We start from the raw sequence: 128,519 nt of genomic DNA, 5'->3' as shown, positions 1-128,519 counted from the left end.
TTCTGATAAATTAGGGTCATGACATTTAAGAAAACCAAAACCTCACTGTAAGGAAGATTCAATAGTTTTTTCTTATTAAATGCTTTTAATTTAGTTGGTTGGATTTTGAATTATCCTGTAGTTTCAGTTCTTCTCATGCATTAAATTATTTCACTACTCCTTGACATAATAAGGACTGGGTGTTTTGTTTGACAAATGATTCATTTGACCTATTTATGAATAAATGGAATTGTTTGACATTTCTACTACAAAGAGTGAAGATATTTTAATTTTTTCTATATTATTTTTCTTCCTCAGTGAAATGACTTCTTAAATGTTAAGAATTTTAGTCACTTTTGAGAATAAATTGCTTTATAGCAAAAATGGTTTTAACATCTATATATTGTAATAAATTACATAATAGCATCTACTTGCTCTATGCACAACTTTAAAAATTTTAGATGCATTATAACAAGAAAGAGCACTGACTGTAATACTATCCCTTTATGATGCACTTAATTCTAAATGGAATACTTTTCATAATAAAAAGGAACAGTTTAAATTTTAACAATTGCCACACCTCCTATAATTCCTACGTTTTCAAGTTCTCATAAATATTTTAATCTTTATAATGAAATTTATTTAAAAAAAAGTTTTCTGTATTCTACCTCTTACTAACAATCATTCAAAGCAAGTTACTTCATCTGTTGGTGCCGCAGCTTCTCTGCTATACAATTGTAATATCACCCATCATTTTACATGATTGCTAGTAAGATTCCATGAGGGTACAATATCTGTGAAAAGGACAGGTGTAGTAATTTCTAGTTACTATGTATTATTGCTTCTCCATCCTACCACCACAGCTTCTCATTATCAAACTCACCCACTGTCAATAAATGACATTTGTGCTATGTTTGATGTCCCCAGCTACGCCAAACATAAAGCCTCTGACCCCATCATGTAGGTGCTCTTAAGAGAATCCTCATGCATTGTCCATTTAGAAGAATGTATTGGGTACACAACATTACTGTCAGTTTCTAGTTACCAGTTGTTTTCAGGAAATCTATGATGACAAGATTTATATTGATGACATTACAAAGCTAAAATGAGTCAAAGGGACAAGTGAGCTACTTTCAGGAGTACAAAGGAAATCATGCATTCAACATATATTTCCTGAGCTCCAGCTCTGTACCAAGGACTGGGCTAAGATCTGGAAATTAAAATGCAGACAAAATGTGTCTACACACAGATCTGTGGAGAAATCAGAACTCTCTAAACTATAAATTCCTTCAGATAAGGATCGTCTTTCATTCATCTTAGCGCTCTCAGCATTTAGCAGAATTTCTGACATGATAAAGTAGTAAATTAAATTTTTGAGTTATATTTCATGGCTAATTTTTATTGCTAAGTAGCATCCTTTTTAAGACCTGGACTGGACATGACTGAGCAACTAAGCACAGGGGTAAAGAGCCCACGTGCCAATGCAGGAGACAATAAGAGATGTGAGTTTGATCCCTGGGTCAGGAAGATCCCCTAGAGGAGGGAATTGCAACCTGTTCCAGTATTCTTGCCTGGAGAATCCCATAGACAGAGGAGCCTGGCAGGCTACAGTCCATGGGGTTGCAGAGTTGGACATGACTGAAGCAACTTAGCATGCATGCAGGATCACACCCTTTCTATAAAATATAATGCCAGGAGTAAAATCTGAAACAGCTTTGATAGACTCAGAACAGGATATCAAAGGTTGGCTTCTCTCAACCTTGTGGCAGTATACTTAAGGGACCTAACTTGAAGACCATCCTTCTAAAGAAGCACTGCCACTTATTACATCAGATGTGAAGAATGTCCTGTTGAATGGTATCTGCGTAATCTAGCTTTTCTTCAGTACCTCCCATTTTCTCTTACATACAAATATTGTCAGAACAATATACAATCATTACACTGAGCAAAAATCACAAATTCTATTCTTTGTTACATTTTCATTAAAATAGTGAGAGTCAGAGGCCTGCCATACAACAGAGGAATTCATGATCCTGTGTGTCCTGAAAGCAAACCTATTCCTAGCAGCTCCACCAAGTCTCATGGACTCCAGGGTGGGGCACAGATCCGTGGAGGATTTGCTTAAGCCTCCCTCTTGATTATGGTTTCCCTCCGTATGTTTCAGTGAGATAGGGAAATCCCAGTCACATCTATTCTCTCTCCACATCTTCGTTTTAATCCATATAGCTCGGATTTCTCATCTCAAAGGGTTCTACAGACACAAATACAGAGAGAGGGAGCAGATTAAGCCCATTCTCTGAGAGAGTAGTGAGAAATAATTGACTTTGAAATGAGAATGTGGATTAAAATATATTACATATTCAAAGAATTTTAAACTGCTGAGTAGTGCTTCTACTCTGCCTAAGAAGGAAGCCTGGTCAGAGAGTCCAGGCAGTGAAGAGTCCATCTTGCAGTCCTGCTCCCGCCCCCACCATGGAACATGAACCCTGGCTCTACCTGACCCAGGAGCCTGAACAGGCAGCCTTAGAGCCCAGTCTGTGGCGCTACTTCAAGTCAGTATTTTTTTCCAAGCACAAACCAATTAACTCAGTTCTCTGTAGACACTTACCCAATGTCCCACAAATTTAACTTAATTCTGACACTGTCTCCCTGCAGATAGCATGAGATTCCACAGGTTAAGGACTCTTAGTCGCAAGACTGACCACACTTCAGAGGCCAATTACAGGGTCAAGTCATTCATTACCAGTGCTTCTGATTGATTTGTTAGAAATCAGAGGTTCCCAAGACTCCCCTCCATGGATTTGATTAATTTGCCAGAGCAGCTCACAGAACTCAGGAAACCAGTTTACTTACTAGATTACTGATTTATTACAAAAGATATTAAAAGATACAAATGAATAGCCAGATGAAGAGCTACATAAGGCCAAGTGTGGGTGAAAGGGGCACAGAGCTTACATTCATACTCATTCTGTTCAACAGCCTGGACGCTCTTCCACATCCATCCTTCTGGGTTTCTATGGAGGCTTAGTTACATAGACATGACTGTTTGGTGATTGAACTCGGTCTTCAGCCTTTCTCCCTTCCCCAGAGAGGCTGTTCCAACACTCTCATCACAAGTTTGGTTCCCTTGGAACCAGTTCCCCATCCTTTGGTTGGTGTTCTTTCAGTCAGTTAAGTCTTGTCCAACTCTTTGCAGCCCCATGGGGTACAGCTCCTCTGTCCATGGGACTTTTCAGGCAAGGATACTGGAGTCATTGTGATTTCATTCTCCAGGGGATCTTCCTGATACAGGGATGCAGATTCTTTAGCCCTGAGCCACCTGGAAGCCCTTATCCTTAGGTTACCTGCTGCTGCTGCTAAGTTGCTTCAGTTGTGTCCAACTCTGTGCGACCCCATAGACAGCAGCCCACCAGGCTCCCATCCCTGGGATCCTCCAGGCAAGAACACTGGAGTGGGTTGCCATTTCCCTCTCCAATGCATGAAAGTGAAAAGTAAAAGTGAAGTTGTTCAGTCGTGTCCGACTCCTAGCGACCCCATGGACTGCAGCCTACCAGGCTCCTCTGTCCATGGGATTCGCCAGGCAAGAGTACTGGAGTGGGTTGCCATTGCCTTCTCCTAGGTTACCTAGGGGCTTTCTAAAAGTCACCTCATTAATATAACAAAAGATACCTTTAGTTTCTCATCACTTAGCTGAAAGGGGTTTAGGAGCTCTGTGCCAGGAATGGGGACAAAGACCAAATACATATTTCCTATTATCAGTTCAATTCAGTTGCTCAGTTGTGTCCAACTCTTTGTGACCCCATGGAATGCAGCACGCCAGACTTCCCTGTCCATCACCAACTCCCAGAGCTTACTCAAACCCATGTCCATTGAGTTGGTGATGCCATCCAACTATCTCATCCTCTGTCATCCCCTTCTCCTCCTGTCTTCAATCTTTCCCAGCATCAGGGTCTTTTCCAATGAGTCACTTCTTTGCATCAGGTGGCCACAGTAATGGTGCTTCACATCAGTTCTTCCATTGAATATTCAGGACTGATTTCCTGTAGGATTGACTGGTTTGATCTCCTTGCTGTCCAAGGGACTCTGAAGTCTCTTTTCCAATGCCACAGTTCCAATGCATCAATTCTTTGGTGCTCAGCTTTCTTTATGGTTTAACTCTCACATCCATACATGACAACTGGAAAAGCCATAGCTTTGACTAGACAGACTTTGTCAGCAAAGTGATGTCTCTGATTTTTAATATGCTGTCTAGGTTTGTCATAGCTTTTCTTCCAAGGAACAAGATCTTTTAATTTTATGGCTGCAGTCACCATCTGCAGTGATTTTGGAGCCCAAGAAAATAAAGTCTCCCACTGTTTCCACATCTATGGGACCAGATGCCCATGATCTTTATTTTTTGAATGTTTAGTTTTAAGCCAGCTTTTCTTCTCTACTCTTTCATTTTAATCAAGAGGCTCTTTAGTTGCAGGCAGATTCTTTACCAGCTGAGCTACCAGGGAAGCCCAACATGATGACTAGAGTTAACAATATCATGTATTTGAAAGCTGCTAAGAGAGCAGATATTAAGTGGTCTCACTATACACACACACACATACACACAACACAAATGATAATTATGTGAGATGATGGATGTGTTAACTAACCTTATTGTAATAACCATTTTGCAATATATATGTATATCAAATCACCAGAGGAAGCCCAGTAGCTCAGCTGTAAATAATCTGCCTGCAATGTAGGAGACACGGGTTCAATCCCTGATTCAGGAAAATCCCCTGAATGAGGAAATGGCAACCCACTGCAGTATTCTTGCATTGCCTTTCTGCGAGATTGGAATGAAAACTGACCTTTTCCAGTCCTGTGGCCACTGCTGAGTTTTCCAAATTTGCTGGCATATTGAGTGCAGCACTTTCACAGCATCATCTTTCAGGATTTGAAATAGCTCAACTGGAATTCCATCACCTCCACTAGCTTTGTTCCTAGTGATGCTTCCTAAGGCCCACTTTACTCCACATTCCAGGATGTCCAGCTCTAGGTGAATGATCATACCATAGTGATTATCTGGGTCATTAAGATCTTTTTTGTATAGTTCCTCTGTGTATTCTTGCCACCTCTTCCTAATATCTTCTGCTTCTGCAACGCCCCTACCATTTCTGTCCTTTATCAAGCCCATCTTTGCATGAAATATTCCCTTGGTATCTCTAATTTTCTTGAAGAGATCTCTAGTCTTTCCCTTTCTATTGTTTTCCTCTATTTCTTTGCATTGATCGCTGAGGAAGGCTTTCTTATCTCTCCCTTGCTATTCTTTAGAACTCTGCATTCAGATGCTTATATCTTTCCTTTTCTCCTTTGCTTTTTGCTTCCTTTCTTTTCACAGCTATTTGTAAGGCCTCCTCAAACAGCCATTTTGCCTTTTTGCATTTCTTTTTTTGAGGATGGTCTTGATCCCTGTCTCCTGTACATTGTCATGAACCTCCATCCATAGTTCATCAGGCACTCTGTCTATCAGATCTAGTCCCTTAAATCTATTTCTCACTTCCACTGTATAATCATAAGGGATTTGATTTAGGTCATACCTGAATGGTCTAGTGGTTTTCCCCACTTTGTTCAATTTAAGTCTGAATTTGGTAATAAGGAACTCATGATCTGAGCCACAGTCAGCTCCCGGTCTTGTTTTTGCTGACTGTATAGAGCTTCTCCATCTTTGGCTGCAAAGAATATAATCAATCTAATTTTGGTATCCACCATCTGGTGATGTCCATGTGTAGAGTCTTCTCTTGTGTTGTTGGAAGAGGGTATTTGCTATGACCAGTGCATTCTCTTGGCAAAACTCTGTTAGCCTTTGCCCTGCTTCATTCTGTACTCCAAGGCCAAATTTGCCTGTTATTCCAGGTGTTTCTCTTCCCTGGTGGTGCAGAGGGTAAACTGTCTGCCTACAGTGTGGGAGACCTGGGTTCGATCCCTAGGTCAGGAAGATCCCCTGGAGAAGGAAATGGCAACCCACTCCAGTACTCTTGCCTGGAAAATCCCGTGGACGGAGGAGTGTAGTAGGCTACAGTCCATGGGGTTGCAAAGAGTCGGACATGACTGAGCGACTTCACTTCACTTCACTTCACTTCCAGGTGTTTCTCGACTTCCTACTTTTGCATTCCAGTCTCCTATAATGAAAAGGACATCTTTTTTGGGTGTTAGTTCTAGAAGGTCTTGTATGTCTTCATAGAACTGTTCAACTTCAGCTTCTTCAGCATTACTTGTTGGGGCATAGACTTGGATTACTATGATACTGAATGGTTTGCCTTGGAAACGAACAGAAATCATTCTGTCGTTTTTGAGACTGCATCCAAATACTGCATTTCGGACTCTTTTGTTGACCATGATGGCTACTCCATTTCTTTAAGGGATTCCTGCCCCTCTGTAGTAAATATAATGGTCATCTGAGTTAAAGTCACCCATTCCAGTCCATCTTAATTCACTGATTCCTAGAATGTTGATGTTCACTCTTGTCATCTCCTGTTTGACCACTTGCAATTTGCCTTGATTCATGGACCTAACATTCCAGGTTCCAATGCAATATTGCTCTTTACAGCATCGAACTTTTCTGCTATGACCAGTCACATCCACAACTGGGTGTTGTTTTGCTTTGGCCCATCCCTTCATTCTTTCTGGAGTTATTTATCCACTGATTTCCAATAGCATATTGGGCACCTACTGACCTGGGGAGTTCATCTTTCAGTGTCATAGTTTTTTTTTTGCCTTTTCATACTGCTCATGGGGTTCTCAAGGCAAGAATACTGAAGTGGTTTGCCATTCCCTTCTCCAGTGGACCACGTTCTGTCAGACCTCTCCACCATGACCTGTCCATCTTGAGTGGCCCCACATGGCATGGCTTAGTTTCACTGAGTTAGACAAGGCTGTGGCCCATGTGATCAGATTGGCCTATTGTCTGTGATTGTGGTTTCAGTCTGTCTGCCCTCTGATGCCCTCTCTCAGTGCCTACCATCTTACTTGGGTTTCTCTTACCTTGGATGTGGGGTGTCTCTTTATGGCTGCTCCAGCAATGCACAGCCTCTGCTCCTTACCTTAGGTATGGGGTAGCTCCTCTAGGCTATGCCTGAATACCTAGTAGTTCAGTGAGAAAGTCTGTCATGCCTTAGACTCTGAGTCATGACCTTCCTTATTCAATCTTCCCTCAGCTCAGTTCCTGGGCCTGAGGTTTCTTTCTTTTTTCTATTCATCCGTGTTCTGCTTTCCTGAGAATGGAGTTCTATAAATGCACCTGCAAGTCGTGTGCCCACAACTACCTCCCTTTCCAGATGTTCCCCCTCCTGAACAGGTTTCCAGGAGCTGACACAGTCCCCAGTGCTGGGTTGATGTGTTTACTCTGATTAAGCTATACTCTCACAACTTGTGTACCCTTATTTACTATGTTATACTTAATAAGGTGTTTATTAGTTTTTTTATTAAAAATTTAAATGAAAAAAAGAGGGTTCTGTGCAAAACACCAAGAATTTGGAGAAAGTATTTCTATATCTTACAGGAAATAACATTTGGGACAAGAATATCTACATGGTTGATGGGGACTGATAAGAGATGCTCAAGAAGTTGGATAAATTGTTGTTTGGCATTGGAAGGGTGTGTGTGTGTGTGTGTGTGTGTGTGTGTAGAAAGAAGACAAAAAGCTGGAAAAGCCCTCAGAGATGTCTTGCCTTTTAGTTAAACCCTGCAATGAATTTTATAAAATGCTACCCAGTACTTTTCTGATGATAAGTTTCCATATCACTCTTGTGACTCCAGAGGTTCAGTCATGTCTGGATTTCCCTTTGTGCCCATACCCAACTAATTGGCATCTGCAGGTGACAGAATAAGGACTGTGCATGCCATCTCCTTCTCAAAAATTAGCCTTTCAGGGTCAGTTTGTCTGCCCCACTTCCTGTGCCCTCCTGAACACCTATCTTGTACTGACCCCAATATGCCGAAACCAGCAGCCTTTTATAGCCATGTCAAGTGTTTTCACACACAATATAAATGTTTCTGCTCTCTGATGTTGAGGCAGGCCATAAAACATATTTAGTATTGTTATTTAAAGTTCAATTTGACCTGAGTCCCTGGTAGCCTGGGGTGAGAAAATTCTGAGGATAAAAAGGTTACTAGTAGTTTTTATGGATCAGGAAAGCTCATTTAAGTGATAAATCTGGAGGACAAGAGTAAAAGTTGTCTACAGATAAGTTATATCATGACAAGATGGTGCCCTGAATAACCCTAATCTGCATAAACTATACCACTGTGGAAAGAATGTAATTGTTTTTCCTTTAAAGACACTTTGAGGTTATTATGAGCCATATTTCCTAAATATTGTGGGATTTCACTTGTTTGTTTATGGGCTTATGCCCTAGTCACACAAAGAAGAACACAGAATTTGAGCCAAGAAAAAGTGAAATCATATTACAGAAGCTACATTTTGAATTCATTTTATTTGAAACTAGAGACAGGTGAACTACCTAAAATATTCATGGTGTCTTGTTTATCTTTGCCAAAAATGGACTTTGTCAGCACCAAATTCTTGTGACTTCCAGTTCTAATCTTTAAAATGCAATACTGTTTGAATGCTCTGATAAAAAAATGTGTTCTAAAACTGGTTAGAAGTTTGTTAAGCATTGTAGTTACTCTCTTTATTCTAAACCCATACCAAAGAAAATGGATTATTCACAAATTGTGTTAAGGTTCTAGGGAAGCATAGATAAAAATATTCTTGAATTCAAGTAGTTAGTGATCTAATTTTGGAATTTAGAAATATAAATACAGTTCAGACTCATAAGGGTTATACTAGAAGAATGTTCACAATCCTGCTGCTGCTGTTGCCAAGTCACTTCAGTCGTGTCCGACTCTGTGCGACCCCGTAGACAGCAGCCTACCAGGCTCCTCCATCCTTGGGATTCTCCAGGCAAGAACGGTGGAGTGAGTTGCCATTTCCTTCTCCAATGCATGAAAGTGAAAAGTGAAAGTGAAGTAGCTCAGTCGTGTCTGACTGTTCGTGACCCCATGGACTGTAGCCTACCAGGCTCCTCCGTCCATGGGACTTTCCAGGCAAGAGTACTGGAGTGGGTTGCCATTGCCTTCTCCATCACAATCCTAGAAGCATGAAAAAAACCATGACAATGCAAGTAATGCCTATGTAGGGCTTTGAAGAATGAGAGCTGATAAGGAAGAAGAGTTGCGTTAGCGACAGGTCATGAATGAATGTGTGTATCATGTTATGGCTGCAGAAATGCACCTAGGAGTGAGGCAGTTGTGTGGTGGAGATCAAACCTGAAGCAGAGAACACAGTTACAGTATCACATTGCAAGGCTATAGCAAAAATCTGTGTGTGCTCAGTCACTTAGTCGTGTCCGACTCTTTGCAACCCCCTGGACTGTAGCCCGCCAGGCTCCTCTGTCCATGGGATTCTCTAAGCAAGAATACTGAAGTGGGTTGCCATTTCCTTCTCCAGGGGATCTTCCCAATCCAGGGATCAACCATAAATCTAAGTAGTTAAATTTACTATCACATTTAACATATTTTCAGTATTGGAAAGTTCTTTTTTTTTTTAATATAAATTTATTTAATTGGAGGCTAATTACTTTACAATATTGTATTGGTTTTGCCATACATCAACATGAATCTGCCATGGGTGTACATGTGTTCCCCATCCTGAACCCCCCTCCCACCTCCCTCCCCATACCATCCCTCTGGGTCATCACAGTGCACCAGCCCCAAGCCTCCTGAATCCTGCATTGAACCTGGACTGGCGATTCGTTTCATATATTATATTATACATGTTTCAATGCCATTCTCCCAAATCATCCCACCCTCTCCCTCTCCCACAGAGTCCAAAAGACTGTTCTATACATCTGTGTCTCTTTTGCCATCTCGCATACAGGGTTATCGTTATCATCTTTCTAAATTCCATATATATGCGTTAGTATACTGTATTCGGAGAAGGTGATGGCACCCCACTCCAGTACTCTTGCCTGGAAAATCCCATGGACAGAGGAGCCTGGTAGGCCACAGTCCATGGGGTCGCGAAGAGTCAGACACAACTGAGCAACTTCACTTTCACTTTTCACTTCATGCATTGGAGAAGGAAATGGCAACCCACTTCAATGTTCTTGCCTGGAGAATCCCAGGGACGGTGGAGCCTGGTGGGCTGCCGTCTCTGGGGTCGCACACAGTCGGACACGACTGAAGCGACTTAGCAGCAGCATACTGTATTGGTGTTTTTCTTTCTGGCTTACTTCATTCTGTATAATAGGCTCCAGTTTCATCCACCTCATTAGAACTGATTCAAATGTACTCTTTTTAATGGTGAGTAATACTCCATTGTATATATGTACTACAGCTTTCTTATCCATTCATTTGCTGATGGATATCTAGGTTGCTTCCATGTCCTGGCTATTATAAACAGTGCTGTGATGAACACTGGGGTACACGTGTCTCTTTCAATTCTGGTTTCCTCGATGTGTATGCACAGTAGTGGGATTGCTGGGTCATAAGGCAGTTCTATTTCCAGTTTTTTAAGGAATCTCCACAAACAAAGAATTAGAATGTTTGCAATTTGATTTATAAATGCTTTGAAAATTATTCATTTAATAAACACTTATTAGATATGTGTCATGTAACAGGTTCTGGAAAAGGGAATGACAACCCTCTCCAGTATTCTTGTCTGGAGAATCCCATGGGCAGCAGCCTAGCGGGCTATAGTCCATGGGGTCACAAAGAGTTGGACACGACTGAAGCAATTTAGCACGTGTAACAGGTATTGAAAAACCAGAAATATATAAGGATGTGTGCAAATATTTAGCTATAATGATATTCATCACAAGGGTACTTACAACAAAACCTGGAAACAATCAAAGACCCACAATTATTAGACTGGTTAAAAATAGCAGTTTTTCTGTTTTATACACACCCAAATATTTACACACCCCCTGTATGAAGAGCCAACTCATTGGAAAAGAACCTGATGCTGAGAAAGATTGAGGGCAGGAGAAGTGGACAACAGAGGTTGAGATAGTTGGATGGCATAATCGACTCAACAGACATGAGTTTGAGCAAACTCCAGGAGATAGTGATGGACACGGAAGCCTGGCATGCTGCAGTCCATGGGGTTGCAAAGAGTTGGACATGATTGGGTGACTGAACGATAACAACAATAAGTATGTATATATACAATTTCTCTTTTAAAAGGCACATGAGTTTTGTACATTCTCTTCCATTTTACACAAAATTATGAACAACTTCCATAACTATTTGCCATCTGAATATAAATGCATTCCATCGTAGTTATAGCATGTATACATACATACATGTAATATATATGTAAGTATTGCGAGGTCATATAAAAACATAGGTACTGTAATTATGATGAATATATTAATATGTGCTGTGCTGTGCTTAGTCCCTCAGTTGTGTCCAACTCTTTGCAACCCCATGGACTGCAGCCCGCCAGGCTGCAGAATCCTCTGTCCATGAGGATTCTCCAGGCAAGAATACTGGAGTGGGTTGCCATGTGCTTCTCCAGGGGATCTTCCCAATCCAGGGAAAAACCTAGGTCTCCCACATTGCAGGTAGATTCTTTACAGTCTGAGCCACCAGAGAAGCCCATTAAGTAATACACATAATTTATTTTATAGTAAAAGCACATGAAAATTTCTGCAAATTGTTCACGTTTTTAAAGAAGACAGTGTAAAAATATGTACCTTTTTAAAAAAGAAAGGATATATTCCTTACTTACAGAAAGAAATACCAAACATGTATACATGACAGTGTGGATTGGTTATAACTGGGTAATACCACTGTGATTTTTATTGTCTTATATATGTTTTTAATAGTGAACTGCATATTTTTGTAAAGAGAAAATTTTTGTTACACCAGATATAGTCAAAACTTTTCCATCTCTATGTGAATTTGCAAAGGCCAATAGAACTCACACAAACTATTCTATGACCTGTGAATGCAAGGTAAAATCTGAATATATTTGCTTGTGTTTGAATGGGTGACTGTACATGATGGTTATTTACAAACCTTTTGAACCCGAGAAACTGCTGACTATCGATATCTGAATTATACTTCTGTCCACATTATTTCTGCATTTCTGAATATTACCTTAGCAATAGACCAGAGTGGTTTATGTCAGGCTAGATCAATTCGTCTCCAAATTCTTGGCATAGAAATTTGATCCAAAATTCAGACTGCACCAGTCTAAATAGTATGCACTTAATGTTTAAACGCACACATAGAGTTAATCTGGCCTGTGGAGCTGACTTTTTCTTTAACAGTATGTCAGTAAATTGGGAGCTAAATGGTTTCTAATTTCATTTTAATAGTTCTAATAAAATTTAGAGCCCCAATAAATTTAGAGTACTATAATTATAATAAACTATGATTATAAAGAAATTTTATTTTGCATGAAATACAGATTTGTGACCATTTAATAATGAGAATGTACACTTCTAGTGGAAATGTAGTAAACATTATTGTGCTGTATACCTTCTTTATTTTATGGAACACAGCTGTGCTTTGTAAGCCTAACCTAATTTGAATTCTTTTCAGGTAATTTGTCAAACAATTAAAAAAAAATCAGAAAGAAGGAAAACCATTTAATTAGGCACCACTGGAATACAATATATTTATTTAATATATACAATACTATATGCAATTTTAATTGCTTTCTCAAATGATTATCAATTTGACTGAACATAGAGTTCATCTATTACAACTTTTCCCCATGTAGATTCTATTCAAATGTATCTTTTCATATATAATATTGTGAAGAGATATCAAGGCTAGTCAGAGATTTTTTCCTTCACCAGTGCAATTCTTTATAAATGAAGTACATATGTTTATATATTACCTCCATTTAAATTATATATTTGTGTATTACTTATAGACATAGTGTTTTACCTAGATGTTTTTCTCTTCATTAAGCATTAAACACTCAGACCTTTTAAGCTCAAGCCTTTTTGTACTTCAGGAAAACTACAAAGTCCTTTACATCTATATTTTCTGGAAAACTTGTTTGTGATTTCTTTAGGAAGAGTATTAGGTCCCTTTGGCTAAACTGTTATTTTAAGTTACTTTTCTCTTTATGCCCTTTCCCCCGCACCCCCAGTAACTAAAAGAGTACACTTGTTTTCCATAATATTGATTTGGCTTTTCAGAATGACCTTAACAACTTTTAATGTAAATTTTAATTTTGTTTTTTAGTATCATTAGATTTTTTTAATCTCATAGTTTCTTATTTGTCTGCTTCTCAGTACAATTTTATTCTAGTATATTTTAAAGTATATTTTCTCTACATTGTAAGTACTTTATTTATATTTTATGTTGCAGAGTCATGCTATACACAATATACTGTTAAGTGATTTTGGTGGTGGGGGAGTTAATTTAACTACTAGAAGTGTCTGACAGCTTAGTGCATGGACATATTTTTTGCCTAGTCACTCAGTGTGTCTGACTCTTTGTGACCCCATGGACTGTAGCCTATGAGGCTCCTCAGTCCATGGGATTCTCCAGGCAAGAATACTGAAGTGGGGCTTAGACATATATATATGTATTTATTGGACATCCTCAATATACACTTTCACTGCTCTTAGAGTCTTACTCTCATTTGCAGATGGATGGTTAATAAATTTATACAAATGTGTATGATCATCTCAGATCATTTGGCTGATTGTGAAATTGAGTCACAGATAGTTCAAGCAGGGAAATGACATATTATTCACTAGTCTTCTTCTCAGCTGAATCAATTTTCTTTACATAATTTCCTTTGTGTTCCAGCATCCAGGTCAGATACAAACTATGGTTGTTTCTAGTCTTCTTAACAATGTTATCCTCATTCTTTCTAAAACATGAAATATACTACATAATATATATACTTATCAATAATATGTATGAGTTAATTGAATATAAAAACACTCCTAAATACCACTATCCTCTGTGATTTCATGTTTTGCACAATAGCTTCCAAACCTTTTATGTATCTTTCAGAATTTTACATAGTAAGAAAAAAGTACACATATGTAGTATTCTCCTAGAAGCAATCACAAATAAGGAAAAATGCAAGTTTGTGTTTTGATCAAGAAAGCTTTTCCAAGATGCTGGGACCTAGAGAGTGTGTTCCTCCCTCATGATATAATTTTCTTTCTTTCTACCCAGAGGGGAGGGAGGTAGGTTAGTGGACCCTGGAAAAATTAATTCCGTATTGTCTAAACAGAGTTCAAAGTATACAGAAGCTATGCCATTTAGTATGCAAAGCAGCAGAAAACTTGACACAAAACACTGCCTTGAATTCTTTTGTAAAAATAGAGACACACTAATGTTCTATGTTTACAGTAAGATTGATATTATTGTAAACAATATAAGGTGATATAATAAGTATATCACCAGTGAGAGAAGAATAAGTGTGAACCAATTAACATTATATCATTCAGTTCTGAGTCTTGTCTTAGAATAAAGTTGATTTGCCTTGTCTACTTGTGAGAAGTCCACTATACAACACGGATAGGGAGATTACAATATTTTAATGAGGATGCAAATACAAAGTAGAATGTATGACGGAATTTCTTCTCAAACCAATTAAATGGAAAGGTCACTTCCATATCATCTAAATAAAAAAGAAACCTGCTCAAATAAAACCTTGAAACTTTATGATACTGACACAAAGGAAAGAGAATTGCTAATATTATTTAGGAAAGAAAGACTGAAACAGAAGTGGTCTAAAGGCATTATTCTAGAAACAGGAATGTGGGTGGAGAGGCGGAGGGCTAATTTTCTGTTTAACGTTTACATATAAATGGAGTTCCTTCTCCCCTGCACATCCATTTTTATTATAATATAGAATAAATAAAAATAGTTAAAATAAGTTTAATGATGTAATTTAAAGTTTGAGGATGAGGGAATATCCAAGTATGGTTCTAGAAGTCCAGCACTACTGTTCAGTTCAGTTCAGCTGCTCAGTCGTGTCCAACTCTTTGCCACCCCATGAATCACAGCACGCCAGGCCTCCCTGTCCATCACCAACTCCTGGAGTTCACTCAGACTCACGTCTATCGAGTCAGTGATGCCATCCAGCCATCTCATCCTCTGTCGTCCACTTCTCCTGCCCCCAATCCCTCCCAGCATCAGAGTCTTTTCCAATGAGTCAGCTCTTCGCATGAGGTGGCCAAAGTACTGGAGTTTCAGCTTTAGCATCATTCCTTCCAAAGAAATCCCAGGGCTGATCTCCTTCAGAATGGACTGGTTGAATCTCCTTGCACTCCAAGGGACCCTCAAGAATCTTCTCCAACACCACAGTTCAAAAGCATCAATTTTTCGGCACTCAGCCCTCTTCACAGTCCAACTCTCAATCCATACATGACCACTGGAAAAACCATAGCCTTGACTAGACAGATCTTTGTTGGCAAAGTAATGTCTCTAGTTTTGCATATACTATCTAGGTTGCTCATAACTTTCCTTCCAAGGAGTAAGTGTCTTTTAATTTCATGGCTGCAGTCACCATCTGCAGTGATTTTAGAGCCTCCCCAAAAAATAAAGTCTGACACTGTTTCCACTGTTTCCCCATCTATTTGCCATGAAGTGATGGGACCGGATGCCATGATCTTTGTTTTCTGAATGTTCAGCTTTAAGCCAACTTTTTCACTCTCCACTTTCACTTTCATCAAGAGGCTTTTGAGTTCCTCTTCATTTTCTGCCATAAGGGTGGTGTCATCTGCATTAGGTGTCGTCTGAGGTTATCGATATTTCTCCCAGCAATCTTGATTCCAGCTTGTGTTTCTTCCAGTCCAGCGTTTCTCATGATGTACTCTGGATACAAGTTAAATAAGCAGGATGACAATATACAGCCTTGACGTCCTCCTTTTACTGTTTGGAACCAGTCTGTTGTTCCATGTCCAGTTCTAACTGTGGCTTCCTGACCTGCATACAAGTTTCTCAAGAGGCAGGTCAGGTGGTCTAGTATTCCCATCTCTTTCAGAATTTTCCACAGTTTATTGTGATCCACACAGTCAAAGGCTTTGGCACAAGTCAATAAAGCAGGAACAGATGTTTTTCTGGAACTCTCTTGCTTTTTCCATGATCCGGCAGATGTTGGCAATTTGATCTCTGGTTCTTCTGCCTTTTCTAAAACCAGCGTGAACATCAGGAAGTTCATGGTTCATGTACTGCTGAAGCCTGGCTTGGAGAATTTTGAGCATTACTTTACTAGCATGTGAGATGAGTGCAATTGTGTGGTAGTTTGAGCATTCTTTGGCATTGCCTTTCTTCAAGATTGGAATGAAAACTGACCTTTTCCAGTCCTGTGGCCACTGCTGAGTTTTCCAAATTTGCTGGCATATTGAGTGCAGCACTTTCACAGCATCATCTTTTAAGATTTGAAATAGCTCAACTGGAATTCCATCACCTCCACTAGCTTTGTTCGTAGTGATGCTTTCTAAGGCCCACTTGACTTCACATTCCAGGATGTCTGGCTCTAGGTCAGTGATCACACCATCGTGATTATCTGGGTCGTGAAGATGTTTTTTGTACAGTTCTTTTGTGTATTCTTGCCACCTCTTATTAATATCTTCTGCTTCTGTTAGGTCCATACCATTTCTGTCCTTTTTTGAGCCCATCTTTGCATGAAATATTCCCTTGGTATCTCTAATTTTCTTGAAGACATCTCTAGTCTTTCCCATTCTATTGTTTTCCTCTATTTCTTTGCATTGATCACTGAGGAAGGCTTTCTTATCTCTCCTTGCTATTCTTTGGAACTCTAGATTCAGATGCTTATATCTTTCCTTTTCTCCTTTGCTTTTCACTTCTCTTCTTTTCACAGCTGTTTGTAAGGCCTCCCCAGACAGCCATTTTGCTTTTTTGCATTTCTTTTCCATGGGGATGGTCTTGATCCCTGTCTCCTGTACAGTGTAATGAACCCCAGTCCATAGTTCATTAGGCACTGTCTATCAGATCTAGTCCTTTAAATCTATTTCTCACTTCCACTGTATAATCATAAGGGATTTGATTTAGGTCATACCTGAATGGTCTAGTGGTTTTCCCTACTTTCTTCAGTCTGAATTTGGTAATAAGGAGTTCATGATCTGAACACTACTGTTAGTGCTTTCTAATTCTGTTTCATACGCATGTACAATAGAAAAGATACAAGTGGTTTGGGGCATTTTTGCTTTCTTAGAAAATGGCAGATAGCAGAAGTTGTTGTTTTTCAGTCACTAAGTCATGACCGATTCTTTGTGACCCCATGGAATGAAGCATGGCAGGCTTCCCTGTCCTTCATTATCTCCTGGAGTTTGCTCAAACTCATGTCCATCGAGTCAATGATGCCATCCAACCATCTCATCCTCTCAGCCTCATCTCATCCTCAATATTTTCCAGCACTAGGGTCTTTTCCAGTGAGTCAGTTTTTCACATCAGGTGGCCAATATATTGGAGCTTCAGCATCAGTCCTTCCAGTGAATATTCAGGGTTTGTTTCTGTTAGGATTGGCTGGTTTGATCTCCTTGCTGTCCAAGGGATTCTCAAGAGTCTTCTTTAGCACCACAGTTCGAAAGCATCAATTCTTCGGGGCTCAACCTTCTTTATGGTCTAACTCTCACATCTGTACATGACTATTGGAGAAACCATAGCTTTAACTAGATGGACCTTTGTCAGCCAAGTGATGTCTCTGCTTTTTAATATGCTGTCTAGGTGTGTCATAGCTTTTCTTCCAAGGAGAAAATGTCTTTTAATTTCATGGCTGTTGTCACTGTTTGCAGTGATTTTAAAGCCAAGAAATATAAAGCCTGTCATTGTTTCCACTTTTTACCCACCTATTTACCATGAAGTGATGAGACTGGAAGCTATGATCTTAGTTTTTTGAATGCTGAATTTTAAGCCAGTTTTTTCACTGTCCTCTTTCACCTTCATCAAGAGACTCTTTAGTTCCTCTTTACTTCCTGCCTTAAGGGTGATGCCATCTGCATATTTGAGGTTTTTGATATTTCTTCTGCCTGTCTTGATTCTAGCTTGTTTCATCCAGTTCAGCATTTTGCATGATGTACTCTACATGTAGAGCCCACTAGGGCTCCCCTGGTGGCTCAGATGGTAAAGAATCTGCCTGCAATGTGAGAGACCTAGGTTCAGTCCTGGGTTGGGAAGATCCCTGGAGGAGGACATGGTAACCCACTCCATTATTCCTGCCTGGAGAATCCCCATGGACAGAGGAGCCTAGTGGGCTACAGTCCATAGAGTCGCAATGAGTCAGACATGATTGAGTGACTAAGCACAGCACTCCACATATAATTTAAATAACCAGGGTGACAATATATAGCCTTGTTGTACTCCTTTCCCAATTTGGAAACACTGCGTTGTTCCATGTCTGGTTCAGTTTACTTCTTGACCAGCATACAGGTTTCTCAGGAGACAGGGAAGTTGGTCTGGTATTTCCATCTTTTGAGGAATTTTCCAGTTTGTTGTGATCCACACACAGTCTTAGGCTTTAGAGTAGACAATAAAGCAGAAGTAGATTTTTTTTTTAAATTCCCTTGTTTTTTCTATGATCCAGTGGATAAACATTATATTCAATAGATAACTTCTCCTGCCATATTTTCTAACAAAAGTGATCTATGAACTGATGCCACATTCTTTCCAAATAATTGCTGCTGATTCATTGTTTTCTGAGTCATATCGACCAAAAAGAAGGTGTGGGTTTTAATAAGCTCATTTTGAAACCTTGTAACATTAAATAATACATACTTGCTGTAAGAAAATACCAGATGAAATTGAGTATTTTCAGGTGCAAACAGCAATTTGTATTAAGAATGATAATTTGGGTGAGAAGCTAAAAACTAGAACTGAAAATCTCTGAGCGTGTGTTCTCAGGAAAGAAAATGTTAAAAACATGACTGTTAATGGCAATTTTAGTGGAATCTGTCACAACCTGCACCAATCCGTTAATTTGTTATCACCCTGGAAGAATCAGTGCTGAGAAATTCTTCCATTGTGGCAGTTGCTACATTTATAAACTTAATGTGCAACAAGCCTTTTTATCTGGATTATTTGATAATTTTCCCTGTGACATGTTGGAGAGTATCAATGATGTAAGGGACTCTGCAATTACTAGATTAGTTGGCATTATTCTCAAAAACTTTTGATGTTCTTTTAGAGAAAGAAAGCATGTATGAGTCAATTGCTTGTTTATTTGTACTTAAAAATATTCTAAAGGTCCAGATTTCCTTCCCAGACAAGCAGATGCAGATGATGCAAAGCTTGATGAAAGGCTTAGTGTGGGCTGTAGTTCTAGACACTGAGACTGAACCTGGGAGGGAAGTGGGAACACAGCTTTGGGGGAAAAAACAGTATTGGGGGAAAAACTGTCCTGTAGAAATTCTGGCAAAGACCTGCAAAAGCATGCCATTAAACACTAAAAGAAGGCCAGGGAGAAATGGAAGAATTCAGTTTGTCAGGAAGACTTGAGCAGGTAGGGACAGGAGGGAAAAAGTGGAGAGTGCCTGAGGCAGGGAGAAAAGAAAAAGTCACTTGTTGATTTTGATGCTCTGTTACCCAGACTCTAAGGCCGAAGCACCTAATGTAAGCCAAACCTTATTTCTGTCCCAGGTTACTGAGTTAAGCTTGTCATCATGTCTGTGGTTTAGACAGCAGAAGGGACCAAAAGTTACAGTGCGTTTTCATTAATGTGCCTGGAGTTAAAAAGGTAGTGAATTGACAGTTTTCACACCACGAATTTGAGTTTGTATTTATCAAACTATAAACTATTTAGCTATAGATGGTGACTTTGTAATAAAAAGCAAATCAGAAAGCCTAGACGGCATTAGGTGTGGTTCCTTTTTCAACAATTTTGCCTAAAATGCAGGAACATTTTAATTATATCTCTGGTCATTGCTCTTGTTAGATTTGTACTAAATTTTCTAATTTCTAAATGGGGTCGCAACACATTTGAATATTTTTTGTCTATTTTCCTTATATATTTTAGGAGGAAGTTTCAGTTTTATTCTCTTGATATCTTATTAGATTTTCTAGCATCATTTTCCCCTTCAATCCATTCAAACCAATTTGTTGAGGACAGCTGAAAGTCAGACTTTCCTCATTCCAATCCTAGACCACCTTTCCAGCTTCAGTTTTTTAAAAATGAGGCAAAACAGTTTCATCTTATACAACATAAAACATCAGTTTCAGTTGTACGTATTGTAAAATGACCACCACAGTAAGCCTAGTATAACATCATCATACAGTTACACAATTTTCTTATGTAACTTTTAAGATCTCTTATCAAATTTCAAATATATTGATTAATATGGGATTCACTGTAATCACCATGCTGTATATTACATCCTCGTGATTGATTTTGTAACTGAAGTTTGCACTTGTCAACCCTCTTCACCCATTTACCTCTGGAAAGCACCAATTTGTTCTCTTTGAGCGGAGATTTTCTGTTTTGTTTTAGATTCTATGTATAAGTGAGATCATATGGTATTTGTCTCTCTCTCTCTGACTTATTTCACTTAGTGTAAGGTCCTCAAAGTCCATCCATATTGTTGCAAATGGCAAGATTTCCTTCTTTTTATGGCTGAATAATATTTCAGTGTATGTGTGTATGATGGTTTCTTTATCCATTCATCCATCAACAGACACCTACGTTGTTTCCGTATCTTGTTTCCACATTCTAATGGGAATACAGTTTAACACGTTTTTTTTTTTCTTCTGTACCTTGTATATTTTAAAAAAGGTTAAGCATGTACCATGTTCTAATTTTTCTATCCTAACAGTTTGGTATTATTAATTTCACATTATGAAAAAGGCATAATAAATAGGTTATATTTGACATTTTTATAGGATTTTGAGAAATTAAAAATTAGACCCCAAATAGCAAAGTTATTCTGGCTCAATTTCCTTCATCTCAAAATAATGGGCAGGAAGGGTGTTCTGAAACTGTTACCATTCAGAGTGGAGAAGCTTTATCCTACATATAGTGGAACACTGGTGTGGATAGTAAAAAAATGCTACTGTGAGAAGATCCTTGCCTTTGTCAGAGAATAATGATCATCTGTACAAATTATGCAGGTATGTCTTCAATATACTAGATTGCAGTCTTTTTCAAACTGCAACTGGAAGATCTCTAGGGATACATTCTCAGGTCTGTAATGCTTTCTTGGTTAAATGTTTGTGCTTTTATTTTGGTAAGTTTAAAAATAAGGACATATTTGGGGCTCATCTCAGCAATTTCCATCTTAATTAAGCATTGCATGGTGATCTCATTTATATTGGGTTGCCCAGAAAGTTCATTTGAATTTTTCCTTAATGGATTTTCCTGTAACACGTTAGGGAAAAACCTGAACGAACTTTTTGTCCAACCCAATACTTCTGTAATTCTCTTTAGCATGAACTGGAGGTATTTTAATAGGATATGAAATTAAGGAAGTATTCTTAATATGGACACCTAGTAGGTGATGAGAAAATGACACTATAGCATTCTCTGCTAGGTTTTATAGTGGTGAAGAGTGAGGAAAGTGTGAGAAAATGATTCATTACAAGATTTATGTTAACATGCTGCTCTTCAGATAACATCAGTCTCACCCTAAGCAGTAACTATTTCACCTTTACCTGCATAATTAGATGTTATTGAGCTAAACTTGGTTTTGTGGTTGTTTGTGCTTATTTTGTTATTTTTTGTTATTTTACTGTTTTATGAAAATGGAAGGCAAAAGGGGTTCATCTCAAAGTTATGTTCATATTTAAGTCTTGTGTGGAAAGGTTTTTCTTTTAAATAATTTTATATTTTAAAATAATATTTTAGAAACAGTTGTGTAGTTGAAAGATCATGAACCTTGGAAGTAAAGGCATTCTCAAATTCTGATTTTGTGGCACCGTAATTGAGGTAAATTAACTTCTCTCTTTGTGCCTGTTTTTATCATCTGAGACTGATCACAGGAACTTTGTTGTTAAAATAGGTAAGAGATGAAACCATGTGCAGTCAATATATGCTTGTTTTCCTCCTCCCTTTTCTCTCTTTATTCTGAATCTACATTTCACCTTCTAACCTTTTCAATAGCAACCCACCAGGAAAGAGCATGGCCCATCGATTGGCAGCAGAGTGCATATTTGGTCCATTTAGCCCTAGTGGAAATTACTTGAGAGAGGGAGTGGAAGATATGGCTAATGCACTGGAATTATTTATAAATTACTCATGCTGTTTCTAGTCCCCAAAAGCACAGGTAATCAGGATGTACTTAACAGCTGCCTCCTTAGGCTGAGCTGGAAGCAATCTAAGGATAAAAGTCTCTTTTAGACTTTTTTCTTCAAATTAACATCTGCCTTGAATTTTTAACACTAAGTAATTAGCAATAAAGCAAACTTCTATACCTGTTACTAACAGATTTGAAATTCTTTTTGATTAAAGTTGGTATGAAATAAAAACCTTTCAACTTTGGAATACAATGGTTTAAACAATTTATATACTTTTCACACCTACAGAAACAGAATAGCAAGTAATAGATAATAAAAGGACTGACATTGTCAATTCTTTCCTTTGGAGGAAAAATCTCTAGCATGAAATTTTCACTTATAAAATTTTGCTGTGAGGCTTCATTGTTACATGACAAAATCCTGCATGGTTACATGTAACATGACAAAATCCTGCATGGTTACATGACAAAATCTAACAGTAACTTTTCAGAGTGAATATGAGTTAATCTATCTCATTCTAGTTAGTTTGATAATCCATACAGTGTGGTAATGATTAATACCATGGTCTGGTCCATCTTTAACTTTTATGATTCCTTATACTCATTTATTTGGAAGTAAAGTTATGACCAACCTAGATAGCATATTCAAAAGCAGAGACATTATTTTGCCAACAAAGGTCCGTCTCATCAAGGCTATGGTTTTGCCAGTAGTCATGTATGGATGTGAGTTGGACTGTGAAGAAAGCTGAGCGCTGGAGAATTGATGCTTTTGAACTGTGGTGTTGGAAAAGACCCTTGAGAGTCCCTTGGACTGAAAGGAGATCCAACCAGTCCATTCTAAAGGAGATCAGTCCTGGGTGTTCTTTGGAAGGAATGATGCTAAAGCTGGAACTCCAATACTTTGGCCACCTCATGCGAAGTGTTGACTCATTGGAAAAGACTCTGATGCTGGGAGGTCCTGGGGGCAGGAGAAGGGGATGACAGAGGATGAGATGGCTGGATGGCATCACCGACTCAATGGACGTGAGTTTGAGTGAACTCCAGGAGTTGGTAATGGACAGGGAGGCCTGGTGTGCTGCAATTCATAGGGACGCAAAGAGTCAGAAACAACTGAGTGACTGAACTGACTGATATTCATTTATTTAGCAAATAATCTTTGCAATCAATACATTAATAGGTTATGAGCTCCAAAGAGATGCACTCAGCTGTTCATAATCTACTAGAACTAAGACTTGTGTTCAATTACTACACTTTTGGATTTTTTTTTTTTTTTTGGATGCCATTTGAGGGGAATGGGAATAGAAAAGAAAGGTGGTGACTTTTGAGCAGAATCTTGAGGAATGGGTACACTGTTGGTAGGATGGTGTAGTGACTATTCCACATAGACGAGCATGAGCAAAACATGAAGAGGGCGGTGTTCAGGAGTGGCAACTGTTGCAGACTGGGTGGAGTAGAGATCCTTCATAAAGGCAGTTAGCTTAAGATAGGCTGTAACTCCTCTAAGTGGGAGATTAGAGAGCTTGCTGCTGCTAAGTCACTTCAGTCGTGTCCGACTCTGCGCGACCCCATAGACGGCAGCCCACCAGGCTCCCCCGTCCCTGGGATTCTCCAGGCAAGAACACTGGAGTGGGTTGCCATTTCCTTCTCCAATGCATGAAAGTGAAAAGTGAAAGTGAAGTCGCTCAGTCGTGTCTGACTCTTAGCGACCCCGTGGACTGCAGCCCACCAGGCTCCTCCATCCATGGGATTTTCCAGGCAAGAGTACTGGAGTGGGGTGCCATGCCTTCTCCGTTAGAGAGCTTAGAATGCCAAAATGTTTACATAGGGTAGCAATGTGCACTAGGACCAATATGCAGAATGGAACAAGAGTGAATCTTGAAGTTTAATAGAACTTTAGATGCTTAATTAATGACCATCAACAAACAGAGCTCATCCTATATAACCTGCATAATAAAAGTTGTAAAGAATTGTGTGTTTTCTCAGGCTACTGAAGAAAACTCTGATCCTTAACTGATTAACAAGAAAAGGGACAGCTTCTGCCTACCATTCTATCATAGCTTTAGGGATTAGTAACCGTAATATTTCACTAGATCCTTAGACCTAATCGGCAATCTGTTCTCTAAGATGGATTTAAATATATCACTCCTTGCTCTGACCCATGCATGACAAGTATAAGAATCCTGCCAATGCAAAATATGTTTTCTCAGCTCCAGGTACAAAGCAGTAAGTATACCCAACTCACAGTTTGTTATAGCATAATGGCTAGGAATATGGCTCTTCGGCCACACAGTGTGAGTCTAAATTCTGCCTCCACGCCTTTCTAGTTGTATGACTTTGAACAAATTATTCAAGTTTCCTGTCTAGAGTTGAGAATAAACATGGAGTTGGGAATGGGAGGAATATTAGATAATGTGGATATTCTTTCTTGATACAAACAACAAAAAGTGACAGCTTCTTAAGGCAGTTGCAATGTGGAATCTGAAACCAAAAGTTCTACCTTGTAATATTAAGATCACCAGTCTTTCCTGTAATTAGAATGGCTATTTTACCCATCCATGATTTTTTAACGTGGACATATTGGTCACTGAAAAATACCATTCATTGAGTTACACAAATCTTCAAAATGCTAATACATTTCATAGTGCAATATTCTTAAAAACCCCATGTTAACTTTGCCACCAGTGTTATCAGAAAAGTCTTAGTAATTGAACTGATATCAGGCTCACAATGAGGAATACACGGTAGCCAATATTCTAATTTTCATTTCAAAGCTACAATTATTTGCAACATGTATGTTAGGTTCTTGTGACAGGCTCACTTTGTTCATTTTGAGAAATGTCTAACAAATGTCATAGACTTAATAAACAGTTTGTCTTATCTTTTCAAGTAAAAATGGAATTCCATGAAAAAAGTTTCTTCACAAAAATGAAATAATTTCTGCAAAATAACCATCATGTTTTGGTATGCAACATAAGTGCTTTATACATAATTCACATTTAATCATTGAGATTATTAGACATGTACTCAGGAAGTTGATATATAAAATAACTCTTACAGCTTCATTAAATACACTCAAAATGCCATGTAAAAAAATTCAAATGCATGGTAGTGAATGCAGTTGGTACTACTTATACCACGTGGCCTTGATTTAAACTAAAGTGACAGCAGTTTCACCTACCATTTTGCACCATTCATGCAAATACTGGACATGTGAATAACAAGTTCTTTCTTCATTTTGCATGTGATTCTGTTAACTGTACATTACAAGGGCTTCCCTGGTAGCTCAGCTGGTAAAGAATCTGCCTGCCATGCAGGAAACACAAGTTTGATCCCTGGGTTGAAAAGATCCCTTGGAGGAGGGCACAGCAACTCATTCCAGTATTCTTGCCTGGAGAATCCCCACGGACAGAGGAGCCTGGCGGGCTACAGTCCTCGGGGTTGCAGAGTCGAACACACTGAGCGACTGAGCACAGTACACTGCAAATGATTTCTCTAATCTGTGGTTTTTGTTTTCCTGTCTTTTGAAGAGATTTTCAATTTAATGTTTTTTTAATGGCTTGTTTTTTGTCTTAGGAAATCTTTGCCTAATCTGTGACCATTAAAATTGTTTTCTAGAAGTGTTGTGAATATTACTTTTAGGTCCATGACTCATTTTTAGTTATTTCTCATGTATGTTGTAAAGGGTGAGTGCTTGTTTTCCATATATGTCAGCTCCATCTGTTGAAAAAGTCTGAAAATGACTTATTTTTTATAGATGTTAGATTGTTTGCTAATATTTTCAGGATTTTTGTTCATGAGGACCATTGTCCTGTAATTTTCTTGTTTTGTAATGTCTTGGTCTAGTTCTAATATCAGAACAAGGCTGACCTCATGAAATAAGTTGGAAATATTTCTTCCCTCTCCATTTTCTGAAAAATTTTGTGTAATGATGACTGGTGTTATTTCTTCCTTGAATGGAAACATTTGTAAGAGAAACTATATGGGACTAGAGTTTTCTTTGTGGGAAGACAATAACTTCAACTGTACTCATAGTATTTGAGGCTCTTCAGATTTTGTCTCTTCTTGTGGCAGTTCCAGTGATTTTTATTTTCCTAATTTTCCCATTTTGTCCTAAGTTGTCAAATTTACTGACATAAAAATGTTCATAATTTGTACCCTTATTTAAGATCCATAGTGGCAACTCTTCTTTCATTCCTGGTATTAGTGATTGGTAGTTTCTCTGGTTTATTTGGTTGCTCTAATTAGAGATCTACTGATTCTGTTGCTCTTTTGAGAAACAAATGTTGTTTTCATCAATTTTTCTCTTATTTTTCTCTTATAAATTATTGATTTTTTTACCCTCTATTTCCTAATTCTGAGAAAAAGGCAAATATGCCAGCTCACATCACTCTTACATGCAACATGGAGCTGAAAGTTCAAGCCAGTGAAATAAGGCAGAATAAAACAGGTAACAGATTAAAAAAGAGGCAACTTCCTTAATTTGCAAATGACATGACTGTGGGAGGGCTGGCCGGTTAAATTACTCCACCATATATTGTAGAAGAGGGATTCTATCATCGTTGCTTTGAAATTTGCTGTTAGCATACCTGAAACTCCAATAACAAAAGTGCAAGGAATCCTTTCTTCAAATGTTTGAGGTTTTCCCCTAAGTTTCACATGGTATATATTAGTCATCCAGACATCTCGTAAATTTACTATGTATAACAAATGCAGATATTCAAGCTATCAGAGAGGTAGTGTATAAATAGAGACTAACAGTAAGATCTGTATTTTGGCTCTGCTAGTCACTAACTGTATTAACACAGTGGGCAAGTTTCTTAACCTCACGGCTCAATTGAGTTTCCTCTATATACTGCTAATGATAACAGTATTTCCCTCACTGGACTATTATGAGAATTAAGTGTGAAAACATGAATGAATAGTGTCTGATGTATAGAAAAAGCTCAAATACTAGTTACTTATATTACTGTGAAACAAATGTTCCCATTCCCCTTAATGTGTTCCCTTTAATTAAAGAATAATGACAACATTACTCACAAAAGTTTAATATATTAGAGGATTTCCATCACAAAGCAAGATTATACACATAGATAAAAACTGGAAAAGCAAACAAATAGAAAATTTGTTGGCAGAGGAAAGAAAATTAGCACATATGGTAGATAGTCAATCCTACTAATTACTTACAAAATTATAATTAATATAGAAATTAAACACCATTTTGTAACTAGTAAATTAGAATCATTATAATTAATAGCCACTGCCGACCAGGTTGAAGTCAACAGGTACACTATATTAACAGTGTGAATTAATTCTTTCTGGCAAACAATTTGCAATACATTTGGAAAGAAATCTCATGAAATTGACGGGCTACAGTTTGTGGGGTCACAACAGTTGGACACAACTTAGTGACTAAACCATCACCACCACCACACTTACGTCTACTGTATACAATACTGGACCTCCCTGTAACTCAGCATTTATAGCTTTGTCTCCTCCTCCAACAGAGGACACAACTAATTCCATATTCAATCTTTCCAATGTGCCCCACAGTATCAGTTACCTGGGTGTTACCTGACATCCTCAGCTATGTATGAGGATGAAGGATGAGAAATATTAAACCCAAGGCCAGGAAGTATGAGCATATACTAGGAAAAGGATACCAAAAAGGAAGAAAAACTCAAGTAGTAAGAAGAAATGTGGGGCCAAAATAACATACCTGAGGTCAGGTTAAATCACGTCAGAACTTTCAAGATTTGGAGTTTGGAATACATAGTTCTAGAGATAAACTAAGAGATATGAAGAATCTTATCAATAGTATTCTTATGCTGTTTGTTAGCGCCATCTTTTGAAATCTTAAAAGGAAATTCATGGTTTTGAATTGGAAAACAGGACACTAAGAAATAGTCATGAAATTTTAAGTCCTTTTGGTAAAACAGATGAATCTATTTACATATGTATATGACTAAAAGAAAAAGATTAATTTGGTTTAGTCTGCTGGCTCCTATATTCTCACTCACCAACAGACTGTTATTGATTGAATTATGAAAAGGCTAACAAAATCTCTGACCACATTAGGAGACTTCAGATAAACCTGCAGCAGAGAGCAGCACGCAGAGGATACCTTTGTCCTAAGCTCTTATTAAAATACTCATAAAGATCAAAAAAAAAAAAAAAGAAGACTGCACAGACCAATTACTAAGCATAATATGGTATTCAAACATCATTAAAATAACAGGAATCTTCGTAAGATCTGCTTTCTATTTGAGTCTAAATCAGAGACCTGGCACTGTCCTCAAGGAACTGAACACAAATAGCTCAGGGCATGCCTAACAGCTTTCTTTGTGTTCCCTCTGTTGGTCCAGCTACTTGCTACTTGATTCTTCCTTACCTGAACGACATTATTAGCAACAGAAACCACTAATATTACCTTAGGAATTAGCTATTAAAAGCTGATTATCAGCTATATTTATTCTGTAATTTAATTTCATCTGCTTCTTGGTAATTTTGCTCTTACATACAAAATTTACCACCAACTATGTATCTCAGGCTCCCTAATATAGAAAAGACTTGTGTAAGAAAAAACACTTGGTGACATACATGAAATCACAATTACAGTAATTGGACCATAGTTAACACTGATTCAGAAAAGAGGAATTTATGCTCAGTTATAAGTGATTATATAAGGAAAAGAAAATGGGTTAGGTAACAATATTACATTTTTATACAAACAACATGAATCCCAAGTTCTTATAAAGTGTATATTTAAAAAACAGGTCAAGGTGAAGGAGTGAATCTTTACTTTTAACTTCATGTGTGATCATTTGGGTCTTTTTGACTTGGATTCGTTTTCCTTTGGAACTTTTCCGTTTTGACACTGAGTAAATCTGGCTACTGTAGAAACACCATCCACAAACTTGGTTTTGAAAAGGACGTTTGCGTTGTTGAACATACCTTCTTTTAGGGATACCACAATGAACTTAAGGGAAAAAGGAAAACAGAAAAATTTGTAGCATCCTTGAAGTTCGTTCGCTGTTTTTGTACTGCGGTTAAGAATCATTTGGAAAAAATTTGATTTTGCTATCTCTTTAAATGCTGGGCTCCAAGCAAATGCACATAATAAATAGTTATTATTAGGCACCTAAATGAATTCTTTCCATATGCAGTTTTAGGAGTCGCTTAATTTTACTGTGAGTGCTTCATTACCCAAGTTACTATTTCCTGCTGGTTGACTGCTTGTTGCTATCTTCTCCAGTTAGTATCAACTGTCTTATCGGCTATCAACTGGCTAGCTCTAAATGCCACTGTTATCTGCTAAAAACCTGCCATAATAAATACACAATCTATGATGACTGTAACAGAAGCCCCCCAGAGCTGTTCAATGCTTTATCTATATGGTAGCCCTAGTTACTACAGCAACAGTTCAATAAAAAACTGTTTTTAGCTTCAAGGGTTTTTCTCTGCATTTTAGGAGGAATGAAGAGTATCCATCAAGCAACACATGACACATTTCTGATATATTTTCCAGGTACATCTTTGAAACAGTCTTGTTTTGATTGTGCATCTTCTCTCAGCTAGCTAGAGAAAATAATTAACCTAAATAATTTCAAGTGACAAAAAAAAAAAATAGATTCCTCTTCATGCTATAACCTGCTATTGTAATTCCAGGCTCTTTCTTTAATAAGAGATGAAAGCCTCTTTCCTTCTGGAACCATATGAATAGAATTATATATTTAAAGAGATATACAACACCTTGGTATTCTTCAATCCTAAATTCCTTATATATACTGACCATTACTAAAGAATAGTTTTAGAAAAACAAATCCTAGAACTATTCTGAGGCTCTTTTCGGTTCTTACCTGAGAATGTGTGAAATGAGTACGTAGCATATGTCCAATATTCTGAGTATGAGAAAGATCCAGGGCTGCATCGACCTCATCCAGGATGTAGATTGGGGCAGGTTTGAAAAGGAGCATGGACAGGATTAATGACAGAGCCACTAAAGACCTGAAAAAAGAAGGCCAAAAGAAATACCATCAAAACTTGATTTTACCACTTTTTGCCAAAGCGCTGAAGCAAATCTGCTACCCTATTATTATGAAGAGTGCTGATTTAGCTGGAAGATAGTTATAGAAAAAAGAATCTTAAGTTTCAAACTTGAAAACTTTTGCTGTATTAAAGTAGTTTAGCTTTCCATTCTTCCCTCACTTCAATGAGTGTTATTTTGAATAGAAGTTATATGTTCTTCTTTCTTGTCAGATAACTAGAATGTTAAATTTAGCATCTAATCTTAAGAGACATCATATTAGTGTTAATAGTTTTTCCTTTCCTTCCCCAAAACTCTTTTTCAGTTCTTTTATATCCCTTTTAATTGTAACGGATTTTGTTCTAATCTGGTATGAAGAAATATAATACTTCTCATAATATTTTTTTCTTAAACATTTCATTAAAAAATCTTTATTTACTGTAAGACATTTATAATTATTTAAAAATAGAATTAAAATTACAGTAACAGCTATAACACACTTAACTCTATAACTTCAAATATCTTCTAGCATGCAGCACTAGAGTAAACAGTCTAATGCTTACTGTATTCCAATAGGGTATTTATTAAGAAACATGTAAGTGGGGGAAAAATTTGTGTAGAAGAAGAGGGGTCTAGGAAGGTGAAACAAAATTTTCTAGCAAAGGAAAGGAATGAAACAGTACAATAAAAAGCAAGCTGAACAGGGTAGCTACGGTCATTAAAGCGACCTAAAACTACTTTTCAATGGCTTTCTCTGTGCCGAATATTTAAGGCACTGAGCTTTCAACTTATTCATTTAGGAAGAAAAAAAAAGGGCTCACCAAGAGTTAAACTACTATGCTAGACTGTGGTATATCTGAAAATAAGTTTATATTGTCTTAATTATGGAAATAATTTTTAGGTTCCAGTAAGAAAATAAGCAAATATTCTCTATTTTCCTCAAAAAGTTTTTCGAGGACTTTAGCAAAAACAATTAAAGATGTTGGGATCTATACTGTGGAATTCAATTATGATTGACCAGGAAGCAGAAGCTGTCTTTTTTGACTCTTAGAACATTTAGGAATTTTATCAATAGTGAAAAATAGAGTGGACTGCTATTCTATTCACAAAAATGACAAAAGATCTCATAATAAAAATGAACAGATCTTAGTATTTTCTACATCCAAAGGAGGAGAGTTCCATGACAGCAAAGAGCACATGAAAACAATCAAGTAGTATGGACTGTAAATCCTGCAGGGGGAAAATACAAAATTAATACACATCTTCAATTATATGAATATTCATAATTTTCTCTCAGGGGCTTTTAATCATTTGGCTCTCTGCAGGTAAGGAGTGAGGCCAAATGATCTTTTAAAGTTTCTCTCAGTATGCTGTCTGAATCACTGTGTAAGGCTGGAGAAACTTTCCTGAAGTCCAGAACATATTATTTCCAGTACTCTTAATTGTCATGTAGACCCAAGTTTCCATTTGGTACTATTTTTCTTTCACCAGAGAACTTCCTTTAATTTATAGAGCTCTACTGGAATTAAATGCTTCCACCTTTTGTTTTTCTGAAAACATATACTGCCTTCAATATGCAAATGTTTCTACATACAGAATTCTAGGTTATCACGTTTTTCTTTTAGCACTTTATAGATGTTGTTCCAGACTTCTGGCTTGCATAGTTTTTGACAAGAAGTCTAAAGTCATTCTTATCTTTGTTTCTTGGCATTTAATGTGCCTTTTTACCTCTGGCTGCTTTTAGGATTTTTTTTTCTCCTAATGCTGGTTTTCAGCAACTATGTATAACATGCTTTGCTGTGTTATTGTATGTGTAGGAAGCGAGTACATACATTTATCCTACGTGTGAAAGCAAAGTGTTAAGTGTTAGTTGCTCAGTGGTATCTGATTCTTTGCCACCCCCATGGACTGCAACCCGCCAGGCTCCTCTGTCCATGGAATTCTCCAAGCAAGAATACTGCAGTGGGTAGCCATTCCTTTTCCAAGGGATTTTCCTGACCCAGTGATCAACCCAGCTCTCCTGCATTACAGGCAGATTCTTTAACATCTGGCCATCCCTTATACTAGGGTTCACAGAAATCAAGTATGTGGATTTACAGAACTCATCAAATCTGGAAAATCTGGGCTGTTATTTCTTCAAGTATCTTGTTTTACCTCTTCCTCTCTTTGAAATTCCAATAATATGTATGTCCGAGTACTCAATATCGCCCCACAGGTCACTGAAGCTCTTTCTAAGTTTAATAGTTTATTGCTATGTTTTCAAATTCACTCATGTTCCTTTTAAGGCTGAATTTGTTATCAATCTCAGGCAGAGAACTTTTCCTTTCAGGTTTGTTTTTTAAAAAATCTCTAGAAGTTTCACTGGCATCTTCTTTAATAGTTTCCATTTCTCTCACCTTGTAATCTTTAGAAAGACTTAATGTAACTCTCTTTAACTTCCTGTCTGCTAGTTTTATCATCTGTCACTTCTGGGGCTGTTTCTCCTCTAAGTTATAAATCACATTTTCTTGATTTCTGCCTAGTAGTGTTTATTAGATGCTGAACACTGTGATTATGTTGTTTACAGTCTCAACTTTGTGGTCTGTCTTTAAATAGTGTTGGGCCTGCAATTAACCTTTGCTAAGGTGTGTCTAGAATAGCCTTCACTTTAGGGACGGTGCAAACGTAATGCCGTGATGTATTTCCCTGGGACTTCCCCAAATTCTAATGTTTCCTTCATTTAGTAAGACTAATGGTCTTTGTGTGGGTTTCCCTCCCTGCATTTGCAGTCAAGAATTACTCCTAGGGAGAAAGCTAGCGTAAACACTGGACTCAGCATTTTGTTTCTTTCCTCTCAGGATCATACTCCTGGATCATTCATTTTCCAGTATCTGAAAATAATTGTTTCTCATGTATTTGGTCTAGTTTCCTAGATGCTAATCCTTATTTCTACTTTGTTGCCTATCATTTTAGTCAAGTGTTCTAATCAGAATTCATAGTCTCACAGATTAGGCTCCTTAAATTTCACATGCAAATATAGAAAAGCAAATCTGAAATAAAATTGGGAGGCAGAGAGTTGATGGATTATAATAAAATAAGAGGAATTATTTCAAAGGGAACACTCACTCACCTCTGACCACCACTAAGTTCAGTTAGGTTTTCTTTCCAAGTATTTCCTAAGGCAACCTTAAACTCCAGACCATCCAACACAGTCTGCCCTTCTGGTGGTGCAAGCATAGCATTAGCACCAGGCAAAAGAGTAGAAAAAATAGATCCAAAGTCCTTGTTCACCTGGATGAAAAAAATGATTTATATCATAGAAGGTTTTCCAAGAAAAATCAAATGACATGCGTATTTGTAAACAAGCAGGTGAAATTTTGTTATCTGTTACTCTTATTTTGAGGTTGGCAAATTATGGTCCATATGACAAATCTGGTCATGCCCATTCATTCATGTATTGTCTATAGGTGCTAGCAATACAACATCGCAACATTAGAGCCCAGTGGTTGCGACAAGAGTATAAGGCTGTGATAAATTTATGTGTCTCTTCACAGAAATCATTTACTGAGCTTGCTCAAACTTTGAGGGGAAACTACAGGCTGTACCTCTAACACTAAGATGACGTTTGATACAACAGGCGGCCATGGTTGCAGGAATCCTCAGAGACACACAATTGGATAATATAGGAGATTGAATTTTCAGCTGGTGGAGAAAAACAAAAACTTTTTTTGGTATAATTTGTTTTCTGTTGACTGATATGGTAAGACAAGCCTGTCATTATTAGCTAACTTTAAAAAGCTTAAGATCAGAGTGAAGTCTAGGAGAAAAAGAGGCATGAAATCAAAACAGATCTGTTAAAGGTGTTCAATGGTTCTTTTCTATACTTTTCACAGATCTTCAAGGGACAGGAACAGGACTGAGCCCCAAAAGAAAAAAGCTGAAGAAGCTATTTGGCCTATCCCCATAAAGTTGCAGCAGGAGATTACACAGAGATTTAGGACCAATATTCTAGGCTGTAACTGAGTAATTTCTGTGCATACACATTTGAGAATTCAGCCATCTGTCTTCAGACATGACTAATAATCTTAGAGGTTCACCAGACAAAATTGAGTGTATACATGCATGCACACCGCCCCCCCAACAAAGATATATGACAGCCAAGTTCTCTATTCAAGTATAAAATTCAAATGCAAGTATATATTTTATGAATATCTGTAGTAATAAGGAAATCTCCTAGACTTAAACAGTCTCCTAAATAAAAATTTGCTAAGGAACACATATTTTAAGAACAACTGCATACATGCTAATAGCCTACACAGAGAAAGTAGATTCTAGTTTTATCTAGGATAGACTTCCAGAGCTACACAAGGTTCATTACAATGGGGAGAGGTCCACTTTTTATGGGGGAAAGATGGAAGATAACATAGTGTCTATAAACACCTGAAATTTTTTGACCAGACAGGAGAAAGACAGCTCAAATTAAGACAGTGGAATGCTAATAAATCCAAAAGATGACCATGGGATCCCATGTGGATTATTCAAAAGGGAAAAAAGAATCTTATCGGGTAACAGGTAGAGAAGAATACAGCCCTATCATAGACAGGAAATAAGTTGAATATTGAAAATCCAATCAGGTTAAGAAGGAAACAAAAATAAAACCAGTTTCTAAAATACTCTGGTGTTGTGAAGGAAGTACACTTAAAGCCATAAGGAAGTATGGAATACTGATAATAATACCTATCTCATTAGGTTACTGTTGAGAATTAAATAGGAAAATTAATATAAGAATAGTGTCTGACATATATAATAAGCACTCAGTAAATTTACTTGGTTCGGGAGAACTTTGGAGACTGAAGAAAAATCAGTTTAAAATATAAATTTGTACTCGAATTAAATCCAGGAATCATGGCGAAACCAAGAGACAGAATCTCAGATCCAGTGTTAAATCCAAATGTTGTACAAGCATTTTTTAAATGACAGAAATACTACAGGGAGATGGAACACTGAAAATAAGTTGTAGAGCAGGAAAAATAATCCAAATGAAAAAGATTCTGCCATTATCAAAAATAAAGTTCCTGCAAAATTAAAAAGAGAAAAAGTGGTAAAGTGCCCAGTTTATCCTAGAGGCCCAGGCTTACTAAAGTGCCAAACAACACAGTATCTATGAAAGCTTTTGACTAGCAGTCTTTTGTTATGGTAGGAAAACTTTACAGAAGAAGCTAAGGATTATGCTAACGGAGACAAATCTATGCAGCCAAAGAAGTAGAAATAACAGTAAGGAACCTTGAAATCTGCTGAAGTTGTCATAGAACAAAACCAAAATGGTTATTTGGGATTTTGTTGAATATGAATCCTGGAAATACTGACTTCCCAATTAACCAGTTCTAATTCCTAAAGAGCAACAAAAGGTAATTTTAACTTAAATTCTAATTTAGGAAAAGAGAATTCCAGTTTTCCTACCTTTTGACTATTATGATCTTAGGCTAATTTCAACTTTCTAAGATTTAGTTTCTTCATTTATAAAATAGAGATAATAATCATCAAAATTATGGAATTATTTTAAGATAATTCATGTAAAACAAGAGCAAATGGTCTGTTAATAAATTATTATACTTACATAAAAATAATTTTATAATTATAAATCTAACATTATAAAAATGATGTGCTAAAAAACCTAAGAATGTATAATACTTATGAATTCTGAAACACAATAACTTGTAAGTGGAATACAATCTTGCTATAGAAATATTCTTAGCACTAATATTTGACAGAGGTTACAACTGAAGGGGTCCTTTGGAGAAGCATTCCAACAATTCGCACTTTTGCAATGTGAAACAATGCTTCCAGTTTTAAGCAGAGGATGAGTAAGAGTATGGCAGATATTTGGAAGAAACCTTAGAATACTGTCCAGTATTAGAACCTATGATCTCATGAGAAAGAGGGCAAATACTGTCCCCTTTAAAGGTAACCCAGAATTAGCAAGTGATGGAGAGAAATCTACAAAGTTAACTTCATGTAGTATAAGAACCAAACAAGCAGACGATGAGACCATAATGGCAGTAGCAGCAGTTAAGTCCAAAAGGACAAAATGCTTTAAAAAGTCTACAAGGTTTTAAGGTATGAGCATGTGCCTCATTCAAACACAAAGCTGTTGCTTCAAATTTATCTTAGAGTACAACGCTATTAACATGATGTCATCTTCCATCTTTGCCTCATACAGAATAAACGATAATATTTTGGGGTTCAAATACCTTTTGCCAAGCAATATTTATGGCTTGGTTTTTCTTCTGGTCAAGGTCTTCTATAGTTGCCAGGATTTTGGATTTGTCGTTTTCCACAATTCTCTTCTTCTTCATCAAGTCATTATACTAGTAAGATAAAAAGCAGACTTAATTGAGAAAACCAAAAAATTTGTATTTTAGGATTCAGTCAAGAATAAAGAGATTTTACTATTTTTATATGCAATACATACAACTCCTTCTTACCAAAAAGATACACTACATTGAGTTACAACGTAAGCCACTGAGGAAAGTAAACACATCTATTATGTAAAATTCAATTACTACAGCTGAGAATTTATAGCACAAACTCTTGAAACATTTTAACTCCACTTATAGTCCCTTATCTACCCAGTAGCCAAGGCAAAAAAAGGAGTATTTGTCATGTAAACTCAAAAGTAGCCTTGCATGCAAGGTTAGTCTTAGCAGTGACATAAAGGTTTTAATCTTTTTAACTCTTCACCACGATGTATAAAGTCCTACATAATTTGGCTCCTGTTTATCTCTGAACTTTTGGTGACACACTCCTCCCCAGGCTCCAGCCATATGGTCTTATTTTCAGTTTCCTGAACATAAGCTCACCATAGCCCTGTGGCCCCTGCACTGTTCTTCCTCTACTTCAGACATTAACTGGCGCTTCAAGTTTCCACTCCAACATCTCATTCTCAGAGTGGCCTTCTCTGGTTAATGAAGAAATTTATTGAAAAAAAAATGTGGGAGACTACAGAGGGATAATCAAATCATGAGGAGCAGCAGAACTTTCTAAAAACCCTTTTAACTTATTTCTCCTCACAGCCTCGCATTTCAAGGTGGCTTCATATTCTCCCTGAAAAACTCCAGCCAGTCTTGCTAGTTTCCTTGCTGCCCCTCTCCTTTGTGGAGAAAAGGTTTTAGGAGCTTGGCCACACTTTTATCCTGTTCCTTGCATAATTCCATATATTTTCTTACATGGGGTGACCCAAAATACAATAACAAAAAAACAAAAGGTGAACCACTGATCAACAATACAGGCCCTTCCTCTCTGATATGGAGATGGGAGTTGGTAAAATTAGAAAAAAAAACAACAAAAAACTAGCTCAAGTTATTATTATATAATAAAAGCAAACAAGTATAAGGAAACAAATTTCACGATGTTAAGCAGCTCAAATTCAAACAAAATATTTCCCTTCCACGAAGGTGCCATATATTGCAAAGATTTAATGGAGAAACGAAAACCAGCAGGAATATTTAACAGAAAGATTACAGTATGTGCATTATTAATCTATTTAGTATCTAACATAATATAGATTCTTTGTAGATACTAATGTCAGTAAGAGCTTTAAGAAACCCATTACCAAAAAATTTGTTAAAAGTGATGGAGCTCATAGGTACTCACTTTTACAGCACTCTCATTAACTGTTATGCAAATTCAGTTTTACAGAATTAAAGAAGATACAGGGCAAAATATAAAATTACTCAGATTGCTATTTCCTGTGGGGCCATAAAGAATAGAACTGCTTTCCCCTTTGGGTTTTTCTAGTGACATGCAGACTGTAAAAGGTTAGGGAGATGGATAACACCATCAAGTAACTGAGAGCATTAAAACAGAGAAGATGCTGCCGGATTTACAGATTAGTAAAACAGTGTTAATGTATATAACAATTTTAGTCGTTTACTTATGTAATGGTTCTTGCAATACACTGGAATCAAAGGAAGACACTGGTTAGAACAGACAGGTATTCCCTCACTTTTCCAAAGTTCATTTTATATCACTACTTTTGCAAGAAAAGGTAAAAAGCACAAATAATGTTCAGCATGTGTTCTGCAGTGAGCCGTTTCTTACAGAAGCAGCACACACCCTAAGCAGTGAGAGTGGCACCATCAGGCTCCTCCTGGGAACAACACTGAGCATCTCAGCAGCAAGCCTCCTCCGAGAGCTCTGAACTGTGTCTGTGAGCATCTGTGCTTTATCTCAGTTTGCTCTGTGCATCTGTTAGCAAGATGGGCCCTATGGTAATTGCTTCTTTGCTTTATACCATTTCGGCATAGGAAGGGTTTCAAAGGAATGCCCTACTTTTTGGATAGTGGGGAAATCCTGTAGTCTTCTTCAAAGCCTTTCAAAAAGACAAGTGAAAGAAATGACAAAAATGTGAGGAGTTAACAAGATCGAAAGTGTTTTTATTTAAACCAAAAATAAGAAAGGGGCTGAAGACATTCACAGCAAAAGGAAAGGCCAGTGGAAAAGTCATTTAAGCACAACAGAACATGTAACTGATGAAACAAAAAGAATGAAATAAGAAAAGAAATAACTAAAAAAGAAGAAAAGGAAAACACAAAACAAAGTTTCGAAAGCATAAAACAAAGATTTTAAATCTAAAATTTAAGTCTAAATTATTAGGCTGACTCTAATAATTGTCTCAGGGGTCATATCTGCTGGAGACAGGAATGGCAACCCACTCCAGTATTCTTGCCTGGAGAATCCCAAGGACAGAGGAGCCTAGCGGGCTACAGTCCATGGGCCGCAGACTGAGCACACACACACCAGGGGTCATAAAAACCATCAAGGCTACTCATGTTTTAAAGTGGCCATAGTCATAGCAAAGTGACTTACACGCTCTTCAGCTTCAGTCAGTACATTCATGGCTCTCATGTTGACATTTCTTCCTAGTTTCTCCTTCATTTCTTGCAACTTCTGAAGTCTCTCACCAGCTTCTTTTGGATTGTTAGCTTTGAAATCATAGGTGCTATTGGGTTGCCCAAAGAGGTGTTTTTCTACAGTAATCCAGTCATAGTCTTTCAACATTTTGGATACCTAGCCACAAGATGATAATAGAATGATATCATTGCTCACAAACCTATATTTAAAAATTAGTTTCTTAAATATTTACTAATTTTTACAAACATTTTTGAGAAAAATCTCACAATGACTCATTTGGAAAAAAATGAGACTCATTGTTGATTGTGAACCTATAAGTATGAATATTTTTATCTAGAGGATAGGCTAAAAAAAATAGAAACAGAAAAAGATATTACTTAAGCATCAAAATAAATGTGAACTCAAGAGAAATAGTTAAGAAGTGTGTGTGTGTGTGTGTGTGTGTGTAAACATTGCCATTATAATGAGATGAGGCTCCAGATTTTACCAAATTCAATGTATTACTTCAAAAAAACAACTTGTGAAAGTTTAGTCTTATATGAATATTTAAGTCATAGACACTGTAAAATCATGAAAGCCTAATTGTGACTGGTACCTAATAATTCTTGAAATTATAACCTAAGTAAAACATTATCTTAAATATTGACTCCATCCCCTCGCTACCCTCTTTGACGAGGCACAGTCAAATACTCATATAATATAACCATTAAGGATTTTTAATTATAGTGCTTAAGGAAGACTTTCTTCTACTCTAACTGTTTAAGATTGGTATTGACTGCTGAAAGCTAATCCTTGTCAATCATCCTTATTAATTCCATGAGTACAATCACACCACCAGACTCCAAAGTAATATGGTCATTTCTAGTCTATCTTTTTTTCCTGCCCATCTGTGAGCTCCATGAACACATTCTGTGGCATGTTGCTCATTCTTGCATCTTTAGTGCCTGGTATAAGTATACAATAAATATTTGATAAACTATGTATTTTAAAGAATACTTGACTTTTTAGCAGTTCTGCTTGCAAGTCACTCTTTCTACCCTCTTCACTTAACTGTAAATAGAATCCCCTAGCAACCACCAATACTAGTATTTTCAATTGTGTTTAAAAAAAAACCTATTAACAGTAATATTAGCATTGGTAATAGTTCAGTGAATTCACTAATACTAGGCTACTAGGCAAATGGGAAATCAATACTAATAAAATATTAGGATATTATCATGTGGTCATTAAAAAAAGGCTTTTTAAACAAAGTAATGAACCTGAACAGGCACTCATGGCTCTTGCAGAAAAGGGTGGAAGACTGTTTTGTATGTTCTCATCTTTTTGAAATTAAATCTCTTGTACTTTTATGATGCTAAAGAAGACTTAAAAGGCTTCAAACTGTTACAGACCAGTAAGAAAACAAGATGAGTGAATTATTAAAACCACATAAATGAAGCCTCCTTAACTAAGCAACGAATTCCTGCAGAACTATGTATTTTCTTTAAAGTACTTAGGTTACTGAGATACATGAAAGAAATTTTAATTAAGAATGACCAAAAAACTGTGGGATAACTTCCAAGACACTACTAGGCAAAACGTCAGATTTCAAATGAGACTTCAAACACTGACTATACTCATCCTCATAAGGATATCCTAAACCAACTAAGTCCTTACTTCAGAAGTTCCTTGTGTATATTTCTCTGTGAGTTCCCTAAATTCAATTTACAATTAGGTAAAGAATATATATTACTACTATTAATACATTAGTAATTAGTTCTATGAACAACTGGGGATTAAAAAAAGTCATTTCCATGGGAGACCACTCAAACATATTGGAGATGAGAATAAAGCCCCTGAAATTAAATATAAAAATAAAACATTTTTGCCATTTGGTGACTGCTGAGAAGCAGTCATAGCTGTATGCCTCAAAATTGTTACACAGTAGTTCTGCCATTTACAGTAAGTTCTTCACTGAGCATTTTACCAGAACATTTCAAAAACCCAGAGGCAAAAATGTGATTAAGAATAAAAATGAACAATACAAACATGCCTTTGCAGCAGCATCTTCAGCTTCCCGCTTATGTTTGCTGATGTTATGGTCCAGTTCCTTAATTTTAAGCTGAGATTCATTGTTTTGCTCCTTGTGTTGTGCTATTTCTGCATATTTAGCTTTAATTATGTTGTCTTGGGCTGTTATCACTTCTTTTTGCTTGCTTACCTCTTCTTGAGCTTTATTTACTAACTCCTGAAATGAAGAATTACAAGACAACATACAGCAAGGTAAGATGGAGACATTTTTTCGTTTACTGAAAGATCATCCAACAGACTTCTAGACAAGATGGCAATGTGTCATCTAACCTTCTACACTTTATATCTCCATGAACATGACTAACACATTTACAAATAAAACTTGTATTACCACTAGGAAAAAAGGGATGAGATGCATTGTTCATGCTGGAAGCAACAAAGTCCCTGTGACACAGTATAATTGGGATCACCTAGGTGCAGAGTCGGACATGACTGAAGCGACTTAGCAGCAGCAGCAGCAGGTGGAGGAGGGGTTACTGGGATTTGCCCTGTAAGGTCTCTCTCAAAAGAGTGGGATTCTGGTGGTGGTTACAAAATAATATGACAGACACCCCAAATGCCATTTATTATGAAGGCAAAGAAAGGGGGTGGAAGTAAGGTAAGCTGGCATTGGTTCCTTTCCCTTCTATAGAAGTAAGCCATAAGGCCTCTGACAGCGCAACAAAAGGTCAGAGTGTTTGGTTCTAGCACAGGGGTTAAAACAGAGATATGGAAGAGGAAGAGAAACCTTTTTGAAGAAACAGATCTGTGGCACAAAGAAAAACTTCTCACTCTTTTACTACCATCGGTTTCCCTCTCAAGTGAAAATTACAGCTGGGATTTAGTCTACCAACTCTCACCTCTTCCCCCTCAAAGTTCTTTGCTAGATCTTGAAGGTCTTTCTGGTAAAGATATGGTCACAAACTCACATAAACATCTGAAAAAAAGAACCTAGCTCAACTCAGATTTAGGTAGGGGAAAACAAAGAGTAGAACAACTTGCTAAAAGACTCTGAGGAAGAACAGGTATCTTGAAGTGATGACCAGCATCAGTAAAAATTTAGGAATTCTTTAAGGCATACTCATTAGAAAACAAGATAACTTTGAGCAATAAACAATACCTGACATTATGGTTAAGTTATTGAACATGACATAAGTAATTTCTTTATGTTTGTGTCATAAAAGGTCCTTTGCAGGAGGAAGTTAAACCACAGCATTCATCTAAAAAATCCAAAACAAAAACGCATGACAAAAACATGTTTATGAAGAAGATTCTCTCACACCTAAAGATTGAAGATGCTGTGTCACAGGTATAATTATTTCAATCTACAATGGTTAAGAGAAAAACACGGATATCTATCACTTCAGATTGAGCCAAAGTTTTTAGTTTTGTTTTGAACATAATTAATTTGAAGGCAATTTATCTTCTTGGCTCCCTAAGAGGGCAAATAGAAACAATTTAAAATATAGAGACTAAAAGAACAACGTTTACAAACTTAGAGATACATTTTATAGTTTTCCATAGAGAAATAGATATTCTCTTTATCGAAATATGTATATGCTTTGATTTTATCATTATTTAAATCAAGGAAGAAGGGGCTTATTTTACTTCCACATTTCTCTTTAAAAATATGACATCTATTTTTTTAAAAAAAATTCCACAAGATGATGTCCATGAAAGATGGTAAAAGATATGGAGGAATGATAAGGCAAGTAAGAAGGCAAAAAAGAAACTGTAGAAAAGGTAATCAGCAATACAAAACACAAAGCTGAAAAGCATTTTGAACCCTGATCTTCAAAAATATAGTTAAAAAATTGTTCTGCTATTGATTTGATAATGTGTTAAAAATTAAAAAAAACCCTTGAGTTTAACCACAAATAGAATGAAGAGAAAAAAGAACTACTTTCTAAAACAATGCACACTACAACAATTAAAACAATCATGTCAAGGAAAAAATGTAACAGGAAATGTAAAAGTAGAGGACAAAAGGCAAAAACACACTTTACTATATTGTAGCTAAATGGATGGAACTCCCGTTAGAAGCTGTTACATTTTAGTTAACATGACCTATAAAAAGTATATACAGAACAGAAAACTTACAAAAAAAAAAAAGTTGTATCAAAAACAAAAGGTGGTTAGACTTTGTAGGGCCTAGTGACAGTAGGTACTACGACTATATATTTCAAAGTTGCTAAGACAGCACATCTTAAAAAGTTCTCATCGCAAGAAAAAAATCTGTAATCATATATGGTTACCAGACTTATTGGGGTGATCATTTCACAATATATTAAAATGTGAACCATTACATTGTACACCTGAAACTAATATAAATGTTATGCCAATTATATCTGAGTTTTAAAAACTAGGAGTAGAAATAATGAAACAGAATTCGAGGTCAAAATCAAAAAATGGGTCAAGAAGGTATCCAATATTCATGAGGGAGCATTTCTAATATTTGTAGGAAATAGAAATATCTTCACAACATGAAACCCTCGCACCCCAAATCCACCCTTTACTGCCTGCTTCTGAGATGGGAACAACTCTCCCTTGCCGAGTTTAACAGTATGAAGCCTCATCAGTAAAGGATGCTGTAGGGACACTGGAGAAGGAAGGGGCTTTACTTCTTGCTTCTGATGTGCTTTTCTCAAAGGCAAGGTTGTCACTTACATGGCATAACCAGCAGCAGTCTTTTCAGCCTGTCCCCAGGCTGGGCACCTCCCTGTGGCCAGTCCCCCTGGCGTCCCCAAAAGCTGTTTTCCCAGATGTCCTGTGCAGCACTTTCCTCCGCATGGTTTCCCTACTACATCAAACCCCACCACCAGAGGGCCACAATCATGTGTTCTCCAACTACATGTAGTTCTCAGCCTTGCAAGTAGAATGGGGCTCTTTTCCAGATTTATTCCTTCTGGGGGTGCACTGCTTCAGCTTATAGGTAGTGACTGCTCCTTGTAGCTGCTGTTCATATATTCTTTAGAGTTTTCTCTAGCCCTTAGCAATCAATTGTACATCATCCCAAATTCCTGTTATAGTTAATAATTTTTATTTAAACTCTGCCAGGTCAAATTACTGGGTGTTTTCATTTTCTAGTAGACCTAGTGGACTAAAACAATTAGTGATATTATTTCAGGACTCTTTCTGATCGGTGATCATCATTTTCCCTCTCATCATGACAAGGGTGAAGAGACTGAGACCTTTGAAGTCAAACATCTTTAAGCTACCATTTCAGAAGGAGATTTACATTTGTATTTCTCTAATGTGGTTAAATCACTCTTACCTCATTTTTAGCCACCTCAGAGGCCATCACTGCAATCTGACCCTCGTAGGATATGATAGCTTCCTTTACAGCTTCAAGCTGTTGTTCATAGGATGCATGCTCTCTCCTGAGCTCCTCCAGCTCCAGGGTGATAGCTTCAACTTCCTATAAAAAAACAGAGCATCTGGGCATTCAACATACCAACTACTGTGGCTCAGACAGTAAAGCATCTGCCTACAATACAGGAGACCTGGGTTCAATTCCTGGGTCAGGAAGTTCCCCTGGAGAAGGAAATGGCAATCCACTCCAGTATTCTTGCCTGGAAAATCCCATGGATGGAGGAGCCTGGTAGGCTACAGTCCATGGAGTCGCAAAGAGTCGGACATGACTGAGCGACTTCACTTCAGCAAGTAAGGACCATGGCTTACTCAACTACTGAAAACATGTAAGCTGCTTCCAAAGAAGAAAGGGGAAAAGAAATTTATTTTTCTATATTAAAAAATGTACATACAATTTTTATGGGTTCAAAGAACTTTGCATAAACTATTTCATCCTTTTATTCCTATAGGGAAAAATAATACAGAATTCTATATAGCAGATAAATTAGGAGGTAAAATCCTTTTTTAAAACAATTATTTAATGACAAAAAAAATTAGTTTCTCTTCTTTCCCATTATAGCCTTTAGTTCTTTACAAAATGCTTTGTGTAAAGCTAAATATTTAATAGTAGAATCATAAGGTGGGTTTAAAAAGAACTGTGAAAGAAAGTTAGATTTAAGTGAAATTGTATGGAATAGCGACTGGGCATGTAGCCTTCTTTGTAAACAGTAAAACACAGGTTCAAATTCCAGCCTTGAAACTATCCATAATAGTCTACAATTGAATAACACTGCAAATTTAACATGCTTTGTCATCATTATTCTTTCACAGTGTCTGTTCAAACAGATGATCACCAAACAGAAATGTCAACAGTGAGTCTCTGATATGACACAGCTTGGCTTACATGATACAAGCTTTGGTCTACTCCTGAATGAAACATTATCAAAATCAAGCCTTTATCAAGCAATCTTATCTCTCACTTTTCGATTTACGACAAATATCGATGAAGGACAAATCAACCAATGGTGCTCTACCACCCTTCAGTTCTATGCTGATGTTAAAAGATTAATTCTATTAAAAAAAAATTACCTGTTGTTTTTCTTTCATTTTTTTGCTAGAAGCATCTGCTTTAGTTTTGGCACAATCTAGTTTTTTCTGTGCATCCTTCAGTTCTCTCTCTCTTTCAGCTTCAGCATTTTTCATTTTATTCTCCAACACCTCATATTTTTCTTCGGCTTTTTTCTGAATTTCTTTGGTGTTTTTTAAGGTCTCCTCACTTTCCTCTGCATCATAAAGCAGGCAAATACAACTAAATGAGATCTTCCAACTAGTAACAGTTATAGGTAAGGGCTTACAAATTCAACTTTTAAGAGAAGAAAAGGTATAGAAAGTTGGAGGCAAGAGTTAAAAAAAAAATTAACTGTTCTAACCTTATTCTAGAAATAGTATGTTGAAAACACAGGTCATATCTTAGAGCCATACTTGAATTATCTAAATTCTGTAAAGAAATTATTTCCAATCACATGAAATTGAATAACATAAACTTTACCTACAATTTAACTTATAAAAAGATCACAGACCATTTTATATACCATAAGCTTATAAAACCAGAACTGAGCACAGAACTATGGTACTTTTATTTTAGTTATAAGAACACTTTTAATTAACCCCATAAAAAAGCTTAACTTAGTGTTCCTTGCTCACTTATTTTTATTCAAGGAAACTCTTATTAAAGTAGAGAAATATTGTGAGAATATACATAGGACAAAGCATAGGAAACATATGACCTCTGAATTTATAAATTAAAAAATAAAGTAAGATAGAATGAGCATGTTATGGTCACAATCAACATACACTGTTAAGTGTTAGGACTAGGTACAAACATAACCTTGAAAGCCATGATTATGCAATTTCCTATACTAGTTTTCATTGTAGAATATCATTCTAGAAATCAAAAGAGAAATAAAAAAAAAAATACCCAACACAAAGATAAACAGAAATACAACAAACCAAATGTACATTAGATGTAGCAAAATCAGTTCTAGGAGTGAAGTTCATAGCAACAAATGCCTACCTAAAGAAACAAGAAAAATCTCAAACAACTTTACACCAAAAATCTGTTGTGTTTCTATATACTAAACAGTCCCATTTAGAACTGCATCAAAAAGAAGAAAAAACAAAACCCAAAGTTAGTAGAAGGAAGAAAATAATAAAGATCAGTGTGGAAATAAATGAAATTGAGGCCAAAAAGAAAGAAAGAAAAAAAAAAATCCATGAAATTAAAATCTGGTTCTTTAAAACCAACAACCTTCCAGCTAGACCTAAGGGGAAAAAAAGACTCAAAATCAGAAATAAAAGATACTACAACTGATACCACAGAAATATAAGGAATCATAAAAGGTTAACTATGAAAAATTTCACACCAACAAATCAGACAACCCATAAGAAATAAATCCCTAGAAAAAGACAACCTATCAAGATTAAATCATGATTAGTAATTAGTAATATGGAAACTTAATAAGGAATCAAAAACCTCCCAACAAACAAAAGTCCAGTTGAATTAAACCAAACATTTAAAGAATTAATACCAATCTTTCCTTTTCAAATTCTTCCAAAAAGCAAACAAAAAGAAAATTCTTCCAAATGCATTTTGTGAAGCCATCATCATCCTGATATTAAAATCAGACAAGGACACCACAAGCAAAAAAAATCACAGGCTATCATCCCTGATGAACATAAATGCAAAAATCCTCAACAAAACATCAGCAAACCGAATTCAATAATACACCATGACTAGGTGGGATTTACTCCAGGGATACAATGATGGTTTAACATCTGCCAATTAGTGAATATGATACACTATATTAACAAATTCAGGATAAAAGTCATGGTCATCTAAACAGCAGAAAAAGCACTTGAGAAAATCCAACATTTATGATAAAAACACAATAAAGTGAGTATAGAGAGAATAAGGCTATACACATAACAAGCTCACAGCTAACATCATGCTGCAGCTGCTGCTGCTGCTAAGTTTCTTCAGTCGTGTCTAACTCTGTGCGACCCCACAGATGGCAGCCCACCAGACTCCCCTGTCCCTGGGATTCTCCAGGCAAGAACACTGGAGTGGGTTGCCATTTCCTTCTCCAATGCATGAAAGTGAAAAGTGAAAGTGAAGTTGCTCAGTCGTGTCCAACTCTTAGCAACCCCATGGACTGCAGCCCACCAGGCTCCTCCGTCCATGGGATTTTCCAGGCAAGAGTACTGGAGTGGGTTGCCATTGCCTTCTCCAGCTAACATCATACTCAATGGTAAAAAGCTGAAAGCATTTCCTCTAAGACCAAAAAAAGATAAGGATGCCCACACCACTTTTATTCAACACACTGTTGGAAGTGCTACAGCAACAGGGCAAGGAAAAGAAGGGCATCCAAACAGGAAAGAAAGAAGTAAAACTCTCACTATTTGTAGATGGCATAAACAGAAAACCCTATCATAAATAGAAAACTGTAAAGACTCCATCAAAAGATGTTAGAAATAATAAGCAAAGTCAACAAAGCTGCAGAATACAAAATCAATTACAAAAATCTGTTGTTTCTATACAGAAAACAATCCCATTCACAATTGTATCAAAAAGAAAATACCTAAGAATAAATTTAACCAAGGAGGTGAAAGATATGTACACTGAAAACTATGAAACACTGATGAAAGAAACTGAAGACAGAAACAAATGGAAAAATATTCTCTGTTCACAGATTGGAAGGATAGTTAAAATGTCCATATTACCCAATGCAAGCTACAGATTCAAGTCAGATCCTATCAAAATTTCAATGTCATATTTCATAGGAATAGAAAGAACAATCGGAAAATTTGTATGGAACCACAAAAGACCCTGAACAGTCAAAGCAATCTTGAAAAAGAACAACAAAACTGGAGGCACCATACTCCCTGATTTCAAACTATATTACAAAGCTAGAGTAATTAAAGCAGTAGAGTTAGTGGCACTCTACTGAAAACAGACACAAGGATCAATGGAACTACTGAATAAAAGAACCCCAAAACAAAGCCCATGCATACATGATCAATTAATTTATGACAAAGGAGTCAAGAATATATTATGCGGAAAAGACAGTCTCTTCAGTAAATGTTGCAAGGAAGCTGGACAGTCAGAAAAGAATGAAACCAGACCACTTTCTAACACCACATAAAAAAATTAAGTCAAAATGGATTAAAGACTTGAAGGTAAAACCTGAAATCATGAAACTCCTAGAAGAAAACAGGTAGCAAGCTCCATAACATAGGTTTTGATGATTTTTTGAATTTGACACCAAAAGCAAAGGTAACAAAAGCAAAAATGAACAAGGGGGACTACATCAAACCAAAAAGCTTCTGCACACCAAAACAAATCAACAAACCAAAAGGCAACCTAGTGAATAGGAGAAAACATTTGTAAGTCATCTATCTGATAAGGGGTTAATATCTAAACCATATTAAGAACTCATATGATTCAACAGGAAAGAAAACCAATCAAATCAAAAAATAGAGGACCTGAATACACATTTTCCACAGAAGATGTACAAATGGCCGAGAGGTAAATGAAAAGATACTCAACATTAATCATAAGGGAAATTCAAATCAAAACCACAAACAGCGATCACCTCAACTGTTATACTGGCTATCAAAAGACAGGTGGTGTTCACTGCTTCATTATTTACAACACCCAAGACATGGAAACAACCTGAGTCCACTAAGGGATGAATAGGTAAAGAAACTGTGGCATAAACACACCACGGCATACTATTCAACCATAAAAAAAGAAGGAAATCCTACCATTTGCAATAACATGGATGGACCTTGAGGGCATTACATGAAGTGAAATAAGTCAAAGAAAGATTAATACCATATGATCTCACTTATATGTTGAATCTTAAATATCTTAGGTCACAGATACAAAGAAAAGATTGGTGGTTGCTAGAGGCAGTGGGTGGGAAAGGTGAATGAAATGAATACATTTTAAATTTTATAAAAGAAGAGAAAAAAAAGAATAAAAATATTAGTGGGGTAAAATAGGTCTGTGAATAGTCCTAAGGAATAAGAGAAATTTAAAACTACCACATACAATTAAATTCTGATTAAAGGTGTTAAGATAGGTTCCTAAAATTAGGGACAGAGATAGTTAAACACATATAACAAAAATACTATAAACATAAACAAAACCAAAAGACAAGCATATAACAAGGTATTTATAATGTGGTACATGAGAACAATAAAAACAAGCTATGAGCAACCCAATAAAAAAGCACAAATTAACAGAAAATTATTACATATAATTAAAATATACAATAAACATGAGAGCTTCAAATACCTAAAGTATATCAGTTGAAACAGATTAGAACAAAATCTTACCAATGATTTTTTTAAGAGCATCTAATTCTTCCTGTTGCTTGTGATACGAGCTTTGCTGAAGCTTGGTTTGTAATAAATCTACCTCCTCAGCTTTCATCTCCCACTGCTGTTTTAGGTGGCGATACCTTAAGGAAGAGAAGTTTATAATAAATGATAATTTTTCTGATGTTTGAGACATGCATTTAAACAAGCTCTTACCTAAAACAAACTCATACAACATAATGTAAGATGCCACTGGTTACAAGACTCATTTTGATGACTTTCACACTTCTGAAGCATCAATGTAAACTCAAGTTTGACTTGGTTACTGAAGGTAAATACTCTAAATGACCAAGACCAATAGTTAACTATCCACAGAAATATTCTTAATTTTAGAAAATATTAATAATCTCTGAATAAATAAGTTATCTTAAAAATAATCCTTCTCACTGATCCTTATCTAAAAGAAAAACTCCATAATAGCCCCCATCACAAAAATAGAATATATAACAATTATATAAAATTTCAAAAATTTGGTTAGCTCAATCCCCAGTTTCAAATGTTTTAAAAAATAACATCATTCCCTCCATTTTGTAAGGAGACTGGTGGTTTAAAATGACACAGTACTAAACTTAAACATTCACCAAGCACTTTTTTTTGCAGATCCTGTAATTGTCCCCCAGTTCTGGCAGCTTCAAATTAAGGCTTTGGAAGGTATTTTGCTAATTCAGCTGCAGTGAAATTTTAAATTATAGTAAATTCAAAGGTTGCTTGTAACTAGAAAATCACAAGGTTTGAGGGCAAAAAACAAGCAACTTATAAATACTCCCTTGAGTATTCTTGTCTGAGACTGCTTGACAGCAATTAAAAAGACAGGATTTTAACTCAGTCATTTTTCAACTCATTTAAAAATGTAAAGAAATTTTTTAAAAAAGGCAACATATTTTCCTGATATGGTCTATGAAAGAATGGCTTTAGGTGACCCTTCCACTTTCATTTTTCAAAATCTACTTTTCTTCCTGGACCTCAGGGCCACAATTAGTTTACAAAACAACTCTGCAGAATAAACGACCTAGTACTGCTCAACAAACTTAACAGTTCCAAGCCAAATGTGACTACAACTGAGTCTGTAATTCATTCCCTTGACAGAGCTTCCACATTTCAGAAACATCTTTTTGTCTCTTTCTCAGAGAAAGTTCTTTCATTTTATGATTAATGTCATATGTCAATGAAGGTAAAAGGCAGGCTTTACATGTATATAATGTTTGAAAGTGGGCATTTTGATACAATTTACATCGTGGAATGGCCACTGTGACTTAGTGTAAATAATCTTTTCCACATATATACTGTGTCCCAAAAAAGTCTTGGTACTATTCTAAGCTTTGATAATTTCAGAAGATAAATGCCAAAAGTTTACCCCTCAAAAAAAATTTAAGTTTTTATCTTTTATTTTCTCTTACCTTTATTCAGTATTGTGAATTCTAAATAAATTGTTTAATTTTATCTCATCTGCCACTTGCCATCTTCAGAGGGATTAAAAAAAAATTACAATTAAACTCTCAAATACTGTACTTTGTTAAGTTTGTGGCATTTATACTCCTGAAGTTTTTAAAGCACGTAAGGACTCTTCTAGATAACCACATAGTGAGTCCACTCAACATCGTTCAGGTGTTTATTCAAGTCATCTTCTCAGTAAGGCTTTCCCTGCCCACCCCATATAAACTTTCAACACTTCTTTCCTATTTTACATTTTTATTCTTAGAACTTAGCATTATCTAACATACCTTTTACCAATTTAACTTTTTATATTGTCTATTGCCCCAACTCCACATATGGAGGTAAGATAAAGGAAGAGATTTATCTATTTGATTCACTGCTATATTCCCAGTTCTTTGAAGAGTACTTGGCACATGAGGCATGCAATAGTAAATAATGTTAGGAGACAAAAAGGGTTACATTGAATAGCATGAACCCAATTATGAAAAAAAAAATGTGGCATACATATATTTCATCATACATAAATATGTATCATACACAAACAGAAGTAATGTTGAACAGTTTACACACACACCTATATCCACACCCACAAAGAAAAAACACTGGAAGTAAACACTTTAATTTTAGCAGTGACTTTTGACATAAACTTGTTTAACTTCTCCACAGGCAACCTAGCTAGCTTCAACATGTATAGGACAGCCATAAGGCTGCAAAACTTAGTGTAGACACCCAATCAGTGCTACCGCATATGACATCATTTCAAATCAAGGACTCAAGTGTCCTCTGGCATCAACCTTCAGAGTATCTGTGTGTTTCCCCACTAATCCCCAAAGAATGTTAACAGAGTATATATCTCAGTAGAAAAATAGGAATATTTGGCTGATTTTTCTTTCTTCCTTTTAATTAACTTTCCATAATTTCGTAAAACAAAGACATCACTTATATTTAAAAAAAAAACTGTTATCAATTCACAACTTATTCAATACTAAGGTTATTATTTAAGTTGTTAAGTATTTCTTTAAATATTAGTTTTTTTAATCTTCTACCATGCAAATGCAGATTTTTGACCAAAAAAAATTTTAATAACAGCTTAATCCAACCAAAGTCTTACTTTTCAGCAGTGTTTTTAAGATTGGCTAATTCCTCTTCTAGAGCCCGTAGCTCATTCTCCTTGGTTCTGAGCTCATCTTGAACATCTTTGAGTTCTTGAAACTTCATTAAAATGGAAGCTGCCTGGGATCGAGCACCTGACATAGGCAAATTAAAACAGGCCTTCAACACTGAGTTGCCACATATTTAGGAAACAATACAGTTTTCTAAGAGATTTACACTTGAAATAATTCAACAGCCAATCTTTAGTGGTTTATGAAGGTACAAAATCCATTTTATCATTTGAATCTTAGGGCATACATATGTGATAACAAATACTCTGTATGTGATGGATTATTTATTCAAAATAATCATTGCCTTTGCTCACTGGTAAGCTTCCCGGGTGGCTCAGACGGTAAAGCGTCTGCCTGCAATGCAGGAGACCCGGATTCGATTTCTGGGTCAGGAAGATCCCCTGGAGAAGGAAATGGCAATCCACTCCAGCACTCTTGCCTGGAAAATCCCATGGATGGAGGAACCTGATAGGCTACAGTCCATGGGGTCGCAAAGAGTCGGACACGACTGAGAGACTTCACTTTCTTTACTCACTGGGTGGATTCCTCTCAGGACCATTTTCTGATCTACTAAAATCAGGCTTAGCCATGTGCTTTGCTCTAGCAGATGAAGTGGGAAATCTGCCTCTTCTGAAAGTAAGCTTTAAGAGGCAGCACGTAATTTACCACTTGTTTTCCCTTTCCCATGTGTAAAGTATGTTAAAAAAAAAAAGATTTATTTTTCAGTCAGCCTAAGTCCCATAATGAGAATAACATGGAGCAGAGACAAGTAACATGATGTAGCATAATTATAGAATAAATCTGTAAGCCACTAAGATTTGGGAGCTATTTATTACCATATTGTAATGTGGTCTAAACTCGACATAGCATAGTAAACTGGTTTTACCTTACATGCTTTATAACTGTCTGGCAGTAACAGGCTGAAGTGTTAAGCTGTCAAGAAAACTCCAGGTTTGATGGAAGAAAGTGAAGTCAATCAATAATGCTATTATGAACACTTTGCTTATATGACATGGGGTTACATATCTGCCATCACTTAAGGAGGAATTTCAAGAACATATAATTCAGTGAAATCTAAAATGTTCCTTCTAATCTAGATATTTTAAAATATTTGGTTTCTATCTTCCAACTGTAGATACTAGTCATTATGTACACTGGGGAACTTGATCATGAAGCTCATTACATTGGCTACTGTTTTCTTGGACTAGAAAGAAATTAAGATACTTCCTAACTCAAGAGGCATCCAAGTCTCTTGGTTTGGTTAAAAGCACAAACTGTGAAATCAGGCTATCTGTTTAAACTCTGACCCCTGGCTCTGCCACTTATCAGCAAATTCTTAACTGTTTTATACTTTAGTTTCTACAAACATATAGAAAAGATAGTAATGTCTACCTCAAGGTTGCTATAAAGATTAAATGAACTAATTAAAGTCCTTAGGAGAGGGCTTTATAGAATGATAGAAATGTTCCATATGTGCACTATCCAATTACCCACTAAATACTGTGGTTACTGAGCCCTTGAAATATGCCTAGTGCAATTAAATAAATTATTCTATTTAATTTTAATTACCTTATTTAAATGGTAAGTCACATGTGGCTAGTAGCTACTGTATTGGACAGTACAGGCTTACAACACTGCCTAGTACACAGTAAGTACTGTTCAGTATTTGTTATTTATTACATGGTCACTCGACATGGATATGGAAACAGTATCACAAATATTAGGACAGGAAATACATGGTCACTACTTAAGAATTCCTTTCTTAAGGCACCATCTCAAGGGCAGATTTAAAGTTTTGCTTTACTTTTGACAGCAGCAGTAGCATATACACATATCAGAAGTTAACATGTTTCCTAAAGGAAAACTGGTGGTCAAGCTACAATTGCACTGAATAAAACTACTTCGTTTCCCAGTGACTAGAATATCTTAACAAGGCAAAAAAGAGAGAACAAGAATAGACTTAAGATGAGCAAGAAAAGCTATAGTACTGGTTACTAGACTAGAGCTCCATCTGGATGATGACAGCGTATAATTTCTCAATTAATAATAAGTAACTGTCACAAATGAAAAGTCAATCCTTTGATTAGGAATAAAACACTGAATTATTCCAACCCCAATATTTCCTATTAAAAAAAAAAGTCCCCATCCTATTTAGAACAAGGGAGTAGGAGGACAAAATGATATAAATCCTACCTCCACTCAATGTCCCATGAGGATCAAACACATCGCCTCCTAGAGTTACAGTTCTAGTCATTATCCTTTTATCAAAAGCTACTTTTTTTGCATTATCCATATTGTCACAAACAAATGTCATTCCAAAGACAAATTCCATTGCTTTCTGAAGTTCTGGTTTGTATTCAACCAGGGAAAGAGCCACATGAACATTATTAGGGCCAACCTGTGGGAAAACATATGTCATAATACATATTACTCCTTTCCTTTCAAATACTATTTTATAAAATACTAATAATGCCCACAACTGTTAGTATAAATACTAACAGTAACTTAATATATATACCCAGCAGTACAACGCCTTTTGAATTTTCTAAAATGCTATAGAAAACTCACTTTTAGGAAAAAAAATTCAAGTTTAAACACTGAAAAATCTAAGTAAAACATTTAGCTAAAAATACCAGTCATGAGTTTCAATCAAGTAGAAGCCACTATCAAGTTTCTAAATTCAAAGTGGATTATTTGTGAACACACTTTCTTAAAGTACAATTTCTAGATCAACACAGTTACACAATTACATGTTTTCCTTCAACTATCAACTTGGTTGTCCCAAAGTGAATACTTTTCCATTCAAATAAAACATGCTAGAGCAACTACCTTCCAGTTACAGAAACGAAAACAGTAATTGAGAGTAAACAAGTAATTTAAAAAATCTCTCAATCTTTTATTTTGATCCAACTGTCTTTTCTCACCCTTTGTTTATAACATCTACCTCAGCCTACATTTTTAAAACAACCTAATATGGCTTCACTGACTCAATGGACATGAGTTTGAGTGAACTCCAGGAGTTGGTGATGGACAGGGAGGCCTGGCGTGCTGCAATTCATAGGGTTGCAGAGTAGGACACGAATGAGCGACTGAACAGAATATACTTTATGGAGTGTAGTAGTAGCAGAAATCATAATGAAAGCAGCTCTCTGCAACATATGTTCAGCAATGTCCTCTGACACAGCAGTTACCATTCAGTGCGTGTGGCTAAGGGATCTGAGTAAAAGTACTTTTGTTGTTACTTAAAACCCCAACTTACTTCTAACACTGGAACTTGACCTAAGACGAGAATAACTTCCTTCTAGACTCTAAGGTGATTGTTCAAAGTAAAAGAAGTACTAACCAAAATTACCACCTATTTACTTTATACTCATCTTTCTTCTCCTGACAGTAAATAATTTTCATTGAAGGCTTCTCAATTTCAGAAATTTACTGAATATCCATTTATTACCTTAATTATACATGCAGTTTCAGGTTTCATAGAATTGTTTTTTCAACTCATGAACTTAGAATACCTGCTCAAATACTGATATCACTACTGAAAGTTAAAACTGGTTTCATGTTCTTACCAAATATTATACAACCACAGTAGCCTTTTAAATATATTTCCTTGCACTCATCTATTCACTAGAAACCATACTACTTTAGATCTAGCCCAGCAGCTGACTACATATCCTGGCTACCTGCTTTGTATGTTCACAGGTTGATGGGTAATCTAGAAGAACTCTAGTAGAGAAGCATCTCTGCAAGACTGACAGATTACGTTCCATAACGGTTATCACTATAGCTGGTTTAGTGTGCGTGGCATGAAAAAAACCTGCAGAATTCCTATATTCCTCTATAAGTTCTATAATTCTCATTAATCAGAAATCAAAAGTTTAATATTTAATGTGAAAGTGAGTCGCTCAGTCATGTCCAACTCTTTGCAACTCCATGGACTATACAGTCCATGGAATTCTCCAGGCCAGAAAACTGGAATGGGTAGCTATTCCCTTCTCCAGGGGATCTTCCCAACCCAGGGATGGAACCCAGGTCTCCCACGTTGCAGGTGATTCTTTACCAGTTGAGCCACAAGCCCTGGTGATGAAAGAGAAAAACCTACAACCAAGAGATTACTCTACACAGAAGGATCTCATTCAGATTCAACAGAGAAAGCAAAAGCTTTACAGACAAGCAAATGCTAAGAGAATTCAGTTGATACAAATGAACTTATTTATAAAACAGACTCACAGATTTCAAAAATCGTATTTATGGCTACCAAAGGGGAAATGTAGGGGAAGTAATAAATTAGGAGATTGGGGTAAACATTTATACACTACTATAAATAAAACAGATAACCAACAAGGACCTCCTACTGCATAGCACAGGAAACTCTACTGCCCAGGTGGCCCTAGTGGCAAAGAATCAACCTGCCAATGCAGAAGGCATAAGAGACAAGCTTCCATCCCTGGGTCAGGAAGATCCTGGAGGAGGCCATGGCAACCCACTCCAGTATTCTTACCTGGAGAATCCCAGGGACAGAGAAGCCTAGAAGGCTACAGTCCATAGGGTCACAAAGAGTCAGGCATGATTAAAGTGACTTAACACACATAACACACAAAAATAAAACAGATAACTAAGAAGGACCTACTGTATAGCACAAGGAACTCTACTCAATATTCTGTAATAATCTATATGGGAAAAAAATCTGAATAATAATGGATATACACATGTATGTATAATTGAATCATTTAGCAGTATACCTAAAACACATTTAATCCAACTATAGTCCAATAAAAATCTTTTAAAGAAGACATTCTAATACAACTTTAAAATATCAAAGGGAATTTTAGTCTTCCAACATTTCTATTCTCTTTCCATCTAATTTCACAAAAGCTGATTTTATTCTCTTTGGTATCTTAACTTTTTAAAGCATGGTAACACAATAAAATTTTGTGGTTTGATATATGATTGAAATCCCAATTTACTTCAGAGGACAGTTAATGTCCTATAATTAAAAAAAAAACAACAAAAAATCCAGTAAGATGCAGACAAAGCATATAAAAAAGACTTACAAGATTCTGAGCAATCCTCAGAGTTTCTGGAGCAATACATCTGGATGAAATTTTATTGAGTGGAATTATAGTGTATCGACGCTTCAATTCCCCCTTTTCTAGTAGCTTTTTTCCAGTAACCTAAAACATCGTGTATTATAAATGAAAAATATATTAATGACAACAAAAAACATTTAAAGGGAAACAGTACAAGTTTAGGAATTTATAAATACGCTCAGTGCCTACTATCCCGAACAATCAAAATTCTAAGATAGATATGTGCATTCTGGACTCTGGAGTGGAATAATGTTAATAAAATATAATATAAAAAATCATTAACTCTATCATTTTACCCTGTAAAGATAAACATTTAGCCTTAAGTGAAGTTGCTCAGTCATGTCCAACTCTTTGCGACCCCATGGACTATATACAGTCCATGGAATTTTCCAGGCCAGCATACTGGAGTGAGTAGCCGTTCCCTTCTCCAGAGAATCTTCCCAACCCAGGGATCAAACCCAGGTCTCCCACATTGTAGGCAGATTCTTTACCAGCTGAGCCATCAGGGAAGCCCAACATTTAGTCTTAGAAGAAGTTTAAAACGTCAATAAAGTACCCAATTCTTCTAAGAGCACATGATTTTTCAAGCTAGCAGCTATTATAGTTTTAACAGCAATTATTTGTTTTCTTTAATTAAAATCAGTTTACCTCTGTGTCTACTACAACATTGTAGAGTCGGTCTCCGGCCACTAATTCTAAAGCAGTGGTTGCAGAACTATCTTTTACACTGATCAGTGAAGCTACAAGTCCTTTCACACAATTTCTATTCCAGTTCTTCTCTGGATCCCTAAAACAGAAAAGTGGACAAAAATTAATCTTAGACAAGAAAATAGAAAAAGTTGTATTTTACTAGTCAAGAGGTCTTTCTGACAATACATTAAATTGAAAGCACAATAATCAGTAGTTTTAACAAAATTAAAAGATTTCAAATGTCTCATGACTGTCCAGCTACAGACACATCTTTTATTGTGTTTCACAAATATTGATGTTTTCCGTTGTCATTTTGTTTTTTACAAATTGAAGTTCTGTGGCAAACTTGCATTGTCAGCTAATAGTCTTTAGTAATAAAGCTTTTATACATTAACGTACCCTGGTTTTTTAAAGTATGTATACAGTATTCTATTGTACCCTTAAAAGACTATTGTTTTAAAATCAAAAGATCTTTCAGTATACATAATGTTTTCAAGGTAACAAAAATAACTTTAATGTTCTAATCTTTGTAATACATATATTAAGTATTCCAAGAAAAAAACCATATAGCATTAATAAAACAAATTATAAAATGTTAACACAGCTATTTAACATTAATGATAAAATAACCTTAAAGAAACTTTTTGGGGTAAGATTAAATTCCACTCATTTTGGTTTTGACATTAGTGGCATTAGTAACCTTAAATTTCACAAGAATTTCCCTTGTCTACAACTCTGAAACATTCAATAAAGATTTAAGGAAAAAAGAAAAAACAATTAAGGAAAAGTAGCTTACGGTAACTTTTACACAAAAATATATCCTAGTTACTACCATGTTCAATTTCAAGATTTAACTCTTACCTATAGGCAAATCGAAGATTGGGAAATCTGGCCAAGAGAGCTTCTTCTGTTTCTTTCAGTCTACTGATATCACGAGATAGCTGCCTTCGCCTTTCCAGAAGGCTTTCCTCCTTGTTTTCTGAACAGTAAGCCGTAAGTAAATTGAAACCAAGTTTTAAAAACTCAAATATTCTACTGTTTTAAGGAAAATATTAGTAATCTCTATTTCCAAAGCATTTCTAAAAGCAAAATGCAAACTCCTGATAATATTAAAGAAAAGCATACTTAACATTTGAATTTATATTAAGTGTCAAGTAGACATATTTTCAACACATAAAACCATTTTCATCCTTTCAATTCAAAGGACTGTTTTATACTCTGGTATTTTTCTGATTATATTTATAAATAATTTTTATACTAATTCACATTAACATTAATGAGGTGAAAAAAATTTCCTACTTGCTATTTCCTTTAAGTTTCTATTAATAATCACTATTTCCTAATGATTTAACATCATGTCTTTAAAGGCAAACCTTCATAATTTAGCCTTTTCATTTCAGTTTCAAGTTTTTCTTTAAGTTTTTTCACAGCTTCTAATGCTTCTTGATCCTTCCTATAGCCACTATCCATCTTCTTAATTTCTGTTTGTTTAGTCTTTAATTCTTGTTGGGCATGTTTCAACTTCATCTGAGCCTGTAACAGAAAAACATATAACAGGCTATACGAGGCAGATAGCGCTAGTGATAAAACAGCCACATATTTAGATTGTTTTAAGAGACATCAGCCTTGAAAATTTAACTGACTACTTGGATCAGTATATCAACAGGGAATCATTTCCCAATGTATTCTCCTCAAAATACTACTCAGAATATAAATGTATATATGCTCAAATATTAAATATCTTATAATTTAAGTCTATATTTTTAATATTTATAAAACTAACATCAATGAGCTCAAAGATTAATATCAAAGAACTGTCATTAGCTGATGACACCACCCTTATGGCAGAAAGTGAAGAGGAACTAAAAAGCCTATTGATGAAAGTGAAAGTGGAGAGTGAAAAAGTTGGCTTAAAGCTCAACATTCAGAAAACTAAAATCATGGCATCTGGTTCCATCACTTTATGGGAAATAGATGGGGAAACTGTGGAAGCAGTGTCAGACTTTATTTTTGGGGGCTCCAAAATTACTGCAGATGGTGACTGCAGCCATGAAATTAAAAGACGCTTACTCCTTGGAAGGAAAGTTATGACCAACCTAGATAGCATATTCAAAAGCAGAGACATTACTTTGCCAACAAAGGTCCGTCTAGTCAAGGCTATGGTTTTTCCAGTGGTCATGTATGGATGTGAGAGTTGCACTATAAAGAAAGCTGAGTGCCGAAGAATTGATGCTTTTGAACTGTGGTGTTGGAGAAGACTGAGAGTCCCTTGGACTGCAAGGAGATCCAACCAGTCCAGTCTAAAGGAGATCAGTCCTGGGTGTTCTTTGGAGGGAGTGTAGCTGAAGCTGAAACTCCAATACTTTGGCCACCTCATGCGAAGAGGTGACTCATTGGAAAAGACTCTGATGCTGGGAGGGATTGGGGGCAGGAGGAGAAGGGGATAACAGAGGATGAGATGGCTGGATGGCATCACCAACTTGATAGACGTGAGTTTGAGTGAACTCCGGGAGTTGGTGATGGACAGGGGGGCCTGGAGTGCTGCAGTTCATGGGGTCGTAAAGAGTCGGACACGAATGGGCTACTGAACTGAACTGATCAAATTAAAAGCAAAATAAAAAGCTAGAAATCACTTCCTTCTTTTTCACTTAGGTATGCATATTTGCACTTATATAATATTTATGCTGTCCAACTGTGCACTTAACTGTATTGATGAGGAATAAAAGTATACAGAAAAAGGATGCTAAACTGACAGAAAAATGTATATGCTATAAGTATGACACTAAAATGCTATAGTTTTAACTGTGGCAGGCATATAAATGAAGATGTTTTTGTTTTCCTATTAAAACTTAAAACTTCAACTTTATAATGTCAATAAAATACCAAAAAGATGAAAACAAATACGTTAACCTCAAGTATTCCATACAATGCTGAAAACAGAACAGAGCATTTATTGCACTTAAAATTTCAATTAATCTATAAAGGTATTTTATGTTTTATGGCATCTTATACTGATATTGTCAATAGGTAGAGATCAGTATATTGAATTTCATTGTTTTAGGTGCTAAGCAGCAGCAGAATGTAATAGTTGATAGTTATCTGAATATTCTCAACATTTTGTTTAACAACTGCCAAAGCGTAGTGTGAAGGAGCTTCACAAAAAATCAAATAATAATAAAGAAATAAAAACTGCAATCACATAGTTCTTACTGTCTGTACTTACCTGTTTGGCTTCTGTCTGAGTTTTACTTATTTCATTTTTACAGGCCATCATCTGACCAGCAAGAGTTGCTTCTGCTCCATCTTCATTACTGGACAGACCAGCGGAAACAGCATTAAAGTGCTGCTGTGCAACGGCCAAAGCTTCAGCATCTTTATTACTTGCTTCTTGAAGGGCACTTAGTCCATCTGTTATTTTTTTAACCTCTTTTTCCTTTGCTGCTAAAGTTTTAGAATCCTTTAGGAAGAGTTTGAAATTGGAAAGTATTATATTTTAGAAAACCAGTGAAACATACATACCTTTAATGTCATCAAATTTCATACCAATTTGAAGTGAACATGGTAATTTAACCATAATTTTAAATATTTTATTCCCATTTTGAAATTTCTCAGTTTTTAGGATAAATGTACCTCTTATCCTAATAGAAATACCTTCATTCCATGTTATAGTCAAATCTGAGAGAGAATGAGTTAAAATATTATTGCAAATTTAAACAAACCACTTGAAACAACTAAAAATTACTTTCTAAAACTATAATATTGAAATAATATCCACTCTACCCCAAGAATAAAAGAAATTTTAGGATTAAGAGCATGTATATGAAACTGCTTTTATAAACTATTAAAGGCCATAAAATTTAAGTATTAAATTATTATGGGAACAGCTTCCCTGGTGGTTCATACAGTAAGTAAAGAATCTGCCTGCAATGCAGGAGACCCCGGTTTGATCCCTGGGTCAGGAAGATCCTCTGGAGAAGAAAATGGTAACCCACTCCAGTCTTCTTGCCTGGAGAATTCCATGGACAGAGCCTTAGCAGGCTACAGTCCCTTGGATCACAAAGAGATGGAACAACTGAAAGACTAACACTCTCACTTAAATTCTAATAACCAAATATCTATTGCTATATAAGATACCAGCACTAAAAGAAAAAAAAAAAAATCTAGTCATATTTACATGAAAGTGATCAGAAATTTGGCTCACTTAATTCATGATGAACTGGGTATTTCTTAGATATTTACCATGTACCAGGCATTATTCTAGATATTAAAGACACAGGGTCCTCAGGAGCCTACATTTTTAAGGTGGAAAACATAGTAAACACATAAAGCAAAAAATGATGGAACTACTATTTTAAGAATAATGAGAAAAGGCCTTTTTGTGATGACATTTTGAGCAGAAACCTAAATGAAACAAAAGGTGTGACCGTGCAAATACTAGGGGGATGGTACACTTGCCACGCTCTGAGGAATATGCTTGGGTATTAGAGGAACTGTGGCTGGAACACAGTAAGTAAAAAAAGGCAGCTAATGAGGATACTACTGAGTACCTTCCTGGGAGGTGATGGCATGAACCACGTGAGGAGTGAAAGGTGGCTGTATTCTGGATATACACATATATCTGGATATTCTGGATATACTTTTAAAGTCAACAAAATCTGTCGAAGAATTAGATACCACAGGGTTGGGAGAAAGAAGAAAATTCAGGACTACAGGTTCTGGAGTGAACAGCATCATTACTTACATGAGGAAAATTCAGTAGCTCAGTTAGGTTTGGGTAGGTGAGGAAAATTTAGGAGTTCTATTTTGGATATGTTAAGTTTTAGATTTTTTAAAGTCATCCATATAAACATGTCAATTAAATAGCTGGACAAATGAGTCTTTCAAAGAAGGAGTCAAGGTTGATTATAGGTTTGAAAGGCATCAACATGTAGATGGTACTGAGGGGTACACGGCTAGATGGGATCACTAAAGAAATGAGTATATATAAAGAAGTCTGACCATTAGCCCTGGTGCATGCTAAAATATGTATTTTGATTTGCATTTCTAACCTGGATTCAAAGTTCGTATTTTCAACTATCAAATCAATATCTCTACTTAGATGTCTAACTAGCTCCTCAAGCCTATTATTCACCATTCAACAAATGGTAACCATATTTCAAACTGTCAACAACAGAACTCTGGAGTTATCCTTCAGTCCTCTTTCATATTCAAACACCAATCTGCTGGGCACTATTTATAGTAGCAAAGACATGGAAGCAACCTAAATGTCCATCGACAGATGAACCGATAAAGATGTTATACCCACACACTGGAATATTACTCAGACATTAAAAAGAATGAAAAACTGCCACTGGACCAATGGATACCAAGGAATGGACCTAGAGGTTATCATACTGAGTGAAGTCAGTCAGAAAGAGAAAGACAAACATCATGATATCACTTATATGTGGAATCTAAAATATGATACAAATGAACTTATCTACAAAATAGAAAGACTCACAGACACAGAGAACAGACTTGTTTTCAAGGGGAAGGGTGGGAAGGGGAGGGAAGGACTTGGAGTTTGGGATTAGCAGGTACAAATTATTATGTATAGGATGGATAAACAATAAGGTCTTACTGTATGACAAAGGGAACTACATTCAATATCCTGTGATAAACCATAATGGAAAAGAAAATAAAAAAAAGAAAATACATGTATAACTGAGTCACTTTGCTGTACAGCAGAAAACAACATTTTAAACCAATGAACTATAATTTTAAAAAAATCTGCTGGGTATATCTGTTGGCCTACCCTTAAAGTACACATAAAATCCCACAACTTCTCTAATATTCTACCTTCTATTGCATCTATCCAAGGACTATCACTGGCACTACCAATTACTACATGGTTTCTCTACTTCTTCCCTTTAATTTATCCTCAAAACAGCAAGAATAGTACTACTAAAATATTAAAATGTCACCCTTGGGCTCAACCAACTCCAGCAGCTTCCCATGCCACTCAGAATAAACAGCAAAGTCCTTCACATATTTTGCAAAACCACACGTGATCCTACACCCCATCTCTACTACTCAGTAGCAACCAGCTTTACTTCTCTTTGCTTTTCCAATACCTTAGGCACTTGGAGCTGCTGCTGCTCTTTTGTCTGGAACATCTCCCCCCACAGCCTCCCAATCTATCTACACCCTTCTCTGACCACCTTCAGGTCTCTAATGAAATAGAAGCCTCCCAATGAGACCTTTAATGTTTACCCAATTGAAAATTCCAAATTGTACCTCCCTGCCCAATACTAACCCTATCCACTGCTTTTTTTCTCCTCATCAGTTACCACTATATAACATACTTCATATTTCACTTATTTTATCATCGTTTTCCTCACTGGAATGAAGACACACAAGGCATTTTGTTCATTATTGTCATTTTGTCAGTTGCTACATCCTAGCCTAAACAATTACCCTGGTCCACAGCAGGCACGTAATAAATATTATCAGAATGGAGGAATGTATATTACTAGAATTAAATTACACTTCTCATTTGCTTACCTCTACCATATTTTTCTCCAGTTCTTTGCGTTTGTTCTCTTCACTTGCCAGATTTTTCTTCTTGAAATCAAAGGCACTTTGAGATTTAGTATTAACTCGCTGAGCTTCTGTAAGAGCATCTTCTAAAGATCGAAGTATACCTCCAACTTCCTATAATCAAATGCACCCAATTCAATCATGTACTTAAAAATTTGTTAGTGTATAATTTATATGTATTTATTTTTAATAAACTATGGACTCTACACATGGACATCACCAGACAGTTAATACCGAAGCAGACTGATCATATTCTTTGCAGCCAAAGATGGAGAAGCTCTATACAGACAGCAAAAACAAGACCAGGAGCTGACTGTGGCTCAGATCATGAACTCCTGATTGTCAAACTCAGACCTAAATTGAAGAAAGTAGGGAAAACCACTAGACCATTCAGGTATGACCTAAATCAAATCCCTTATGATTATATAGTGGAAGTGAGAAAGAGAGTCAAAGGATTAAATCTGATGGACAGAGTGCCTGAAGAACTATGGATAGAGGTTTGTGACATTGCACAGGAGGCAGGGATCAAGACCATCCTCATGGAAAAGAAAAGCAAAAAGGCACAAAAGTTGTCTCAGGAGGCCTTACAAATAGCTGTGAAAAGACGAGAAGCGAAAAGCAAAGGCGAAATGAAAGATATACTCATTTGAATACAGAGTTCCAAATAGCAAGAAGAGATAAGAAAGCCTTCCTCAGTGATCAATGCAAAGAAATAGAGGAAAACAAAAGAATGGGAAAGACTAGAGATCTCTTCAAGAAAACTAGATATACCAAGGGAACTTTTCATGCAAAAATAGGCACAATAAAGGACAGAAATGGTATGGACCTAACAGAAGCAGAAGATATTAAGAAGAGATGGCAAGAATACACAGAAGAACTATACAAAAAAGATATTCAAGATCCAGATAATCACGATGGTGTGATCACTCACCTAGAGTCAGACATCTGGAATGTGAAGTCAACTGGGCCTTAGGAAGCATCACTACTAACAAAGCTAGCGGAAGTGATGGAATTCCAGTTGAGCTATTTCAAATCCTAAAAGATGATGCTGTGACAGTGCTTCACTCAATATGCCAACAAATTTGGAAAACTCAGCAATAGCCACAGGACTGGAAAGGTCAATTTTCATTCCAATCCCAAAGAACGGCAATGCCAAAAAATGCTCAAACTACCACACAATTGCACTCATCTCACATGCTAGTTGGAGAAGGCAATGGCACCCCACTCCAGTACTCTTGCCTGGAAAATCCCATGGACGGAGGAGCCTGGTAGGCTGCAGTCCATGGGGTCGCGAAGAGTCGGACACAACTGAGCAACGTCACTTTCACTTTTCACTTTCATGCATTGGAGAAGGAAATGGCAACCCACTCCAGTGTTCTTGCCTGAAGAATCCCAGGGACGGGGGAGCGTGGTAGGCTGCCGTCTATGGGATCGCACAGAGTCGGACACAACTGAAGCGACTTAGCAGCAGCAGCAGCAGCAGCACACACTAGCAAATACTCAAAATTCTCCAAGACAGCCTTCAATAGTACGTGAACTGTGAACTTCCCAATGTTCAAGTTGGATTTAGAAAAGGCAAAGGAACCAAATATCGAATTGCCAACATCCACTGGATCATCAAAAAAGCAAGAGAGTTCCAGAAAAACATCTATTTCTGCTTTTATGACTATGCCATAGTCCTTGACTATGTGGATCACAACAAACTGTGGAAAATTCTGAGAGTTTGGAATACCAGACAACCTGATCTGCCTCTTGAGAAATCTGTATGCAGGTCAAGAAGCAACAGTTGGAACAGGTCATGGAACAATAGACTGGTTCCAAATAGGAAACAGAATACATCAAGCATGTTTATTGTCACCCTGCTTATTTAACGTCTATGCAGAGTACATCATGAGAAATTCCGGGGTGGATGAAGCACAAGCTGGAATCAAGACTGCCAGGAGAAATATCAATAACCTCAGATATGCAGGTGACACAATCCTTTATGGCAGAAAGTGAAGAAGAACTAAAGAGCCTCTTGATGAAAGTGAAAGAGGAGAGTGAAAAATAAAACCCAACATTCAGAAAACTAAGATCATGGCATCTGGTTCCATCACTTCATGGCAAACAGATGGGGAAACAATGCAAACAGTGACAGACTTTATTCTTTTGGGCTCCAAAATCACTGCAGATGGTGATTGCAGCCATGAAACTAAAAGATGCTTGCTCCTTGGAAGAAAAGTTATGACCAACCTAGATAGCATATTCAAAAGGAGAGACATTACTTTGCCAACAAAGGTCCATCTAGTCAAAGCAATGGTTTTTCCAGGAGTCATTTATGGATGTGTGTTGGACTATAAAGAAAGCTGAGCACCAAAGAATTGATGCTTTTGAATAAACTCTTGAGAGTCCCTTGGACTGCAAGGAGATCCAAGTAGTCCACCCTAAAGTAATTCAGTCCTGAATATTCACTGGAAGGACTGATGCTGAAACTCCAATACTTTGGCCAACTGATTTGAAGAACGGACTCATTTGAAAAGACCCTGATGCTGGGAAAGACTGAAGGCGGGAGGAGAAGGGGACGACAGAGTATGAGATGATTAGATGGCATCACCAACTCGATGGACATCAATCTGAGTAAACTACAGGTGTTGGTGATGGATAGGGAGGCCTGGTGTGCTGCAGTCCATGGGGTCTCAAAAGAATCGGACACAACTGAACTGAATTGAAACTATATCATTATCATACAGTAAAATAAATTTTTTTCAATTCAGAACACAATGCCCAGTATACCCAAAATAGTTACATTATTTAATATTTTTCAGTTTATTATTATTCTTACATGTCTGACCTTATCTTTTCTTTTTTCCAACTCTTCTATTTCATGACTAAGTGCTTTTATTTTTTTATCATTCTCAGACACTTCTTCTTGAAGCTTCTTAATTTTATCCTGCATTTCTTTTAATGCCTCAGCTGAGCGTTCTTTAGTATCTTCAGCCAGCAAAAACTGATAAGCTATATATAAACGACTCAGATGTTCTATTTCTCTCAATAGCTTTTGGTACTCCAAGTAGGAAGATCTTTCCTAAAAGAGAAACCACCAATAAAGTATAACTCTACATTAATATTTTTAAATAAATTTGGAAAGAATTTAAATACAGCAATACATAAAAAATTTCCCATTACACAATAAACATAATGGATTTTGTCTTAAATTTGAGTAATTATGGACTGTTAATTTTAGGAAACTTCAAACAACATTAGAACTGTGGCTTTTTAGATAGTAATGTCATCTTAATGAATTCTCTGTGGCTATTTCTTCTCAAATATAACCACAGTTGGGATTAACAAAGAAATATGGACATAAGATTCATAGACTTGTGGGAATAAGTCTATAAAATTATAAAACCATGAATGATACACTATTAAATGTAGTTTGTGGTACTATTACCAAGATGCCCACTCTACATTCATTCATATAACTATTTATAAATATTTGCTCACATATTACTAAACTTGATTCCCACTGGGACCTACTAGGACAAAGTTAACAATGAAAATTCCTAATCTGCAGATGAAGAAACAAATTCAGGGTGATTAAATGAGCTCTTCATATTATCAAATACAGAATTTGGCAAAATCAAATATGACATTTAGGTTTAAACTCGTGATCTAGTGTTTTTCTATTAAATCATAGATACAAAAGCAGAACCTTCAAGTTCACAATTTTTCAGTTTTTCCAATTACATCTATGCTACTCTATAGATTCAGAAGAGAGCTTGAGAAGTATCAAATTTTAATGAACATTTAAGAAATTTCTAAATACATGATTTAAAATACTTTCACTGAAACAGTGATATGATGTCAGAAGTACAAAGATTATAGAGAAAACAGTCATCTGTTTCAATACCTATTGTCTACTAACTGCCTTGACAGCAGTAATTTTAGTGAGAGCCCCTCTTACCCTAGAAGTTACTCATTCTACCAAGAGTTTCTAAGAATGCCATACCTTTAAGAAATATTTATTCCACTTAATTCTAACTATCCAGGAAAATTTAGATTTATACTTGTCTTCAACAAAGAATGAAAATCTGGCATGTTGTTTTCTGAGATTATGACAGTCAATCTCTAAAACCATTATGACTTAACAGGTATGAAGTGCATTGTCCTCTATAAGCAGAAGGTTGAGCATGGACTATCAACTCTAACTCCTTATCTCATCTCCAAGAAACATTTCTGAGGAGTGGTACAGCTGTCGCCCCCATGTGTATCATCATGGATGCATCGCCAATTTTGAGAGACATCCTAGCTGGCTGTCCTCACATATACAATACACACCTCTTTTAATTTTTGAATGGTTGGAGTAATTTCTTCTTCAAGTATCTGGAAAATAAAGGAAAAACTATTTTTGAGTATGTGAAGTACCATTAAAGAAATTTAAAAGGAAGAAGACTAAAGAAAACTGAACAAAGGCTGGGGAGAAGATAGGTGTGATAAAATTTCCCTCTTTTACAACAGAGAAACTCTAATAAAAGAAAAGTACTCTCTTTCCTAAAAATATTTTATATAAATTTAATTACCGTCTTAATTTCTCTCAGCTTAGCTTCCTTTTTTTCTATAGTCCTCTGAGCATTTTGTTTTTTGTATTCATACATCCTGGTTCCAGCTGCTTCTTCTATCATGGACAAAATCTGGAAAGATGATTGCATTAATGTTTTAAGAATCAAAGCCAGTGAGTCTCATTGGAATTTACATTAGGATATTACTTAAGGCCTTAACGTCATGAAGCAACTCAACAAAATAGTTAAGGACCATAACATTTAAGTACATAAAAAAAATGTACGTATTACCTATAACCCTAAGACTTAACAAATATTTCTGGCCTTCACTCCAATTCTAAAATCAAACTTTATGCTACACTGACTTTCCAGAGTACATATCTTTGAAAACTGAAGCCAGTAATTCCTGAGAGGGTAATAGGCAGAAAGGCCAGGGGTCTCCCAAGGGAGGAAATAGCCTGCAAGTGTCATCTCTCTTAATTGGCAAGAGGAAACAAACTATCGATATTGTTTTCCTTCTCTATACAAATTTAAAAGAAGGTTTCTCTTAAAATACTGTGTTGTCATAATGACACCTGGTTTCACCTGAAGTTAACTAGTTTCAAACCTTGAGATAACCAATGCATTTTTCTTATGGAAATGTTTGTCTTAAGCTATGCTAATGTACTATGCACTTACCCCAAACTCTGTCTTTAAGTCGGTTCCGCCTCTTGGCTCAGAACCTACTTGACAAACCAGTATGTTATACTCAGATATTATTTCCCTAACCTATGTAAATGTAACTATTTGTATGGTAATCTGTCCTTCTGCAAGATTCAAGTTAATCATTTTATGGCCCAGGATGAACCATTTGGTGCCAAGATTATCCCAAAATGCATCTTATGGGTGAGGGGCTTGGTGCCATTCTGAGTTTTAAGACATTCCTTTCTTTCATTAACAGACTGCTAGTGTCTATATAACATCCAGCTGAAGACTAGAAGTGGGGTACTCTTTCTGCCCCCTTCTGATGCCTATGTCAGAAGCTTTCTCTATCTCCTTTACACTTTAATAAAACTTTATCACACAAAGCTCTGAGCGATCAAGCCTCGTCTCTCGCCCCGGATTGAATTCTCCTCCGGAGGCCAAGAATCCCAGCCGCCTTTTTTCATTCAGCAACAACCTTTCATTCCTTCTTTCTCTTTTCCTTCAAATATAAGAAAGTAAAAGCTAACTAATATTTCAATTTATAAATTTCTACTTAAACCTGTTCCAAGTGAGACTTTAGCTGTTTTGTTCCTACAAGGATGAAGCATGGCCTAACATTTCCATTCCAACTGTGGCAGATACTTTGAGAACTTGGGCAAGTAATTTAGTTTTCCCTGTTCCTCTCTTTGTTCATCTGCTGAGGACTGAAAGTATCTCAGTGTCATTGAGAAGTAATTCACGTGAGTACACTGAAAAAGGCAAACACTAATTACAATTTTATAAGGATAATTTTTTAGCATTCCTTTATCAGAAGCTTCTAATCACTATCAATCCCTACCTCAAGAGGATTATTTCTCTGAAAACCAGTTTGATTTCCATATATTGGGCAGATTTTGAATGAGAAGTTTCCCTTAAGATGTTATCTGAAGAAAGTAAGTGTGACCTGTGGTTAAACCAGACTAATATCATCAATTATCAGTCGTCTTTTTAGTTCTTCTCCATAGATAAAAATACCAAAAGAGCCTTTTTTCTGATACAAAACATTTATTCCTTCATAGCAACTCTTCTCAAGGGGGCTCCAAAACAAAGTCTTAATGTCTTAAGCAATCCATTATATCTAATGAATTAATTTCACTCAAATCTCTTCCTATAGGGTTTAACTCTGACATGGAACACCAGCTGAGAAAAGCTATTTTAGAACCAAAATTTCTTTTAATACTGTATGGGCACGTAAAACTCCTAGAAAAAAAGTAAGTGGTAAGCTCCCGACATCTGTGTTAGTGATGATTTTTTTTTTGGATTTGATACCAAAAGCAAAGGCACTAAAACCAAAAATAAACAAGCAGGACTACATCAAACTAAAAAGCTTCTGCATAGGAAAGGAAACCATCCACAAATACAAATCAGGCAAATACAAATCAAAACCACAATGAGCCATCACCTGTTGGAGTGGCTTTTATCAAAAAGATAAAAAATAACAAAGACTGGTGAATATGTGGAGAAAAGGGAAAACTTGTATGCTGTCTGTGGGACTGTAAACTGATGTATCCATTATGGGAAATAGCATGGAGGTTCCTCAAAAAATTCAAAATAGAACTACCATATGATCCAATAATTCCACTTCAGGACATTTATCTGACGGAACCAAAGACACTAATTTGAAAAGCTTTCTGCACTTCCGTGTTAACTGCAACATCATTTGTTACAGTAAAAACATGGAATCAACCTAAATGTCTGCTGATGGATGAATGGATAAAGAATATAATATATATATATATATATATATAAATTAAATCGAATGTTATTTACACATACAAAAAGGAAATCCTGCCATTTGCAACAGCATGGATAGAACACACGGGCATTATGCTAAGTGAAATAAGTCTGACAGAAAGATAATACAGTATAATTTCACTTACAAGTAGGATCTTAAAAAAAAAAAAAAAAAAACCCAAAACTGAACTCATAGATACAGAAAACAGATTAGTTTTCTAATCTGACAGAGGTGGGGGATAGGTGGTGAGCAAACGTTAAAAGTGCCAGTTATAAAATAAAAGGTCCTGGGGATGTGATGTATGGCATGGTGACTACAGTTGATAATACTTAACTGCATATTTGAAAATTGTAGAGAGTATAATTTAAAAGTTCTCATCTTCAAAAAAAATTCTGAAAGATGATCACATCAATGTATCACATTGATACAGTGATCAATGTTGACTAAACTGTGGTGATCATTTTGTGATATACACATATACTGAATATTGTATATATATATCAAATCTTTTTGGTGTACACCTGAAACTACTTTATCAATTATATCTCAATTAAAAAAAAAAAAACAACTGCTTAACAAGGTCCTAGGACTTTCCTTTTGCTTCTTTTAAAGATTCTGATTTAATCCTCAGAACAGATTTTGAGGTAAAGGTTATGGACTTCAGATTATGGATGAGGAAACTAAGGCTCTGAAAGTTTACATCATATCACTTAAAAAAACTAGGGCATGGTGTCAAATATTAAAAAACAAAATTATTTTCTCCACTAATCATTCTTAAATAAATGTTCCCCAAAATTTTAATAATGGAAAAATTATGTTTAAAAATTGATTACCTAAAACATTAAGGCAATATCTACAATTACTATTTTTACGGTGCTTAAAGAGTGCTCTTACCTCTGGAGGTTTCATATTCATCACTTTGGTAATTCGGCCCTGAAAATAAAATGACAAACTTACTGTAATAACAATAAATTCAGAAAGAATAACCTAAAGGCATACATGTTTATCTGTACTAAAGCTGTTATATCCTAATACACCAATCTTTGGGCAGTTATTTCTCCCACCTACATGAAAAGATGTTTCTTTTTTAAGATTTGAGAACAAGGGTAGCTTATAATTCTAGAGTTTTGCTACTTTCTTACTAGTGATATAAGTTACATAAATAATACAAAGACAACTCAAGACTGTTATTTCTGAGACAGGGAATGACGTGTAAGTCTCCAACTCTAAAATGGGTAAGCATGTAAATAAATGTTGGCATAATTACTGAACATCTCTTGACTTTTTAGAACAATGGCCCTCCAAGATAAGTCAAAGAAAATTAATTCCAGATATTCTTCAAAATTCAAATGTATGCAATATATCAGAACACGTAAGTACAAATAACTAACCCACATTTATTAACAGGTGCCCAAACATCAGCCTAACAGCAAATTAAAAAATGAAAAATCCAAAGAGATGTATTTCTCTTGTAAGTTAAAAAAAGATGCCAAAACTATTATGAAAGATATAAAGTCCACAAACAAAATACCTGCATGATGAGAAAGTGAGGGTTGTTAACATTAAGGCCAACAGAACAGAAGAGATCGTATACTCTGGTATTGTTTGCATTTACTCCATTGATTAAATATTTATTTCTGCCACCAATAACTACCTGCAAAGGAAATAATTTTAAAAGACATAAATGAACACACATATCTTGAGCTAAGATGATAAATTCCCAAATACATTATCTTTTGTTTTTTCCAACTAATGATAAATCAAACGAATCTAGGATAAATAGTGAAGAAAGTATAACATGGTCAAAAACAATGTGAGACTGGCTTCTAATCTAGGGCCTCCTAACCTCCCATGCAGTGGACTAGGTCTTTAAGGTGCCTTCCACCTTTATGTTTCCAAGGATGTATAGAATGTAGCTTCTATCCCTGATCACCCTCTTCCACAACTTTCCATACTCAGAGGCTGACCCATCTTCCTCCACTTTTTGATTTCCAAAGGAGTCAAATACCAAAAACAAAAGACACACAGTTTTAGTAACAATTCTTGTTAAGACTCTAAAATGATTAATAAAAGATAAGCCTTATGAATATTTGAAAGAAAAAGAATAATCATGGAACTGCAGCATGGGCTTAATAAGAACAACTTATACTAGATATCAGCTTGTTCTGTCTACTACAGCATGTACATCGTCATTTTGGAGGTATGACTGCCTCATCCATTTGCTGAGGTCCTTAAAGACAAGATTTGTTTCTCATTCTTTCTATCTGTATTTCCCAGTGCATTTGAGAATGCCCAGCACACATCAAGCACTTAATAAATATTAAATAAATATGAATTCACTTCTTTTCCTGACAGTATTAGGATAGTAGATCAGTTCTTAATATTTGAACAACAATCCTAATATATCCTAAAGAAATTCGAGCAAGTTTTTATAACAAAATTCTGGTGAAGAAACAGTCATATGGACCACAAGAAGACAGGAATTTTGAGTAGACTAGTAGCAGATTTTCTTAAAATCCTGAAAGGTAATTATTCGATAGATGTTTAAAGACAGAGAACAGGATTTTGTCCCAATCTAGTCAATCTTTTTTTTTTTTTTTCAACCAGAGTTTTCATTAACATAGAGATGGAAATCTATAAGCTACATAATGCTAAGATGAAGAGTAAATGAGAATTAACAGAATTTTTAAAGATAAAACTGACAAACTGAAAACACGGTCTGATTATAATAAGATAAAAAGATTTTAAGGGACAAATGTTAAGGTCCTCCACTGATTTCAAGAACCTGCTTAGATGCAGAAATGGCAGTATATGGCTAAGTAATAACATGAACAACTTAAGAGTGATTTTAAGTAAATCGGATATGAGTTCATAATATATCATGAACTCTTCAACATCATATTGAGAAAAATAGAAGTAGAGTACTTAAAATGAAAGAAGTGACAATTCTGCTTAATCCTGTCCCAGCCAGACCAGTTCTGGTACATGCAATTTGAAGTGCCAACCATTAAAATATGTATGTGTGTATGTGTGCATGTATAAATAAAACTGGAGCAAATTTGCATTCCATGTGATGAGACAAGTGGAAGACCTAGAAACAACTAAATATCAATTGAAAGACCTAGAGAATTTAGCTTAGAAAACAGATTTACAGAAGAACACAGATATACTGAAATAAAGAATAAATTACATGTTCTCTTGGTGCTCTCAAGATAACTAGGATTTATGTGTAAAACTTGAAAAAAACACTATGGTATGGCTCAATTTATAAGACTAACTTTCTAATTTCCAAACATAAAATGGGTTACCTCAGAAAACAGTGAAATCCCAAGAACTACAGGTGTTCCAGCACAGAGAGAGACTCAAGTGCATGGTTTATGGTTTAAATAAGTGTGGCTGAGTGTTTGTACGGATGGATTTCACATCCCTTTCAATCCACTTGGTAAATGGTGGAATTTGCTTAAGCAAAACAAGATATTCTTAAGGAATCTAGTCAGTATTTGATCCATCAGTTTTGCTTATCAACTTTCCAGTAATCGTATTGCCAAAATGCACGAGACAAGTTTTTAGGTAACCAAATATTTAGTAGTCACTCACCTGCCTTGTTACTGTAATTTCATCATGAACCTCAAATCCTAAAGGACTCTGCTTTTTGTCAGAATTATCAAAGGTGATTGACACCAAGGCTTTTGTAATACCAGCTTGCCCGTTTTTGTAAACTAAATCTTGTAAGTTAGAAGCCCGAACCTAAAATAAAGGAAAAGTTTATCAGTTACAAAACTCAGTACTGCACAAAATAGCACTAAAAATAGCTTTCTTGCTGTTGGAAAACCACCCATGTAGTATCCATTAATAAGTCAAGAACAGGTAGTGGTATTCATAGACAAGGAAAGCAAAGAAAATGGACATCGACCTGAAATAGGCCTCTCTCTCCATAGGACTTTTTTAATCCTGAGCTAAACTGTTTTCTACTCATTTCTTAACAAGAGCTCATTTGAAAAATTTATGGAAAGACAGTGTCTAAAAATTTCACTATCCATTCAATTCCAATAGTAGATCCTAAAAAGACATTATAATGAGGGTGGGTGCAGGTGGAAAGTATACAAACTCTGGAATGAGAATGTGTGAGTTTCAGTGTTGCTTCAAACATCTTTAGAGGATTAACCTTAAGCAACTCTAAGTTTCTACGTTCTCACCTAAAATATGGAGTAATAATACCTACCTTTAAAGGACTGCAGTGAGGTAGAAGATAATTCACATAAAAATGCAAATGAAGAGAATATTGGTAATACTGGTACTCTCCAAGTGCAAAAATTCCCTTGAGGTTCCTCAAACTTAAATTCACATAAATCAGAAAGTTTACACTTTACCTGAGACAGGTTGGAGATGCCCAGCAAAAAGCAGATGGAGTCCAATATGTTGGATTTTCCACTACCATTTAAACCAGTGATAGCATTGAACAGAGGGTCAAAGCCATTGACTTCAGTCCTCTGAGCATAGGACTTGAATCCCTCAAGAATGACTGACTTAATGTGCATTTTCACTACTGACTTGGACAGGTCTGCTAGAAATCAAGCCACAAAGCAGTTCTGTACAAAAGAGAAAAACAACGCATAAGTGGAATGTAAAACTGGAATCATAATATATAGACTAGACCATAAGAATGACAGCGCAATAGAAATAAAACAGCCACTTGCTAAGCTATTTCCTCTGATGTAAAGGTATCTTTCTTTAACTTAAAAATATACAAGAATTAGCCTCTATTTAGAAGTTAACTGGGCTTCCCGGTGGCTCAGCGATAAAGGAAATCTCTTGCAATGCAGGAGCCACGGGAGATGTGGGTTCCATCCCTAGGTCGGGAAGATCCCCTGCAGGAGGGCAGGGCAACCCACTCCAGGGTTCTTTCCTGGAGAATCCCATGGACAGAGGACCCCAGTGAGCTACAGTCCATGGGGTCGCCACGAGTCAGACACGACTAAAGTGACTCAGCACGCACATACGCAGAAGTTAATTGAACCTGGAAGCCAACCACCTACTTCACCAGGCTTATAATCTTCCACCGTTATCATACTCCAGCTAACAGATTACTGATCATTTACCATCGCATCCCCTTTGCCGAGAATGCACTTATCCCGGACACTGATATGGCTCACTCTCCTTTATATCACTCACGTCTTTACTCAAAAGTCACATACTCTCGTATATAAAAAAATACCCTCTACCCATTCCCTCCCTCTGCTTTTTCCTTCACGGACTTACAGCTGACACTAATCAGTACTTATTTATTGCTCTACCCAACTTATCATAATGTAATCTTCGTAGCTCTTCTACGTTCACCGTTGTATGCCGGAATGCTGCCTGACTCGAAGGCGCGGGATGGGCGGGTGGTCTGTAAGTGTTTAAGCATCAGTAGATATACCCCAGATAAACAGCTGAAGGTTTTTGCTTTTAGTCAGGCTCTTCCCTCGCCCCACCAGGCCTTTCTGTCAACCCTTGCTCGCCCTACTCCAAGGCTGGACAGGAACTAGTCATTCTGCTACGAATCCCTTTAGGACTAAATTTACTCTCAAGTTCCTTGCTACTCTGCTCCCCAGCCCCCGACGCCCATTTCCCGCCAAGAATGCCCGGCTAGGCCCAACCGGCCGCGCGCACGCACCTGCCCCGCCGCTGCGTCAGGTCGCCTGGGCTTGAGGCGCAGCCGAAGCTCTTCCTAGTCACTAGGGCAGAGAGTGCGCCAGTCTTGCCCAGCTTCGGGCGCTAAGAGGCGAAAGCCACCAAAGCTACTCCTACATTTGCACCGCGCGCGGCACCGAAGCGGAACTATTTTTGCCTTTGAATTTCGGCGCGAGCACAGGACCCCACCTCCACTACCTATTCCATTGGCTGGTGCCTCAGAGATGCCTGACTTAAAAGTTCCATTTTTCTCTTCCATCAAGCAGTTAAAGGGACAAAGAGATAGAAAAGAAGGTCGAAAAGAGGGCGGCTCAGGAAAAGCGACGGGTCGGACCTGAGGACTAAAGAAGCTGGCGGCAATTGTTGAGCTCGGTATCCGGCACACCTCGGGCAGCCCCGCACCTCAGCCTGGGGGCCTCGCGCTCGCCGGCCCCGCCCTGCCGCAGGCCGGGTCTGGCCGTCATCGCGCCCGGGAAGCCCCGCCTCCTCTCAGGCCCGGCGGGATTCAGTGGGGCAGGCCTCTGGGGTCTCCAAGTACCGGAAGCAGGATGGCTTCGTGTCGGTCTCCTCGTTCTGCCTCAGAATCCCTCTGGGCTGGGCCAGGGTCCTCTAAATGGAAGCTGCACCTTGTTGCGGCTGGGGCGGCGCCGAACGAACTTCTGAGGACTGTGGATCGCGTTCTGGCTCCGCCCCTCGCCGGCGAAGGACCCTGGCGGGCTCGGGTTTCCTGTCCCAAAGGGCCGATAAGGCTGTCACCAGAGTTGTGCAGCGCCCGCGGGAGAAGTTGAGTGGGGCTGATAGTAGAGGCTGGACGAATAGGAGTTCCCCTCGTTTTTCTGAAAAGCTGTAGAATGATAAGCAATAGCAGAACTAACAATTTCAGAGAATTTTAGGGGAAACACCTTATAACAGCTGATATTTATTGATTTCGGGTGCCAGGTTGCGTTTCAGGCGCTTGTTAAAATCTTAGCAACCCTATGAAATCCGTGTTATTGTTCTCATTTTACAAATGAGCAAACTGAGTCACAGGTTAAGCAACTTATTCCAAGTAGTGAGCCGGGAAGCTGAGGTTTGTTTCCACGCGGTCTTGCTCCTGAGCTAGTATGTTTACTTCTCTTCGTGTACAGACTCCAGTGCTAGTAATAACAGAAGCTGTTATCAGTGTGTATTTTTCTTAAAAAAAAAAAAACAAAAAAACAGGCAGTTTACTCACAGTTAAGCATGTTGATACTAATGAGTTAGGAAGGACATAGCTTCATAGTGCTCTATAGTGCTTTCCCTAGGTGATGTGTAAAAGAGATGATGCGGCCAGCATGCTATTTTAGGTTATATATTTAAAGTTGCTTTCTTGGCCTCTATTGACTTTGCAGTATTGGACACCAGTCAGGCTACCAAGAATGAACCATTGATTTGAAAATCTTTTCTACTTGGGAGAATTAAAAGTTTTGTGGGGATTTTCTGTTTGTATAAGAAAAATTATTTACTCTTATCTCACCCACTTAGGTAAGTCAGTCGTTACAGGCCTAACAACATTTAGTCACCCAGTTATTTTTGCCTTGTTGCTATTTCATGGTGGTTGAGATAGTAAAGAATGTCCCTGCAAGGCAGGAGACCAGGGTTTGATCCCTGGATTGGAAAGATTTCCTAGAGAAGGGAATGGCTACCCACTTCAGTATTCTTGCCTGGGAAATCACATGGACAGAGGAGCGTGGCAGGCTACAGTCCATGGGGTTGCAAAGAGTGGGACACTACTGAATGACTAACACTTAGCTTTGTCTATGGTGATTCCTTCATCCCCTGTACGTCACAGCTCTTCATTGTATTGATTCTCTTCAGTCTTAAATACATTTCTTTTCAACTGTGTCCTCCTCATTTCATCTCTTTGAGAATGAAGAATTTTAATTTGCCAACAGACCCAAATGTGAATTTTATAAAGTTGTGAAATAAATAGTTCTTTGGGGTGAAAATGTAAGTGTTAGGACAGACATTGTTACCCTTTGCACTATTTTAATAAATTAATAACCAGCTGATATTTTTTAAGTCAAGTGGATGAAAAAATACACACAAATGCACTTATGCTGTGTAAGGACTTCTGGGTAGTTATACACATAGATATATCTAACTACTTCCACTAAAAGTAATTATTATAGTGAAAATTGCCTATAGAAGGAGAGGTCTACAGCAGTTTTAGTCTTAGAGCATATCCAAAGCGCTAACGAATTGCAGTTAGTACAGATGAACTTGCTGTTAAAACTGGCCCCTGAGATCACCATAGAGAAGTGAACACCAAGGCATGAAGCCACTAAAACCCCTCTAATGTGGAGAGATTAGGAATGGAAGTAAAGATAGACTATAGGGTTGTTGTTCAGTTGCTGCTGCTGCTAAGTCGCTTCAGCCATGTCCGACTCTGTGCGACCCCATAGATGGCAGCCCACCAGGCCCCGCCGTCCCTGGGATTCTCCAGGCAAGAACACCGGAGTGGGTTGCCATTTCCTCCTCCAATGCATGAAAGTGAAAAGTGTAAGTGAAGTCGCTCAGTCGTGTCCGACTCTTAGCAACCCCATGGACTGCAGCCTACCAGGCTCCTCCGTCCATGGGATTTTCCCAGCAAGAGTACTGGAGTGGGGTGCCATTGCCTTCTCCCTGTTCAGTTGCTAAATAGTGTCAAACTCTTTGCAGTCCTGTGGACTGCAGCACACCAGGCTTCCGTGTCTTTCCAAACCCAGAGTTTGTTCAAACTCAAGCCCATGGAGTATAGGGTAGATACAGTATAAATAGGGCACTGTTCTTGTTTCATCACCGTGAATCAAAAGCATTTGAATACTTCTCTATGGTCCAGTGGTTAAGAATCTGCCTGTCAATGCAGGGGATACAGGTTTGGTCCCTGGTCCTGGAAGATTCCTCATGCCATAGGGCGACTAATCCACGCATCACAACTACTGAGCCCATGTGCCGCAACTACTGAAGCCTGCGCACAGTAGACCTGTGCCCTGCAACAGGAGCAGCCACCACAATGAGAAGCCTATGCACCACAACTAGAGAGTAGCCCGCAGTCACCGCAACTAGAGAAGGCTGGCATGCAGCAATGAAGACCCAGCACAACCAAAACTAAATTAGCTTGAACACTGGTGGGCAGGTGGAGTCTTTGTCCTTATGTAGAAGGCAGTAGTACCAGCAATAAATAAAACAGGACCTAGGAAAAAGACTTGATCTTCTCTTCCAGGGCACTGAGAGGGACCCACTTCCCAAAGCCTCACTTTTCTAATTTTGGAGTCCTACAAAATTCTATGTAACAGTCAATCCTCTTTTGCTGGAATTTAGGACAGAAATGGGGCGGGGATAATTTTAACCTTCATTGCAGAAATAATGAAAGTTTGGTTCATTTTGTTGAGAGATTAAATTTTGGGTTCAGTGGGAAGAACTGAAGTTCATATTGCAAAGTTGTATTGAGTAGCAGCACATTTTGAATACACCAAATAAAACCAATGTGCAAGCTTGGAAAGAATGCCAGCTGAGCATAATTTAAAATGAAGACTAAAAAAGGAGGTGATTATATTCTTTCACCTAGACACATTTATTTTCATTTCAATGACAATGTTGTTTTCATTGGGCTTACCAGGTGGTGCCAGTGGTAAAGAATCCACCTGCCAATGCAGGAGACAAGAGAAATGCGGGTTCAGTCCCTGAGTTGGGAAGATCCTCTGGAGTAGAGGGTGGTGACCCACGCTAGTAATCTCACCTGGAAAATACCATGGACAGAGCAGCCTGGCGTGCTACGGTCCATGGGCCGCAGAGGCAGATTCAGCTGAGCACACTGTCTTCAGTACTACGCGTTCTGTTTGGTTCCTTGTGAAATCTGCTTGTATTTTCCTTCTGATTTCTATTATTTTGCCTTCTTAGTCAAGTTAAATATCTTTATCTTCTTTTTTAGGTACTTCTACTATTTCAAGCTTTTGAGTTCCTAACTCTGCAACAGTTGCTGACTCTTACTCATAGTGATTTGTTTCCTCCTGTGGTGCTGTTCTTGGATGGGGTTGTTTGGTTTATGGGAGTCTCTTATGTCCCAAGTTGTGAAAGGGTCCCTTCAGAGCACTTACACATTTGTTTATGCCAGGGTTCTTTGGCTCTTAAAGATCTGGGAACATTTGTAAATAATTGTTTCTCAGTTTGTGGTTCCTGAATTATACAGATATTATAAATTCATGTCTGTTGCAGGTCTGTGGTTTTAATTTATCACAAGTAGCTTTTGTTTTATCCCCCTATGCAAAGCTCCAAACAAAAAACAAACCTTCTTACCTCTTCCAGAGTCTAGTATGTGGAGCTTTTCCAATCGCAATGACTGGCAGATCTTAAGGCTGCAGGTTTCATATAAGGGCCTAGTTCCAGCTCCTCTGGCTCACTGAAGCTCAAGGGCTACTGCTTGTACCTCAGAACCCAGCCACTGGCTCCTGAGCCCTATTGCTGTTGTTTAATCATTCAGTTGTGTCTGACTTTTGAGACCCCATAGATTGTACCCACCAGGCTCCTCTGATCATAGGATTTCCCAGGCAAGAATACTGGAGTGGGTTGCCATTCTTTTCTCCAGGGGATCTTCCCACCAGGGATTGAACCCACACCTCTTGTGTCTCCTGCATAGGAAGATGATTTTTTACCACTGAGCCACAGGGAAAGCCACATGGGAAGCCCCCTGAGCACTATAGCCAAGTATAAAATAAATGTTGGAAGGCTGCCTGTCAGTGCCTGCTCTTGACATTTTCAGTTTGTTTCTGGCATTTTGAATTTTCTGGGTTTTGTTACTGTGCATAGTATATGGTTTGTATGACAATAGTTATATTTTAAGTAGTTCTATGACTTTATGAAGAGAATTTCAGTCAACTAGGTTAGAGGAGGCCCTTCCACTTACCTTTCATGAAGCACATCAGTGATCTTTGTTTTGCTCCTGCTGAACCTTGCTTTCAGATTTTCAATTCCACATTCAAATGAGCTTTTCCTAGAAAACAGAGAAAGATGTCTGGTATCGGCTCTTAAGAAAATATTTTCATGCACTACTCATAAAATCCAGTCTCTTGGTACTTATTTTGTATTTCTTATTTCAGTGTTTCCTGTTCTCTTTGGCTTTTATGACTTCCACACTGGTTACCAGCCAAAGCTACTCATCTCATTGCTCTTCTGCTTTGCCACAGCCCTTCCTTTACGGGGAGGATTATTCACTCCCCTTTCTCAAATACCGTTCTCATTTCATCGTTCTCCCCTTCACAGTGGTCCCTTACTACTTTTTACTTCAAGTCCACACACATCTGCTTGACCGTCTTTCAGTTGGTTTCCTTTTATTACCAGCTCAGTTCGTACTAGATATCACTCTTAGATATTTTCCACAAGATCTGCCCCTTCAGTAACCAGAGTTTTCTCTCTCTGTTACATTATTCAAATTCCTACTTAAATTTCTACCTCAGCAATACTTACTAGCCACCAGTCTCTGCTCTTTCTAAATGTCCTACAAAATATATGTTTCTATATCAGAAATATGACATCTCTTTACTCTGTATAAACTCTTGGTGAAAATTGCCTATAGAATTAATTCTAACCTCTCTAAGATGGCATGCCTGGCCTTTTGTAATTTATTCTCCATCTACTTTCCTAGGACTCAGGTCCTGTAACTTCTTCCTTAGATTACCTTGTCATTTGTTGTTCACTACTATAAACCAAGCACCAACCAATGACAAAAAAAAGTGTCAACTTTTAAAATGAATAGATGAATTCAATAGGCTGTTATACAATGCCTACCTTATTCTAAGAATCTACTATGTTCTGGAATACAAATATGGATAAGATGTGGGCCTGTCCCTAAGGAGTCCATAGATGAATAGAGATGACATGCATAAAGAAATTAACCAGAGGAAGAGTGAAAGGCATTATAAATGATAGATTGCACAAGCAAGGGCATGGACGATAAACACAGTTGTAAGAGGCAAGAAGTAGCAAGATTTAGTGTAGGATGGAGTACGTCAAGGCTGTATACTATCACCCTGCTTATTTAACTTATGTGCCGAGTACATCATGAGAAACGCTGGGCTGGAAGAAGCAAGCTGGAATCAAGAGTGCCGGGAGAAATATCAATAACCTCAGATATGCAGATGACACCACCCTTATGGCAGAAAGTGAAGAGGAACTAAAAAGCCTCTTGATTAAAGTGAAAGAGGAGAGTGAAAAAGTTGGCTTAAAGCTCAACATTCAGAAAACTAAGATCATGGCATCTGGTCCCATCACTTCATGGGAAATAGATGGGGCAACAGTGGAATCAGTGTCAGACTTTATTTTGGGGGGCTCCAAAATCATTGCAGATGGTGATTGCAGACATGAAATTAAAAGATGCTTACTCCTTGGAAGGAAAGTTATGACCAACCTAGATAGCATATTCAAAAGCAGAGATATTACTTTGCCAACAAAGATCCATCTAGTCAAGGCTATGGTTTTTCCAGTGATCATGTATGGATGTAAGAGTTGGACTGTGAAGAAAGCTGAGCACCGAAGAATTGATGCTTTTGAACTGTGGTGTTGGAGAAGACTCTTGAGAGTCCCTTGGACTGCAAGGAGATCCAACCAGTCCATGATAAAGGATATCAGTCCTGGGTGTTCATTGGAAGGACTGATATTGAAGCTGAAACTCTAATACTTTGGCCACCTCATGAGAAGAGTTGACTCACTGATGCTGGGAGGGATTGAGGGCAGGAGGAGAAGGGGACAACAGAGGATGAGATGGCTGGATGGCATCACCAACTCGATGGACATGAGTTTGAGTGAACTCTGGAGTTGGTGATTGACAGGGAGGCCTGGCGTGCTGTGATTCATGGGGTAGCAAAGAGTTGGACATAACTGAGAGACTGAACTGAGCTGAAGCCAGATTATGAAAAATTTTATGTGCCATTTTGAAAAACTTGTTATCTATTTTGAAATAATGATGTTCTCTTCTACGTTTTTACGTCTTTGCACATGCTGAACTTATCCCCTCTCCATATCTACTTCCATGTGTATTTCTACATATATTTGAAACCCTAAATTTGATCCATTTCTGGGAGAATTATTTTCAGGTTCTTATGTAATCCCTTAACCCTTTATCTAGACTTTACTTCTAACCTGTATTCCTACTGTGACATACCTTCTGACATTCCTCAGTACCTAGCACAATATTGTTTGAATATGAATAAATTTGGGAGATTTATCTGCTGCTTTCTGATTAAGGTAAAGGAAAAGAATAGATTTAAAAAGTCAAAGGACTTGGAAAATATTGAAATATACAACATAATCATTAAACTATTCAACATTATAAGATTCAACAAGTTAATGGTGGTGATTATTTCATTAATCTGACATTGAAAATTTTTTTACACCAGCTAGCACGTTCTATTTGTGTAATGCCACCAGCAACCACCTATTTCAAATGCTAAAAGAAGATGCTGCTTAAGTGCTGCAATCACTATGCCAGCAAATTTGGAAAACTCAGCAGTGGCCACAGGACTGGAAAAAGTCAGTTTTCATTCCAATCCCTAAGAAGGGTAAAACCAAAGAATGTTCAGATTACCCTACAATTGCATTCATTTCACATGCTAGGAAGGTGATTCTCAAAATCCTTCAAGATAGGCCTCAAGAAGCTGGATTTAGAAATAGCAGAGGAACCAGAAATCAAATTGCCAAAATACATTGGATCACAGAAAAAGCAAGAGAATTCCAGAAAAAAACATCTATTTCTGCTAAAGCCTTTGTGTGGATCACAAAAAACTGTAGAAAATTCTTAAAAAGATGAGAATACCAGACCACCTTACCTGCTTCCTGAGAAACCTGTATTCAGGTCAAGAAGCAACAGTTAGAACTGGACATGGAACAATGGACTGGTTCAAAATTGGGAAAGGTATAGGTCAAAGCTGTATATTGTCACTCTTTTTATTTATCTTGTATACAGAGTACATCATGCAAAATGCCAGACTGGATGAATCACAAGCTGGAATCAAGATCACTGGGAGAAATATCAATAATCTCAGAGATGCAGATGACACCTCCCTAATGGAAGAAAGTGAAGAACTAAAGAACCTCTTGATGAAAGTGAAAGAGGAAAGTGAAAACGCTGCCTTAAAACTCAACATTCAGAAAACTAAGATCATGGCATTTGGCCCCATCACTTCATGGCAAATAGATGAGGAAAAAATGGAAACAGTGGCAGATTTTATTTTCCTCGGCTCCCAAATCATTGCAGATGGTGACTGTAGCCATGAAATTAAAAGACACTTGCTCCTTGGAAGAAAAGGTATGACAGACCTAGACAGAGTATTATAAAGCAGAAATATCACTTTGCCTACAAAGGTCTGTACAGTCAAAGCTATAGTTCTTCCAGCAGTCATGTACAGATGTAAGAGTTAGACCATAATGAAGACTGAGCACCAAAAAATCGATGCTTTCAAACGGTGGTGCTGGAGAAGACTCTTGAGGGTCCCTTGAACAGCAAGGAGATCAAACCAGTCAATCTTAAAGGAAAACAACCCTGAATATTCATTGGAAGGACTGATGCTGAGCTCCAGTACTTTGGCCACCTGATTCTAAGAGCAGACTCATTGGGGAAGACCCTGATGCTGGGAAAGATTGAGGGCAGGAGCAGAAGGGGATGATAGAGGATGATACGACTGGATGGCATCACTGACTCAATGGACATGAGTTTGAGCAACCTCCAGGAGGTAGTGAACATAGGGAAGCCTGGTGTGCTGCAGTCCATGGGGTCACAGAGTTGGATACGACTGAGCAACTGAACAACAACTACAACCAGGGGCCACTGTGACATTCATAAAGAATCTGCCATGGAATGAGCATTGACGGCTGCTGGCTTCTCAGAGCTCTCAGCCATATACTTTTCCTTGTCCTTGCTCTTTTGACCTGTAAAATAAAAACAAGCTTCTAGTGATGCTGGAATAGCTGAAGTTTCAGGTCGAAAGAATACAATTCAGGTATAACCACATTTCTAGCTTCTGTCCAGGTATAATCACACTCTTCCTTCCCACTCCTTTATTAAACACACAGACTTATGTTACATGGTATTCTATTTATTCATTTATATAGTTGTCTTTCCCCACTGTGAGCACCATGATGTCAGTGGTCTTACTTTATCAGGGTCTGTAAACCTCGCCTCCAGTGCGGTTCTTGACACAGAGTTGTTCTTCATAAATGATTATCAAATGCATGAACTATTACACAAACCTGTAAAGATTATTAAGGTGGTTGTTTTTTCTAAATCAGAGAACACTCATTCTCTGTTTTTCAGATTTTTCAAATGAGTGTTGGTGGTTGTTTGATTGTTATTTTTGCCCTTACTTAAATTCCTAGAGATTTGTGTGATACTCAAACACTAACATGCACAGAAACTTAGAAATTACCTTGATTACTATCTCTTTTCCTTCTCATTCCCACCTGGTTTCCAAATACTGACTTCCACCCCACTTCCGTTGCACATCCGGTACATGGCAGATAGAAAATCCCTGGTTTATTACCTTTCAGTCTCCACCCTTCCTCTACTCCATTTTCCTCAAATCCCACTCATTCTCATAAGGGTGGGATCTTGCCCTTGGGCTCCTAAGGGACAGACCAGGGCAGTGTAACATCAATATATTTGTAAGAGTTTGAGGGCATTTCCCTTCAAAACATCTGCATTTGTAGGACATTCACAGTAGAGTTCAGGGGGTCTTCAGCAATCCAGATCAAGTTCTATTTATATCCTTTGTCACTGGACAAGGAAGACCATGTCACCAAGTCTTTTCTGCCATTTCAACATCTCCTCTCCCAATCTGTGGGTAGTTGCTTGAAAAAAAAAAATCCTAATATACTTTTGTTATGTTACTTCATGTTAGCCAACAATTCCATATTATTATCATCTCTGTTTTATAGACAAAGAAGGTGGATCATAGAACTAAAGATTAGAGTAGCACTGGGACGAAAGTCCATCTAGTTATTCAGCAAATGCTTGAGCGCTCACAATATCAGTGAGCAGTACAGCAAGAATTTCTGCCTTACAGAGCTTATACCGTGGTGGATATCAGTTCTTATTTTATTGATTGTAAAGCGTAACTTTTTACAGCACTCTTATTCTGCCTTAGTAGTAGCTATCAGTCTCAATGCCTCAAATAATTGTTCTTTCCATGTGATTGCTGAAGCCCTCAAGTCATAGAAACCCCAGCTGGCCTATTTCACCAGATGCGTGGGCATTCTCAGTCATGCTTGGACTTATAGTGGGTACTCAGGCTTAGGTCAAGAATGAAAGCTGAAGCATTTTAAACACTGCTCACAGGGAATGAATTCTTAGGGAAGTAGCAATGTTCCACTAGAGTAAATGCTGTAACAGGCTAAAGGGTGGACTTGTAAATATTCATAAAAAATAGATTGGATTTAGTATAGGTAAACGTCTTGAGCAGGTACAACAGGAAGAACTGCTCTTGTTAGGGTTGGTTGGTAGAATCTTCTTTTTGTACAAAGAAATGTTGCCAGCAATTCTTCTTGGAAGACTAATTTAGAATAATTTTTATTTGCTATATTTTTTATTAGTTAATGAGATCTAGGAGTGTAATAACCTGGTGAGAATTTGTCTGCAAATGGCAATCAAATTAGTCTTATTCATGAAACTCATAAATAAGCTATAATTCAGCATTTTATGTCTAGGGGAATTAAAATGGGGGTCATGCTGTTTAAGAGGATAAGGGAATTTAACTATACACTGGGGAATTGAGGGCAGATTTATGATGAAGACATATCCTAACTGGAAGCTTAATTGGGATTTAAATTACAGGTCAAGCTGTGCAATGTGTTTTCTTTTTAGGGGAAAATCTTCGGGGAGATAAAGTGTGCTTGTTTAAAGAAGAAGCAGAAAGTAAATGAAAAGGCAGATTGCATCTTCAGCTTTTCTCTTAAAATTTCAAGCTGCTGTAAGTCGAATCACTCCTGAGTTCCTGATGATGGCTGTTGCGAAATTTCTTTCTTTTAGTTTCTTTGTGTTATTCTTGCCCTTTATTCCAGAGCAGTTATTTTACTTGACAGTAACAAAAAGATGTAGCCAGCATATCTGCCAGCAAACTAATATGGAAACCAGAGATAAGGTATTCTCAACTCTTCTAGAATTGTGACATCCTATCATTTTAGGCTGACTCAAAATCAGCAGCTTCTGCACATAGAAGAGCTTTTGAAGAATTATAACCACACATTTTTCAAACGGGGAAATTAAGGCTTCTAATGATTTTCTTAAATTTACTCTTTATCTCAAATAAGTCTATTGAGGAAATAAAATATATGTATGAATGACTTCAAAATATAAAGAAATTGCTTTCTGGTGAAATGAAAATTCAAACAGATTATCAGAGGTTGGCTATGTAGCAGAGATCTTTACTTGGAAAATAACAGACTCTTACAGCCCAGACCTTTATTCTCTGACATATCCCTCTCCCTCCAAGAAATACTTCAGTAAGTACAACTTGGAAAATAACAGACTCTTACAGCCCAGACCTTTATTCTCTGACATATCCCTCTCCCTCCAAGAAATACTTCAGTAAGTACAACCACTTCAGTAAGTACAATACTTCAGTAAATATTCAGGATTCAGTTGTGTATGGGGATGGAGTCTGGGGTGGGCAATGGCAACAGAAAGCCTGAGAGGGAATGAAAATGATCTGTTCTCCTTTTAAGTCTCTGAAAGAAAGTCAAGTCAAGAATGGAATATTCAAATAATCCTTGACTAGAATGTTAAGAATAATACTGGAGAAAGGATACAACATGGTGAAAAGAGAGAAGAATATAGCTTACAAGACACAGCATGGGTCAAGAAGATCCTCTGAGACTCACAGGTGTAATGTCCTCTGTGCCAGAAAAAACACACGGCACTAGAGTGGAGTGTCCCATCGGAATTCCCCCTCTTATTCCCCCTGCCCCACCATCTTCCACCTTAGTTTCTCTCTGCCTTGTTTGAGAAGCAACCTCAGTCATTCACTTAAAGGACCTTTTCCTCATATGAGGCAAGTATGTAACATAGGATTGGTGCAGGTGCCCAGGGAGTCCACAAAAAGAAAAAAGTAAAAGTTGGGAACATAATCAAGAGGTACATACTTGGAGGATTTTCCTAGATAGTATTTGAGCTGAATCCTTAAGGAAAAATATGCCTTTGACAGGTGGAGAAGGGAATCAGCAGTCCAAGTGTAGAAGATTACCTGGTACAGCCTTCCAATAAGTTTACTAGAAATTTATACTCCTCTTATAATGGGTGCTGAACCACACCACACAGAATCCCCCTTTGGGACCAAGGCATGGGATCCTCCAGTTCCCAGGAGAGCTGGTTGCAGATGGCTCACAGCTGAGCCTCTTCCCTAGCATGGCTCTCCACAGAAGGAAGCTGTCTGGCTGAAGTTAATCTCCCCTTTGATGTTGGGCCATATCCAGTGACTGGTTGGTGCAGGGACACAAAAGCCCCTTTGCTTCAACCAGGATAACTATAAAGGGCCATCTCAACAGCTTCTCAGGCCATCAGCTGAAGCCTTGTGACTGCACCATAGTGTGGCTTCTCCCTCTGGCCAATTCTGTTTTCTGCACTAGGGCACGGGTGTTCTGGACAGCGCTCCCAAATAAACCTTCTGCACACAAATCTCTGTTTCAGTCTACTCTTTGGGGAACCTACCTAAGATAATACCAGATAGGCTATTTTAGGGGAATTCCCTGGTGGCTCAGAAGGTAAAGAATCTGCCTGCAATGTAGGAGACCTGGATTCAATCCCCGGGTCAAGAAGATACTCTGGAGAAGGGAATGGCTATCCAGTCCAGTATTCTTGCCTGGAGAATCCCATGGACAGAGGAGCCTGGTGGGGTACAGTCCATGGGGTTACAAATAATTGGACATGACTGAGCAATCAACACACACACATATACCAGGTATTTTAACAGAATCTAATGTAGAGCTCGGAAAGCCTAAAGTGTACATATGATTTAGTCATTAGAAGTGCTGATTCATGGTCTCTATGGTAACAAGTTGACATCTCAAGTTAAGTGCTGAATTACTAAACCAATTTATATTCTACTGACAACTGGAAAGGAGAGAAATCATACCTGAGCTATGAGCCTTCTGTTCTCAGATTTTGCCAAACCCATCAATAGGTTCTGGTCACCAAGTATTAGGGGCTCTATCAGAAGGGCTATATCAGGAAGTTATGCTGTAGGAAAAAAGAAAAAGAATTACCAAGTGCCTTAAAAGCAACAATGGTTTATTTCTTGTTCATGCTATATATCCATTGCAGAGGCAGGAGACATTTCTGCTTTTCATAGTCAGTAAGGAAGCAGCCATGACCTAGAATCCTGTGGATCCCTGCTAGGGGGAACAAGAGCTCTGGAAGGGACAAGAACCAGAATTTAAAATACTTCATCAAAAGTGACGCATACCACCTATACTCACAATTCATCACAGCTATTTATTATGATGCATGCACGCAAGCTATGTAAGCCAAGTCACTTCAGTTGTGTCTAACTCTTTGAGACCCTATGGACCATATAGCCCTCCAGGCTCCTCTGACCATGGGATTCTTCAGGTAAGAACACTGGAGTCGGTTTCCACAAGGGGCTCAGGAAATTCAATATCAAAATGTGCCTGGCAAGGCACAGCGTCAGAGGGGAGAACTGGACTCTTTGGCAGGGTTTCCCAGGTGGTGCTAGTGGTAAAGAACCCATCTGCCAATACAGAAGATTTGAGAGACCTGGGTTTGATCCCTGGGTTGGAAATATCCTTTGAAAAAGGAAATGACAACCCACTCCAGTATTCTTGCCTGGAGAATCCCATGGACAGAAGAGCCTGGTGGGTTACAGTCCACAGGGTTGCAACAAGTGAACACAACTGAAGTGACTTCACTAATGACTAATGGAAGATCTTGGAGTCTAGAAACTCAAAAAGGAAAAGAAACAGGTTCAACTGGTAGTTGAATTTTCAATTAAGAAATCTTCAGTTCAGTTCAGTTCAGTCTCTCAGTCGTGTCCGACTCTTTGCGACCCCATGAATCGCAGCACGCCACGCCTCCCTGTCCAACTCTCACATCCATACATGACCACAGGAAAAACCATAGCCTTGACTAGCTTTTGAATATGCTATCTAGGTTGGTCATAACTTTCCTTCCTTTCTTTAAAAGAATCTTAGTAGTAAGTAATCATTGATCCTTTATTTGTGCTATTGCTTTTATTTTATCTATTCTGAAAATATGTATTAAGTATCTTCTAGTATTTGCAAAGTGCTGTGATGGTTACTCTTAGGGAAAAAACTCTGGATTTGTTTCTTTAAAGACACATATTTAGTTGGAGATACAGGGCTTCCATGATGGCTCAGTTGGTAAAGAATCTGCCTGCAATACAGGAGACCCCGGTTTGATTCCTGGATCGGGAAGATCTGCTGGAGAAGGGACAAGCTACCCACTCCAGTATTCTTGGGCTTCCCTTGTGGCTCAGCTGGTAAAGAATCTTCCTTCGATGCCAGAGACCCGGGTTTGATTCCTGAGTTGGGAAGATCCCTTGGAGAAGGGAAAAGCCACCCACTCCAGTATTCTGGCCTGGAGAATTCCATGGACTGTATAGCCCATATTGTCACAAAGAGTCAGACACGACTGAGCGACTTTCAATGTATAGGAATTCAAAGTATACAGAAGAAGAGAATTAAGAGAAGATGTCAGGGATAGGGGGTTGAGGGGGTGTGAAAGGGTGGGCAGTGTTTAGTGGGTGTAAAAGAGGGAATTGTTAAATACTGAGTTTCTGTGTTTAAAGCTAGAATGGACCTTCTGCACGTGTATTTGAAAATACCCTGCTGATCTGGGCTATACGAAAGGGACAGATAAGCAAAAGTATATGTTATATTATTGCTTTTAAGTGTACTTCTTGATTTCTGTTTCCCCCCTACCAGTTCAGGCCCTTTAATTTACATTTAAAAATTTCCATATTTGTGTGGTTAGGATAAATGATTGTGAACTCAAAGGTGATATCATTGCTCCTTGAAATTAGGAGCCCTGCTTTTTTGGTACTCTGTACATTCCTTCTAAGTTAATGATGATTTATGTTGATAATTATAATATATTGCTCCTCTAATGCCTCTAAAGCAAATTTACATAACTATTAAAGTTATTTCCACAATATGCTCAAGAGTTAGGTTCTGGGAGTTTTAATAAAATTACTCCCATACCGTAGATAGAGGGATTGAGGCTGAAAGAATTAAAATAATTTTATCATGAGAGCAATAATTTGTAGCTATGAACAAACTGCCCTAAAACAGTGGCTTAAAATAATAGCACTCATTTCTTTGCTCACCTGAGGGGTGATACTTGGGGTCTCTCAAGCAGTGGCAATCAGGTGATGGCTGGGGCTGGGGTCACCTCTGCGGTTTGACTCATGTCTGATGCCTGGGCTGGGAAGTCTCTAACATCCAGTATGAGAGCAGGTTGGGCTTCTTCAGGCATAGCTCTCTCCATGGGCTCCCTACATGGACTCTCCACACTGGGTGTGGGCCACCCTGGAAAGGGGTGTGAACTGGGGACATGTGCTTCTCTGCAGCTGAAGCCATCTCTGAAGATGATGGCACCCATGGACTGCCTGCCAACAGGACTACCAGCAGCTGAGGCAACACAATCTTCACGGAAGGAAGATGACCTCACTTTTGTTCCAAATCCAGTACCCTGCCATTCGCATTGTCTCCACTGATTTAACAGCACTAGTCTGTAGACATTACTACATGTTAACTGTGAATTATACAGTGAAAACAAGTAATCACATTGGGACACTTCACTAAACAATTATATAGCATTCTGCGTGTATTTCTATTATGGGAACATGCTATTCCTCAGTAATTTGTAAGTTTCCATGAGCTCACATCCACACGAGCACCCAAATCTTACTTGCTTCAAGCTCCCACCCACTCCTCCAACAACTCGAGCTCCTTTATTCTTACAGTAACCATCCTCAGACATATGTGGGAACACCCAAGAGATAGGGACATGTGGATTATGAACCAGTTGAGGCAGCCCCTTGCTGTCAGCCTACATGTAATGTTCCAGGCTGCACTATCAATGCTCCTATACCTAATTCCATGCTTGTTGCAGTGGAAATTCACAGATGGACACCAAGCTCCAGACTCCTATGTCCCACCTCTTAATCAACATTTCCATTAATATCAAGGCAGCATAAATTTTACTTGTTCAAAAAAAAAAAACACTTGGTTTTTCTCACGAAAAAAATTTTAAATGACTACATTTCAGTAAATGGCATAACCATTCTCTAAAACCTAGATGTCATTCTTGATTCCTTTCTTTGTTAGCCATCCTAGATACAAATACCTTAAATTACTTATTTACTCATCTACTTGTTTATTTCCTATCTCCTCCTTCTAAAATTTCAGTTCTATGAAATCAGAAAATCCATATGTTTTGTCCTCTAGTGTGTGTCCAGCACTTACAAACATTAGGACTCTGACTTAACATAGAGGTAAGGCACTAGGCAAATATATGATGGATGAATCTGTAAAAAGTTTAATTAGTCAATTAATTTCTGTTAACCGATTCAGGATTCCACCACCACCAGCCTTAAAAATTCTACAGAAACGCTGCTCCAAGATGACACATCTCTGCTCTAAGCAGAGATACCTCTCACCGGCCTTAGAATCAGACCATCTTTTATCACCACTATTTATTGAAAACCAGCCACTCTCAAGATTTCCTGATGTCACAGCCAAGGTTGCTAGTATAACAGGGATTTCCTAGCTGCTGCTCCCAAACTGTTCTGCACTTATTTTAACAGCACCGTGTCCAGTGATCTATGCTGGCATGAGCCAGTATTACTGCTGCCAATATGCAAGTACCTCTGCACTTGTGAAGTATGTTATGTTCAGTTGTAAAAAGAAGTGTTCCACAGCAGAGTTATTTGGGTCCCAAATCATTACTGAGTCTAGTGAAACAGACCTTTCAATTGACACAGAGCCCTTTTTATTCTCTCTGGATGTATACACAATCCTAGCTTGGGTTAGAATGGATACAAATAAAAACTTAACACTGAAAGGGAACCATCTCATTTCAGACCAATTCCTTTCACTCTTAAAAACAATTCTCTTGCTGAAATGCTATTGTCCCTTACCATAGTCTGGCTTCAATTTATCAGCGTCCATCCTTCTTTCCTTCCTTCTCTCTCTTTCTCCTTCCTTAACAAATAGTTACAGAACACCTAATCTGCTATGTACTGAGGAAAGAAAGATGAATTCATCTATAATTCCAAGGTACAGACATATGCTTGGAAAGATGCAAAAAAAAAAAGCTTCAGGTTTATGACAAGTATATTTTCAAGCTAAAATGGGTCACAAAGATAGGAGAGGTCAATTATTAGTGAGCAATTAATGAATTCTTAATTCAAGAGGAGAAACAAATCGTGTCTGGGAATAGGGTTAGGGTTTTTTCCCTTCAGGGTAATAATGAAGTGTTGGAAGTGAAAGGAGAAAAGCAGGTACAGGCAGTGGGAGCAAAACACAGTTGGGTGGCTTACCTTGTGACGAACTATAATGTGTTAAGTCAGCCTAAGTTGGACACCCAAAGATTTGGCTTTGTCTTCAATTAAAAATGTATGACATGTGGATGTCTGCCTGATCGTGTCCAACTCTTCACGAACCCATGGACTGTTGCCCACCAGGCTTCTCTGTCCATGGTTTCAGTTCAATTCAGTTTAGTTGCTCAGTCGTGTCCGACTCTTTGCGACCCCATGAACTGCAGCATGCCAGGCCTCCCTATCCATCACCAACTCCCAGAGTTCACTCAGACTCATGTCCATCGAGTCAGTGATGCCATCCAGCCATCTCATCCTCTGTCTTCCCCTTCTCCTCCTGCCTCCAATCCCTCCCAGCATCAGAGTCTTTTCCAATGAGTCAACTCTTCCCATGAGGTGGCCAAAGTACTGGAGTTTCAGCTTTAGCATCAGTCCTTCCAAAGAACACCCAGGACTGATCTCCTTTAGGATGGACTGGTTGGGTTTCCATGAAGTCCAAAGGACTCTCAAGAGTCTTCTCCAACACCACAGTTCAAAAGCATCAATTCTTCCGTGCTCAGCTTTCTTTACAATCCAACTCTCACATCCATACATGACTAGGTATAAGCAATTCATACATGGAGAAGGCACCCCTTTATTTCTCTGTCATAAATTTTTCTGATGGATACTTAGATTGGAGAAACAGATATTGATAGAATTTTATCATTGAATTTTATTTTGTCCTTTTCATTTACAATTATAAAAAGTATGATAGTGGTTTTGCCACTTGCTAGCAGTGTGACACTGGGAAACCAACCCCTTTATGTTTAATTTTTCACTTTTATCTTATCTGTAAGTCAGTAGTGTTGAACCAACTTTTGAGGATCTTCCCCTGCTATGAAATTCTGTGGCTGTGAGACTCAAAAGGGGATAGAATATAAGATGCAGAGGACCTATATAGCATTGAGTCTAAAGCTTATATTTACACAATATTATTTCTAGGAACTCATTACAAAATTCAGTTTTGTCTAGCAAATGCCAGTAAAGTCTCAGAGGAAAAACAACATAAATTAAAGGGAGTCATTTTGGAAGAATGATATAAGAGAAGCAACACTTTTCTAAACAGAAGCACTGTGTTACAGTCCATGGTTTGCTAGTTTCTGGCTGTGCTGGAAAAAATACTTTCCTTTCCTATCCCCAGTTGTTTCTCCTGGAATAAATGAGGCCACTGGGAATTGAAGAGGTTAACATATAATTAATCAATATAATGATATATCATTGAAATATATCGTTATAATATCAGACAAACCTGATGCTACCTGAAAGATCAAAATTAGAATAGGAAGCAAAACTATCAGTAATCATGTGGATGTGAGCTCTCTACTATCAGTAGTTAAGCATTCTTTCCTCTCCACTCCCAAATTCTCCTAGAAAGCCTCCTTTCTAGGCAATGGAGGGAGGAGGGCAAAATTTGGAGGCTCCTGGTGTATAACACAACACATACCAAAGGTGTCTCATTCCAAAGACAAAATAAGCTTCTCAATATATAGCCTTCCTAGGAGAATTTGGGAGTGGACAGGTAAGAATGCTTAACTACTGATTCCCAGACTGCAAAATACCAAGAACTGTGCCCTGTGAGATCTGTGTGCTTATTTGCAGAGGATTCATCTGGATATAGTCTGCCTTTAACAAATCATACATACCTTTTATATGGGAACAGAGAGAGGTCCCATTCTTAACATTCTTGATTTCTTCCTCTCACAAAATAAACATCTTCCTTGCTTTGATCCATGGTAGAGGAACTGGTAGGTTTAATCAGGATTCATGATCTTGATGAAGAGTCTGGCAGTTACCATAGTTGAGTACTACACTGAGGTCTGAGTCAAGAGACACATTGCAGATGTCATTTTATGATAACAAGAAAGTACATAACTTATTACTAAAAGAAAAATTTGGAGAAAGGGAACTCTCAACAATGGCAAATGAATTGTGAACTGGTAATATCTAAGAAGTATATTCCCTACAATTCAGCACCATTTCTTTGTTTGTTTGTTTGCTTTTAGCAGAGAAACTCTTCCATGTGTGCAAAAGGAGATATGTCCTAGGCTTTCTGGCAGAATTGTCTGAAAGGGGAAAAATAAGAAACAATTGCAGTATCCATCCACAGGGGAATAAATAGTGTCATATAGTCATAAAACAGAATGTTACAAAAATAACGCAGTCAAACAAACCAGAGCAACACATACATCAATATGGATAAAGATCACAAAGCAATTTGAAAAATAATACCTATAACATGATAGATAGCTCAAAATTCTGCAAAATTGTAGTATATAGTTTATCAGTGCAGTTCAGTTCAGTCCCTCAGTCGTGTCCGACTCTTTGCGACCCTATGAATTGCAGCACGCCAGGCCTCCCTGTCCATCACCAGCTCCCGGAGTTCACTCAAACTCACGTGCATCAAGTCGGTGATGCCATATAGTTTATAGATAAATACAAATAGAAATATTAGAAAACCTAACTATAAATAAACACACTGAGTTATTGAGAGTAGATTATCTGTGGGAAGAAATGAAGGTAATGGAAAAATGAAAGATTTTAGAGAAAACCCCAAAGCAAATATGAAATACTATGAGAACTTGATAAAGCTAGGTGCTGGGCACATGATTTTTATATTATTCTACATTGTTGTCTGTGTTTTTTGAACCACTTCATAACTTTGAAACAATACTTTTAAAAGCTTAAATATTGTATATGGCACATTCAAACTTAGGCATTTTTCTTATATGTATGAAAATTGCTTTTGACACTATAAAAGATAAAAAGCCAATCAAAAACATTAGAAATACTGAAGTGCCTGCTCAGAGTTCTATAGAAATATGTGAATCTGTACCAGAAGATTAATTAGAGAAATTTCATTATAGCAAATTACATTTTCTTATTGAATGAGAGAAATTTTATTGATTTTCATATGATTCAAATTCCAACCCTGAATTTTACTACATATATAAATGTAAATATTCAATTTTATCTTGGAAATGCTTTTTTTTTTTTTCAGATTATTGTTCCAAAGCTCTCTGACAAGATAAGGTGGCTTCTATTTATAAAACTGTAAGTATAATAATGTCAGCATATCTGTTTGACTACTAACCATGTTGTCTGCTTTATTTCGGCAAGTAAAACTCATGAGAATGCATCCTCACCATGTCTATCTAAGACACATTGAGACAGTGAAGTCCGAAGGCGTTATGTTCCTGCAGATTTCTCTTATGGTAAAAATCCTTGAGGCATGAGAAGTGTGTAGCCATACTGATTTTCTCCCAGCATGTGATGCAGAATTTATATACTCTATTTTGATCACATAAAATAAAATCTATTGTCAAAAATAATAGTCCTGAACAAATTATATATTGAAAATGATCAAACACCTCCTTTTAAAATTCCCACTTTTTATATGACATAAAAATATAAATTAGGAAATAGGAGTTTGAAGGAAAATGGTTAAAGTTGTCATGACTTTTAGCATCAATTTTTATTTTGCTATACATCGTATATAATTTGAGTTAAATATAATTTTGAGGCAATAATGTATCTATTTAATTGCATATTTTATTAAAATATTAAAAAATTATTTTCCAGAAAGTCTTCTAGATTATATGTTTCTATAATCCATTCATTTGGTATTTCTTGTGGACTTACTTTGTGCAGGATTTGTTAGGCTGAGATGTGTAAAGAAATGTAATTTAACATGTATTGAGTATAAATATATATTTAAAGCATTTGCTAAGGATTTATTCAAATATTTTATGAGCTCTGAAATGTAGGTATTCCCATTATGCTGTTTTTGGCAGTTCCTCCCTTCAAGAGGTGGACTCTATTTCTCACCACTTGAATATGAACTTCTATTATGATTAGTTCTTGGCCAACAGACTATGATAGAAGTGACTGTCATTTCTGAGCTTAGGCTCAAAGACACTCACTTTCTCTCTCTTGGCACTGTTTCTGCCATGTGAGAAAGCTCAGTCTACCTTAATGGGGGGTGAGAAATTATGTGGAAAGAGTCTAGTTATCCTAACTGAGACTTCCCTACATCATCTATTGCCTGCCAACTAACAAATACAAATAAAAGGAAAAAAAAAATAAAGTTTCAAAAAGACTTGTCTTGAAAAAAAAAAAAAACAACCAAATACATGAAAGAACCCAGCCAACACCAGTGAAGCTGCCTTCTTGATACAAGTCTCATTAAAGATACATAAGTAAGTGGAGCCAAGACCAGAAGAACCACGTAGCTCACTCATGACTAAAGAGCAAGAAGAAATCCTTATTAAGACACCGAGTTTTGGGTTGATTTTTTTACACAGCACTAGGTGGTGCTAGCGGTAAAGAACCCTCCTGCCAGTGCAGGAGACATAAGACATGCAGGTTCTATCCCTGGGTGGGGAAGATCTCCTGGAGTAGGAAATGACAACCCACTCCAGTATTCTTGCCTGGAAAATTCCATGGACCCCATGGTGGGCTACAGCCCATGGGGTCACCAAGAGTCTGACACAACTGAAGCACTTAGCTTGCAGTAGTTAATTAGCACTCTGATCTTTAGAAACGTGACCTAATTTAGACTAGGGAAGAGTACTGAATCACATCTGTGCAACTTCAAAGCCCATGTTCTTTCCATACTTTGTATGGAATAAAAAAACTAAAGTAGAAGAGAATAGAACAAAGTCATATAGCTATTCCAAAGAGGTAGAAGTTACTTTGACTCAAGTAATTAATAAATTTGTCATAAGGAAGATATCCTTTGGATTAGGCCCCTAATAGTAAAGAAAGAAGTTTGCTGTTGAAGTCTGCTGGAAGTCTGCTGCTGTAGTAGGCTAAGGTACAAAAGCAAGAAGGTGAAAATCATGGTCAAAAATGGCATAGAGCCTGTAACATAACAGAGCTTTGGGAGATAAGGCCCTGTAAGTGTTTTCTATTCATGTGTGTGTTAGTCTCTCAGTTGTGTGCAACTATTTGGAGCCCCATGTCCACCAGGCTCTCATGGAATTCTCCAAGTAAGAACACTCTAGTGGGCAGCCATTTCCTTCTCCAGGGATCTTCCTGACCCAGGGATCAAACCCAGGTCTCCTGTATTGCAGGCAGATTCTTTACTGTGTGAGTCACTAGGGAAGCCCTTTATAAAATGCATACTGGAATTTTTAAATTCAGGTGAAAATTTATATGGAAAGAAATATTTCTTGGTTTTAAGTAGAAATAGTAATTCATTGAGTTTTGATTACATGGATTATAACTGATTCATGTCTTAAAATATACTAATGTTTAAGTATACTTTGTAATAGAAAATTAAGGTTTAAAGAAGAAAATATACTTATCCTTTCAAATGACTCAGTATAAGTGAAATATCATAGCTTTAGAGAGAGATAATATTGGCATGTGAAATTCACCTTAGCCATTTACAACACAGATCCAGACAGGATACTTAACTTCTCTGATTCCTAGTTTCCTAATCCATAGAATAGAGATAATGGACATTTATTTAATAGGACTGTTGGCAAAATTAGATATAAGTGAAAGTTGATCAGTCATGTCTGACTCTTTGTGATCCCATGAACTCACAGTTCATGGAATTCTCCAGATCAAAATACTGGAGTGGGTAGCCTTTCCCTTCTCCAGGGATCTTCCCAACACAGGGGTCAAATCCAGGTCTCCCACATTGCAGGCAGATTCTTTATTGGCTGAGCCACCAGGGAAGCCCAAGAATACTGGAGAGGTTAGCCTATCCCTTCTCCAGGGATCTTCCTGACCCAGGAATCAAACCTGTGTCTCCTGCATTTGCAGGTGGATTCTTTACCAACTGACCTATCAGAAGCCCATATATAAACATCTGGCACATAATAAGCACTTGAAATAAAGTAGCTATGTTTTTTTATTTTTTTACAAAATTAGAATTTAATACATTTAAAAAGTCCGCTTAGAATCAGAGTAAATAGTGATCATAAGGTGGCACAGTCATGAATAAACTCAGTGGTACTCTTAAATTCAGGGGTCCTTATATTTATTTATATTATTTCTTAGATTATACGTCAAATAGAAACACCTATGCTGTTCTGTAATTACAGAGTTTTCACCTCTCCTCCTTCTCATCTTAATTAGTATCCCTACTTACTCTATAAGAAGAAATGCAGAATGATACGTATTATGTTTCAACATCAGAAAATATTGAGTTAGTGATTTTGTGGTAAGAATAAATTATAATACAAATCCCTGTCAGACGTAGTTGAAGAATAAGCCAGGAAATTGGGAAGGGGCTAAAAGAGGGATAGGATCATTTTCTCTTCAGAGGATTATCAGCTCCCCTTAAAACCTTGTCGTGGTCTTAATAGTCCTCATATTAGGGAGCTGCAATCTAGAAGGGGATCATGAGTCTACACACCAATAATCACATAGGGAACAAAGGTGAATGTGAGCATTTGTTAAAGAAGTAAAATCATATGATGTATCTTTTTACAACTAGTAAATTAGCTTATCTGTGCAAGTTTGTGTTGAAACTACAGCATTAATGCACATTGCCCTGAGGATGAATTAATCGTCATTTTTTGAGAAAACCAAATAGCAAAAAGTTTGAAAATTTTAAAGTTTTTGAACCTCTTATTACTATTGTTGAGACTCTATGTTATTTCAAAGAAAAATGAAAAATCACATGCAATAGTATTCATTGCTAACTTAATTATAACAGTGAAAAACTGAAAGCAGCTTTAATATCTGAAACTGAGAAATGGTTCAGTAAATAGCACAGTATCAGTTTGTAGACTATAAACTACCCATTAAAATGTATTGTTGTGAAGAATAGCAACATATAAGAATGTTTATAACATACTGTCAAGTACAAAAAAATTAAAGTGTACACTATACTTTCAAATGCATAAAATTTGTTTTCTTATGATCAAGAAAATATAAAAAGTAAAAACAAAGGATTTGTTAGTGAGGTGGGAGAGATTTTATTTTTATTTATATCTTTCATTATTGGTATAATGCTGCTTGTGCTACAAACAGAAGACAGAATTAGAAATTAATAAAATGGAACTAATTACTCCCAAGTCATACTTTGGAGGCACCTATAAGTTGATTCTCCACAGTTTATCAATATCAGTGTCATTTCCTATTTCCCCTGAAATGCTTCATCTCCTTTATTCAACAAATTCAATTAAACGTTCTTGAATCAGTAAACTGACATCAATTTGAAATAAATGCTATAAGGATAACAGACTTGAATTTATGTAGTGTGCATTGGGTAGAGTTTAGATTGAATGATAAAACAGTTATTTGCCAGTTCCTTAACACTTCAATACATCTTAGATGGGGTAAAAGAAAAACATGGATTCTGGAAAATGGTGTTTTCAATGTCTTGTGGGTCATTTTTGAAAAAAGAGAATACTTTTTTCCCCAATGATAACACTTGCACGGATTTTAGCTAATTATATTATTCACATTTCCCATGAAGTTATACAATTCTTTATTAAAAATATAGAGTTCTTTTTTTCTATCACATCACAGAAAGAACCATAATAATACTGATCATTTTAAGGAATCATTTTTATGCACCAAATGCTGATTTTTAGGATGTTTTGATCCGAATGCTAGCACTAACTTCTGAAAGAGACAGTACCTGATTTGAGTTTATCTATACACTAATACGGCACCCCACTCCAGTACTCTTGCCTGGAAAATCCCATGGATGGAGGAGCCTGGTGGGCTGTGGCCCATGGGGTCGCTGAGGGTCAGACAGGACTGAGCAACTTCACTTTCACTTTTCACTTTCATGAATTGGAGAAGGAAATGGCAACCCACTCCAGTGTTCTTGCCTGGAGAATCCCAGGGGTGGGGAGCTTGGTGGGCTGAAGTCTATGGGGTCGCACAGAGTCGGACACAACTGAAGTGACTTAGCAGCAGCATACACTAATACTAACTTCTCTCTTTTCTCTGCTTCTCAGAAAAAAGAAATGTATAAAAAACTATAAATTAATGAAAATAACTATGAATTCATTGGAAATGTGTAAAATAATAAAATTTCAATCGCTACCCTTCAGAGAAGTATTAATAAATATTGAAAAATTCTATTACAAAAAAGAGAGATATGTCTCCTGTTTCTACATATTAATTCCTTCTGCAATTCAATAAATATTTACTTGGAGTCAACAACCACTATGCTAGATGCACGGAATACAACCATAAAAATGGCAAAAATCTTGTTATGAAGTCTAATTTTAAAAAACAGATAAATGAACAGCCAATAACAGTACAGTTTAATAAAGTTTATGGTAGAGTACTAAGGCAATGCTATGGATTGAATGTTTGTCTCCCCACCTCGAATTCATATGGTGGGGAGACAATTCATAATCCCCAATGTGATGGTATTTAAAGGTGGAGCCTTTAGGGAGTACGGACTTCCCTGGTGGCTCAGATGGTAAAGTGTCTGGACTTCCCTGGTGGCTCAGATGGTAAAGTGTCTATCTACAATGTGGGAAACCTGGGTTCCATCCCTGGGTCAGGAAGATCTGCTGGAGAAGGAAATGGCCATCCACTCCAGTACTATTGCCTGGAAAATCCTATGGACAGAGGAGCCTGGTAGGCTACAGTCCATGGAGTCGCAAAGAGTCAGACATGACTGAGCGACTTCACTTTCCACTTTCCTTTAGGGAGTGGTTAATTTTGAATGAGATCATGAGTGTGGAGCTCTCATAATGAGAGACAGAGCTGAGACAGAAATTTATATCAAGAAGTACAGTTCCACTCTAATAAATATCTAAAAATGTGCAAGTGGATTTTAGAACTAGATCAAGAGTTTTGAGGTGCATACCAGAAAAATTCAGCATTGCTGTAAAGGGATTTTTAAAGGCAATCTGGTAAGGGCTCAGAACAAGAAAAGAACTGTAGAGGAAGATCTAATCTTCCTTTCAGTTCAGTTCAGTTGCTGAGTTGTGTCCGACTCTTTGCGACCCCATGAATTGAAGCACGCCAGGCCTCCCTGTCCATCACCATCTCCCGGAGTTCACCTACACTCATGTGCATTGATTTGGTGATGCCATCCAGCCATCTCATCCTCTGTCGTCCCCTTCTCCTCCTGCCTCCAATCCCTCCCAGCATCAGGGTCTTTTCCAATTAAACTTGGCCAAAGTTTAATCTTCTTTTAAAAATGCATTAATAATGATGTACAGAACGTTGGTAGAAATATGAATGGTAGAGGCCATTCTGATGAGGTCTTTCAACTATGGCATTGGAGACAACTCTTGAGAGTCCCTTGGGCTGCAAGGAGATCAAACCAGTTAATCCTAAAGGAAATCAGTCCTGAATATTCACTGAAAGGACTGATGCTGACGCTGAAGTTCCAATACTTTGGCCACCTAATACAAAGGGCTGACTCATTAGAAAAGACTCTGATGCTGGGGAAGATTGAAGGCGGGAGGAGAAGGGGACAACAGAGGATGACATGGTTGGATGGCATCACTGACTTGATGGACATGAGTTTGAGAAAGCTCTGGGAGATGGTGAAGGACAGGGAAGCCTGGCATGCTGCAGTCCATGGGGTTGCAAAGAGTCAGACACGACTGAATGACTGAACTGAACTGGATCAAGATGAGGAATATATTCCTGGACAGTGGAGAAAAGACAATCTCTGCTAAGGCAGTGAAGAACTTGGCTGAATTATATTTGTATTTTAATGTTTTCTGGAGTATATCATTTACAAGCAATGAAGTTGGACTTTTAGCCTAGGAGATTCCTAAGCAAAATATTGAAGGAAAGGCTTGGTTCTTCCTCACTACTTACAGTAAAATATGACAGAAGAGTGATAAATGGAAAATGAAATCATTTAGCAAAAAAGAACAGAACTTGGAGACTTCGAAAATTCTTGGCCTGCTCATATTACAAGAAATAAGAACATCTAGGGTGTGTCTGAATGACTTTTTGATAAGGGGATTAAGTGTGGGTATGAACCGTGAATGCACTTCCCAGTGGCTCAATGGTAAGGAATCCGCCTGCCAATGCAGGAGATGTAGGATTCATGGGTTCAATACTTGGATGGGGAAGATGCCCTGAAGAAGGAAATGGCAACCCACTCTAGTATTCTTGCCTGGAAAATCCCGTAGACAGAGGAGCCTGGCCGGCTATAGTCCATGGGGTCGCAAAAGTATCAGACATAACTCAGCGACTAAACAACAACATGACCGTGGATACTATCAACCATCTCAACAGAGGGCAAGAATCAAGATGGAATGATACCAGCAGACACTGCCAGTTTGTACTAAAGAAGACAGAGAATGTAGAATGAAATGAAGGAAAATTGATGGCTTTCTTAAACCCTGCTCCACTGGATCACAGAGTTATTTGTCTGTGAACTTGTGCTATCTTTCAAGAAAAGGGAAGGGCCTAAGATTGATTCAGATATTGTCAAGGCCAAACCATTTGATTTTAGTTCTATTTAAAAAAAATTAGGGAAGGATATTAAATTAAAAAAAATTCTTGTGAGTCCAGTAATGTTTTAAAAAGCATATATTACATAAATACAATATCTAGTTGTGTGGCAAGAGAAGGTGATGGCACCCCACTCCAGTACTCTTGCCTGGAAAATCCCATGGATGGAGGAGCCTGGTGGGCTGCAGTCCATGGGGTCGCAAAGAGTCAGACATGACTGAACGACTTCACTTCACTCACTTCAGAATATCTTAACTCTATAGGATCATAAAGGGAATTGAGCTCATCATCTGAATCAGAAGTACACCCCCACATCAAACTTTAATAAGAAGAAAACCAACAATAAAGATGATACATAATCTGCCCACATTTTATAGCTAGAGATTTTCATAGGTAGGATGGGAGTCCAGACTTGTCTGCACCAAAGTCTATGCTGTTCCTATCAAATCATATTCCCACCCTCTGTAGGTACATATAGTCAGAAATATAAGGCATCATATTAATAAAATTCCTTTTTATTTGCTTTAACATTATCTTATTTGCAGGAAATCAATTGTTGATTTTATTAGGATATCAGAATTTGTTATTTTCAGAGTACCAACATGTATGGATGTGAGAGTTGGACTGTGAAGAAAGCTGAGCGCCGAAGAATTGATGCTTTTGAACTGTGGTGTTGGAGAAGACTCTTGAGAGTCCCTTGGACTGCAAGGAGATCCAACCAGTCCATTCTAAAGGAGATCAGCCCTGGGTGTTCTTTGGAAGGAATGATGCTAAAGCTGAAACTCCAGTATTTTGGCCACCTCATGCAAAGAGTTGACTCACTGGAAAAGACTCTGATGCTGGGAGGGATTGGGGGCAGGAGGAAAAGGGGATGACAGAGGATAAGATGGCTGGATGGCATCACCGACTCGATGGACGTGAGTTTGAGTGAACTCCGGGAGATGGTGATGGACAGGGAGGCCTGGCATGCTGCCATTAATGGGGTCGCAAAGAGTTGGACAGGACTGAGTGACTGAACTGAACTGAACCGAACCATAGCTTTTCCTTGTACCTTTGATTACTCTTCCTTCTACACCAACTACATTGAGATTTGCAAAAGCAGGAGTTTCTGCTGCTTTGTCATGATTCCATGGCTCCCTGTATCCCATTTGTAGTCATTTCTGTGGTCTATCACATTTCAGTAATTAGAGAATCTAGATTCTCTAGTAGTTTCATCAAACCAGTCCCCAAAATCACAGCTAGTGCTTTCCTGTAATTGGAGTACATTAACATCAAATTCATTAATGTGAAGGTTTGGATGAAAGATTTTTATCCAAAGTTTTTTTTCTCCTCATACCCATTTTGTGATTCAAACATTTTGAGTGTGTTGCATTACTGTGTAATTTTTTTTTAACATAATAAAAATCCACACCTAATTTGACATGATTTCTTTGGCAGTTAATAAGAACACATTATACAGTTAAATGAATCTGCAAACTAAATAATGGTTGTAGTGGGTGTGAAAATAGGGATATTTAAATGCATAAGGAAATTTAGCACACATCCCAGTGGCCATGTAAATAGGCTTCTGATTCTTTTATAAATTGCAAACACTTTCTTGTGCAGAAACACAGTGAAAAATATAATCCTGCAACCATACATAGAGCTCATTATCATACCTCACTGCATGCCTATTATCCACTTAAGAGCTCCATTAAAACACCCACTCTTGTTTTAGCAGCAGCTACACAAGTCAAAAACTAAGCCTCATTTGTCACTATTTATCCCCAGTGACTAAAGACAGCTGTATTGATGAAATGTATTTAAGATTACATCTCCAGTTATTTTGATAAAAATGTTTCAAATATGACCCTGTGTCATATAAAATTAGTGCTCAAAAACTCATTATCAGCATGAATTCTAGAATAGACTCCAAAGGAATATCTATGAAGAAAAATGTGGGTAATGGACATTTGGTGGGTTGTACTGTAAACTTACTTACCACAAGTAACTTAAGCTTTTTGATGTCCTAGTTGTTTATTGCCATTTACAGTCTACATGCAAGGATATCTATGTTCAATAATTTACCTGAAAGTAAAATAATTAAAAAGATAACACATCATTGAGAAACTGATATTGATATCTAGCTTAGGGCCAAGTAAAGAAACCATAATACAGACTGCTGACATTCAGATGTGCCATGGAGATGATGCATTTTGAAACCTGCATTTTAAAAGGCTGTGATATTCTCTTCCCTTTTCATTTGGCCCCAACTGTCTATTATTTTGGATACCATTGACTACTTAAAAAAAAATAATTGTATTGCCATTAAATGGGCAGATGTAGCTGTATATGAAAACATAGTCAGAACGTGTTAGATTATGCTTCTAAAATAAACACAAAATGAGTGACCAATCAGATGCATGCTAGGTACCTTCAGCTGTGTCCAACTCTGTGTGACCCTATGGACTATAGCCTGCCAAGCTCCTCTGTCCATGGGATTCTTCAGGCAAGAATACTGGAATGGTTGCCATTTCCTTCTCATACAGATCAAATTATTTATGTGCATTGTGACTGACTTTAAGCTGCATGATATTAGATGAATTGTGACTCTGATGCTGGGAGGGATTGGGGGCAGGAGGAGAAGGGGATGACAGAGGACGAGATGACTAAAAGGGATCACTGACTCGATGGACATGAGTTTAGGTGAACTCCGGGAGTTGGTGATGGACAGGGAGGCCTGGTGTGCTTCAGTTCATGGGGTTGCAAAGAGTCGGACACGACTGGGCGACTGAACTGAACTGAACTTAACTGATGTCAATTTAGGTGAGCTAAGATCAAACCCCTACATGTATACATGTGCTTTCCCATATTTAAACATAAGAATGCATTACTATATCTCTGCCTCTATATTTTTTGCAAACATAATTATTGGGTTTTCAATACATATTTTTTTTAGCATCTAAACCTAGATACTTCAGAATGCTCACTGCATAGAGGCACTTTACTGCCTTGAGTACTCCGTGGGTATCTGATGCTAAAGCCATATTGGAACCATGATATTATCATGTTTCTTCTGGGCCAGTGCAATAGATGGACTGAAGGTTGTTATATGAGTCCGAACCAAGGCATTAGCAGTGAGGGTAGAATGGGTAGAAGGGGTTCCAGAAATATTTACCTGATTAATATTGAAAGGAATTGATAATTGATTTGGTACAATGAGTCAGAGAACAGGAGTTGTTGAAATGAAATGAGGTTTCTACCTTGGAAACTAAGGAGTGATCAATCTATTAACCAGGATAAATAAAGGATAAGGCTTAGTATGTCTTTAGATGTCAAGGTACTATTGCCTAGAAAACAGTTGAGCAGGGATTCAGCTCAGGTGAATTATAAGGATTAGAGTCCGTTATGTATTCAGAACCATTAGTTTATAAATATCATGTAAAATCATAGGTATAAATGAGATTAAAAGATGTGGGAAGTTTTTCTAAATTATTCTTTATGTAATTTTTTCCTTTTTATCATTTATTTGGGTGTTGAAAAGCCCAATCTGTTTACCATGTATCCAACTGCTATTGAATATCTTTTTACTTGTTAGACTTGTGGGTACCTCAGAGACAGAATATCTAAAATCCACCTCCTATCTTTACCAAACCCCATCCTGTGTTTCCATTCTTTACTTTCAAACAAATAAAAATGAAGTTATCCTCCTTATCACAGAATTAGTGAGTCATTTAGAACCCTGCTTTTTATTAGTATTTCATATATAATCTGACATTCTAGTATATCTTCAGTTTATTATCTTTTCTCCATTCCTATGATGATTTTAGCTAGTGAATATAGCATTTCATTGACTGGATTACAGAGATAGTTTCCAACTTGACTTATGTGCTTCTGGTTTTGACCTCTCCAATTTACTCTCCATCCAAATTGTTGTTGCAGTGGAAAACTTACAGTGTAAAATTAATTGTGAAACTCTCATGCTTAAAATCTCTCAATGATCATATTATCCAGGATAAAACAAATTTCTTAGCTTGTTATCCCAACTCTTCACTGTTTTCCACCTGACTACACACTCACCTTTCCTCTCTCTGATTTTTCCTATACGTGTACAGAAACACACACACATGGAGCCAGACATTCTGGAGTGTGAAGTCAAGTGGGCCTTAGGAAGCCCTGCTGTCATCAAAGCTAGTGATGGAATTCCAGAGCTATTGAAAATCCTGAGATGATGCTATCAGAGTGCTGCACTCAATATGCCAGCAAATTTGGAAGACTCAGTAGTGGCAAAAGGACTAGAAAAGCTCAATTTTCATCCTAATTCCCAAGAAGGGCAATACTAAATGAAATTAAAAGATGCTTTCTCCTTGGAAGAAAAACTGTGCAAACCTAGACAGCATATTAAAAAGCAGAGACATTACTTTGCTGACCAAGGTCTGTGTAGTCAAAGCTGTGGTTTTTCCAGTAGTCATGTATGGATGTGAGAGTTAGACCATAAATAAAGCTGAGCACTGAAGAACTGATGCTTTTGAACTGTGGTGTTGGAGAAGACTCTTGAGAGTCCCTTGGACTGCAAAAAGATCCAACTAGTCCATCCTAAAGGAGATCAGTCCTGAATATTCATTGGAAGGAGTGATGCTGAAGCTGAAGCTCCAATACATTGGCCACCTGATGTGAAGAACTGACTCACTTGAAAAGACCCTGATGCTGGGAAAGATTGAAGGCAGGAGGTGGAGGGGATGACAGAGGATGAGATGGTTGGATGGCATCACCACCTCGATGGACATGAGTTTGAGCAAGCTCTGGGAGTTGGTGGTGGACAGGGAAGCCTGGTGTGCTGTAGTCCATGGGGTTGCAAAGAGTCAGACATGAATGAGTAACTCAACTGAACTGATGAAGACCAGTTACTACTCTAGGGTGTCAACCTGACCGTAGCGTTTCAGGTACCCAACCTTCCTCTACATCCCCTGTCCGACTGTTTGTGACCCCATGGATGGTAGCCCAACAGGCTCCTCCATCCATGGGATTCTCTAAGCTAGAAAACTGTAGTGGGTTGCTATGCACTCCTGGGCATGGGGTAGAGTAGATCCTGGGTAGGGGATCTTCCCTACCCAGGGCTCAAGCCCACATCTCTTATATCTCCTGCATTGGCAGGTGGGATCTTTACTATTAGTGCCTCTTGGGAAGCCCCCACATCCTGCAGGAAATAAGAAATTTTTTTCTAGAGAAACAGAACCAGAGAGTCTCTGAGCCAGTCAGTGTAGGGGGTCTCAATGGTGGGTGTAACATAGAAGAGAGTTTAAACCAAGCATCATCAAATGAATTGCCTTCCTCAGGTGTTTAGTAGATACTGGAGCTAATTTTGGCATAGACACGGCTGTTCAGCCTTGTGTAAGCCTGACCCATTTGCCCTCCTCTAATTTCATCCTAGGGTGCCAGTCAGTGATTGTCCACAGATGCCCTTCTATTTCCCATCTGTCTTTGGCTTGCAACTATTTTCCTTGTAGAATAAATAGAAAAATGTGAGCAAAGAAAGATTAGTATGAATAACCATTTTTAGTAGAAAAATTCATTCGGTGAATCCATACACCAATGAGTAATGTCATATATAATTACATTGTAGAGTTAAAACACAAAAACTAAAGGCATCACACTAATTACTAGGACAAAAACTAAAGACATGTTTTTTCAAGTTCTTTCTTCAAACAATCTCATACAAAGTAGATAAGTAAGGAAAATTTCTCACTGAAACAGAATCATATTTTGAGGGAGGAACACAGCCACACAATATTCAGAAGAGATGCCTTTCAGCACCAGTAATTATCAAGACAAAAATACATTAGTGTTTGCAGTATGAAATAAGAAATGGAAATACCAATGGTCAGACAACGAGACACTTCGAGAAAGTCATTCTTCTGTTTGCTCCTTTATCTCTAAAGGCATAAGGTTCCTCCAAAAGATTGCTTTACATGGCTATGGCTCCCCTCACTGTGCTATGGCCAATGTGGAAGCTCTTAGCCTCTGGCTTAAATAATATTCTCTCAGTACTTATTTGTTCTTTTCAAACAAGCCTATAAAACTTGAAATTTCTTCATGTTGAAGCTTACAGCATTGGGCTTTAGACATTTTAATTTGGTGATGTTGCTTCTTGGCTGGTGAATTCACTTTTGGCAAACCTCATTGATTGGGTGGAAGCAGATTTAGGGAAGAATCTAAAGTATTGTATATTTTTAAAAACTACTCGTTTTATCAGGGAAGCTAGATGATAGAATATGAGAGCACAGTTTAAGAGAACGCTTTGGGAAATAGGCTCAATGAATAAAGAAAAACAACTGTAATTAGCCTATTACATATAGGTATTACATATAAATGTAAATGATGCTTGTAAAGCATTCAAGTTTTCTTGAAAGTAATTTCATCTTTGAATTAGTTATAAAGTTTAAGCATTCTGTTCACAATGGTTTTTCTCTATTAATTTGCTTAAGAAACCATTTCTTTATCATTAGAGTGAAAGTAAATTTCAACACAATTAAGAATATTTCCAAATTATGGTAATTCATACAAGCAAATTTCACTGTCAGGGCAAAGTAGGTGTAAACTTAGATGTCAGAAACAGACATTGGCTATCACTTGAACCTTTATTATTTATATCTGATCACCCAAGAACTAGAAAACGTGTCAGTACTGGGTAGAATAATCTTGATTGTAAGACTGACTAACACACAGAGTCAGAGAACAGAGTTCACCTCTAAAAACTTTGCATCCCCAAATTCCACCCAGGATGTAGGGTCAGAGGAGAATCCTGTGGTATATTAGAGCAGAGGAATGAGTCCAAGGGAAAGCGGATCCCTGAGTTTCACAGTGATGGTAAGAGGAATACTGAGTAACTGGCTGCCAAGTAGAATCAGCTCCCGTGATAGACGCTCTCAGTTTAAAGAAGTAAAGGCAAAATCATAAGAGAAATAACTTTTTAGCACAAAATCCTAGAGGCCCTTGAGGATAGATGATGCCAGAAAAATGTGAGATTATTGTGCCTGCCAGAGTATATTAATGCTGTAAATATAGATAATTTCCTGAGGAAAAAGATCCTTGAAGATGTATCAAATGTATGATGTTGAATATCAAGCTAAATAGCAAAGACACAGAGTGCCAACTGAGCATCGATTACTGCCCTTCCTCCTCCACAGGGTACTGAAATAAGGCTGGGATGTCTCCCAGGTACCTTCAATTCAATGGGGTTCCAATCTGAATTCATTAATTCTTTTCTCATATTTTTTTCTCTTTTCAGATTCTCCATCTTCAGTACATTTAGGGATAGCCATCCTTTAACTCAAGAGCTGAACGATCAGGTTCATTCTTTCATTTAACAAATCAAAACTACTCTGAAGATCTGAGCATTGTTCGAAATATTTAGGATACATTTGTGAACAAGACAAACAAACATTCCTGCCTTCCTTGAACTTGTATTCTAATGAGATGAATAGTATGGACATGCATGCATACATGCTAAGTAGCTTGTGTTCAACTCTTTGCAATCCTACTGACTGTAGCCTGCCAGGCTCCCCTGTCCATGGAATTTTCTAGGCAAGAATACTGAAGTGGATTTCCGTGCCCTCCTCCAGATAGTTTGGACAGTAGAGTAAATAAGAAATAATTGAATTATGTACTGTTTTAATAAATGCAATGGGAAGTCAAATAAAGGGGATCAGAATTGTGGGAAAGAATGGTCGGAAGGATGGGTTGCAATTTTAAACTGAGTGGGCAGGATAGACTGAAACTGAACAAAACTCAACTCTACTTCCTGCTCTTCTTCCTTACCTCTTGCCAGACCTAGCTGAGTTAGATTCTAATTATTCTTCAATGCCCTGTTCAAATGACATCTCCTTTGTGAAGCCTGCCCTGATTTCCTTAGTATGTCTTCAACATTTCTCCTTTGTATCCCCCTATGTGGCTGACTGTGTTACTCACCTCACCTCCCCTGAGTTGTAGACACATCCTGTGCCTGTGCATATGCATCTGACAGGTTCCCATCTCAAGTACTTGCATCTCTGCTTCTCTGCCTTAGGACTTAGGCACGTTCTTAACCCAGTGCAAGTGCTTGGAGTGCAAGCAAGCCCCAAAGTCCTGGGGATTTACCACCTCCCAGGGATAATCAGTATGAAAAGGCAAAATGATAGGATACTGAAAGAGAAACTCCCCAGGTCAGTAGGTGCCCAATATGCTACTGGAGATCAGTGGAGAAATAACTTCAGAAAGAATGAAGGGATGGAGCCAAAGCAAAAACAATACCCAGTTGTGGATGTGACTGGTGATAGAAGCAAGGTCCAATGCTGTAAAGAGCAATATTGCATAGGAACCTGGAATGTCAGGTCCATGAATCAAGGCAAACTGGAAGTGGTCAAAGAAGAGATGGAAAAAGTGAATGTCGACATTCTAGGAATCAGCGAACCTAAATGGACTGGAATGGGTGAATTTAACTCAGATGACCATTATATCTACTACTGAGGGCAGGAATCCCTCAGAAGAAATGGAGTAGCCATCATGGTCAACAAAAGAGTCTAAAATGCAGTACTTGAATGCAATCTCAAAAACGACAGAATGATCTCTGTTTGTTTCCAAGGCAATCCATTCTATATCCCAGTAATCCAAGTCTATGCCCCAACCAGTAATGCTGAAGAAGCTGAAGTTGAACGGTTCTATGAAGACCTACAAGACCTTTTAGAACTAAAACCCAAAAAAGATGTCCTTTTCATTATAGGGGACTGAAATGCAAGAGAAGGGAGTCAAGAAACACCTGGAATAACAGGCAAATTTGGCCTTGGAATATGGAATGAAGCAGGGCAAAGGCTAACAGAGTTTTGGCAAGAAAATGCACTGGTCATAACAAACACCCTCTTCCAACAACACAAGAGAAGACTCTATACATGGACATCACCAGATGGTCAACACCGAAATCAGATTGATTATATTCTTTTCAGCCAAAGATGGAGAAGCTCTATACAGTCAGCAAAAAACAAGACCAGGAGCTGACTGTGGCTCAGACCATGAACTCCTTATTGCCAAATTCAGACTTAAATTGAAGAAAGTAGGGAAAACCACTAGACCATTCAGGTATGACCTAAATCAAATCCCTTATGATTATACAGTGGAAGTGAGAAATAGATTTAAGGGCCTAGATCTCATAGATAGAGTGCCTGATGAACTATGGAATGAGGTTCGTGACATTGTACAGGAGACAGGGATCAAGACCGTCCCCATGGAAAAGAAATGCAAAAACGCAAAATGGCTGTCTGGGGAGGCCTTACAAATAGCTGTGAAAAGAAGAGAAGCAAAAAGCAAAGGAGAAAGGGAAAGATATAAACATCTGAATGCAGAGTTCCAAAGAATAGCAAGAAGAGTTAAGAAAGCCTTCTTCAGCAATCAATGCAAAAAAATAGAGGAAAACAACAGAATGGGAAAGACTAGAGATCTCTTCAAGAAAATCAGAGATATCAAAGGAACATTTCATGCAAAGATGAGCTCAATAAAGGACAGAAATGGTATGGGCCTAACAGAAGCAGAAGATATTAAGAAGAGATGGCAAGAATACACAGAAGAACTGTACAAAAAAGATCTTCACGACCCAGATAATCACAATGATGTGATCACTGACCTAGAGCCAGACATCCTGGAATGTGAAGTCAAGTGGGCCTTAGAAAGCATCACTACAAACAAAGCTAGTGGAGGTGATAGAATTCCAGTTGAGCTATTCCAAATCCTGAAAGATGATGCTGTGAAAGTGCTGCACTCAATATGCCAGCAAATTTGGAAAACTCAGCAGTGGCCACAGGACTGGAAAAGGTCAGTTTTCATTCTCATCTCAAAGAAAGACAATGCCAAAGAATGCTCAAACTACGGTACAATTGCACTCATCTCACACTCTAGCAAAGTAATGCTCAAAATTCTCCAAGCCAGGTTTCAGCAATATGTGAACCATGAACTTCCAGATGTTCAAGCTGGTTTTAGAAAAGGCAGAGGAACCAGAGATCAAATTGCCAACATCCATTGGATCATTGAAAAAGCAATAGAGTTCCAGAAAAGCATCTATTTCTTCTTTATTGACTATGCCAAAGCCTTTGACTATGTGGATCACAATAAACTTATTGTGAAAAATTCCTAAAGAGATGGGAATACCAGACCACCTGATCTGCCTCTTGAGAAATTTGTATGCAGTTCAGGAAGCAACAGTTAGAACTGGACATGGAACAACAGACTGATTCCAAATAGGAAAAGGAGTACATCAAGGCTGTATAGTTTCACCCTGCTTATTTAACTTACATGCAGAGTACATCATGAGAAACGCTGGACTGGAAGAAACACAAGCTGGAATCAAGATTGCCGGGAGAAATATCAATAACCTCAGATATGCAGATGACACCACCCTTATGGCAGAAAGTGAAGAGGAACTCAAAAGCCTCTTGATGAAAGTGAAAGTGGAGAGTAAAAAAGTTGGCTTAAAGCTCAACATTCAGAAAACGAAGATCATGGCATCTAGTCCCATCACTTCATGGGAAATATATGGGGAAACAGTGGAAACAATGTCAAACTTTATTTTTCTGGGCTCCAAAATCACTGCAGATGGTAATTGCAGCCATGAAATTAAAAGATGTTTACTCCTTGGAAGGAAAGTTATGACCAACCTAGATAGCATATTCAAAAGCAGAGACATTACTTTGCCAACAAATGTTCATCTAGTCAAGGCTATGGTTTTTCCTGTGGTCATGTATGGATGTGAGAGTTGGGCTGTGAAGAAAGCTGAGCGCCGAAGAATGATGCTTTTGAACTGTGGTGTTGGAGAAGACTCTTGAGAGTCCCTTGGACTGCAAGGAGATCCAACCAGTCCATTCTGAAGGAGATCAGCCCTAGGATTTCTTTGGAAGGAATGATGCTAAAGCTGAAATTCCAGTACTTTGGCCACCTCATGTGAAGAGTTGACTCATTGGAAAAGACTCTGATGCTGGGAGGGATTGGGGGCAAGAGGAGAAGGGGACGACAGAGGATGAGATGGCTGGATGGCATCACTGACTCGATGGTCATGAGTCTGAGTGAACTCCGGGAGTTGGTGATGGACAGGGAGGCCTGGTGTGCTGCGATTCATGGGGTCACAAAGAGGTGGACACGACTGAGCCACTGGTCTGATCTGATCTGAGGGATAATCTTCAAACTTCAAGGGATGGGAATGGGTAGATAATAAGTACTGCAGCTCCCCGATTGGCTAACAGCAATTCCTCAGAGCCTACCAATGGGGTTAAGCATCAGTTGCCCATAGTATCTGTTTATTAACGCACTATTTCCTGGTGTTTTGCCCAGCCTTGCCTCCCTCTCAGTACTCTCTCACTGTGCGCACAATACTAATTTTGTAAATAACTGTCCACATCCAATTCCTTTAGGGATATGTAAATTCAGGGAGTTCAGCATTTCAGTTCTGAATTCCTTATGGTCTTATTGGATTTTTCTTTATATTGTATTATTTATGGGCATTTGTCTCATCTATTAATCCTAACTTGTTAGTTCCTCAATTTACATCTTAAAAATTCTGTATTATTAAATGCAGCTTTTGACTTTTAGTTCAAAATATTATTAAGTTACCAATCTATCTAGTATATCAATTACCTGGGTTCTAAATCCTCATTCTATCATGTAATAACTGTATTCATGGGCAGAATTCTGTGCTTCCAGTTTCTCTTTGGTAAACTGGAAATTAAAATAATCTTCCTTAGATGATTTTTCTAGGGCTAAAATAAAAGAATATACCCAAAGTTCATAACATAGAATGTGGCATACATTAGGCACTCAATCAGCATAAGTCCTTTCCTGCCTCTCCCTGCCTTTCACTTTCTTGCTAAGTTCAATTTTTTAAAATAAAAAACCAAAACAGGAACAGAACCTCAAGTCTGTTTGAAATATGCTAAACTAGAGGCATTTCATCTGAATAAGAAGTTTAACTATATTTTTGAGATTAGTTCTTTGTCAGTTGTTCCATTTGCTATTATTTTCTCCCATTCTGAAGGCTGTCTTTTCACCTTGCTTATAGTTTCCTTTGTTGTGCAGAAGCTTTTAATTAGGTCCCATTTGTTTATTTTTGCTTTACTTCCAATATTCTGGGAGGTGGGTCATAGAGGATCCTGCTGTGATTTATGTTGGAGAGTGTTTTGCCTATGTTCTCCTCTAGGAGTTGTATAGTTTCTGGTCTTACAGTTAGATCTTTAATCCATTTTGAGTTTATTTTTGTGTATGGTGTTAGAAAGTATTCTAGTTTCTTTCTTTTACAAGTGGTTGACCAGTTTTCCCAGCACCACTTGTTAAAGAGATTGTCTTTTCTCCATTGTATAGCCTTGCCTCCTTTGTCAAAGATAAGGTGTCCATAGGTGCGTGGGTTTATCTCTGGGCTTTCTATTTTGTTCCATTGATCTATATTTCTGTCTTTGTTTTAGTACCATACTGTCTTGATGACTGTGGCTTTGTAGTAGAGCCTGAAGTCAGGCAGGTTGATTCCTCCAGTTCCATTCTTCTTTCTCAAGATTGCTTTGGCTATTTGAAGTTTTTTGGATTTCCATACAAAATCTCAAAAATATACAAGCAACTCCTGCAGCTCAATTCCAGGAAAATAAACAACTCAATCAAAAAATGGGCCAAAGAACTAAACAGACATTTCTTCAAAGACATACAGATGGCTAACAAACACATGAATGCTCAACATCACTAATTATCAGAGAAATGCAAATCAAAACCACAATGAGGTACCATTTCACACCAGTCAGAATGGCTGCTATCCAAAAGTCTACAAGCAATAAATGCTGGACAGGGTGTGGAGAAAAGGGAACTGTCTTACACTGTTGGTGGGAATGCAAACAGCCACTATGGAGAACAGTGTGGAGATTCCTTAAAAAACTGGAAATAGAACTGCCTTATGACCCAACTATCCCACTACTGGGCATACACACTGAGGAAACCAGGATTGAAAGAGACATGTGTACCCCAATGTTCATCACAGCACTGTTTATAATAGTCAGGACATGGAAGCAACCTAGATGCCCATCAGCAGATGAATGGATAAGAAAGCTGTGGTACGTATGCACAATGGAGTATTACTCAGCCATTAAAAAGAATACATTTGAATCAGTTCTAATGAGGTGGATGAAACTGGAGCCTATTATACAGAGTGAAATAAGCCAGAAAGAAAAATACCAATACAGTATACTAACGCATATATATGGAATTTAGATAGATGGTAATGATAACCATGTATGCGAGACAGCAAAAGAGACACAGATGTATAGAACAGTCTTTTGGACTCTGTGGGAGAGGGCGAGGGTGGGATGATCTGGGAGAACGGCATTGAAACATGTGTAATATCATATATGAAATGAATTGCCAGTCCAGGTTCAATGCATGATACAGGATGCTTGGGGCTTGTACACTGGGATGACCCAGAAGGATGGTACGGGGAAGGAGGTGGGAGGGGGGTTCAGGATGGGGAACACGTGTACACCTGTGGCAGATTCATGTTGATGTATGGCAAAACCAATACAATACTGTAAAGTAATTAGCCACCAATTAAAATAAATTTTTTAAAACAGTTAAAAAAAATAAAAAGATACTCCCCCCCCAAAAAAAGTTTAACTATAAACTGATAGATGTTTCTATATTTCCCTCTATTACTTTTAATTCAGTGAAGAATTTGCCATCATATATGGCAAGCTTCCCTATATTTCTTTAAAGCATCTGCTATATATTGCAGAAATACACTGCCAATAAGACAGTTACTTTGGCCAACTGGTTAGCTACGGCAGATGTGTGAAAAATAAGTATTGCATTATCTGTAGCATGTACTTGCCAATCAAAAAAGAAAAAAACAAAACAAAACATGTTGATCATTAAATACCCATTTTTTTTTTTACTATTCTTTATTTTTAAATAGTGATTTGAGCACAAGATAATGATTTAAGTGTGGTGCCTTTCAAATTAAGTTAAAAATAAGTTAAATACATTATTTAACTTATTATAACTGGAGATAAATATTTTCAGGACTTCAATTTAAGAAATATTTCCTGCATATGCAAAATTCTGTGAAATGTCAAAAGAAAAAAAATACAATGTAAGAGCTGTAAGTTGAGAAGCAAGAATCTGGGTTCATAAAAATTTCTCCTGAAATATATCTAACTATCTGAGGGCCTTATTTTATATTGTAGGTCAGTGCCTACAGTGGTTAATAACTTAATCTTTGTAGAACCAGATGGCAAGTCATATTCCTTTTGACTAAGGTAGTCAGGTGTTTAAAGCATACAGAGAAGAGTAAGTGTATGGGTGAGATTTAGAATTGTATATAATACTATAGAATGGGATCAAATCTATGTCATGAGAGAAGTAGGACCTCATTATGACAACATAGATTCAAAACAGTGAAGGTTAAGATTTATTTCCGAAATCAGGAAATCTTTCAGAAGAGATATATTCTGAGATGAGTGGGCCCTGAAGATTTTTATATGCACAAATGAACAGAGAGTGTTTCTGGAATAGGGGCAGCCTATACAAAGATATGGTCATGGGGAATCAAAGAATGTATCCCAAAGAAGTGTATTGAAACAGGATATAGATGGGGGAGGACACAGACATAAGGTGAAGAATCTCGAAAGCCAGAAAGAAAGATTTCTATTTAGCTGGCATCAAATGGGAATGCTTTCAACAGCAAGTAACTGAAAACTCTGCCTTAATTCATTTAAACAATAAGGAAAATTTGTTATCTCACATAAGCAGGAAAATACTCTGCTTTTGTATTCCGGGTATCCTGGGTTTGGTTAATTAAGTATCTCACCAATATTATCAAAGAGCCAAGTTCTTTTCATTTTTCTCTTTGCTAAAGCTAGGATATCAACTTTGTCCTCTGCCAGCTATCTTGTGATCACAAGTCACCTACTGTAATTTCAGGCATCAAATACAGGTAAGACATAACCCATCAGAGGAAGAAGAACTGTCTTTATATGTGTATAGACACATCTTTCAGAAATCTCCTTCCCTGAACAGACTACCTCTCACATTTCACAGGCTAAAATTAGATCACATGTTTCTTTCAAATCAATTACTGACAAATCATGTTGGCTAAGATAACTTAATTTGTATCATCTAAAACATGCTTACTCCTTGGGAGAAAAATTATGACCAACCTAGATAGCATATTCAAAAGCAGAGACATTACTTTGCCAACAAAGGTCCGTCTAGTCAAGGCTATGGTTTTTCCTGTGGTCATGTATAGATGTGAGAGTTGGACTGTGAAGAAAGCTGAGCGCCGAAGAATTGATGCTTTTGAACTGTGGTGTTGGAGAAGACTCTTGAGAGTCCCTTGGACTGCAAGGAGATCCAACCAGTCCATTCTGAAGGAGATCAGCCCTGGGATTTTTTTGGAGGGAATAATGCTGAAGCTGAAACTCCAGTACTTTGGCCACCTCATGCGAAGAGTTGACTCATTGGAAAAGACTCTGATGCTGGGAGGGATTGGGGGCAGGAGGAGAAGTGGACGACAGAGAATGAGATGGCTGGATGGCATCACTGACTCGATGGCCGTGAGTCTGAGTGAACTCCAGGAGATGGTGATGGACAGGGAGGCCTGGCGTGCTGCAATTCATGGGGTCGCAAAGAGTCAGATATGACTGAGTGACTGAACTGAACTGAACTGAAAACATGTTGAGGAGGAGTGAATGCCAGGAAAAAAAAAAAAAAGTTTTTCTTTCAGAAAGAGAAAGGAGGCATGATTATTGAGTAGGCAACCAAAAGTCACTGTGAAAGTTACAGTGACCACAGTCTTCCTGAACAGTTCTGGACCATACCTGCTGTTCCAGTGTATAGAATGATGAATTCATTTTTGACCTGTTGAGTTTGGTTCTGTTGGGAAAATTGGGTAAGAATATCAAGGGGTTTATCAATAGCTTCTGAGAATTTATTAGGTATATAATCTTTTGGTAGCCTTTCATGGAGCTGGAGCTTATATCCCAACAAAAGTAAACAACTACACAAAAAGCATTTTAGTCATTATTGACTCAGTAAATATTGCTAAGCGCAAGGCATGGTACTAAAAGCTGAAGAATCAGCAGTAAGCAAAGCAGTCCAAGTCTCTTCCTTCTTGGAGCTTAAATTCCAAAGGAGGGAATCACACTAAACACATAAATGTAATATTAAGGCACACTATGATAAAGACTATAAAAGGAAAATAAAAGTATTTGGGGGTGATCATGCCAGTCTTTTCTGATAAGGTGACGTCTGAGTAAAGAACTGAAGGAAATGAACCCTGCAGACATCCAAGCAATGAATATTGTAGCCTGATAGAAAAGCAAAGGCTCTTAAAGATTCTTAGAACATAGAGGAATAGTAAAGAGATGAATGTGTCTAGATTCTAAGGAAAGAGAGGCCAGTGACTGGTTAACAAGGTTAGATAGATAGCCAGAGTTCACATTGGATATGATTGGGATCACTTTAGATTTTGCACTGAATGAAATAGAAAGCCATGGGAGTTAATGCTGAGGAGTGGAGAATAGATTGTTGGCTGGCAAGGTTGGAATAGGGATACTAGTTAGGAGGCTATTGAATTTTTTTTTTAAAGAAATTATAGTACTTTCAACTAGGGAAACAGCTGGGGAGCTGGTGAGCAGTAGATTCAGAGTGTATTTTGAAAGTAGAAAGAGTTGCTGATGGAATAGGTACGGGGTATAAGATCAAGAAAAGAGTCAAGATCATGCCAAGATTTTGGCAGGGAAGGACTCATGAGAAGCATATTTGAAGGAGAGTTTGGCTTCCCTAGTAGCTCAGCTGGTAAAGAATCCGCCTGTAATACAGGAGATCCTGGTTTGATTCCTGGGTCGGGAAGATCCCCTGGAGAAGGGTAGGGTACCCACTCCAGTATTCTTGGGCTTCCCTTGTGGCTCAGTGGTAAAGAATCTGCCTGCAATGTGGGAGACCTGGGTTAGATCTCTGAGTTGGGAAAATTCCCTGGAGAAGGGAAAGGCTACCCACTCCAGTATTCTAGCCTAGAGAATTCTATGGACTGTATACTCCATGGGGTCACAAAGAGTTGAACATGACTGAACAACTTTCACTTTCACTTTGGCATACTTTGCTTCTGGAATAAAAGTTTGGAATGCTTGGTTAGACACTGGAGTGAAGATGCCAGTGGATAGATGGAATTTGAGATTCTGCAGAACAGTCAAAGTTACAGATGAACATTCTGTAGTCAACAAAAAATAGATATAAGTTTTGTAATCATTAACAACTATGGACCTGGATGAGATCCACTGGAGAGTGAGCATAGCTAAAAAAAAAAAAAGAGAGAGAGAGAGAGAGAGAGAGAGAACACGTCCAAGAACTGATAGCCCTGGGTCACTGGTTGAAAGATCAGGAAAATGTTGCAAGGTAGGCGAAGAACTCAGAGAAGGCAATGGCATCCCACTCCAGTACTCTTGCCTGGAAAATCCCATGGATGGAGGAGCCAGGTGGGCTGCAGTCCATGGGATTGCTAAGAGTCAGACACGACTGAGCGACTTCACTTTCACTTTTCACTTTCATGCATTGGAGAAGTAAACGGCAACCCACTCCAGTGTTCTTGCCTGGAGAATCCCAGGGATGGGGCAGCCTGGTGAGCTGCCGTCTATGGGGTCGCACAGAGTCAGACACCACTGAAGTGACTTAGCAGTAGCAGTAGCAGGCGAAGAACTAAAAGTGTAATGTCGTGGAGTCAGTGGTGTGATGGTAAATATTTAACAAATGTAAATACTTTTACCTTGGCCAAATTTAAGCTATGAACTATTTAATAATAAGCTTGCAAAATTCCAAAAAAATTAACAGTTATCTTTTGCAAGGTGGGATCCAGTGTACCACTGCTTGAAGGATAGTAAGATGTTATATGGAAGAGGAAGTGATAAACTGTGCCAAATGCTACTGACAGAATGAGCAAGAAGAATATTAAGAAATGATCATTGGCTTGACCACATGAAAGGTAACTGATGAACTTGACCAAAGAAAATGACAAATGTTTAGTCTTTGGACGTTTCTAATAAAGATAAACATTTCTGCCACTTCTCTCAAAAAAAAAAAATTCTACTGTACTCTTCATCCTCATAAAAAATGAACTTATAATGCATTCTGCTTTAGAATTTCTGAAGGTGGACATCATGTATTAATCTTCCATTTATTAACTTTATTTTTAACATTTAATTTATTATCAAACTTCCTGGCTCAGTGAGGAAGAGTGGCGCATGAGTTAGGGTTCAAAACTGCTTGTTTGTCTGAACTAAAAATTGGGTATGATACTGCAGTGGGAGCCAAGTGGTCATGGCTCTGGGCTTAGAGCAGAATTAAGTCTGGAAGCTTTGACCTAAAGCCCCAGTAATGCCTGTTGATTTGTGGAGAGGGATGCTGTGGGCAACACTGTCTCCCAGCTTGTTCTAATGACAGTGAGTGCTAGGAAAATGGTGAGCCCATTGAGTATGGGATTTCCTTTGACTAACACTTGAGGACAGGTCTTTCTGAGCAGCACTGGCCAAGAAAAGTGAGACAGCGATTCTTCTGTGCTTCTGTAGCATGGTGGCTGCACGGCACTGTAGCTCTTATCTCATCATAGTGAGAGAAGGAGACAAGAGACGGTTCACAGCTAAATCCACCTGTCATTCCCTAGGTCGAATATAACCTTTAATAAGTGAGCTCTGTGGATTTCACATTATTTACAATGTGTTTTCCTTCCAGGGTTAATATGATATTTCAATGGAAAAATACCTATGTACCTTGTAAAAAAAAGCTGAAATTCTGTTTACTACTCAGAAAATGTTGACTAACTGGTAGTTGTTGATATTGTCACATTTTTAGACTGACTTCTTTAAGTCAGGAGTTATATCTTGTTTACCTCCATGTCCCTGATAACAAACCTGAGCCCAACTTAGAGTAATGAATCAATAAGGAGTTAATAAAAGTGATAACACTGACTTTAGGAAGCTGAAGCTATGCATCAGCAGCTTTTTCTAATCAACTGTTGAAGTCATCAAGAAAACTGCAAGAAATATGTAATTGAATAATTGAAGACAGATATTTATATTTTAATTATTAATAACATATATTTAGTCAAACTGACTCTTTTTGTTTGCCACTAAGTGTCAGTAAACATAGTAATTCTCATTATAAACTAGTTTAAAAGGTTAATTTTCCAATTAATACTTATATACTAATATAAACTGTGTTTTTATGATAAGACAATTATAATAGCTGCTGACAATTTTGGAAAGAAAACAAAGGCATTTGTCAGTGGCAAGAACTAATGAGAAATCTGATGGGCTAAACTAGAAAAATTGACAAGCACAATTCCCCCCCACAAGAACAATTTGTTACTGATGATGAAATTGAGAAATAACCAGAATGAAAGTTGTGAGATTCATAGTGAAAGCCCTCAGGGTAAAATTTATTTCTTTATAACACAGTTTAAAGGCACACAAAAGGAAATTGCTTGTGCCAGATGGGATAGGAAAGGCATTGTGAATAAAAATTAGCATATCTTTTCCGCTTACAAATATTTGAATTAAGATGATACCAGTGTGTCTAGTTAATGGGATAACAGTATTGGTGGTTGCACAACTTTCAAAGATTTTCTCATTCTTAAATGGACTTTGTCAACACAACAAAGCACTTTAAGAAATATATTAAGTCTGACACTTACCATCATAACACATTTATTTTCTTTGAATTATTGTTGTAGGCTAAACAGGAAGAACACGATGGCTAAGGTGTTGGATTTAGAGTCAGAAGGACCACTGTGTAGTTCTGGCCCTACCACTGAGTGGAAGGAGGCTACACAAGTCATAGACTCTCTTATGAACAGTTTCTTCATTAGCAGAATGAAGATAGGAATACCTGTCTTTCTATTAACTAAGTTGCATGAAGATCAAATGAGAAAGAGAATGAACATAAATATTTCTTGAAAACCATAAAGCATATGCATGTAAACTTTGATTCTGTAGCTTCTTTTTCTGGAAATGGTCTGAAAATTATCTCTCGTGCTGTCCTGTATCTTATCTGAGCTGTAGGTTTGCACCTGCTAGGTTTCTTCTTATAATCTCATGTATTTTTATGCATAACATTTCACATCTAATCATTGAGGAAGTATCTGATGGTGATCACTCTGTTCTATGCACCCATAATTGTTATTTAGTATTTATCATTCATCACCATTTATCTTCACATTCATATGTCTTTTCCACCTGAGTGTAACATAAACTCTTGAATGTTAACACTGCTAATAATAGTTAACATTTATTGTTTACTGTATGACAGTCACTGTGCTAAGCATTTTAAATAGATTACCAAATTTAACAAAAAATTGATAATGAATCTTATTTTTCAGTGGGGTCACATTATGCATCTGTTATGTAATGTGAATTAACAGCTCACACTCAGTAGCTCCCACACTTCAAAATATAAGAGTTTAAATAGTTATAGAAATTAACATCTATATAGTATAAACATTTGTCCTGTCATTTCATTCTTTGAGCTTATGCTCCAGAGCAAGAGTCAGCTGAGGTCATTTCCCATATAACTCTCACTGAGTGGGTATCTAGCTACAGAAAGGATGATTATAATATCTAAAGACATATCTTTTGGTACAATATGGACTGTGACTATAGGCTATATACTTTATCTGATACCAAACAAAGGCAAATTTCAATGCCAGAGAGAAAAACTGGTTTTATTAGACTTCTTATGAGAGGATGTCTTAGTCTCCAATGAGGAACCTTCCAAGATATTTCAACTCTATGCAGTTTCTGCTGTACGTGCTGTATTATCAATGAAGTGAGAAGTAAGGGCATCTGTTGAAAGGGAGAAGGAGAAATCTTGAGCAAAGAGGGAAGGAAGCATGGGAAAGAGAAGTATGGTAGAGTGGGAGAGTAAATGAATTAGGGAAATGTAGGTCAATGGCACCCCACTCCAGTACTCTTGCCTGGAAAATCCCGTGGTTGGAGGAGCCTGGTAGGCTGCAGTCCATGGGGTCGCTAAGGGTCGGACACGACTGAGAGACTTCACTTTCACTTTTCACTTTCATGCATTGGAGAAGGAAATGGCAACCCACTCCAGTGCTCTTGCCTGGAGAATCCCAGGGATGGAGGAGCCTGGTGGCTTGCCGTCTATGGGGTCACACAGAGTCTGACACGACTGAAGCGACTTAGCAGCAGCAGCAGCAGGTTTGTCCAGCAATGGTAAAAATCCCCATGGGCTTTTTATTTTGAATTTAAAGTGCAACAATTAACATGATTGTGCCTTTTTTCTCATTACATGTAGCTGCTCAAGAACAGAGGAAGAAGCAAGTAAATTATGATTAACAGGAGTAGGGGTTTTACACTGTAAGTTCTTCAGAGGGAAAGAAGGAGGAAAAAATGCAGATACTTGAAAGAGGATTATTTAATGCTGGGCCATGGCATCTAAACTGAGTAAGAAATAAGTGAGGACATGGGTTGGGAGAGTGAAAAATGAAAAAATGATGGTATGTTGAAAGACTTGACATAGTCAAATAATGTTGGAGTGGAAGTACAGAAGAAATATGCTAAGAAGTCACTATATATTTGTCCTAGACTAGGATGCAAGAAAATAAAAATTTCAGTGCTGATTATAATAATTGATAATAGCAACTTCGAGAGTATGATGATGGGAATGTCTGGTTGAGTTGTGGTAGATAAGAAAAGCCTATGCTTATGACTATTACTTTATTATTCTAATCTTCTCCTTCCAGAAATAAACTCTGGTGAGTCATAAAATTAAAAAGAAAAAAAAAACAAAACCTTTCTCACCAACTGTCTATTTGAAATCTGGAGCAAAGATCTTGAATTTTGGACCAAAAGATCTTGTTTACTTGATCTGGACCAAAGATCTTGTTTACTTGCAGTGAACTGCAAGTAAACGATTTTTCTAGACCAACACTGTCCACTAATGGGGTTTGGTGCCTCTTTGCCCACTGGCATAAAAAACAGGTAAAAACCAAAATACGAAGCCTGACTGTCTTTGTTACCCCTGCTGCTGCTGCTAAGTCGCTTCAGTCGTGTCCGACTCTGTGTGACCCCATAGACGGCAGCCCACCAGGCTCCCCGTCCCTGGGATTCTCCAGGCAAGAACACTGGAGTGGGTTGCCATTTCCTTCTCCAATGCATGAAAGTGAAAAGTGAAAGTGAAGTCGCTCAGTCGTGTCCGACTCCTAGCGACCCCATGGACTGCAGCCTACCAGGCTGCTCCGTCCATGGGATTTTCCAGGCAAGAGTACTGGAGTGGGTTGCCATTGCCTTCTCCATTGTTACCCCTAGTCAACACCAAAGACTGATACTGAATCAGTTTGTACAGCTGGCCCTCTGCCCACACAGGCAGAACCTGTGCGATGTGGAGGGCTGCCTGTACTACATCATTTTATATAAGGGACCTGAACATCTGAGAACTTTAGTATTCATTGAAAGTCCTGGAATTAATACCCCTCAGATATGAAGGGACCACTGTACAGTTGTGAAAGTGAAAGTGAGTCACTCAGTGGTGTCCGACTCTTTGTAACCCCATGGACTGTACAGTCCATGGTATTCTCCAGGCCAGAATACTGGTGTGGGTAGCTGTTCCTTTTGCCAGGGGATCTTCCCAACCCAGGGATCAAATCCAGGTCTCCTGCATTGCAGGTAGATTCTTTACAAGCTGAGCCATGAGGGAAGCCCAAGAATACTGGAGTGAGTAGCCTATCCCCTTTCCAGTGGCTCTTCCTGACCCAGGAATTGAACTGGGGTCTCCTGCATTGCAGGCAGATTCTTTACCATTTGAACTACCGTGGAAGCCATGACCATACCAATAGTCAAACTGATGAAATAAATGCACATAATCTGAAAAATAAATATTTCAAGCCTCCCGCATGCCTACTGGCTTAACTAACCAAGCTACTC

General features: G+C 37.6%; 1 protein-coding gene across 4 annotated transcripts; it reads right to left on the bottom strand.

The window, feature by feature from the left end:
- Nucleotides 1-27,213: 27,213 nt before the first annotated feature.
- On the bottom strand, nt 27,214-78,316 carry SMC2 (structural maintenance of chromosomes 2). Of its 4 annotated transcripts, none has more exons than XR_015169284.1 (25): nt 77,550-78,227; nt 76,264-76,482; nt 75,491-75,640; nt 73,425-73,547; nt 72,788-72,826; nt 69,457-69,567; nt 69,215-69,259; nt 67,728-67,961; nt 64,862-65,011; nt 61,542-61,775; nt 59,692-59,851; nt 59,180-59,297; nt 58,277-58,415; nt 57,593-57,712; nt 54,732-54,936; nt 52,487-52,622; nt 49,900-50,024; nt 45,589-45,782; nt 44,423-44,566; nt 41,132-41,326; nt 39,055-39,255; nt 36,438-36,554; nt 33,317-33,888; nt 30,041-30,188; nt 27,214-29,160 (listed from the first exon to the last, which is right to left on the bottom strand). XR_015169284.1 is itself a non-coding variant. In XM_086414516.1 (25 exons), the coding sequence occupies exons 2-25, from the start codon at nt 76,429-76,431 to the stop codon at nt 29,002-29,004; spliced, it is 3,576 nt and encodes a 1,191-aa protein (XP_086270642.1). In that variant the 5' UTR covers nt 76,432-76,482; nt 77,901-78,316; the 3' UTR covers nt 27,214-29,001. The 4 variants fall into 4 exon arrangements, 3 of the variants coding, with proteins under 3 accessions (XP_086270642.1, XP_086270641.1, XP_086270643.1); XM_086414516.1 differs by having other exon boundaries at nt 33,317-33,477; nt 77,901-78,316; XM_086414515.1 differs by having other exon boundaries at nt 33,317-33,477.
- Nucleotides 78,317-128,519: the final 50,203 nt, after the last annotated feature.

The sequence above is a fragment of the Bos grunniens genome, chromosome 8, assembly GCF_055505025.1.
Source record: "Bos grunniens cultivar Pamir isolate PY7600 chromosome 8, Bosgru_T2T1.0, whole genome shotgun sequence".
NCBI lineage: Eukaryota > Metazoa > Chordata > Mammalia > Artiodactyla > Bovidae > Bos > Bos grunniens.
This window is presented reverse-complemented; position numbering and strand designations above follow the sequence as displayed.

Coding starts and splice junctions, on each gene's coding strand:
- SMC2 (XM_086414516.1), bottom strand. CDS start 76,431: ATGCACATTAAGTCAGTCATTCTTGAGGGATTCAAGTCCTATGCTCAG. Junction 59,298..59,691: donor GAAAAGGCTAAATTATGAAG/GTTTGCCTTTAA, acceptor CTTACTGTTCAG/AAAACAAGGAGGAAAGCCTT. Junction 39,256..41,131: donor CTGAAGATGCTGCTGCAAAG/GCATGTTTGTAT, acceptor TCTTGTGGCTAG/GTATCCAAAATGTTGAAAGA.